The sequence below is a fragment of the Kogia breviceps genome, chromosome 5 (assembly GCF_026419965.1).
Source record: "Kogia breviceps isolate mKogBre1 chromosome 5, mKogBre1 haplotype 1, whole genome shotgun sequence".
Taxonomy (NCBI): domain Eukaryota; kingdom Metazoa; phylum Chordata; class Mammalia; order Artiodactyla; family Physeteridae; genus Kogia; species Kogia breviceps.
In genome coordinates, this window is record NC_081314.1 from 148,229,993 (window position 1) to 148,368,261 (window position 138,269).

General features: G+C 57.9%; 3 protein-coding genes and 1 long non-coding RNA gene across 16 annotated transcripts in view; 1 reads left to right on the forward strand and 3 right to left on the reverse strand.

The window, feature by feature from the left end:
- PTTG1IP (PTTG1 interacting protein) overlaps window positions 1-15,609 on the reverse strand; it is a 17,401-nt gene extending 1,792 nt beyond the window's left edge. Inside the window, exons 1-5 of the mRNA XM_059065392.2 lie at window positions 15,394-15,609; window positions 8,648-8,700; window positions 6,560-6,668; window positions 2,598-2,772; window positions 1,772-1,818 (exon numbers count right to left, since the gene is read on the reverse strand). Coding sequence (XP_058921375.1) covers window positions 1,772-1,818; window positions 2,598-2,772; window positions 6,560-6,668; window positions 8,648-8,700; window positions 15,394-15,493 — 484 coding nt within the window. The 5' untranslated portion in view covers window positions 15,494-15,609. The remainder of the gene's footprint in view (window positions 1-1,771; window positions 1,819-2,597; window positions 2,773-6,559; window positions 6,669-8,647; window positions 8,701-15,393) is intronic.
- Window positions 15,610-22,902: 7,293 nt separating this feature from the next.
- ITGB2 (integrin subunit beta 2) lies at window positions 22,903-69,341 on the reverse strand. Of its 3 annotated transcripts, none has more exons than XM_067035231.1 (20): window positions 68,632-69,341; window positions 57,802-58,032; window positions 57,031-57,195; window positions 50,697-50,775; window positions 48,824-48,987; window positions 38,480-38,540; window positions 38,048-38,136; window positions 35,145-35,325; window positions 33,916-34,086; window positions 33,446-33,687; window positions 32,387-32,542; window positions 31,525-31,620; window positions 29,107-29,196; window positions 28,186-28,326; window positions 26,744-26,931; window positions 26,416-26,660; window positions 26,089-26,308; window positions 25,671-25,873; window positions 23,742-23,908; window positions 22,903-23,578 (listed from the first exon to the last, which is right to left on the reverse strand). In XM_067035231.1, exons 6-20 carry the CDS (start codon window positions 38,535-38,537, stop codon window positions 23,516-23,518), a joined length of 2,310 nt encoding a protein of 769 aa, XP_066891332.1. In that variant the 5' UTR covers window positions 38,538-38,540; window positions 48,824-48,987; window positions 50,697-50,775; window positions 57,031-57,195; window positions 57,802-58,032; window positions 68,632-69,341; the 3' UTR covers window positions 22,903-23,515. The 3 variants fall into 3 exon arrangements, with proteins under 3 accessions (XP_066891332.1, XP_066891333.1, XP_058921358.1); XM_067035232.1 differs by having other exon boundaries at window positions 57,103-57,195; window positions 68,632-69,333; XM_059065375.2 differs by lacking the exon at window positions 57,031-57,195 and having other exon boundaries at window positions 68,632-69,333.
- A 1,818-nt stretch (window positions 69,342-71,159) lies between these two features.
- SLX9 (SLX9 ribosome biogenesis factor) lies at window positions 71,160-120,026 on the forward strand. 11 transcript variants are annotated; one of them, XM_067035245.1, is made up of 7 exons: window positions 71,160-71,364; window positions 76,422-76,530; window positions 87,142-87,210; window positions 93,725-93,860; window positions 96,297-96,388; window positions 98,689-98,754; window positions 99,700-100,620. In XM_067035245.1, the coding sequence occupies exons 1-7, from the start codon at window positions 71,227-71,229 to the stop codon at window positions 99,972-99,974; spliced, it is 885 nt and encodes a 294-aa protein (XP_066891346.1). In that variant the 5' UTR covers window positions 71,160-71,226; the 3' UTR covers window positions 99,975-100,620. The 11 variants fall into 11 exon arrangements, with proteins under 11 accessions (XP_066891346.1, XP_066891349.1, XP_058921372.1 ...); XM_067035246.1 differs by lacking the exons at window positions 71,160-71,364; window positions 76,422-76,530 and adding exons at window positions 83,031-83,189; window positions 92,904-93,031; XM_067035247.1 differs by lacking the exons at window positions 71,160-71,364; window positions 76,422-76,530 and adding exons at window positions 86,048-86,107; window positions 92,904-93,031.
- A 14,631-nt stretch (window positions 120,027-134,657) lies between these two features.
- The window catches only part of LOC136794296 (uncharacterized), a 5,227-nt gene continuing 1,615 nt past the window's right edge, over window positions 134,658-138,269 (reverse strand). Inside the window, exon 3 of the long non-coding RNA XR_010840886.1 lies at window positions 134,658-138,269. This exon is cut by the window's right edge and continues 395 nt beyond it. This is a non-coding gene — a long non-coding RNA (uncharacterized lncRNA).

Below are 138,269 nucleotides of genomic sequence, written 5' to 3' on the forward strand. Positions count from 1 at the left end.
AAAACGGGCCTGATTAGAAATGCACTCAGCCAACAGGACACGAGGGTCAGAAAGCAACACGTGGTGTCTTATACGAAGATCTACTGAGGCCAAAAGGAAGATGGGTATGCTAAGCAGGTTCAAACACTACCCTTAACCTTTTCGTGAAAGTCACACCTCAGGTGACTTTAAAACTGAAGTGGAATTTATTGGAAGCACTATTTCCAAGAAACACAGATCCTAAGAAATAGACTTGTTTGCTGATTCTCTCAAAGAGAAATAAGAAATTTAAAGCCACCATTTCTTCCCTCAGTGGTTGGCTAAATTATACAGAAGAAAAACCAAACCAAACCACCTTACTTTAGATATTCTTATAAATGCTGATTAACTTTCAGAATTAAGGCCACAAAAAGAAGGTGACCGTCAGTTTAACTGTGAAGGAGCTAAGTACCCAAAGACTCAGAGTTTTCTCCCTGCATCGTGGAAACACACCCTCTCCCCTCTTTAAACGTCTGGACTGTACATGCAACTATCCAGAGCCACAGCAACAAATTTACTTACCACAGGGTTTTGAGGGGTGGGGTACAACGGGGGAAAGGTAAGGGCAGAGTGGAGAATGCCCTCTGTCAGGGGAACAGGGTGAGCTCAGCCTGGCGTGGGGAAGAGCTCAGCCTGGGGGGGGGGGGGGGCGCGGAGCACACAGCTGGTTTTTTGTAAAAAACTATCATGTGCCAAACACCAAATACGAGCAGTCTTGTCAAGGCCCCTGTTGGGGAAAAAAAAAACCCAAACCCCCAGCTCCGGGCTCTACTTCTAGTTTAGAGGGAAAAACAGACATAAACTGCTTTGTGATAAAGCAAACAAAGGCCTTCTAAAGTCAAGAGATGGTTTCGTCTGTGGTACATTTGGTGTTAATAGGGCCAAGCACCTCCCTCCCCCTCCCACCAGGAGCGCAAAGGTTCCACACAGCTGAAGCTTCCTTCCAAAGTCCAGGCCAGCTTTACACAAAGGGCACAAGATAATTCTATCAGTGCAATCAAAGGGCAACTGCCCAGCTCCAAGATAGGAACACAGTGAATCTGTGACTGTTCCAAAAAAGGCCTCGTGCAGGCCGGGGAAAGGTCCAGGATCCCATCGCTACCTGTGCTATGTTGTGTGTTTGTGTGTGTGTGTGTGTCTGTACACGCACACGAGCACACAACCACCCCGTCTTTTATTTACATTGTTAATCAGATGCCAAAAAGCTCCTTTCCATGATTTCCAAATTTCGTTGGAAACCAACTGCCAGGGAGCAGAAAACACCAATGATATTGGTGGTTTGAAAATCAGTAAAGAGCCAGCTATATACAGGAGCAGGTTCAATGCTCTCAAACACCGAAAAAATAGTCCCCCCACCGAAAACCTCACCAAACAAAAACCCAGAACAGAACCAGGACACAGCTCCCGGGAAAGCAGCGGTCCAAGGCCTCAGGGTGGCTACCGCCAACTCGGTCAGGAGGCGGGCCAGGAGCAACTCCAGCACAAGGGAGAAGGCGGGCAAAGCCCCACAGGTAAGGGACTCACCCCACCGCAGGGCAAACAAGACCACAAGGTGGGAAAGGGCGACAGCACTCCACGAGCAAACAGGTGCCAGGAAGGCCGGCAGAGGCAGAAACAATCGCAGGCCCCGTCTTACAGGGTGCTGCTCCTGGTGCAGCCCACACCCTACAGCAGAGCCCGCCGGGTGCTGGACACGGCCCAGACGGCCAGGCCAGCTCCTGCCAACGGAAATGGAGAGCCAGGCGATCCTCACCATATTTCCTTCTGATTTCATCATGTCTTGACTTCATCTCTGCTCTCCTAGAAAACACAGAAATCTCGTTCAGCAGCAAGTTACAGTGTAAACATCGTGTGTGTGTGTGTCTGCCTGCACGGCTTGTGGGAATCCTAGTTCTCTGGCCAGGGAGCAAAGCCGGGGCCGCTGCAGTGGAAGCGCAGAGCTCTAACCACTGGGCCGCCAGGGAAGCCCCAACAGTTGTGCCTTTCACTCCCTTGTGGCCTCCGGGAGCCAGAGCCGGGTGGTGGCGTCTCCGATGTGGCCACGGCCACGCTCCCACCGGGACGGGCAGGGTGCTGAGCACGGACCCCTTCATTTCAAGAAAAGCAATTCCAATACCCCGTACTGCGATCGAAGGCATTTTTTCCGTACGAAAACGAACCAATCAGCAAACACCTTACGCTTGGTTCCGAGGATGGGTAGGATCTCGCAGGAGCCTCAGCCCCAGCAGCTGCGGGCTGACAAGCCCCCCAGCCCCACCACGCACACGCCAAAGGGCTCCGGAACCTGGGACGCACGGTCACCAGAGCACTACTCACACGAAAGGCCTGGTGTGGCCTCGGACAGACGGGTGACCCCAGGCAGAAGCCTTCCTCCTGCTGCGCCCCTGCGGGCTCAGAACCGGACGGGCCTCCAGAGCCCTCGCCGGCCCAGCCCCAAAGCCCGGGAGGTCCTTGCCACGCGGCTCCCACCCACCCTCCACGCCACCACCGAGAAGCCCCCTGGACGCCCGACACGGTCCTGACTTTTCCACGTGGAGAAAGTGGGACCGAGTAACCGCGCCCGGGTCGCAGGGCCTCACCGCTCCTCCTGGCGGACCCGGCGCTCCTCTCGCTCCCGAGCAGCCCTCTCCTCATTCTTGTCGGGCCGCCGGCTCCGCCTCCTCCCGCAGCAGCAGCAGCCGCAGCAGCAGGCCACGCCCAGGAGCAGGGCGCCCCCAAGCGCTGACAGGGCGATGGTCAGGGCCTCGAAGTTCACTGCCAGTACAAAGGCGCAGTCAGGGCTGGCTCACGGCCGCGCCCCCTCCTCGGCTGGGGTGGGGGACGGCTGGGGCGGGGGACGGACTGACGAGGACACCCCCGCCTTCCTCCAGCCTGCTTCTGTGACTTAGTCACCATTTCCATCAACCTGAAGCAACAGGTAGCTTTTCTCATCAGCTGATGCTGAAAGGCTGTTTCCAACCTGAGAAAAGTTAACAAAACCAGGAAGAAAGAGAAGCTCCGCAGTGCACTCAGCTGCTACGACACTTGAAACTCAATCTCATGGAATCGGATGCTAAGCCCGACGCGGCTTCCGTGATTATCTAAGTCAAAGCTGCCAACAGGACACACGTGTGCCCGCGCGGGCAGAGCACCAGCTGGAGCCGCGGCCCCGGCCAAGGCCAAGGCCAACGCCCAGGGGCTGGAAAACGGTGACTGTGATTTCCTGTCCAGACCAAACACACTCAGAACAAGTTGCAATTCTTTCCAACTTCTCTTGAGGATTTACAAATTAAAACCAGTCAGTCGGTACTTTTCCACTCCATTCAAGCCGGAGAGCATCACAGGACAGGCTGACACCTCCCAGTGAGCACAACCCCGCCCTGGACAGCGGTGCGACCATCACAGGACGGCCTCGGGCCACACAGAGCTCGTAAGCTCCGGTGCCACTGGTTTCTTGGTTGGGGGGAGGTGGGGTGGGCTGGGGTCTGGAAGGTGAGAGTTCTTCCTCGGGTCGGGGAGGGAGACACCAATGTCCCAGTGCCCCCAGCCACCCCCCCCCCCCCCAGGCTGCCAGTGTGACAGCACTCACCCTGCCTTCTGAGCTTTGAACCATGTGGTTTTTCCTCCTCTGAACTGTTCTGGAAGTGCCAGAACTGCAAGATACAGTAGTAACAGGAGACCGCCACAAGCAGGTGGCATAATTTTTGACTAGAGAACTCGGGAACAATCAACTTTTATTTTTTAAAATAAATTTATTTTATTTTTGGCTGCATTGGGTCTTCGTCGCTACACGTGGACTTTCTCTAGTTGCGGCGAGCAGGGGCTACTCTTCATTGCAGTGCGTGGGCTTCTCATTGTGGTGGCTTCTCTTTATTCTGGAGCATGAGATCTAGGCTCGTGGGCTTCAGTAGTGGCGCACAGGCTCAGTAGTTGTGGTACACAGGGTTAGTTGCTCTACTGCCTGTGGGATCTTGCCGGACCAGGGATTGAACCCGTGTGCCCTGTGTTGGCAAATGGATTCTTAACCACTGTACCACCAGGGAAGTCCCAAGAACAATCAACTTTAAAAACCGGCGAGGGGGGCTTCCCTGGTGGTGCAGTGGTTGAGAGTCCGCCTGCCGATGCAGGGGACGCGGGTTCGTGCCCCGGTCTGGGAAGATCCCACATGCTGTGGAGCGGCTGGGCCCGTGAGCCGTGGCCGCTGAGCCTGCACGTCCAGAGCCTGTGCTCCGCAACGGGAGAGACCACAACACTGAGAGGCCCGCATACAAAAAAAACAAAACAAAACAAAAAACACTGGCGAGGGACTTCCCTGGTGGCGCAGTGGTTAAGAATCCACCTCCCAATGCACGGGATGTGGGTTTGATTCCTGGTCAGGGAACTAGATCCCACATGCTGCAACTAAGAGTCTGCATGCCACAACTATGGAGCCCGTGAGCCACAACTAAGGAACCAGTGAGCCACAACTAAGGAGCCTACCTGCCACAACTAAGACCCAGTGCCACCAAAATAAACAAAATTTAAAAACAAACAAACAAAAAACCCCATGAGACCAGTAAGACAGGTAGCTCTAAAATACACCTACCCCCATAAGAGCTTTTCTGATCAGCAGCTAAACCCAGTTATAAAACAGAAACAGAAATCCCACCATGATGGGAAACGAAACTATGGGCTTCTTTCCGAGAAATCTACTCTAGGACGTACTAGACCTGAATGGAGAGAGACACCCGTTCCCAGACGAGGGTTCAAACGGTAAAGATCTTGCTGTTCTCCAACTGAACGTGTGTGTGTGTGTGTGTGTGTGTGTGTGTGTGTTTTCTTTGTTTTTCTGGCTTAGCTGTGCAGCATGTGGATCTTAGTTCCCCGACCAGGGATCAAACCCAGGTCCCCTGAAGTAGAAGCACAGAGTCTTAACCACTGAACCACCATGGAAGTCCCCTGAACATATATATTTAAGGTCGTTACAATCACGACCCCAATTTTGCCTAGAACTGGTTAAGATGATTCTACAGTTACTTGTAAGAATAAAAGCACCTGCAGCACAGGGCTGAGTTAGTGTGAGGTGCTGCCCTGACTGGGTGGACCAAGAGGGTCTCCAGTGGCCTGACCGCCAGGCCCCACCCGCTCGGCTCCTGAGGATGAGGTCCCAGCTCTCTGCAGGCCCGAGGAATAAACCCGACAAGGCCCACACACCTTCTCTCAGGAACCGGGAGCGCCGCACCCTCCTGTTACTACAAAGTCTGCCCCCCAGAACCCCTGCTCACCCCCCGTGAACCCGTGTGCCCCCATGCTGCCTGGGGCGGCGTCAACTGGGGCAGCCACTCTTGAGAAATGTGTGGCCGACCGACTCAGGCTGGACACGAAGGGGGTACCAGTCAGCAGTCTGCTCCTAAGCGCGTGCCCAGGGCGGGTGGGCGTCTGTGTCCAGCCCACGCGGGAGCACACGGCAGCCCGCACTCAGCCCGGTGTCCACCAGTGCACCGCGGCGGTCGCCCACAGTGTCCTGAGGGACGGGCGAGCGCTGGACGTGGTCTGTGTGTTTTGCTGAGGGGCGATAACCCACAGAGAGACTCACGTGAAAATCCACTGAGTACACGGGCATTTGTATACGCACAAGTGTACGTGCATGTGTGCACACATGTGTCTGCACTTGCACGTGTACGTGTGCGTGCCCTCTGGAGTCCAGGGCCCGGAGAGAGGGAGCGAGGGCTCACGTGTGCACTGTGTTAGAGTCATGCTTCAGTTTAAAAACATTTTAACAGTTAAGGTCCCAGATGCCGATAGTTGGTTCCCTGGTGTGGGAGCCGTCTCTGCGAACAGACTGGGAGGGAAGGTTCCATGGAGGAGGCGGCCGCTAACATGGCAGCAGATGGCCGTGTGGCCCAAGGAGCTTTTCTGGAGTGGGGGCAGCAGAGGGAACAGCCAGCTGGAAGGATGTGACGCGTGTGTCTGCACACGTACACGCACCCAAACACACACGCTCCCACAGACACAAACTTCTGGGTCCCCTGGGTTTCAGCTGGTGAAATCAAAAGTGAGTCATTTCAGATGGAGGCTGACAGATTCTGAGATGGACATCAATTAGAAAAAAGTCAGATAAAACAGATCATCACAATTCTCTGCGAGAGCACTGACTCCTATGACCTGGAGCCAGGCGGCCTCCCGCTGGCCCCAAACCTGAAGTCATAAAGGAAAGGATTAATAAGCCCAGCTCATAAAAATGAGTTCCATGTGGCAACACACACCACAAACCAACTCAAAAGGCCACCCAGGAAACAACCTGGGTCTCACCTAGGGATCGCTTCCCTTGGAGAAAGGGCACCGAGACAGGTGCTGACACACCACCCGCACGGCCCCAGGACGTGGGGAGATCCTGCAGAGCAGAGCCACGGCGGGGGCCTTCAGGGCAGCCTCCAGACCCGGGCCAGCCACTTTCCCAGATGCCACCATCCTCACCGGCCTCCCCCACCTCCCCACTTCTGGCAGCTTACATGAACTGAGCCAACCAGAATTTTCAAAACGGCACCAGTTTTGCAAGAAGCCAATGAGGACAGCGACTTACCCCAGCACACGCCCCAGCGCGCAGAGCTCAGCTTGCAGAGAGAGCTGGGCGGCAGGATTTTGGTCACCGGGTAGTCCAAGCACGCCTTGTCAGTGTTGCACCAAAGACACTGCGAGAGGTGATGACAGGGCATCAGGCGCGTAAACGCTGAAGGGCAGACGTGCCGGGGTCAGGCCTGCACCCGCCCCACCCGCCGCACCGCTGTCCCCCCGGCCCCCTCCCCAACACTGGCTCAACGCCGCTGACCCACCAAGGCCCTCCTCACCCAAACCTCTTCCACCAGGCGCCCTGCCTGCCTCGCGGCCTCCTTGCTGGTCCCCGCCTGGGGCCTCCGCGTGGCCTGCTCCTCCCGCCCGGATGCTCCCCTCCCTTCCAAGGTACCACCTTCTAACACCCAGAGCAGCCAGGCGTTAGCCGCCCGCAGGAAGGCAGGCCTCTGTGCGCTTCTCCACGTCCCCGCGCAGGAGGGACCGAGCCGGGCACGGCTGCAGTGGTCTCCGCCCATGGTCACCACCCCGTAAAGATCCTAATTTGATCTCTAGGGCTGAACCGAGCCGTCTGTCTTACTGCTGGCTGTGTTAAAGATGACGCAACTAGGGCTTCCCTGGTGGCACAGTGATTGAGTGGTTGAGAGTCCGCCTGCCGACGCAGGGGACGCGGGTTCGTGCCCCGGTCCGGGAGGATCCCACGTGCCGCGGAGAGGCTGGGCCCGTGAGCCGTGGCCGCTGAGCCTGCGCGTCCGGAGCCTGTGCTCCGCAACGGGAGGGGCCGCATCAGTGAGCTGGAGAAAACCTGGCAGGTGTGCCCAAGTCCCTGGGACGCACGGCAGAGACCCGGCCAGTACACCAGCCGAGGGGCCCAGAGTCGGGCAGGCGCTGGCACAGATGTGAGGTTTGGGTCAACCTAACAACCCACCCAGGTCAGGACGTTCAGGATATTTTCAAGCTTGAAGGTAAAGATTTTACTAAGTTTTTTTTCTTTGAGGTTTTAACAGGATGGAAAGTCATGGTATGTTCTGGTCCCAAGTTAGGGTGAAAATCTATTACAAAAAAAATGTTTCAGTGAAACCTGGGGTCCCAGGGCCACTGGCACAGTGTCCACTTTGGTGTCTTGTGTTCAGAATGACAGACAGCAGGAGGCCCTCTTCATTCGGGCCGTTTCAGGATACCTTCCATTTCAGTGGTTCTTTCCTGGCTTAACAATTTCTGGGAAATCCACCATTTTCAAACAGCTCGAGTTTTAAACACCTAATTTTCCATTTTTACATGACAGTTTTACTGAAAGCCGTATGAGCTCACTAGGAGGATAAGTTCTCTTTGCAGTGATGTCGTGGCTGTTTGTCGCTCTTGTTTTTTAGATTAATGAGGTACATGCACGTGGTGAACAACGCAGGGGCGCCAGCAGATCCTTCCGGAAGCCCGTGTGCATTAAGGATTAGCACGTGGCAGGGTCTACCCTGGCCCTGGCTTTCATCTGCACTTCTGACCTCACCTGTCTGGGTTCAGAGTGGGGGTCAGGCCTTCAGAGGAGGTGTGCACCCTGCTGTGGTCTGGGAGCCCCCCAAGCCCACACAAGGAGAGCAAGCACGGGCGCTCCAGCTCGCGGCCCCCTCAGCACTGCGCGGGCCCAGTGGGGGCCGGGAGGGCTCCGAGCACACCCGCCGCGTCTCGGGGCCCATCTGTGAGATAAGAGGCCTCCAAGGTGGAGCGAGCCGCGCGGGAAAGCCCTGGGCACAGGTCAACAGTCGCAGACGAGGGGCTAAACGTGCTCCCGCCTCCCTGGCCCCCACCCTGCTGCTGGGCACCTCTGCTCACGCCTGCGGGCCCCGGGGGCTCACACAAGTTCCGGGCTGTGTGAAACTTAGTGTTTTATTTCAGGAGTCGAAGGAGCATGTGAACAGCACTCAAGTGGTGTGTGCAGCTTTCACGAGATGGTTTAATATGCCCGAGAAAGGCTGTTAAGAGCCATCATGAAAAATGCCCCCACAAACCCCAGCCCACAGAACCCGGAACACACACAAGCGGCCCTATAGTCAGAGACAGTGGGTCTGCTTCTGGGTCACATGCTGGCTGACCGTGTGCTACTTACCGAGACGTTCTTCAGGCACTCTTCACAGGTTCTGTTTGTGTTCTGAGAACAACCTGCAGGGCAAAGAGCAAACACCACTGAGAATCTGCGGGGTCGATGCGGGGAGGGGTAGGGCGGGTGTCGCTCAGAACCCGGAGGCGGAGGGCCCCTCCCGCGCCAAGCCTTCACGGCGCACAGACTGAGGCTCTACAGGCAGGGCCCTGGGAGGACACGCAAGCAGCACACGTGTGGTCCTGAGCCCAGGGCTCTCCTGGGAGAGAAGACGGTGTCGCCCAGCAAGGCCGGCTGCCTGCGTCTCACCTGCCTGGTCACACACCACTGACACCCTGGAACCAGAGGCCACAGCGATGCCAGGCCGCGGCCCCCTCGCCGGTGCCAACCCTGCGGAGCACCCCCTGCACCCCCGGGCACTCTTCACTGCACAGGTGCTCCGGGAAGGGCTCAAAGCCCGAGCAGCTGACAGCTCTGGAACGCAAGCCAAGCAGAAGTGAAAAGCTGGTGTACCAATAAAGGATTCCCACCCACCACCACGCAGCTGCTCTTCACCCCACGCCACCCCTTAAGACACGCACACACCCGGAAGAGGCCTGAGCACATTCCATCAGCCACCAGGAAAGGCCCCTGAGAGTCGCAGTCGGGCCCCACTTCACACCCACCAGAACGGCTGCATCACAGAGACTGACGGTGATAATGGCGGTGAGGCTCAGCGGCTCAAAAACAAACACGTGCTCCGCCGAGACTTGGCAAGTCCACTCTCAGTCTCATACCCCAGACAAACCAGAGCGCACGTGCACAGGGACACCTGCACAGGGAGACCCGCACAGGGGGGCTGATGGCAACTTTACGTACAGGAACAGCCGAGAGATGAAAATGGCCCAGATGTCCGGGCGCCCTGCACGCCCCTCAGCCTCCCCACTGGTCCTGAGAGCTGCCAGGTGGCTCCCTGGCCAGGGCCTCTGCGCGGCCTGCTCCTCCTGCCTGGATGGAGGACCCGACCCTCCCCGGGACCACCTCCTCCTAACACGCTGCACCCAAGGGGCAAGGGGACAGAGGCCGTTGGAGGATGGACAGGGAAACTGGTCCAGTCCTACCGTGGGACACTCTTCAGCCCTAAAAAGAAGTGCGCTGTCTACACCACACATGATGACTCTACAAATGACGTGGGCTGGGAAAAGCCTCCCGTGAAGGCCCGCAGCGCAGGGCTCGGGGATGGGTGGGACTCATCTTCGGGGGCGGCGGGGGGGGGGGGGGAGGGGGATGGGCTGGGCGGGGCCCCCAACCTCCTGGAGAGGCCTGTTCTGAGCCCTGTAGGAGGTCAGGGTCTCACAGGTGTAACTCACGGGATGGCACACGTCGGATTCCTGTATTTCACTGTATGTAAACCTGCTCTCAAAAGAAGGAGACGAGCGCTGAGCTCTCAGCGGTGACGTGCACGGGGAGGAGCTGCGGGGCGCATGCGCGTCTGTAACGTCAAACGTGACAGAGCTGGCGGTGGGGGCGGCGGGGTGCTCACTGCGCATCTCTCTCAACTCCCCTGTACGCTCCACGATTTTCCCAATAACATGTAGGGAAAAGAGCTTTAGCTTTAAGTTACAATTGTATTCATGTTTGCTAAGCAGGACTCATACAGTAAACTGCTACTGTGGAATAGTTGGAGAGTTCTTCTATTCAACAGTCTTTACGTTCCATTTTTAAAAACCAAAACCCTACTTTATTTGAAACGAAAGCTCGCTCTGTCACAACATACCATTCATTCTACGTGTTAGCTAGCACCCTCCTCAGAGCCTCTAGTGGCGAGTGCTGCTTGGTTTGTCCTCAAGCTGATCCTAAACTGCTTTACTCCCTCAGCCCCAGGAAGGCAGAGCCAGTTGGCGGCCCCCGAAATACCTCCATTTCTCAGGGCACTGCCGAGAGGGGCCCCGGGGCCCTGCGGACCGACAGGGGGGAACAGCCCCGAGGACGGTTTCACTCACAAGCCGGATTCCTAGTCCTGTCCACCAACGGGCTGAGAGAGGACAGCACACACGTTGCCAGGTCTCTGGTCTCCAGCCACTGTCCCCACTACAAGGAAACAGGCAGAGCAACAACGCCAGAACCGGGGCAGAGACAGGACGACACCAGCCTGGGACAGCTTGCTGAGCCAGACAGCGGCACAAGCACCCGGAAGCCAGCGTGGAGGGGGTCGTCCTTGCCAAAGTGGCACAGCTCAGCCTCAGAGTGAACGACAGTAATGGACTCTCACCTCCTGAACGCCCACGATCTCACACGGACACAGGATAAACACAGAGAAGGACAACTAGCCAAGGGTCTCGGTCACAGCAAACAGGGACACCAAGACCACTGTGCCGTCTGCGGAGGGACGAGGCGTCACGCACGGTCTCAGAGCACCCCCCGCCCGTCTAATTATACTCGTGAACAGAAAATAGCACCTGAAAAGTGATCGGAGATGTCACCAAGACAACCTGTGACAGGACGACGGCACAAAGTGACAGCACGTGCCTCTGAGGGGTGCAGGATCCTCCCCAGATGCACCCGAATCAAATCAGAGGAAACCAGACAGGACCACAGAGGGGCCTCTGAACACAAGGACAGGCTGAGGAGCTATCCCAGGGGAACAGAGGTTGAGAGACACGACACCCAGGAGCAACACGCCAGCCGGGGTCAGAGGACCGAGAACGCGACTGCGGTAACCGGTGATCTGTGTGTACGGTCGTGCGTTAGATCAAGGGGCCAGGACTGTACCCACGCTCACTGTGCAGACCTGACCGTCACGTCCTGGCTACATCCTTCTCAGGAGATACACCCCGGCGAATTTAGGGTAAAAGGCCACATCACAACTTGCTCTCAAACGGTTTGCTGACAACGGTAACAGGCAGCGACTTCCCCAGTGGTCCACTGGTTGAGACTCGGCGCTTTCACTGCGGCGGCCAGGGTTCAATCCCTGGTCAGGGAAGGAAGATCCCACAAGCCGCCAGGCACAGCCAAGAGAAAAAGAAACAAGCAGATACAGACAAGGAGCAGCAAAGCAAATATGGCAAAGGCTGTAAGAACAGAAAGGGACTCAGGAGTTCATTGTACCATTTATTCCTTCAACTGTTTCTGCTGAAGCGCTGGGCGGGGAGGTATGGTGGGGACCTCACGACAAAGCACTGTAGAGAGGCCCCAGGGAACAGGTGATAAAGCATGGGAATGGTTTCTCAGGCATCTCCAATTTAAAAGTCTGTGTGCCAACTGGTCTTGCGTGAATTAACAGACCTCGGCTCCAAGAGACACACCATAAACCCGTCCACCCTGGGGTCTCTGGGTCACAGGCCAGATGAGCCAACAGAGAGGCCCCGGAGGGGAAGGGCCAAGGAGTCGGCCTCACCCTCCTCCTGCTCCCAGCATGACCCGGAACCGGGCAGGTCCTCAACCCAGAAACGCCAATGTTAAACAGCCCTCCCAAAGTCAGTTCAGAGCGAGAAAAGGTCGTTCCCTCCTCGCCCTTGAAAACACCAGGGTGTTTTGCGTAGTAAGACAGGGAAATACGTTAACCATTTGCAGCTGCTTCAGAGACTGGGCGTCAGCAGTCACTCACTGCATCTTATCTCATCCCAGAAACAGAAAACTTTGTGCTGAGAGCCAGAGACGTGTAAACATCTGGCCTGAGTTTCCGAGGTCTAACGCTGAATGTCACTGTTCCGACTTCGGAAGGCCCGTGGCCAGGACTCTTCAGCTTGGACTCTCCTTACCAATGACTAGACAACCTTAAGTCTCATGCTCTTGGGAAACTAAGTTAAAAAAAAAAAAAAAAGGTTCTCAGGACGCACTAACCCATGACACATTTGAGTTCCTTCCTAAAGTTCCGGGTGAGTCACTGCTTAAGCACAAAAGGACACACACTAGTGCGTGTGTTGTTTTAAAAAACAAGGAAATGAGTAAGTATATTTACCGTGGAACACAACAGGCCAGAGGGCTGCAGTCGGCAGTGCCCTCAGCAGTGGAAAAGCCCCAGAACCGGGCACCATGGCCATGCCACATGGTGACAGGGCACAGAGAGTGCCCGTGCTGTCAATTTCATGTGAGAAACGAGGCAGAAAGTTCACCTGGACAAAAAGTCCCGGCTGTCCTACGGCCTCAGCAGAAAAGGGGGAGTGAGGAGGGCAGAGAGGGCAAAGGCTTGGGCCCACGCACACCCCCAGTGCCCTGCAGCCTGCCTGGAAGCCCCAGTTCTCAGCAGCAGGACCACTGTAATGAGCCCCGCCCCCAGCTACCCTGGCCACCACCAGCTCCTCTGGATCCCTCTGTTTAGGACAAGACTGAGGTCCCTTTAGGGGCTGCCTTCCCTCTAGATGTAAAGATGAAACTCTGGGGTGGAGTCTGACCCCACACACAATTAAAGTGGGGTCCAAAGCCCATGAAACTTCTTTAATTCAGTGAACTTCCCTCTGAAGATCTTCAACACCTTGTCAGTTCCTAACGTCTCCCCCCCACCCAAGTGCACAGTAGAGAAGACAGACGTTAGACATGGCTGGGTTTGGACTGGTATGGTGGTCTCTGAACTCACACACCTGTGATGGTCAATGTTATCTGTCAACCTGACTGAGCTAAGGGATGCCCGGAGAGCTGGTAAAACACTTTCTTTCTTTCTATTTTTAAGATTTTTTTTTCTTTTTCTTTTTTGTGGCCTTTCCACGCAGCTTGCAGGATCTTAGTTCCCCAACCTGGGATGGAACCCGAGCCCCCGGCAATGAAAGCGCAGAGTCCTAACCACTGGACTGCCAGGGAATTCCCCAAACACTGTTTCTGGTAGTGTCCGTGAGGGTGTTTCCAGAAGAGACGAGCATGAGTTGGTGGCGGATGCAAGCACCTGGCCCTCTCCAAGGTGGGTGGGCACCACCTAACCAAGCGAGGGCCGAACAGACCAGAAAGGCAAGGAAGGAGGAGTCTGCTCTCTGTGTGAGAGCTCAGACGTCCACCCCCCCCCCCCACCGCCCTTGGGCCTTCGGGCTTAGCCTGGACCGAATCCCCCGGCTCCCCGCTGCCCGGCCTTGAGGTGTGGCCTGCACTACTCACTCGGCAGCTCTCCGGGAAAGCGGCCGGCAAGCGGCAAGCGCGTGGGGCTCCTCGGCCCCTCGGTCACGTGATCCAGTCCCTCACAATAACTCTATATAGCTACGTATATCCCGTTGGTTCTGTTTCTCTAGAGTCATTTTTCCTAATACACACAGCATCCTTGCGAGGAAAACAAAGTCTCTTAAATAGTGTAGTCACATTCCTAGGCATGACAAGAGGTAAAATCTCACAGCAAGCCCAGGCTCAGTGTGGCTAGAAGAAGAGCCACTCTTCTCCTGAAACACTAGGGTTAGAGTCCAGTTTCACTCCCAAACTGCCACAGGACATGCCCACTCAACCCACAGGGGTCTCTGCCCTGAAGTCCAGGGCTAGGGCGGGGTGAAAAGCTGGCAGTCAGACACACCTGGGGCGTTTCCGGACACACCCACTTTAACAACACACACCCGGCGGCCACCAAGGAGAGGTTCTCCGGCGACTGAGGACTCTTGGCTCTCAGCCACCCAGTATGGTAGAAAAGCACTCACACCACATTTGTGCTGAACAATCCATCTGGACCGAAAGTTCCCTATTCTGTGCCACTCGACTGCTGCATTAACGAATAATATCACAAACGTACACACCAGTACGCTTCAAAGGCGATGAGAAAAAACTCAAGCAGTCCTGCCCTGGAACCGACACCCCAGGAGGTCACAAAGAGGAAAGGTGCTTTGCTGTGCTAAACAGAAGGTGACGAAGCCGCAGCTAACTGGCGCTGAGAAAAACCCCGGCCCCTCAGGCTCACCCAGGTCGGTTGCGGCTCGATTCCCCACACTAGCGACCACGCGGGGATGCCACACACCAGATCCAACGCTCCCAAGATTCCCAGCAGCCCGCAGACCACCTACAGGAAGCCACCCTCCAGCACCAGCGCTTCTGGAACTGCTGGGCCCTTAGGTCATGCACTCCCCTCACCACCACCCCCTGACTCTAACTGCCGTTTCCTGGTCAGGCCCCCCAGGAACTCGTCGCCTCCACTTGCCGGCCACCACCTTGGGCCCGGCACCTGGCACAGACCGTCAGTTACTGAGAACAGGGGGGACCGCCTAGCAAGGCCGCCCACCTGCGCACGCAGCGCGGGCCTGCAGAGCCCAGGAACCAGCGGCGGGACGGGCTCAGCAAGCACCGGCCGCCATCCCTGGAGCTCCTCGGAGGGACCTACTCCGCACAGTGGCGGGTGTAGGGGCCGCATACAGGCCTCCTCGAGGCGAGCAGGGCTCCCAACACACCAGCCGCGCCCGCACAAGGGCCCGGCCCCTGGACTCCGGCCGCCCACCCGCTGTGGGACAAGCGAGCTCCCCAGCTCTGCTTTCGACCCCGAGGCCACACCCGAGACGGCTCTTTCCGAGGGTCGTGGCGCCGCAGCGCTCGGCCAGGCCGACGCCGCGGTCCCGGACCACCCCGCATGCTGAGCCAGGACAAAGGGCCGGCCCGCCACCGTTCCCGAGCCCGCCGCCCCAGGCTGCGGACCGACACTCGGGTAGCCCCCCGGCCGCAGACCGCGCGGGCCCGGAGCAGCGACCTAGAGCGGCTGCGACCCCCGGCCCTCCGCCCCCCTTGACCCCGACACCGCGCCCCCCGTCCCCCACCTCCGCCGCGACCCCGCCCCGCCCCCCCCCCGCCCCCCAGCCCCCGAGCCCGCCGGCTGCCCTCACCCTGCGCGGCGGCCGCCGGGAGCAGCAGCAGGAACAGCGCGGCGCCGCCGAGGGCCAGTCCCCAGCGCGGAGTCGGCCCGCGGACCCTGCCGGACGCCATGGTGGCCACGGCCCCGCCGGTCAGTCGTCGTCCTCGTCTGCCGGACGCGCCGCACCTCGGACCCCGGCCAGGCGCCTCCGCCCGGAAGGGCCGCGCGCCGGAGGTGGGCGGGGCGGCGGACGGGCCAGTGCGGAACAGGGGCCCGCCCCTCGCCGCTCGCGGTCCCGCCTCCCGGCGCGCGGATCAGTGCGCCTGCGCGGCGGGAAGGCGGCGGGCTGCGGATAGGCCACTGAGGCTCAGTGCGCTTGCGCGGCTGGGAGGGGCGCTGCGCGACCTTGACCTAAAAGGGGTGGAGGAGCGCTCAGGGAGTGGGGGGCAGACCTTGCGTTCTCGGTTGGTCCCGTGGGCCTCGCAGAGCCAGCACGCTGGGCACTGAACCCCGCCCGGAAGACCTTCGCCCCGGAGGTCACCTCCCCCGAGTCGGGGCTCAAGCCGCGGGGAGGGAGCGGGCGGGCGGCGGCCGGCTCCTGGGAGGTCTGCTGGCCCCTGGCCCCTGACGGCGTCATGAAATGATAAAAACATATGCTTCGAGCGTCCAGTTGCTTTCTTTTTAAGATTGTGTTTTCATAGCCAAAGTACAGTGGGGCTTTGGGTATTGTATAGGGAAGCCAGGGATACTTCTCCTAAGCTTCCTGGGGTCACTGGTTTGTGGCTTCCTGGGCCAGCCTGGTAAGACCACCTTCCCAGTAGCAGCAGTGCTGGGATCAGGGGTGGGCCGTCCGTCACGGGGGAGGTGTCTGCCATCTTTGACCTAATTCAGGGCCCCAACGTCACTTACTGGGTCGTGTTCCACTGCTGTCCACACCTACCTCAACTCTGAGGGCTGCGGTGAAATCCGGGCAGTGGGCTTTCAGTCTAATACGGAGTCTAGCTGAGCCCGGCGAGGTAGGTGTGGTGCAGGCTGCTCAGAGCGTCCCTCCCTCTCAGTGCGCTGGGATTCAGCGGTGTGGCCTTTAAAATCTTCCGTACTTGCTCTCCCTGAGACGGCCCCAACTGGTTGGAATGTAACTGGCCCTCAACTCGCAGGGTCAGCGTGGAAAGACTTTTCTCAGCCAGGAGGACACAGTCGGTTGCAGTGTATTTGTGCCTCTACGATGTGCAGGGACCGAAGGCAACGTGACCTCAACCTGCCCCGCCGCCAGATGTGGAAAACTGGGCCCAGCAGGGTGCCTGGGGAAGGTCGTAGGGCCAGGAAAACAGCGCATCAGGACTGTGAGGCTGGCATCCCAGCCCCGCCACTTCCTGCCTCCGTGACCTCAGCTTCCGTGTGCTTTAGTGGCACAGCTCTGCCCACAGCACTGCCGACCATCACAAGGTCACGGGGTCACGCACAGAAAGGACCCGAGGGCCACAGGTTGGGGCCCAGTGTTCGCGTCCCTGAGCCTGGCACTCCTGCACACAGTGACTGCACGTCTGTGACATCACATCAGTGTGGATGTCCAATGTTTTAACAAGCATGCCTTCAACTTGGCTCTGGCTCTTTGTAGAGGGACAAAGTTCCTTCCTGTTCATGTGAGGCAGCAAAGGGCCCTTGACTGCAGAAAGCTGTGTCCGCCCCACATCCTCCAGTTCAAATACTTCTTATCTCCCTTTGGTTTGGATCTTCTGTTATAGAAAAAGATGTTTAAAGACTCATTTGCCATTGGAACTGGAGTAAACACCAGCCCGGGATAAACAACAAGGTCCTACTGTACAGCACAGGGAACTATATTGAATATCCTGTGATAAACCATAATGGAAAACAATATAAAAAAGAATGTCTATATGTGTATAACTGAGTCACTTGGCTGTACAGCAGAGATTGGTTCAACATTGTAAATCAACTAGACTTCAATTAAAAATAATTTTTTTTTAAGTTTTGGAATTAAAAACACCAGCCTGGGCTTAGAACTGTGGCCCCAGAAAGCAACATTTTTTCATCTTAACAACCACACAACAACAATGTACTGGCATTTGAAGGACATTGGGCATTTGTAAACATTAACCAAGACACAGCGAACGCTACTGCATCTCAAACAGTGCCATCAGCAATGGCATTTTAAAATACAACTGAGCTGTGGGACAATTCGACAATGAGGAAGTTCAAAAAATACTCAGTAGCTAAAGCCCAAGTCCCTGTTTGAAAAGGGGGTGGACGCGACAGCATTATCTAACTCGACACATTCGATTGTCAAAGAGCTTCAAGCTGATAGGAAAGACCCAAAACCACACAGGACGAGAAATATGAAATACAGTGACTTTTCAGAGAAACAGAATGATTATTGTTTGCAAGCTGAAATTAAAAAGGAATGTATGCTTTTTCCAGAACAGTGGTTAAGGGATGAGATTTGATACAGTTCGTGGTATTAACTTAGGAGGAGTGTCCAACGGTAGCACCATGGACAGGGCTGTCCGGGGGTAGACCCGCCACGGTGGGCTGAGGCCTGAGCCCGCTGGTTCTGGAATTCCAGGGCCCCTGCCCCTGGACTGTGCATATGGGAATCACACAATTTGGCCCTTTTCACCTGAGTTGTTTTTGTTTGGTGGTTGAGTGGGCCATCTGATTTTTTCCATCACTGTTAGCACATTCTTTATTAAGTTAAAGAATTACTTCCAGGAAGGCTGTGAAAAAAGATCGAAGCTTCTACCTGGGCCGGTCACATTTTAATCACCGTGATCATTGACACTGCGGAGAGCTCATTTGCAGCTTAGCTGAGGACAAAGGGTGCACGTGAGGGCCTCAGACTTTGGAGGTGCCTCGGAGGGATCCGGAAAGGTCTGTGGGTGCTCTCAGGCCGGGGGGGCAAGGGGGCTCTGGACAGCGGGAGGGATGGACAGGAGCAGAGGACTGTGCCGACAGGCCAGAGCCCATTTTCTGTGGTTGGGTTAAGAGATGGGACAGACCATGCATGCACCCAGGTATGAGGATGGCTCCAAGGGGGGCTGTAATTGGGAAGGGCTCCCTGGTCCCTGCCAGCTTGGATCTCTCGGGGCCCAGGGGTTTGCCCTGGACCAAGACACAAAAAACTCTGCCACCTGTCCCCTCCCACGTGGGCAGTCCTGATCCTCAAAGCACTTCCTCTCAGGGACGGGGAAGGGGGCTCTTGTGACCCCTTCGCCTGCACTTTGACAAGACAGAAAACTTGATTCTTTCAAGGTCATGCAGCCAGTGAGAGGCAGGGTGGACGGTGCGGGGGTGGGGTGGGGGGTAGGGGGGCAGGAGGGGAGGTCCCTCTGAGCCTCCTCCTGAGGGGGCATCACCCACCCCCTGCAACCACAGCACCTGCAGCCCCCATCCACAGAGGCACCCTTATGTCCAGAATTAGGCCTCCATCTGCTTGCTTCGCCTAACTATACACAAACTATAGAGTGTATCAGAATCGCCTGCAGGACTTGGCAAAACTCAACTGTGGAACTCAAGCCTGTCCCAGAGCCTCTCATTCAGCAGGTCAGGAGCCAGGCCCAGCACCTGCATCTAACAAATCTCCTGGTGAAGCTGAGCCTGCTGTCTGAACCAGCCTCTGAGAAGCAGGGTTCTGGGCCAGCGGGGTCTCAACCTCAGCTGACATCACCTGAAGTCCATTTAAAAGTGGCAATGCCAGCGGTCTCAGACGCACGCACGCACGCACCAGCAAGGAAGTCAGAACTCGGCGGGCGACGTGTTGTTTAAAGCTCCCCCAGGTACAGGCTGCTGAGACCCTGAGCTGGGAAGTGCTGCTCCGGAAGGGCAGTGATAGGGCACCCACTATTCTAGTTCCTCAGCTGCCCAGCTGGAGAGTGCCAGGTCCCATACAGTAAAAGGCCCTCAGCAGTTAGAATTTAAAATAAAAGTAGGGGACACAAAGCCAGATGCCCTCCAGATGTGCCCATTCGCAGGTCTGCTGGGGCCCCAGAGGGTGGGGTGACACTGTGATATTATAAGAAATATATATTTGGTCTTCATCTTTTCAAGGCACAGAGCTCCTAAAACCCTTGGAATTTCCCAAGTAATGAGTGATACACGAGTGTCTTTGTTATTCATAACAATCCCCTTTCAAGCACATCTGAGTTTGTTCCCGTGGGAAGCAGCTGTGGATTGGGGCTGGTTGCCTGGGGAACTTTGAGCGCCCTCTGCACCCCCGGCCTTCAGGGAGGGGAGAGGGGCTGGAGTGATTTGATCAACCATGCCTACGCCTGCATAACGGAACTTCCATAGAAACCCAGAAGCACGGTGTTCAGGGAGCTTCCAGTGGTGGCGAGAGTGGGCTCAGAGGGCTTGGGGGCCCTGTGCCCCTTCCCCGTCCCCTGCCCTGTGCACCTCTTCACCTGGCTGTTCATTTATTACAAAAATAAACCGGTAATCTAGTGAGTAAACTGTTTTCCAGTTCTGTGAGCCCCTCCCGCAAATGAACCGAATCTCTGATCTATGGCTGGTCCGTCAGAAGCACAGATGACCCCTTGGGAATGGGCAAGGGGCGGGGGGTGGTCTTGTGGGACTGAGCCCTTAATCTGTGAGATCTCCGGGTAGATGGTGTCAGAATCGAGTTACATTTGTGGGACTCTGGTCAGTGTCCTCAGAGGACTGAGTTAATGGCTTGGTTGTGTGGGAAAAACACACAAACCAGAGATGGCCCACCGTCCAGATTTGCCCAGACGTCAGGGTTTCCCGGGGTAAGGGACTTTGAGGGTTAAAAACCATGACATCCCTTGGGAACTCCCTGGCCGTCCAGTGGTTAGGACTCCACGCTTCCACGGGCTCATCCCTGGTTGGAGAACTAAGATCCTGCAAGCCACAGGCGTGCCCCCCCCCCCAAAAAAAAGGGACATTCCAGGCCACCCTGGAGAGCTGGTCACTGGGGCCTGGCTGTAAAGGGTGCTCCCACGTCATTCCGATACCACCACCCGCTCTCCCCCCCCGCCCCCCCCCCCCCAGTCTGGTGTGTGCCACCTGCCGCAGGTCATATAACCTGCCCGTGCGGGAGCTCAGAGTTGTTCACAGCACAAATCCTGCGGGGAGCGGGAGGGGGAGGGCCCAGCTGACCCGGGGCCTTAGCAGCGTCCGGGTTCCCGCGCATGTGTTGCGGGCGCTGCGATGGATCTGGATAAGGAGGAGACGCAGCCGAAGCACAGAATGCTGCACGATGGAGGTTGCATTAAAAAAGGGTAGGGGCCTCCCTGGTGGCGCAGTGGTTGAGAATCCGCCTGCCCATGCAGGGGACGCGGGTTCTGCCCCGGTCCGGGAAGATCCCACGTGCCGCGGAGCGGCTGGGCCCGTGAGCCGTGGCCGCTGGGCCTGAGCGTCGGCAGCCTGTGCTCCGCAACGGGAGAGGCCACAACAGTGAGAGGCCCGCGTACCATAAAAAAAAAAAAAAAAAAAAAAAGGGTAAAACAAACCCACGAAATGGGTTTTGTTTTATCTTGTTGAAATGCGCCCACAGTCTAGAAACAAACGCCCATCGGGTGACGGCCCATGATGAGTGACGTAGGATTGTGACCCTAACTGAGTCTCTAAGCCTGTGTTTAAAACAGAAGGTGAATGAGGACACCGCCGCAGCTGGAGGGGGCGGCTCGGGACGTTTTTTCTGGCCCACGGGCTTGTGCTGCCGGAGGAAGAAGGGCACTCGTCTAGCTGGAGTTTTGGGGACCAAGGGGCATCAGGAGGGAGTTGCACCCCAGGTGTAACGGAGGGAATATGATCAGTACGTGTCTGTGGATGCAGATGCACAGGAAAGGCACGGGGACTGCACGCAGGGGAGCCCGAGGAAGGAGCCGTGTGGGGGAGGGCACCAGACTTCCTTGGACGTGCCTGTGCGGCACGGCGTGGGAGGGGACGTCTGCAAGGGCTTGGGACCCGAGTGGGGACCTTCGGCTTGCAGGCCACGTGTGAGGAGGGGCTCGCCTTCCGGGGGTCATGGAGGGAAGGGTCGAGGCTGGGAGCGCGCACAGCCATCCACATTTACCAGGCGGGGAGACTGGATGACCTGCAGGCCAACGCTGTCTGCAAGTGATTCCAATCTGTTCTACTGGGTTTTAAGATTTTGGAAAAATAAAGCCTGATTCTTCGCCTAGCATGGAAGGATGCAGCACCACTAAGGTGGCAGAAGGTTAACCTTTGGTTATTCTGTGTTAAAGCCGCTTGTTTATGGACAGGGCAGGAAGGAGGGACGCCAGGGGCGTCAGAGTGATTGGGCATCAGGCGGGGGCACCCGTGGCCTTAGCCACACCCCTCGCTTGGTGCGTGGATGGAGAGGCACAAGAGGCCTGAGGTGGGCTGAGGCGACACAGGACGAGACGGGACAGGGTGCTGACATCCCAGCAGCTGTGAGTGGTCTGGAGCAGGGAAGGCAGAGCTTTCGCCCTGCAGGGGAACAAGCAGCAGTGAAAGTTATCAGCTGCGGGAGTGCAGTGGGCGAGGTGGTCACTTTTATTTCTTTAAACCTTGCTCTCAATCCTGGACCACGTGCTTTTCCGTCTCAGCGGGCATCGTTTATCATTTTACACTGGCTGTGAGGCTACCCTCTGTGTACCTCCGGGAGGGCAGTGAGGGTCTCTGCTTTTGCCCACTGTTCTCTGCACAGAGACGGGCACGCGCAGTACTCTAAGTGCAAGTGCAGACTCTTAGCCGCTGAACCGCCAGGGAAGTCCCTGAACTGATGTTTTTTTAATAAAGAGTTATGCTGGGGTTTTAATAAAAAAATTATACGTTTTACGGAAAAAAATAAGGGAAAATATCATCTGAAACTACGTCTCTGCACGTGAATAAATATTCACAAATATGCACCCCGTACTCACATCTGTCTGCTCCTCTCAGGTCTGTGTAACGTGAGGAAAGAGCCAGCATCGGCAGGGCTGCAGAGGATGTTAACATACCGGAATAGAGCCCTTTCCTTGGGGACCCAGGACCACCCCACCCTGATGGGCCCTCACGGGCCACACCGGGACCCTGACCCACACGGAGCCTGCAGAGATTGGCGGACACGCACATGGCTAGGTGATCACGCCGGGACCTGCCACCTACTACCATCACACCGGATCACCTTGACCCCCAGGTCACCCCAGGAAACAGCCCGTGAGAAACACACTTATTTAAACTCGCTTCCACTCATTACCCAAGAGCGGGTGTAGACAGACAAGAGCATGACAGATGCCCGCTTCCCCATCTTGCCTCGGCCCCGTTCAAGCTCTGCAGGGGAACCCCCTTTGCCGGCGCTGTCCCCTGTCTTCTGAAAGCTGCCTAGGAGGTGGGGCCGGGACAGGGACAAAGCGGGGCTTGCACGGCCAACAGGTGAGGAAGGAGAAAAAGAGAACGCTGAGCCGCGGCCCAAAGTCTACACGGACCCTCGGAGTGTGTAAAGAGCAGTGGAGGTGGGGCACAGAGCCCGGCTCCCAGGGAAGGCCCTGCGGAAGGGTTATTAATTTTTTTCTGTACACGTGATTGGGAGCAGCATGATCAATGGGATATAATTTTAAACCCTGAGAAGTTCACATATGAATAAATCTGTACCACCTTTCATCAGACTGCTGTGCTTTTTGGTTTTTTTTTTTTTTTTTTTTTGTGGCACGCGCGCCTCTCACTTCTGTGGCCCCTCCCGTTGCGGAGCACAGGTTCCGGTCGCGCAGGCTCAGCGGTCACGGCTCACGGGCCCAGCCGCTCCGCGGCACGTGGGATCTTCCCGGACCGGGGCACGAACCTGTGTCCTCTGCATCGGCAGGCGGACTCTCAATCGCTGCGCCACGAGGGAAGCCCTGCTGTGCTAATTTTTACAAAGGACAATACATGTCTAACCTTACAGGACGCGAGCAATTCCTCCTGCAAGTTGCTATCAAAAGTCACTCATATCAGAATGGGGAGGCTGGCCCTTCTGACGAGTCCCTAGAATTATCCGGCTGCGTCTGTCATTCTGGGGCAGGAAAAGCGGTGGATTTTCAGTTAGTGGTGAAGTTGTCAAGTGTCGTCAGCCAAGTCCACCGGGCGACGGGGTCACGGTCGGCCTGCTGGAGGGGACGTGGAGTGGGGTGCTCCCACCTGGGCGGTGCAGGAGGCCCTGTCTTCACCAAGCAGCCCTAACTCTCAGCAAACTTAGGGTTCATGACCGTCGTGGTGGCGCTCTTGAAAAGGGGGTTATCCTGGTGAGAAAAGCCAGCGTGACTTGTCAGCGTCGGGAGGAAGGCGCCGGGCTCCGGGGACGAGCTGCGCGGGTGGGGTGAGGCAGGCTCGCACGCCCTTGGGCACGCGCCCCCGGCGCGCAGGGTGGGAGGTGCGCCTTTGCGGGGGCCCGGGGCCACTCACGTTATTCCACTGGGACTTGAGCTTCTCCTTCTCGAAGCGCTTGTACTCCCTGAGGTCACTCAGGTGGGTCAGGACCTTCCAGATGCCCAGCAGGAGGATGCCGACGAGCACGACTCCTGCCACGGTGCCCCCCACGATGGCGGCGACGTTGGGGCCCTGCATGCACTCTACGGCAAAGAGGCACACACACGGGGGCGTCAGGCCCGCCCCGTCCCTGCGCGATGTCGGGGTCCCGCTGATGGCTCTCAGCGACAGGTAGTGAGCAAACCGGCCCCGGCCCCGGCCCCCGGCCAGGGAGGGTGCAGAGCTGGGCACAAGGCCAGGCCCTGTGCTTCCAAGTGAACTTGAGAGGCCCTCTGCTCACGGAGAAGGAAAGGGGGCCGAGGTGTCCAGTAAGTAACCAGGGCCGGACGCTGGCCGCCCACCTGGACAGCCAATGACCCAATCGCTGGAACCTAACCTAACCCACGTCGGATCAGAGTTTGGGGAAGGGGACTCTCATCTCCTGGTAAAGGCGTTCCCAGGGGAACCAATGGCAGCGGCCCTGGGAACAAGGGGGGTGGGGTCCCAGTGCCCGAGGGGCTGCACCCAGCCTCCTCCTGAGCTTGGGGGAGGGGGAGGCTCTGGACTGCAGCATGCCCGCGCGGCCCCTGACCAAGGCACAGTGTTCAGTGAGAGCCCGTTTGCCCGGCTCGTGGGCACTGGAGTTTGCGGGCACTCCCCCCGCATCATCCTGGCCTCTCCAGGGAGCCTCCCTGTCCTCACAGAAGTGGAACAACTTAGCCAGCGCTGCACAAAACCAGACCTGACCCCACAGGCGCCTGTTAAAACGCCCGGGGAGAGCTGTCTGCACCAGCAGGCTGGGCTCTGCCGCCTTGGTAATAGACAAAGGGCTCGGGCCCTACCTGCCTTCCTGCGGGTCCTGTCGTGGGGAGGGGAGCTGGGAGGTCTCCGTCCTGCAAGGACCCCTGGGTGGACTGCCGACCCACGTCTGCTGCGGTCACCGGAGAGGCCGGCCTCGCAGCCTGTGCCCCCTCCCCGCAGCCTCTCTGAGCGGTAAAGGGGAGGGGCTACCGAGAGCTGGTATGTCCACACGCTGGCTCCGCGCACTGCTGATGTAACCCTCGAGCCCATCCCCTCGTGGGGGTGTTACTCTAAGTCCCCGCGTCCCACACACGCTTTGGCATTGTCCACTCAACCTACCTCCTCGACACTGACCTGCCCTCCGTGCCCACTTGTTGCCCACCCTCCCGGTCCCGCCCAGAGTTCCATCCAAGGGCAAGCTCTGTCCACGCCGCCCCCAGGACCCCAACCCAGCCCTGCTCAGTGGCCGGACTGGGCAGTGGCCCTTCCCAGGTCTGCGCCCGGCCTGTGAAGGCACAGCTCACTCCTCTGAAAGGCAGCTGGCAGCCTCCGGTGCGTCTGGGAAGAGAAAGAAGCCCAACCCGTCCCACCCCGCGCCCGCCCCCGCCCCCCCGACTCACAGGCGCCCAGTAAAAACCCAGCCCAGCACCTCTGGCCCTCTCAGCCCTTGGTCTCAGCTGCAAGCATCCTCCTCAGAGAGACCTTCTGACCCCTGAGACACGCCCCGCCGGCATCTTTGCCCCTGGGAACCGGTTCATGTGTCCCCACCCTGTGTCCCGGGAACCTGTGAAGACAGTCAGCCTCTGGGTCCCCAGCGAGCCGGGCGGCGGGCGGGCAGCGGCACGTGGGCAAGCCGGCTCCGGCTCCGCGGGCCCCTCCAGGGCCAGGGCCGGATGTGGGTCCGGCGGCCCCCATGGTCCCCCGGGCCGGCTCTCGGGCCTTGCACTCCAGGCTGCGCTCCGGGCAGCGCCCCTGCGGGACAGCCTGCCGCCCCGGAGCAGGGAGCAAGGCGGGCGGGCTGAGCGGCGCGCGCACCCGGTCCTGACCCCACCCACCCGGGCTCACCGCGCGTGTCGTTCACGTGCACGTCGTATCTGTCCCGCCCCTCGCGCTGCAACAGGGTGTAGCTCATCCAGCAGCCCTCGGAGTCGCGCTCCTTGCACGTGCGGCCGGGCAGCGGCTTGGGCAGCAGCTTTGTCTCCCCGCACGCCGCGCTGCAGTTCTTGGCGAAGGGGCCCTGGCCGAACTTCAGACACTCGGCGCAGTTGCTGCGGGCAAGGCGCGGCGTGACCGCGGGCAGGAGGGGCGGGAGCGCGGGGCCCCGGGGGTCCGCGCGGCGCGGGGCCTGGGCCACCCGGAGCTGCGGGGCCGTGCAGGGCAGTCGGGGGAGGGCTGTCCCCAGCGCCCCGCGCCGCGGGCCCGGCCGGACGGCGGTTCTCCCGGGCCGCGGAGCGCGAGGCGGGCGGGGCGGCGGGACACTCACGCGTAGCGGGCGCAGGGAGCGGGGCAGCCCGGGCACTCGAGGCACAGGGGCGGCTGGTAGCCGGGGTCGCACTCGCACACGTTGCAGCGGCACCGGCCGCGGCCGTTGCACTCGACGCCATCCACGTTGAGGCAGCCCTTCGTAGACTTGAGACACTGGCACGCCGAGCCCTCGTGGCCGTTCTGGCACCTGCAGGTGCCGCAGAAGCAGAGCCCTCGCTCTGGAAGACAGGGGCCCCCGCATGACTCAGCCCCGCCCGAGCCCCCCCCCGCCCCGCCCCAGGGGCGGCTGAGGCTCCGCCGGCTGGCCTGTCGCCCCGGCGCTCACTCTCGCCCCCGCAGACTTGGCCGTCGTAGCGCTCGCAGTTGACGTTGTCACACTCGCAGAACTGGCCGTAGATCTTCTTGTTGGGCACATCGCTCGTGTGGCACACGCACTGCCCGCAGATGCAGTCCCCCAGCCCCGAGCAGATGATGGAGCTGTTGTCCTTCCGGCAGCTTCCCTCCAGCTCCTGGCTGCTGCGGCCCTGCGTCTGGCACTCGCAGTGCTTCCCCAAGTAGCCGGCGTCGCACCTGCAAGGGGATGTGAGGTCAGGGCCCTCCCGCGCTGGCTTTAGTGCGGGGCGCCTGCGCAGGGGGCGGGGCCGCGGCCTCACCTGCAGACTCCGCACTCCATGGAGCCCCTGCCGCCGCAGAGGCTGTGGTCCCGGCTCGCGTCCCGGCACCAGCAGTTGCACTGGGGGAGGACCCGCACAGTCACCGTGTCCCTGAAGCCCAGCGCCCGGATGACGAACGACTGCTCCGGGATGCACTCTGTGGCTGTGACCTTCACCTGGAAGGTGATCTGTAGAGGGAAAGCAGGGCTCAGGTGAACACTGGACACCGGGCACACACCCTGCGCCCATCTCCTCCCTGGGCAGCGTGGACAAGGGCACGGCCTGGCAGGGTGAGGCTCAGCGTCCTGGGCTCCCAAGCACGGAGGGGACCGCCTGTGCTGCGCCCCCGGGGGAGTGCATGTCGGTGCGGGGAGGGAAGGACATGGACACTCCAGGTGGCTCCAGGACTTGGGAGGGGAGATGAGGGAAGAGAGATGAGAGTTGGAAGCTCAGAGTCAGAGATGCTGGAACATGCCCCCCACCCCTCCCCCAGCTCCCCCACCCACCATCCTCCGGTGGCCTGGACTTGGGCAGGGATGTCTTAAGAATACTTTTAATCTCACATCCCTTTAAAAGAATTTTAGAGTGACTTTGTAAATGATGTATATTTTCTCCATGTATTTTATCCTGAAGCCTGGAGGCTAAGATGCCAAAATCGCACAGGAAGTCCTAGGTTCTGCATGTGGGGTTGTATTCTGACCCCGAATGCCCAAGGGGAACCGAGTGGGCAGGGCAAAGTCCCTGCCACTCACACAGCACTGCTGCTCAGCCAGCACTGAGCTGCAGGGAGCACCGGCTTGTCCACGGCAAGCCTCCCTGCAAATCAACGTAAGTAAATCTCCAACCTGTACGTTAAGACAGGGAAGTAATCAATCAGTCACAAGACTGAATAAATTCCTGTATGGATCACCCAGTATGAGGGGGATACATTTCACTAAAAAGTCACACACAGTAAGTCACATAGTTGAAAGAATTCCGATGTCATTTAGAAATAAAAGCAAGTATTTTGCTGAATATTATTTCACAGCTGGAGAAAGGAAAAGTTTAATTGTTCTGGTCACGACAAGTTAAAAATATCAGGGAAATAACTCAGAACCTGTTTATAATCATTTGTGTGGCCCCTGCTTTAATGTCTTTGTCAAAAAACAAAACCACAAAAATCAAGAAAATCAAGCCAAAGCAGATGCCCCGTGTAGAAGGAACGCCCTTCTTAGGCGGGTGGCGCTGTACCCGGCATCTGCCCCCAGGGGGCGCTGCTGTCCTCGCGGCGGTCGGTGTACACCAGGCCGCGAACGGTGTGTGTGGATTTTCAAGGGAAAGAACTGGACCCGCGGTGGACTGGACCCCGCCTCTTGCTGGTCCCTGTGAAGCCGTGTGCCGGGGTGCACCCTCCCTCGCTGTCCCCGGGGGAGCCCCTTCCAGAGGCCGGGAGGGAGCCTCACCGGCACGTTGATCTGGACGCCGTCGCAGTCCCCTCTGGGCTGGTCCACCTTCGATACCCCGTTACTGCAGAAGGAGTCGTAGGTGACTTTCAGGGTGTCAGGGAGGGTGCTGTGATCCAGAAAGACTCTGGAGGACAGTTTCTGTGGGCAAAGAGCGTCGTGATCAGGCTCAGCCCGCCGTCGCCGGCCCTTCCCAGCCGATGGCTGGCACGCCTCTCATCCCCTCCTTCCACCCGTGTGTCCACTGGGAGCTCCATGGGTGCCGCGTCCTGCACCCCATGCTGCTGGTGGCAGGGTTACCCATGCCACGCCACCCGAGACAGGCCAGTGGAAGGGACAGACGTAGAGACAGGTCATAGCCCTGCAGGAACGGGAGCTCGAGCGTCCACGCGCCACTGAAACCCCAGTGCCTGGCACAGGGTGGGAGCTGGAAAAACTGTCTAAGTGAATGAAGGGGAGCGAGACAGACTGTCAGACGGGAAGAGAGACAGAGAGACAGAGATAGAGACAGAGATAGACACAGAGAGGTGAATGAGCCACTCGCTGAGGGTGGCATCATCGGTGCAAAGACAGAGCCCCCCACGGGCAGCATCTGGAGTTTGGGAGGGCCTGCTCGGGGTGGGGGTGGCTAGGGCTCCAAGAGGGAACGGGCAGTGTCATCAGTGCCTACTGGGCGCTCCCAGCGAGCTGTGCTCGCGAGACCAGCAGACCCTTTGGCTGGAAGAGGGCCTGATGCTTGTGTCCCAGGGAAGGCACGGAGGGCCTGGGGTGGCACCTACCCCACCACCAACGAGGAGGACAGCCGCCCCGGGGAAGTGCCCGAGGATGGCCCACAGGGCGCAGGGCCTCTCCTCTCCAGACCGTCCTCCCGTTGGCCTGCGGCGGGGCGGCGTCTTGGCTGACTACCCAGGGGGCACTTACGTTGTAGGCGTTCTTAATGAGCTGGACCACGTTGCTGGAATCGTCGGACAGCTCCCCGACCGCAGACTTGGGGATGATCTCCGTGAGCTTCTGTCGGGGAGGAAGACAGGTTGGCGTGGCCAGAACCCTGGCGCCGGGACACCTCAGCGTCTACCCGGTTTTGTCATAGCACCCCAGAGGGCTTCCTTCCTGCTTGTGAGGTGGCTTAGAAAACCTTGCACCCAATTCCTTCCTGTATTTAGTGAAGACAGCACGTGGTCAAGTGCTGCACAGGCAAACGTTTAACCACCGGCTCTCAGGAAGAAAAACACCCTGCACTGCAGCGTTGGCTGATTTCCTCCAGTAGAAATACTCCACCCTGGTTGATTTCCCAGCCCTGAAGGCAGAGCTGGGAAGATGTGCCTCGCCGGTCCGGTGGTTAAGAATCCGCCTTCCAATGCAGGGGACATGGGTTCACTCCCTGGTCGGGGAACTAAGATCCCACATGCCACGGGGCGACTGAGCCCGCGCGCCACAACTAGAGAGCCCACGCTGCAACGAAAGATCACACATGCCTCAAGATCTGACGCAGCCAAGTAAAATAAATAAATAAAAAGTCTATTTTAAAAAAAAGATGCCACCCCATCACGCAGATGTGAACAGCCGCGGGTAATCATGAAACGTGGCATAAAATCAGGAAGCGATGTGTTCTGAGTGTGTGAGTTGACATAATTGAACTTGCATAATGGCTGTGTTAAACAACATTGTGACAACTGGCTCTGGCAGGCGGGGCCGGCTGCTCCAGCGGCACCTCTGGGGTGGGCAGGCTGGAGCCCGGGGTCATGCAGACAAGCGTGGGGCAGCCTCCAGGGAACATCTGTGTCCCCTGCCACCGTTAGCTTAGCCCATCTTTCACGGGAAGTTGCACCATCACTTTATCTTGCAGAACCAAGGGTGGGTCACACCCCTGCCACAAAGCCCTGCTGTGACGCCCCAGAATGGAGTCCAGTCTCCTCCACAAAGCCCACGAGGACACGCAGCCTGGCCACCCCACCTCCGGCCTCTGCCACCCCCTCCCCTCCTCCCCAGCCTCGGTACCCCGCCAGGGCTCGGAGAGCCCTCCTGGCCACCTGCTCTCCACTCGGTGCAGAAACGCATACTGAGGAGGGTCCGGCGTAAGCTGCCCATACAGTCTAGGGCATACTTGACCACCCTCCCTCCCTAGGAGCCCTGGGAATGAGGTCAGGAAGCTAAGGCTCAGAAAGGCCTGTGACCTGCCCAGGGCCTTGTCCTTGCTGTCGGGGAGCAGGGTCTGGGGTCCGAGTCTCCCGTCTCCAGCTTCTCAGCCCATCACCACGCCGCCTTCTGGGACACGACTCCTGCTCCTAATAGCAAATTACTGGGACCTGCTACCACCTGGCGAGGAGGAGACTGTTACGTCCCATAATACGGTCGGGGACACAGCATTTGCGAAGCCCTGACTTGCCAGCGCTCGGGCAGCTCATGTGGGCGGGTGGTCTCTCAGCGGCACCCGGCCACCAGCCCTGCTGTCCTTGTGGCTTGGCCAGCTCCCCGCTGCCAGCCCCCCGGGGGTCTTCTGGACACCTGCCCCTCCTCCCTTGGCATCCCCTGCAACCTGTCCCCAGCCTGGGGTCTGGGAACGCTGATGGCAAGCGCGGCTGGCCCCACTGGCAAACGCCCCACACAGGCACAGCAGGCCACAGGCCTCAGCAGGAAGGGGACCGGGACTTCGGGAAGGAGAGGGGCCAGGAGGCGCTCCCAGCCCATCGCAGCCAGAGGCCGCCGCGCTGAGCCCGGCGGATGAAAGCGCAGCAAGTGAGACAGCCCCCCAGAGACTGGGAGAAGAGGGAGGAGAGACGGAAGACGGTCTACGACAAAAGACAGTTCCCCACGAGAATTCCACGCCACAGAAAAATTTAGTAAGAACAGCAATTCAGAAAAGTCAGGGCAGACCCAGGTGTCCTGGGCCGGGAAGGAAGTGCTGTCACAGCCGCTGGGGGGCCCGGGCGCCTGCCGGTTATGGGGTGTTTGCCTCGCGACACTGAGCTGTGCGCTGGGGGCTGCAGAGCCCTCCCGTGTGCACCTTACACTGCGTGAACGGCGTTGACGTGCAAACGTACGTGAACACGAAACAAGGAACTTTCTTTCCCTGACATGAAGAATGGGGTCCGCAGAGACCCGAAGGGTTTCGTTGAGGCAAAACCACGATTACTGAAGTGCAAGGACTTGTCAGTGTCAGTGGCCTAAAGAGGCCTCAGCTCCTCAGCAGCCGCGCTCACTCCCCGAAACTCGGGGCCACCCGCGTGGCCAGAGCCCACGCACCCAGCACGGAAGCAGAACTCAGGCTGTGGTCACCCTGGATTTTGTCACCATTCAGTTGCGACGCCTCTTCCTGCTAGATTGCTCAAGGCCACTTACCTCGTACGTTTGCACCATTCTCTTGGTCACGGCAAAGATGGGCTGGATGTTGCTTTCAGCCAGTTTGTGCGCCAGCTGGCCTACCGATGGGTAGTCCTAGAGAGGGGACCCCCGGTCAGATGGCTCCCAAGGCTGGGGACAAGCCACCCAGGCTGCCTGTCCGCTCCTGTCGGCAGAAGTGACGGCCCAGGGCTCAGAGGCTCCCCCGGCCCCGTGCTGTGAGGGGGGCCGTTCCCAGTGATGTTCGCAAATGCGTAAGGTAGCGGGATTAGGAGGGAAACTGACTATATTGAAATACACTCAGGAAGATATTAAAAGCTGAGAAGTGCTTCCTGATCCATGCACTAAAAAAGAAATCCAGTGGCAAGTAACCGCTCCCAGACACTCAAAGTGGAGAAGAGAGCAGCATTTTGCGGTGTCCGCACTGTGGGGCGCCGGGGAGACACCTCTGACTTCTCCTGGGCGCCGCATCGCAGACGCTGCCGCCAGCACACTGGCCCCTATTTTCACAACCGCGTGACGCGCGCAATTTCAGGCAGAGGCTCACCGGAGCCTCGGATGCCACATCTGTCCTGTCCCAGTCGGTGGGCCCCTGAGAGCTGCCACCGACCCCCACCTCGAGTCTGCAGGCTGCAGGCGGAGGACCCCGAGGGTCACATCTCTAAAGTCCTCCGCAGTGCCTGGGGTTCACCATTCCAGGGTGCCGGGCATCATGTCACAGCAGCCCCGGGCCAGAGAATTCTGACCTCTTGGTGCCATTAAAGTGCTTCCCCCAGAGCGAGGGCCCCTTCCCACCCCTCTGGACCCCGGGCTGGGAGTGAGCCTACCTCCCCACTGCCCCGCCCCAAGACACCGCACTCACGAATTCGTTGCTGCTTTTGTACATGTTGTCCTCCAGGTGGCAGCGGCCGTCGTTGGGAGTCAGGATGGCGCCCAGCTTCCCGTCTCCCGCGAAGTGGAAGCCATCATCCGTGGCAAACACCAGCAGCCTGGTGACGTTGCGCCAGCCGATTTCCTCCTGACCAGGAGAGGGCAGGGCGACCCGCCTCAGCTTCCCCAGCGGGGACCCACAGACCGGGGGAGCCGAGGCCGAGCTTGCTGTGTCGGCCTCAGGGCTGTGCGCCCCCCCCCCCACTCCTGGGTTTTCTGGGGAGCGGGAGGACCAGAGACGGGACCCAGCACCCAGGGGAGCCCGAGAAGTGTCTGTGGGACGACAACCTCCCAGGTGCCCAGGTGAATGTGTGGGACACGAAGGGACAGGAATGCATGTTTACATTTGCATACTCTGTGGCCCAATCAGCGCAGACCTGGGGCCACCTCCTCAGGGGACACTCCCAAAGAAGAAACAATACTTAGAAATGTTTATCTCAGGGAAAAGCACTGCAGACACAGAGGGAGGAACCCACCGACACCGTGATGAGGGGGTGGCGGAGCCAGGGCACACGTGCGTCACGGACCGTGACATCACACAGAAGTGAAAATGTGTGTCTGCGACGCAGGACGGTGCACCCAGGGGCCAGAGAGGCCGGAGGACTGGGGTCCGGTCTGCGAAGGTGGCAGGACTGCGTGGCAAAGCGCGGGTCGGCGTGTCGCCACACGTCACAGTACAGCGGCGGGACAGGGCCACGCGGCGAGGGGTCGGCAGGGGGCAGGGGACGGCCGGCACCGACGCTTAAGCCACATAACTGTCGGGGGGCCTGGCCAGGACACCCTCTGTTCCTTGAGGGGCACTGGAAATAGGGGTGATTCTACTGCAAGAACCGCCAGGGTTCGGTGGCTCAGGGGTCTTGCTTAACAGGATCGTTTCCTTGTATTTAGGCTTCAAAAGATTTGCACAGGGTCGCAAGCTGAGAGTGGAATCTGTGCGTGTCGTGACGGAGGCCCCCAGGTCTGGAGAAATCAGGGCAGGCAGGGGCCTCACCGGGCACGCGGCGACCTGCATCATGGCGTCCAGCCCGCCCTCGGGCGCGTCCAGGTTTCCTGAGATCAGCTGCTTCCCGACCTCTGTCTGGAACTGGCTGGAGTTGTCGGTGAGTTTCAGCACGTGCCTGAAGGCGAACGGGGCCTGGCACCCCTTCTCCTTGTTGGGGCACGGGTTCCGCAGCTTCTCGGGGTGCGTGTTGACGAAGGGAAGCACCGTCTTGTCCACGAAGGACCCGAAGCCTGGGGGTCGGGCGGGCCGTGAGCCCCGGCGTCCCCACCTCGTGCCAGAGGTGGGGGGCGGGGAAGCAAGGTGGCACTTGGGGGGTTGCTCTCGGGGACACTACGTCTGGAGCCCTGGTGCCCTGCCCTCGGGACGTGGGGGCACAGAGATGCCCAGGGTGGGGGCCTGGGGGGCGTGCAGGCAGCAGGCTGGCCGGGGCTCGGGGGAGGAGGGAGTGGGCAGCTCACCGATGCGGCCGGACTCGGTGATCTCGTTGAGGGCCTGCAGCAGGTCGCCCCCCAGCTTCTTGACGTTGATGAGGTCGTCGAGCATGGAGTAGGAGAGGTCCATCAGGTAGTACAGGTCGATAGGGTAGCCCCTGGCCCGCCGGAAGGTCAAGTTGAACGCAGCCGCCTGACCTGCGGGATTTGGGCGTCACGGGGGCGTGAAGGCACACGCCACCTCATCTAGCGGGGCTCGGGGGCACTGGCGCGCCCTGCAGGCCTCGGCGCCCTCCTGACTTCCCCACTCTCTGAGGCCTGCAGGGAAGATGCAGAGCGCCTACTCAGATTCGAATTTCAGATAGAGAGCACATTCCCAAACAGAAGACTATGTGGGCACAGAGATACTGAGAAGTGTTCGTTGTTTGTCTGGCATTGTTGAAATTCAGATCCACCTGGGTCTCCCTCCATCTCCCCGGCAAGGCCTTCTCTACCCGCAGCCAGCCAGCAAATCCGTCCCGTCCCAGCAAGGGCTCCCTGGCCGCCCTGGGGATATGGCTCCCGTCCTCAGCCACCTCCCGCCGGCTCTGCTCTTTGCCTTCTTAACCACCTCCTGTACCTGTAGTTACTTGTCTATCAGTCAGTACGAACAGCCTGTGTCCCCGGCTCCCAGGACGGCGCCTGGCACACAGCCGGCACTGCACAAAGACGTGAGGAATCGAGCTCCGAATCGAGTCCCCTCTGCCTGGCCCACCTTCCAGCATCAGCTCCCACGTGTGGCCGCCCCAGCCCTGCCCAGGCCCGTCCGCCACATCCCCCTGCCGCCCCACCGCGCCGCCTTCCTGAAGGGCGTTTCTCGGGGCGCTAACAGGAAGCTATGTCCTGAACCTGGGTCCATGGTCAAGTCAGGTGGGCAACACTGATTTAAATGGCTACTGGGGTTCCTTGGCTGCAGGACTTGTCAGAGCCTTTACTTCGCCAAGAGTACCCGGCCTTCTGAGAGTAGGACAAATGAGTGCTTTCCGGATGGTTTGTTCTCCTTTTTAAAAAGGACGCAGAGCTCAGGGTTAAACGAGAGACTAGGCACCAGCCACGGACGGGGTTCTTGGGGGCGTCCTCCCCGGGGCAGAGAGAAGAGCTCAGACTGGTTCCCAGCAGTCCCAGGGCCTCGGCCCAGCCCACCTGGCTGTCTGACCTGGACACATGGATACACGGCCATCAGGGGCTGGCTCACACCCAGCCGAGGCCAAGCCTACCTGGTCTCAGGTAGAGCGTCACTTTCTGTGGGGACAGCTGCTTCTGGCCCTCCACCTGGTCCTCCTGGGTCGTGGCGTGGCTGCTGGGGTCCACGATGTCATCCGTCATGCAGCCCTTTGACAGCAGCTGCGCCCGCGTGTCACAGCGGGTGGAGTCAGGCTCCCCTTGCCCCGTGAAGTTCTGGGGGAGGCAGGGGTCAGGGGCAGAGAAAAGATGGGAGCCCACACTGTGGGTGCTGTGCGAAGCTGACCCCCTCATGTGCACCGGACTCAGGTCAGCAGTCCCGATGGGAGCAGGACGAGGCAGGGGCTGGGCGGCCTCCAGAGGGCCTCTTCGCGAGGCTCCGCATCCCAGGAGAGCCCGGGAGCCCGCAGAGGCGACTCCGGAACCGTCTCCAGCCCCGGGTGGGGCCACGGGGACTCTCCGCGGCCCACGGAGCCTCTGGCCCAGGATTTTCGGGCCCTCGGGCAGCGTCAGCAGCACCCGACGAAGGAGGGAGTGGTTCCCTCCCAGGGAGACGCGAGCGGCCCCTCTTGGCCCACGTGTTGGCCCCCAGGCACCACGCGGACGCTGAATACAGGCCAGGGCTCTGGGCCAGGCAGTTCAGAAGGAAACAGGCCGGAGGGGAGCGTGGGGGTCCTGGGTCTTCCCTCGTGACCACTGTGCCCCCACGAAGTCCCCCTGGATGTGGACACGGCAGGGAGACAGAAGCGGCCGCGTTCGGAGGGTCCTGCTCTCGGCTTCCTCCGACAAAAGGAGGCTCCGAAGAGCGACCGCCGGCAGGAGACCAGGCAGGTGCAGGGGGCGTGCCCAGTGCTGGGGCGGGGCCAGCAGAGGGGCGGGGCCAGCAGAGGGGCGGTGCTTCCTGAGCTGCCTCTGAGCTGTCCTTGCTTTTGGAACCCTATTAATGCTTTAAGTACTCGAGAAAGAAAGTTAACAGGAATGGAGAGGGAAGAAACCCCTAAAATGGAATCCACTCGGAAACAATTGAACCTGACTGCATTTCAAATGCATATGATAAACTCAGGAAAGGGAAGGGAGAAATTCAACCTAAGGAGGGACTTTTTAAGCCGGGACTATGACCGCACCCCAACAAGAGGAGACAACACAGACCACACCCGATTTCCCTCCTGCAGTGGCGTGGGTGGTGGGTAGCAACTCTGTAACCACTTTCTGTGAATCGTAGGATAAAGAAAATGGGGAAATGTATTGCAGATGTTGGGAGCCTGGCTTCTCATGCAGGGGAACCAGGAACCCTCAGAGAAATGTCTGAGTCCCCAGTGGGGGCGAGGAAAGTGCAGACGGGCCTGGAGCTCTGCTGATCCCAGAGAGTAAGAGAGCTCAGGAAGTGATGCTGGGGAGTGCTAACAGGACACAGGGCCAGCCTGGGGGCTCCCAAAGGCCAGACGGGGAACAATTCGAGCTTCAAAATGACAAAATGAAAGCGATAGCTTATAAGCTACTGAATAAAGTAAACATCTACGGGTTCACACCGATGAGAGAGACAGAGAGAGGGAGATTGGGGGAAGGAAAAACTCCTCCTTACATTAGAAGCCATTAGGAGGAGTAATGAACAGGAATGTCACCATTTTGCAACCATCCCAGTGAGAACTGATTCAGGCACCCAACAGCAACGGTTGCTCAAGTTAGTGGGTGTAAGCCTGATGGGAAGCAGAGTATTTCCTGGTCTCGGAGTATCTCCCCACAAATTACTCACTATTGCAAAAGGGAAATAGTGACGTCATGGTGGAGAGCCTGGCAGATGCCACCTCAGCTGAGTGGTCCAGGCTGCATCCCCTGTATCAGGACGAAGTGACAACAGGGGCCCTGCATGGGGTTCCTGCCAAAAACGCACACCCTGGGCTGAATCAGAGGGAATGCCAGACAAACCCATATGAGGGGCATTCTGCAAAACTGCTGTCATGAACTCCTCAGAAATGTCAAGGATGTGAAAGACAAAGAAAGCTGACGAATGTTGCAGATTCCAGGAGATAAAGAGACATTTGAATGCAATGTGTGGTCCTGGATTATCATATTGACCAGTGGGGCAGGTGCGGAGGGGGGAATGATATCAAAGACGTTATTGGAACAATTGGCAAAATTTGCACAAGGTGTGTAAATTTGATCAGAGTAAAGTACCGTGTTAAATTTCCAATCTTTGATAAATGCATTGTGGTTTTGTGAGTACCTTGTTCTCCGGAAAGTCCCTGGAAATATTAAGGGACAAAGAGGTTTGTGTCTGCAACCCACCCTCAGACAACTGAGAAAAAAAAAAATATGTGTGCATGTGTGTGTTTCCAAACAGACCTGTGGTGTCAGAACCTCAGGCACCCCCATGAGGAGGGCGTGGTCAGGATCTGGGGGTCCCTAGGGAAGGGGTCCTCCCCAGGAGGGGGTGGAGCTACCCCACGGCCTGGCCGTCTTGGGCCTTTGCCTTTCTTCCCAGAGGGTCTCACAAGTAAAATATGAAGTAAGTAAGGACAGCAGAGTTAGGTTTCCAGCAGGGAACTTCCCCAGTCCTCCGTGTTCTGGGAGAGGGCAGCGGGGCACACGGGCGGGTGGCAGCAGCTGCCTTCCTGCTGCAAGCATCTCTGCCTTGTCTCTGGCCGGGGCTCCTGCCTCTGGGGCTCGGGCTGTACCTGTCCAGACCCAGCGGTTTCACTCTCAGATCTGCCTCTGCCAGGCTGCCTGGGGACATGCTGTGTCCGCCTGTCTGTCTCTCTGACAGCACTGTGTCCCTGGGCTGCTCCTGCCCCACTGGAAAGCAGAGTGGTGAAGCTCCTGGAGGCCAGCAGTTTCAGGGGCAGAGAAGGGGGTCCAGCCCAGGAGGAGGGAAGGGGGGAAGGGCAGGCCAGGCGTGAGGACCCTCAGGGTGGTTGACAGCATTCGATGAGGCTCTTACCAGCTTCTGGCACCAGGCGCAGCCAGGCCCTGACTCGATGCAGTCGCGGCAGGTGCTGACCTTGTACTTGGTGCATTCCTGGGAGAAGACTGGGGGAGAGGACACAGGCTGGTGGGCATAGCCTGTGGCTGGCTCTGGCCGCGACCCCCACAGAGACAGCAGGCCCTCCAGGGACAGCGATAAGGGACCGCGGTGTGAACGGGGGTGGTGGAGAAGAAGGGGCTGCAGGAGGACCAGGAGGGAGGGAGGAAACCAGGGACCCAGGGGAAGCGGCCTCCGGGAGGGTGGGCCCCACGGTGGGCGGGGCAACGGAGGAGGGCGGGGCGGGGCGGGGCAGGGCCCTTCCTAAGCCTCCACCAGGGGACCTCGGGGCAGGAGGGTGCCAGGGCGGGTCCCATTCCTCCCATGAGGAGCTGCCCCCGCGGGACTCACCGGACCGGAGGGCAAGCAGGCCGGCCAGGAGCAGCAGCTGGGAGCGCTGGCGCAGCATGTCCTGTGGAGGGAAGGGGGCGGTGACAGGGCCTGGGACCCCAGACTCTGGGCCTAGAGACGCAGAGCTGGGCGGGCCGTCCCTGCTGCTGAGGGGCGCTCAGCGCTAGGGCGTAGCCAGCACGGGTCAGTCTCCCCAGCCCCCCTCAACGGGGCTGTGCGGGCCAGCGGGAGAGGAGGGCTGAGTGGGGCTGCGTGAGCTCCACACAGCTGAGCCGCCAGCCTCCGAGGGCCAGCAGGGAGTGGGCCTCCTGCCAGTGACACACGCACACATGCTCACACGCACACGTACACACTCACCACGCGTGCGCGCACACACGCGCACCCAAGGTGCCCTGCGCTCCGGGTCAGGGCCCTGCGTGGCCTTCGTGGCCCCGAGTCCTCAGTGAATTGAGCTGAGCCTGGAGCAGAGACTCGGCCGGCCCAGGCCTCCTGGGAGGAGGCTGAACCAGCAATTGGAAGAGAAGCCAACTCTGAGCACCTAGCGGCGCCAGGACTGTGCCAGCTGCCTGCTGGGTGAGGAGATGTAATCGGGCAGGACATCTGGGGCCTGCCTGGGACAGACTCCTCCCCCCATGTCCTCTGCCTGCCTCCTGTCTGTAGAAAAGCTTAGTCTCCCAGGCCTCCCCTGACTCACAAAAGCCTGGCTGGAGAATTAACGATTAAAACTCGACAAAAGTAGCAGTTGGGCCAGGAGAACTGGTAAGAATTCAAACAGTAAATCAGGCATAGGCAGTCACAGAATCTTTAGTTCCTCCTTGAAGTACCTAGATAAGGGTATCTGATGCACATATCCTAAGCTGTTGTGCAGATGCTAAATCCCCAACCAAATGGAAGAAGTTGATTGCACAATGACCATGAACGTGTAGCCCCGAGACCTACTGGAGCCTAAGGCTTATCTTGTGAACCCCTGTGACCCCGCCTTGTTACCTCACCATCAGCCAATCAAAGAACTGTGCACGAGCTGGTCGCATACCCTGCGACGCCCCTCCCTCACCTGGCCTTTGAAAACGCTTTGCCGAAACCCTTTGGGGAGCTCGGGGGTTTTTTGGGCCTGAGCCACCCGTCTCCTTGCTCGGCCCTGCAATAAACCTGCTCCGAAGTCCGATGTTTCGGTTTGTTTGGCCTCACTGGGCATCAGGCTCGCGAACTTGGGCTGTTTGATAGCAGAAGGGCCCTGCTGTGCCCGAGGCCACGAGCTCTAGGCGACCATTGTCCTGCTCTTCTGTCCACACCTGCTGGCCCTGATGCTCCCAGAGGCAAGAGCCCAGGGGCGGGCTGGAGGCTCTGGCTCTTGGAGGTGGAAGCAGCACCTTCAAACCCGCTGCTCCACCCTCCCCCGGAAGTGCCCCGAGGGACCCAGGCTGGGCCCGAAGCAGCAAACCTCCTCCAGGCCAGCTCCCGGGAGGGGTGGCAGAGCTTCGTGGGTCCGCGAGCCCCCACGTGTGAGAACCTGTAGGGCTGCTGCCTTTTAATGTGACGCCAAGAGAGCTGAGAGGGTGCTGAGCCCCCAGCAAACCAGAGGCAGCGGGCAGGGACGGGGGGTGTTTTATCCAAAACCAGGGTCAACAGGCTCACCCTGAACACCCGCAAAGGCCAGCTCCCCGCCCCAGCACGCTGCTTCACAGGGCTGGGCCAGCACGCTGGACTCACGGTCCCAAAACTGGGCCGGCAGATGCTCCAACCCAAGGTCCGCTTGTGTTGGAGACCATGTGGCCCCTGCCGTGGTGGCCTCTGCCGTGGCCTGTGGGCTCTGGGTGCGCCTCGAGGTGGGTCCTGCCCTCGTCTCTGTTCTCCCATAACCCCTGCATGTGTACCAGGGGCTCTGGGGTGGAGGAGGATCCCAGGGGGTCCCATGGGGGACCCAGTGCTTAGCGGTCCCGCCTAGCCCCACTCTCCGGTCTTTTGGGGGGTGACCCCGCACCCCGGTCCCCACCGGGGTTATGATCAGGAGCTACAAGTGTCAAAACAGAACAGACCCCTTTTCTTTCCTGTTCGGGTCAAAAGCAGAACTTACGCCCTGCTCTGGCTTCCGGGGTCACAGAGCGGGAGCTGCGAAGGTGCTTTCGGTTTGCTCCACGCCCACCCACTTGTGAAAGTGCCGCGTTGCCCCAGAGCCCTCCGGGTCCCCTAACGTTCCGCAGCCGGACGCCCACGCGTGCTCACCGACCCCCGGCTGACCTGGGCGCTGCTGGGCCCAGTCGGCCTCAGGATAGCACCCCACTTCGGAGGAACAGGCTGCTCCCAGCAGAGGTGGGGGAGCCCTGCCCCAGGCACCCAAGCTGTGCACGCAGCCAGCGGGGGGGTGGCGGTCCCGCCAGCGGTGGGGAAGGCCCTCCAAAAGCAGCTCGACACCCTTTCCTGTGGCCACGGACCCCAAACAGTCACAGCAACCAGCAGGCAAACCCCGGTCCTCGCCTGCGGAAACCGAGGCCCCGGCAGCAGGAGGGTGCGGACCCGGTGCTGCTCACAGCTGAGCGCCCTCCGCGCGGTGGGGAAAGCACCTTGGTTATGGCAACAAGACCCACAGGCCACGGGAGGGGTGTCGCCGCGCTCTCTTCCCCCTTAAGCACTGGGACTCCCTCCACGACCGGCTCTGCCCCAGCCCCGGTGCCCACGGCCCCCCGGGGGCAGGACGCCCGCACACGCAGTGGCTCTGGGAGCTCGGAGCGCGGAGCCGGCAGCCCGCCCTCCTCTCGGCCCCGGGCAGGGGTGCCCGTGGACATGCCCGGCGGCCAGGACTGGCCATCAGGGGCCCCGATGCCGCAACCAGCATGGCAGGGCCTCACGGACCAAGGCCTCCTCTGGGTGTCGTCCTGGGGCCCGGCCCCCTGGACGGCGCAGGGCAGTGCCCGTGCCCGGGTTCCCGGCTGCCCCAGCGGCACATTCTGCTTCGGCCTCCTCTGCGCGCCTGGAAGGGCTTGCGGGCCTGGTCCCGCTCTAGGGGAGGGCGGGCTCGGACCTCCCTCATGAATGTGAGGCCCCGACTCGGCTGGGACAGCTGGTCCGAGAGCGGGGAGGAGGGTGCGGGCTCCAGCTGGACCCCCCCGAGCCCAGACCTGCGGCACCCTCCCTGCCACTCCGACGGCCCCCAGGCTGCACTCTCCCCAGATCTAAGGGCAGCCCTGCCCCAGGACTCAGGTTGCAAAACCCCAAGTCGAGGGGGCTTGAGAAACCCAAGGCCCCACGGGCCTGTGAGGACTTTGCGTCAGAGCTACCCTTGAGCTTGACCCTGCCCGGCAGGGGGTTGCTGGCGCGACGAGTGCAACTGCAGGAAGTGGCGCACCCCCGCGGACCCCGGGCGCCCTGAGGATCACCCTTCCCTGCGAATAAGGCTCTGAGCGCCAGGCCGTCAGGAAACACCGGAAGAGAGCTAGGGTATATTCCTTCCAGATCCCACGCGCTCCACAAAAGCCCGAAGTCCCTATTTGGTGAAAGACAGAAGAGAAAGAGGAAACATCAAAAAGAAAGAAACGTTTAAGAGGCAGAGGCCCCACGTCCGAGGCGGGGTAAGCTGCTGTCAGATCAGGCTTGCTGTCAAAGAGGAAAGCTTTGCCGGAGTGCAGACCCTCAGGCAAGGCCCTGCGGGGCCCCAGGACTCACCGGCTCTCAGGACTTTGCTTCAGAGCCTCTGCCCTTGACCATTCAAGGTCATAACCACCTGGTGCTGGTTTACAAGAGACGCGGCCCGCAAGTGACAAAGAACAGACGCCGTCAGGAAGAGGCCACGAGAGGGGCCGGCGGGGGTGCGGGGTATTCATCCCAGGAGCGGAGGACGCAAGGCTGCTGTTTCACATAGAAAAAGGCCAACGCTGACGATGGATCTAAAACAGGCATCGACCTTTTTTCTTTGCGCTACGCGGGCCTCTCACTGTTGTGGCCTCTCCCGTTGCGGAGCACAGGCTCCGGACGCGCAGGCTCAGCGGCCACGGCTCACGGGCCCAGCCGCTCCGCGGCACGTGGGATCCTCCCGGACCGGGGCTCGAACCCGCGTCCCCCGCATCGGCAGGCGGACTCTCAACCACTGCGCCGCCAGGGAAGCCCCGGCATCAACGTTTTTAAACCAAAAGACAAAGTTAGGATGTGGTCGTTTCTGCTTTATGTAAAGACAAAAAAGAATTGGACAGAAGCGAATCCCAGTGGGGGCTGGAAGCCCGCCCCCCACCCGCCCCAGGTCACGGAGTTTCCAGACAGATCAGAAGACCAGGGCAGCCGGGACTGAGGAGGACGCCGCCCACGTATTCTCGGAAGCCCCACCTTCTCGGGCCCAGGAGAACGCATTGCACGCGTTCATCACTGCTCCGTTCACCACCCGTGAAGGCTGATGGCAGAAACGTTAAGGGCCACAGTTTCTGACCAAATGGAATAAAAGGAGATGCCCCCCCAACACACACATATTAATTAGAACCTTTAAAACACTCCGCTCAATATCCCTTAAGTCCAAGAGGACATCAAATTTATATGTGCAGGCACTTCAGAAAAGAGACAGCATCACTTTCTCTGTTCAACGGGTCCCCGATGGAGAGAGAAGCCCGAGGCCCTAAATGCTTTTCTGCCTGACGGCAGGGAATGATGGTGCACGTGCAGGACGGAAAGTTCAGACGTGAGAGAAAGAGCCACACGGCTCAGGAAATAAGGGGAGGGAGGCGGGCAACACACAGACAATAGAAAAAGTCGATGAATCCGAGAACAAACAAAAAAGCTAAAATTGATAAATACATCGAAAATCGTTTCCTTGGAAGAAGCAATCAAATGGGTCACGTGGAAGACAGCATGTATGGCAGCCACCAGGGAGCTTAGGAAAGGAGGAGGCGAGGCGGCAGTGAGCTGTGCACCGGCCTGTGCAATGCGTCCGGAAGCTTCGGGGACAGAGTCGGTGTGACCCTGGCCCTCGGGAGGGTGGCCGGGGGGAGGCAAGCGAGCAGCGGCGCTCCGGCCTCAAAGGCCCCAGGCAGAGCACGTTCCAGGAGGGCACGCGCCGTGGCAGTGCCCCCGTCACACCATGGGACCCGTAGACCCAGGTTTAGGAAATGAAATGATAAAAGGAATAGAAGAATGTGTATCTCAGAGTAAGGACACTGAGCGTAAAAACTAAGGGAGAAAATAACAAGAAGATAGACTCAGACTTCCCTGGTGGTCCAGTTGGTTAAGACTCCGCGTTCCCAGTCGAGGAGGCCTGGGTTCGATCCCCGGTCAGGGAACTAGATCCTGCATGCATGCCGCAACTAAGACCCAGTGCAGCCCAACAAACAAACAAATAAATAAATAAATAAATGTCAAAGAAAAGAAGAAGGTAGACTCTAAGATGAAAACTCTAATTCGAAAAGATACATGCACCCCAGTGTTCATAGCAGCACTATTCACAATAGCCAAGACATGGAAGCAACCTAAGTGTCCATCAACAGAGGAACGCATAAGGAAGATGAGGTACATATATACAACGGAACACTACTCAGCCATAAAAAAGAATGAAATAATGCCATTGGCAGCAACGTGGATGGACCTAGAAATTCTTATACGAAGTGAAGTAGGTCAGACAAAGAAAGACAAATATCATATGATATCACTTATATGTGGAATCTAAAAATGGATACAAATGAACTAATTTACAAAACAGAAACAGACTCACAGACATAGAAAACAAATTTATGGTTTAAAAGGGAAAAGGGCAGGGGGATAAATTAGGAGTTTAGGATTAACATATACATACTATTCTGTATAAAATAGATAAACAACAAGGACCTGCTGTAGAGCACAGGGAACTATATTCGATATCTGTAATAACCTATAATGGAAAAGAAACTGAAAAAGAATCGATACATATGAAACTGAATCATTTTGCCAAACACCTGAAACATGGTAAATCAACTACACTTGAATAAATTAAGCAAATAAGAAGAAGACAGGCTCTAAAAACAAATTTTGTACATAAAAAATTGAATAGATGAAAATATTTAGTATCTGTCTCATGCAGAAGGTGAATGGTAATCTTTGTGTCCAAGGAGATTTTAGAAATAATAACAAAAAGGCAAATACCCCATGGAACTGGTGGGGTTTTATCACTAGGTGTTTAGCAAGGGCCTCCAGGCCGCCGTTGGATACTTCCAACTTGCAACAGATTATAAAGCATTTGTTTTGTCTTTTGTAACTGTATACAAATAAAAATATGTTTCCAAAAAAAATAAATTGGCGGAAGCACTGCTCCGGAGGGGCTGCCTTCCTGTGTGCCCCCAGCCCCTGGAGCGCTGTGAGAGAACGCGTGCCCCGGGCCCACAGAGGCCCGTCGGGCAGGAGCCCTGGCTCGGTGAGGTCTCGTCCGTCAAGGAGGCTGAACTCAGCCCCTGACCTTAGCTCCTCAGCCAGCAGGGAACCCTTCCAACTACTTCTGGCTGCAGCCCAGGGTGCGACACAGCCAGACGACCTTCCCTCCGGAAGCTTCCAGAGCAGCGGACTCAGGCCACATGCGTGTGGAGGCCTCTGCTTCTCAGACTGGCCAGATCTGAGCATCCAAGGGGCCTGACTCCGCATCTGCCAACGGGAAAGGGGCCGTGACTTGCTCTGTGACGACTCCTGGGCAGAGGGCAGTGGCTGTGCAAGGCTGGGCCACAGCGCTGGGGACCACGGCAGACATGGTCAGTCCTCAAGGGAGCCTCAGCTAGTGGGCGGCTGTCCCTGCACAGCCACTCGGGACCCCAGATCCCAGAGGACCAGGGCAGCCACGCTGCTGGCCTGCTCGCATTCTGCCCTCACAGTCTCAGTTCGCCCGCAGCTGCCCTGGGAGTGGACCAAACCCGCTCCCTGTTCCTAGGGAGGCTCTGAGAGGGTCAGCCCCTCAGCCACACAGCCAGGACAGACGCCGGGACGGGGGCCCACGTCAGCCCGGCGCCAGGGCTGACACCCTCAAGTCTCCGCCCAGCTGCCGAGTGAGTGTGGACAGGTGACTCCCCCTTCTGGACCTCAGTTTCCTCCCTTGTCACAGAGAGCCAAGGGTGCTGTGATGGTGAACGTCACGTGCCAGCTCCGCCGGGCCGTGGTACCCAGTTGTTTGCTCAAACCCTGGTCTGGATGTTTGCTGCAAAGGTGTTTCTTAGACGAGCTCCACATTACGTAAGTGGGCTCTGGGTAAAGCACATGGCCCTCCATGACGTGGGCGGGCCTCATCCAACCAGTAGAAGGCCTTAAAGGAGAGACTGATGGCCCCCGAGAAGGGGAAACCCCTGCCTCCAGATGGCCTTTGGGCTCAAGCGGCAATGTCACCTCTCCTCTGGGTCTCCAGCCCGCCCTGCGGATTTGGGGTTGGCCCGCCTCCACAATCGTACAAGCGCCGAAATAAATCTCTGCCTCTGTACACACACACGCACACGCACACGCACACGCGCACACATCCTATTGGTTCTGTCTCTCTGGGGAGCCCGCACTACCAGAGACCCCAACGTGAGCACGCCGGGTTCAGGGAAAGCTGCTAGAGGGGTTTTTCAACACCACTTCGAGGTGAGCGGGCAGAGCCGTGCTTTCCTGCTCCGTGTGTTTCAGAGGCAGCGAGGGTACCTGGCTCCTGTTCCTCTCCGCCCCCATCAGAGCCCTGCGGTGGTGGCGCCCCACCCCTGAGCCTGCGGGACACGGTTTCAGACCCGGGCTGCGTGGGGTGCCGTGCTGAGCAGGGACCGTGCCAGGGCTCACGCGGAAGCCAGGGTCTGCTGGCTCCCAGGCGCCCCCGGCCCTGCTGCTCGACTGCTGGGAGGGTGAGCCGCCCGGACACCCCCGGCTTTTGGTGGGGGGGGACCTTGGACCAGGCAGGGAGGCCTGCCCGGGTCAGAGGCTTGCAGCTCGGGGACTCGACTGCACCCGCCGTGTCACCAAGACACCCACTCGTCAGCGGTGGGAGGGACCAGACACCCGCAGGCCCACCGAGGACTCCCCTCCGCGTGGCCTGCCCTGCCCTGGAGGGGGAAGGCAGGGGCTCTTTCTGAGCAGCGCGGGGACCCCGCCCGCTGCTACAGCTGAACGTGGACTCCGCCAGCCTGACGGGGGACGGGGCCCCAGCGGCCAGGCAGGTGACACGTGGCAACACGGCTGGGACAGGTGGGTCTCGGCATCGCGGGGCCCGTGCGACTCGGCACCTTCGCCCGCCAGCCGCTTGCTCCCTGGGGGCCTCGGCGCCCCGCTCGGGCAGGTCTGGGTGACGACAGAACCGACACCCCATTTTAGGTCCAGTTTGTGCAAAGGGAAACGGACAGTGACCACACTAGCATCCCAGCCCTGCCCACCTGGGGGTGTCACCGTGGCATCACCATGGCGTCTCCAGGAGACGGCCTAGCGCTGGCGGGGAGCGCCGGGCGGGGCCTCTCAGCTGGGGCACAGTTATTAGCCGCCGGCAGCTGTCCCGCAATGTGGGCTCAGGCAGGACCGCGGGCCGCTCGCGGTGACAGGTGCGCAGGCCGCCGGGCCCTGCCACCCGGACCCTTCCCAGAGCTGGCGGGACCTGAGTCAGGAGAGGCCACCGCGGGCTCCGTGCTGCCCCGTTCGCGGGGCGGACGCCTCTCCACAGCCCTGTGACCCGTGGCGCTCGGCCTGAGCTGAACGCGCGGGACCCCGTGGACGCAGGCCCACACCGCCGCCCCGTCCAGGGAAGTGAGTTTTGAATTACAATTCGATACAGAGTCAGCTGGAGTGTAAATACGGGCCCACTTCGCAGACGGGAGGCCCAGCGGCCGGCCTATCTCCTGCCCATCTCGCCAGGTGCAGGCAGGGCAGGCCTCTCCCATCGCCTGCACAGCGGTGCGCCCTCTACTGAGCTTCTGCGGGGCCCCTGGCTGTCTGGGGCGTCTCCCCTCGGGAAATCTCCAGGAAGTGGCCGCGACCGGCCCCGGGTCTTCGCTCCGGCACAGCGCGAGCTGACGGCCGCAGCCAGACAAACCCACGCGGATTTCAGCTGAGCGACCCGAGGCCAGCGGAGCCGCGTCTGGCTGCTGGGCCGAGTCCCTAGAGAAATGTCTTGGTTCACTCCCGTCGGGACAAAGCCCTGGAGCAGCCGTGAGTCCCCTCTCCTGGAGCTTGTCCGGGTCCTCGGGCCCCAGTCCCCTCACTCCTAAGGAGACAGGCCTCCAGGGGCCTGGATGTGGGAGGTTTAGGTCACACACCCAATGCCTCACCCCCTAAAGCTTAACTGTCATCCAGCATGTTCACATCGTTAGGCCAGAGCTGGTGAAGCTTCGGGAGTCCGAGAGAAGCAGCAGACCCACCCCCAAGACAATGTACCGTGCACACACACACACACACACACACACACAGGCGCACACAGACACAGACACACACACAGGCGCACACACACAGACACAGACACGCACACACAGAGACACAGGCGCACACACACACACAGAACACAGATGCACAGACACACAGGCGCACACACACACACACAGAGACACACACAGAGACACACACACAGACACAGACACACACACACAGAGACACAGGCGCACACACACACAGACACAGGCACACACAAACACACAGACACACACAGACACACACACAGGCACAGGTACACAAATACACACATACATATACACACACAGACACATACACACAGACAGACACAGACACACACACAGACACACACACACACACACAGAGACACACACAGAGACACACAGACACACACAGACACACACATACAGACACACACACGCGCGCACACACACAGACACACACAGACACACACACTGCTGGAGGACAGAACCACCCCAGCAACCTCGGAGCTGTGAAGACAGAGCGGGACCCGCTCAAAAGCAGGAAGAGGAAGGCGCAGCTGGGGCGGCCCAGGGACCCTCCTGCACAGCCTGGCCGCGCTGGCCCCGTGCCCACGAGACGGGGGTCTTGCCTGTCCCCCAGCCTCCTCCTGGCTCTGCCGGGCCTCGCAGCCCCCGCATCGGGTGCTCAGCAAGTGCCCGGGGCTTTGCTGAGGGACCCTCACCGGGGAAGCCGAGGCTGTGGTCTGAGGGCCTCCTGCCACCATGCCCGTCCCATCTCTTTGGTCACATCCCTCCCATCACCCCGCCGCCGGCTCTGCCCACGGTGGGCTCAGCACTTCCCCTTGCCGGATCTCAGCTCAGGGGGCCTAGAGTGGACGATCCCAGGGTGTGTGACACGCACCAGGGCCACCGGGGCCTCTGCAGGCTGGGCCCCTTGGAGCTGCCTGCCTTGGGAAAGAGCAAGAGCCTCAGGGCTGAGCTGCTCCCCTTCAGAGAAACCAGCCTGGACACAGAGGGGCCTCTGTCCACTCACCTGCTCGATGCCCTGAAGGTCTCAGCAGGGGTGGTCCTGGCTGGGCTAGCAGGGGCTTCGGCTCCGCTCTTCACCAGGCTGGCGCTGCAGCGGGTGTGGGAAGACACCGGCCCGCCCAAGCCCCCGCTGGTGAAGGCACGATGCTTCCTGTTCTAAGTCAGGAACTGGAGGAAGTAGTTACATGTGGCTGATTGCACCACGCGTGTCCCTTCCAACCTCAGCCCCTCTGCCTACAGGGCCCCTGACAAGGGCTGTCAGAGGAGCGACCCACAATGGGAACACACCATCCGTCACACACGCTCACGGTTGGAAGGGGAACGGCGTGCTGGGAGGACGGAGTGGGGGCAGGGCGGCACCATGGGAGGCCCCCACGGCCCGAGGGGACAGGAAACCCTGGAGGGCAGTGCCCAGGAATTTTCACCCCAGGAAGGGACCCGGCCTGCAGACTGTGCACACGGGACGGGGACATGCTCCCACCAAAGAAGAGGCAGACAGGCACTGGGGGTTCCCACTTGGGTCACGGGAAAAAAGAGCATCACATGGACCAAAGGGCAGCATAAGAAGCTGGAGAGCAGATCAGCTGGAGAGCAGGGTGAGGGCATCGGCCTGGAGGACAGTGGGACAGGGAAGGGGCGAGTCTACTTGCCCTGCCTGCCCTGCCCACAGGGGTCCCAGCAGAGAACCGTAAACAGCGAGGGGAGAGACTCAGACAACAGAAGAGAAGCGCCAGGAGAGGGACCCAGCCGAAGAGGCTGCTGCATGGCTTGGGAGGAAGAACAACGGTCCTGAAACTGGTGAAACTGGGATGCTATCACAGAACGTTAGTGACAGCAAGAAAACAGGACAGACTCAGAGAGGGACAGAGACAGACAGAGAGAGAGAACGAGGGAAGGGAAGGGTTAGGATGGGGAGGAAGGGAAACAGAAGAGGAGACACTGATTACATCCACAAAGAAGCAGAAAGCAGAGTCTTCAGATGAACCAGGGCTCAGATACATAACTACCCGCAAATCGATTTGGAAGATGCGCTCCCGAAATAAAGACAGACAGATGAAGAAATCCAAGAGGGATCCAAGGGTCCCTGAGGGAAAGGTGACCAAAGAAATAAGGAAAAATTGTTAAGCCTAAGTAATTGTTGATTTTAAAATAGAGGTAAAAATATTAATAGTTTGAAACAAAAATCCTAGAGGAGCAGAACAGCTGAGCAGGGGGGCATGCTGCAGCTTCTGATACCCATCAATGGACACTTCGCTAGGAAATACTTAATTTTATATGTGACAACAATTAAAACTCTCCTAAAGAATAGAAATAGGGGCTTCCCTGGTGGCGCAGTGGTTGAGAGTCTGCCTGCCGATGTGGGGGACGTGGGTTCGAGCCCCGGTCCGGGAGGATCCCACGTGCCGCGGAGCGGCTGGGCCCGTGAGCCATGGCCGCTGAGCCTGCGCGTCCGGAGCCTGTGCTCCGCAACGGGAGAGGCCACAACAGTGAGAGGCCCACGTACCACCAAAAAAAAAAAAAAAAAAAGAATAGAAATAGGAAGTATGCATCTGAAAAAGAAGAAAATATGACAAATCCTTTTTTTAAGGCAAGGGAAACAGAACAAACAAGGAAGGACTGTGAATTAAGAGCACACAATAAGGCATATCAGGGATGATTTCAGAAGTTCTAGAGAATCCAGAGTTCCAGGGTCACAGCATCTGTGAAGGGGTCACCTTCCTCAAATATAGTCTTGATGAGTTTTAAAACGAGAACAAACTCCAATTATATGTTCTCTATCAAGGGAACTTCCTCTTTATGGAACTATTCTGGAAAATACAACAAAAAAGGAAGGAGAGATTGAGAATGTCCCCGAATCACACCCTCTGTTGACTCACCAGACGGAGCACTGACTGTCGCTGTGACGCCACAAGGACACAAGCCACCCACAGACACAAGATGCTTGCTGTCCTAGGCCTTGGAGAAAACAGCAATAGAAAGTAAGTTAATCATAATGTAAATAACATAAAAATCACCACTTTTACTCTTGGACCCGAATCAGGTCAACACTTCATCTCCCAAGTACATAGGAGCAATGGGGACAGAGGGCTGGGTTAATGGTCTGGCAGGGATGCAGTGAGCAAGATCCGACTAGAGAGAAGCCCCCAAGGTGAAGAGCAGGTTGCAAGAGAGGAGAGGGGGTGTGGGAACCCGAGACGAGAGATGGGAGAGAATGCCAGCCGGCCACATCGCACGGACCATAGGACATTAACAAATTACTGTCAACATTTTGGACGTGTTAAAGGTTTTGTGATTATGTTAAAGCATCATCACCTTTTAGAGTCTCATGTTAAGATATTTGCACAGGACATGACAGGATGTTTCACATTTGCTTCCAAATAATCAGGGGTGGGGTGGGTAGGGGAGACTGGGTAAGGATATAAATAAAACAAGATTGGCCACAGGGACTTCTCTGGTGGTCCAGTGGTAAAGAATCCGCCTTTCAATGCAGGGGACATGGGTTCGATCCCTGGTCAGGGAACCAAGATCCCACATGCCGCGTCACAACTACTGAGTTTGCGCATCTCAGTGAGAGAGCCTGCGTGCCTTAACAAAGATCCCGCATGCCACAGCTAAGACCCGAGGCAGACAAAAATGAAAAATAAAATAAAATAAAATAAAATGATGAAAATAAAGTAAATAAATAGTAAAAAAAAAAAAAAAAAGATTGACCACAAATCGATAATTGTTGAAGCAGATGTCAAGGACACATGGGTTCATTAAACTGTTCCATCTACTTTGTATAGGTGTGAGATTTTCTGTAGTAAAGAAATTTTTTTCTACCTTTAAACAGAAGTGTAAATTTGTTTAATGGGGATAAAGTTTCAGTTTTGCAAAAGATGAAAACGTTCCAGAGGTTAGTTGCACAACAGTGCGACTATACTTAATAATACTGAACTTTACACTTAAAAATGGTAAAGATGTTTAAATGGTTAAATTTATGTTATATGTATTTTACCACAGTTAAAAAGAAAAAAATGCCGCCTATCAGATAAACTTAAAAGTGACACTGAAGGCTGAAAATAAAGTATTGGAAAACTTACATATCACATGCTAAAAAATACTAAAAATGTAATATAGAGATAATATTAAAAGATATAATTCAAGGCAAAAGCATTAAATGAATAAAGAAAGACGTATGTAACGAAAGTTCCAATCCACAAAGAAAGTTTAGCGGTCATGAATCTTTATATACTGAACAAAATCACCACAATATATAAAAACCAAAAACTGATGAATACATAAGCAAACGGACACAGCCACAAACGTAGCAAACATCTTTAATATACCTCTCTCAGAAATGAACAGATCAAATAGAAAACCAGGCCTACGGAGAATTTGAGGAATATAACACTTTCTCTTTACCTTGTACACAGTCAAGTTAAAACATGAGGGACAAGAACAACAGATCATTTGTTAAGCCACAAAGGAAATCTCAACATCTTCTAAAGCACAGAAATCATAAGGAGGCCAAATTCACAGACACAATGTAATAACAGTAGGTGCTAACCAAAGAAGAGCATTAAAGAAAAACACAGCACCCCAAGAAACTGGAAACAAACCCAACATGGCATAAATAGATACCTTGTGGCCTTCATGCACAAGAAGCAGCAATTAAAATATGGATCTGGAGCTCTACGTGCCCACACGACATGCCCAAAACAGTAACACTGAGGTTATTTTTAAAGGCAAGTTGCAAAAGGGGGCTTCCTATCATACTACCCGTGATTACAGGAGAAACACCCCTGTACTCACCAAACTGCGTTCAGGGTGGTGGCTACCTCTGAAGGTGGAGAAAGTAGTGGTCCTGGCAGAGGTATGTACAGGGCTTCAATTTTATGTTTTTAAGTTTTATGAGGAAGAAAGAAGAAAAAATTCTTGGCAAAGTAAAGCAAAATATTAAGATGTGATGAAGTTGGATGTTGGGTACATGGGTGTTGGCGATGCTGATCTCCACCCTTTTCTGTAGTCTTGAGATCATCTATTTTCTTTTTTTGAAAAGGAACTAATGGGTTGGGAGATTGGGACTGACATATATACACTAATATATATCAAATGGGTAACTAATAAGAACCTGCTGTATAGAAAAGAAAAGAAAAGAAAAGAAAATTTTTTTAAAAAAAGGAACTAACGGGGAGTGACTGCAAATGAGCATATGTGGATCTTTTGGGAGTCATGGAAATGCTCTAAAAATAGATTGTGGTGATGATTGCACAAATCTGTAAATTCAGCTAAAAATCATTATCATTAAAGTGTACACTTAATAGGAGTGGATATCAGCATTCAAATTCTATCTTAATGAAGCTGTAAAAAATGAATTGAAATTAAGAATAAGAAACAAAACACCAGCATCTTCCAGTCCCAGCTAAGACAGAGTAAGCACACTGCACTCCACCGTTACACTGACCAGAGCTAAAAATATCACACAGAATAAAATAAAGCAACTTTCTAGACAGACTGGGGTGAGAAATCAAAACCTGATGAAAGGCTGATATGATAGCAAATGTCTTGTCCCCCTACATCCCCTGCATTAGATTCAAGGTAGCCTGCACCCCAGGACAGCACAGTGAGCACAGCCAAGAGAACCCCTCCTTTCTGGTCAGTGGGCTGGGAGGAGCTATGCCCTGAAAGACAGAGAGAGTGAGAGAAATGCCCTATTTCATTTTCTTTTTCCTGGTCTTGCCTCAGAGACAAATTTCTGTCCCAAAGTTGCACTCCCAAGATGGTGGTAGCCGCAGCTATAGCGGCAGAAGTTATTGTAATCGTCACTTTGACCCAGAGGTGGATCTAGGCACAGGAAGCATATGACAGTGCAGGAGGCTAAAATTCCTGATTTATAGCCAGAGGACCAGGAAAGGAAGACTTGGGAAGCCAGAGAGCATCAGAGAAATTAATAAGAAGGAGATTAAGAAAGAGACCCTATAGAGTCTTTTTTAAAAAAAATTATTTATTTATTTTGGTTGCGCCAGGTCTTAGTTGTGGCAGGCCCGCTCCTTAGTTGCGGCCCTTGGGCTCGCTAGTTGCGGCATGCAAAATCTTAGTTGGGGCATGCATATGGGATCTAGTTCCCTGACCAGGGATCGAACCTGTATCCTCTGCATTGGCAGGCGGATTCTTAACCACTGAGCCACCAGGGAAGTCCCCTATAAAGCTTTATATGAAGTTCCAGACTCACCCCTGAGCTGGACATATGTGGAAATGACCCAAATACCATGTCAAAGGCTTTGAGAATTGAATCGTGGTGTAGACCACTGCCAAGGTTGAAAACTGGACCAGGGGGATGCAAGTGCAAGATGGATCCAAGTAGCACAGCAGAGACTTTGAAAACTAAACTCACACTGGAACCACAGCTCACAGGAGGCAGGTCTGAACTTGTGGTCTGACCCAACCAGGCTGATGGCCAGAAAAAAAAAAAAAAGAAGGAGAGAGAGAGAGAGAGAAATGTTGGAGAACATTGCAGAAGATTTTGATAGGATCCAGAGTCTCATTAAATAATATCTAAAATGTCCAAGACACAATCGAAAAGTACTCAAACAACAATAACAACAAAGAAAATCTCAAGAATTTGTAAGAGAAAAAACAATTAATAGATGATAACTCTGAGATGATCCAAATGTTGAAATTATCACCTAAAGCATTTAAATCAATTATTTAAAATGTGCTCCATTAAGTAAGGAAAACACCCTTGAAACAAATGCAAAGGTAAAAATTTTCAGCAGAGATATAAAAGATATAAAAAAGAACCAAATGGGTATTAAAATTAAAAATATGATTACAGAAATAAAAAATTCACTGAGTAGGCTTAATAGGAGAGTGGTGAAGACAGAAGAAAGAGTGAGTGAACTTGAGGACCAATAGAAATTATCCAATATTAAAGACAAAGAGAAAAAAAGATTGACAAAAAATGAACAGAGCCTGGGGACCTGTGGAATAACATCAAGAGCTCTAACATTTGTTGCTGTTGGAGCCCCAGGATGACAGGCATAACGGGTTGACCCAGAAAAAGTATTTGAAAAAATAATGGCTGAAAACTTCCCAAATTTGATGAAAAATATAAATTTACAGATTAAAGAATCTCAGTGAATCTCAAATAGGATAAACTTGAAGAAAATCAAGCCTATACACACCATACTTAGACTGCTGAAAACCAAAGATAAAGAAAAATGTCCTGAAAGCATCCAGAGAAAAATGACACATCACATAGAGGAAGAACCATTAGAAAAACATCAAATTTCCCGTCAGAATCCACGGAGGTCAGAAGACAATGGAACAACCTGTATAAAGTGCTCAAAGGAAAGAACTGCCAGCTCTCAATTCTGTTCCCACAAAATTATTTCCACCAATGAAGGGGAAATAAAAACATTCTCGGGACTTCCCTTACAGTCGAGTAGTTAAGACTCTGAGCTTCCACTGCAGGAGGTGAGGGTTCAACCTCTGGTTGGGGAACTAAGACCCTGCATGCCATGCACTGTGGCAAAAAGAAGAAGAAGAAAAAAAAAAGACACTCGCAGATGAAGGGACAGTAAGAAAATTAGTCCCCAGCAGACAACTCTAAAAGAAATCTTAAGATTTCAGGAGGGAGATGATACCAGAGGAAAACTGGGAAACTTAGAAATGAAGAAAAAACAACAGAAATGGAAAATAGTGGGTAACTACGCTATTTTCCCTCTCAGGGTCTTTGCAATATGTTGATGGTAAAAATGACAACATTGTCTGGTGGGGTTTTCAATGTATGTAGATGTAAAATACGTGGCAGCTCCAACATAAAAGGACAACAGTGAAGGGACATACACAGTTTTAAAGTTCCACTTCATTTCACTTGAAATGGTAAAATGTTCATTTTAAGTAGACAATGAGGTGTTTAGTATATATATTGCAATTCCCCCAGCAACCATGGAAAAATCTATATAAAAAGATATAGTTTAAAAGCCTACTGATAAATTAAAATGTAATACTAAAAACACTGATACAATCCAAAAGAAAGCAGAAAACGGAAATAGAAAAGTGAAAACCAAAGGGAGCAAACAGAAAACAAAAATTTGAACAATAGACCTAAATCCAACAATTTCAATAATTACATTGTGTAAATGATCTAAATACACCAACTGTAAGACAGATACTAGCAGGTGGAATTTCTAAAAATATGACCCAACTATATGCTGCCTATAAGAAACACACTTTAAATATGATAATGTAGGTAGGTAAAAAGAAGACGGATGGGAAAGATATACCATACAAGCACTAATAAAAAGAAAAATAGAATGACTGTGTTAATATCAAGCAAGGTAGACTTCACAACAATGCAAATTACCAGGTGTATGGTGGGGCTTGACTTAGTGATGAAAGGGTCTATTCAACAAGACGATACAACAATTGTAAATGTGCATACATCTAACGACAGAACATCAAAATACATGAAGCAAAATATGAAAGAACTAATAGGAGAAATAGACAATGACAGTTGGAGCCTTCAATACTCCTTTCCCAGGAATCAATTTTTAAAAATTAGACACAAGATCAGCAAGTACACAGAAGACCTAAAAAGCACCACTGACCAACTGGACCCGAAAGACATTCCACCCAGCAGCAGCAGAAGGTGCCCACAACACGGTCACCAAGGAAGACTGTGTCCTGGGTCATAAAATAAACCAGAACACATTTAAGAGAATTGAAATCATGCACGATATGTTCTGTAGCCATAATGGAATTATTAAATGGAATTAAACCAGAAAATAAGCAACAGGAAGACAGAAGAAATCTCCTAAGAAACAACGTACTTCTAAATAATCCATGGATCAAACAGAGCCTCAAGGGAAATTAGAAAATATTTTGTTTGGACGGAATGAAATGAAACACAACATACCGTATTTGTAGGATGTAGCTAAAGCAGGGAGTAGAGGGAAATTTATAGCATTAAATGCAAACATTAGAGACCCAACAACATGAATGATTCTCAGGCATTGTGCTGAGAAGACCAACAAAACAGAGACTCCAGCCTATGGGGAGATTACCATCAGAACTGCAATGAGAATCCTTCTCCCAGCCATCACAGGGACAAAATCTACAAGGCGAATTAAAGAGTAGGGGGCAATGGGGGGGTGGCATCCTGTATTTAGGTGCATAGTGTGCACCCCATTCGGCTCAGCAGCACCCACCAGGAACGATACCCACCAGGGCTTCTGAAGTGTCTGTGTCTTTATGGGGCAGTATTTGTATGAAATGTCATTAAATCTCATCTAGTACCAGGGAAATGGCCTCGGCAAACCCTGGTGCGTCCATTCTTGGGAATTCATCAAGTAGGTGAAACGTCGGCGGCAAGAAGGCAGACAGGGAGTTCTGGGAATGAAAATGTGAAACAGAGGACATCACCGGCCTTTGTGGGGAGTGACCGAGAAGGACAGGGCTTTGCATCTCAAAGACAACTGAAGCCAGGGAGGAGTGAGCTTTTGGAGCAAGATTCTGGGAATAATCTTCTCCCCTAAGTCAGCCGAGAAATTCCACTTCCAGTCACTTTCACCTCCACCTTCCAGAAAATTGACTTTATCTCACCAGGTGTTCATTGAGGACTCCAGGGCCTGGGCGGGATACTGAGCTGGACGCCCAGAGGGTGCATGGCCGTGCCCCCCGGAACACCGTGGCCCGGCTCAGAAGGCAAACATGTCATGGTGACATAAAGCGGGATGAGGAGGGGTGCCTCACAGTGTGCCAGGCCTGGGGCCTGGGGGGGGGGCAGGAGGCAGCCCGGTGAGTGCAGAAAAGAGGAAGAGATGCCATCCCCTTGCCGTCGTGGACTTTGACCCGGGCACCCCCAGCCCCCTTCCCGCCCAGCTATGTCCCCACAACACACAGCCCCGAGAGCACAGGAAGGGGGCTCCCTTGCGACAGTGTGACGATTAGGAAATATTTAATGATGGAGAACATGAGAAGGGGTTCCAGGCTCACCACACAGAGGTTCCCGGGTGGGTGCAGTTTTGTTGCCAACACTGGGGGGAGGCTGCAGTCAGACGCTGAAGCCCACGATGTCTGTGGGACAGATGAGGCACGAGAGCCGGAGAAAGACCAACCCAGCACCCAGCACCCAAAAGGCAGAACGCAGCTCTGCGCGTTCCTGCGCTTGCAGCTCCTCTCGGTCGGCGGTTTGGGCAGCGCGGTACTTGGGAGAATGAACAAGACCTGTGAAATGAAATACAAAATGATGGACAGCCCTTTGGGGAAGATCGAGATCTCTGGCTGTGAGCAGGGTCTGCACGGGATACAGCTGCGCGGCCAGAAGATCCCAGACACTGACGTGAAAAATTTTTTTATTAGCGTCAGTGACCCAGACCTGAAACATTCTAACACACGTCGAAGAGCAAGATCTTGGGCTCAACCTGTAACCAAGACCAGAGGGGAGGACCACGTTTCAGAAGAATTGAGAAATACTTCTTTAAGCCAACCCGTGAAGACTGGTACACAAACTGGTGCCACATAATGCGACGAGGGTGAAGGGGGGCGACTCGGAGGCTTGGCCACGGTTTGCTCATCTGGAAGTGGAGTTCCTGGATGTTCACTTCCTCACGGAACAACGTGAGCACTGAATTGTCTCTTCCAAGGAAAGTACCTCGAATGCTGTTCCCAGTGTTGGAAGGGTTTTATGCCTAGTGGTACTCCGTGTTCCATTTCCCATAAAATGCTATTCTCCTCCACTTCCTTCCCTGGCTGGGGTGTCTCTGAAAAAAAAAAATCATACACATGTCTTTTAGCGGAAAGAGTTTTGAAGACGCTTCTCACAGAAAATACCAACTAGTCCAAAAGTCCAGGCACAAGTTCTTGCCGACGACGGAGTTCAAACCAGCCCAGATCTTCAGTTGAAGCAGACCGTGTACAGAAATCTCCTTCCTGTTTCCCCTACAGTTTTTTAGATAGAATAGGAACTCATCATTTCCCCCAGTTAACAGTGAGAGAGGAGCCCTTGTAGATTCTGTCTGCAACACGTTTTCAGGAGTGAATTACTAGGTTTGGAAAGTGAGGGGTGCCTGTCTTTGTTGTTCTCAACTTCTTTTTACAGGAACTGAACGAAACTGTACATACATGCATCGTATTTCAGAATATTAGTCGACAGACACAGAATTGCATTTGGAGATAGATAGGTGTCGTCATAGTCATTCACTATGAAATAAAGGATGTGTCTTACAGGTATGTTTCCCCTCATTCCGGAAGCTGTTCTTGCCTTCCCTTTGTACAGACGCCAGAAAGGGGCTCCCCACTTCCTCTGCGCGAGCAGCGAGGCAGCCTGGGCCTTCCCGCGCCTGCCCAGGCTCAGGCCACGTGCGGCGAGCAGCCATGTCCTCGGGACACGGGCTTGGGAGTCTGTAAAATGCAAAGCTCATCCATTGCTGGTAAATGGCCAAATATAAATGTAGGACACCCTGGCTAACAGGCGGCGGTGGTCTTTTCTAAGAAGCCTTATTGAAATACCGCCCGATTTGGGTAAATGTAATAGTACCGTAAGCCCTGAGCTCAGTGGACACATTGCAGAATGCGAACGGGAAGGCTTGTGGGTACGTTTCCTTCATGAATTTGTTGTCATCTTTGCAGGAGTGAAGAACATCAGTATTTCGTGGCCTTTGCCCAGGATTTCCGTGTCTTGGGAGTTGGGAGGGACGTGGCCCTGACCCTCCTGTTGGCTTTCTCCGGCTTCCTGATGTCCTCCACCCCACGGCCTGGTGGGGCAAGTGCCCTTTTCATCTACGTTCGCCAATTTCCCGTTTTCCCTCTTGAAGTGGGAGCTGTGGCGTTCTCAGTCCTTGGCTCTCCTGTCTGAGATTGGGAATTGTGTTACAGCTCTGTTGTCTTATCGTGAACTTGCCTGTGACAATCTCCCGTGGCTTTTTTGTGACAGCCACCCTGCCCCGCACCCGAGGAGAGGCACTCGCGGCGCCTCCGCTTTACCTCCAGGTTTGGAGTCTTCGCTTTTGTTCTTTTGTGACAGTTTAGTTGATCTGGGGTCTTTCATAAAGTGTGTCGGATCAGTTTTGCCATTTCTCTTTTTCCTTCAACTTTCTTTTGTTTTCCATTTCGGTCTCGGTCACCCTTCTTACGCACACTCACGCTTGTTGCTGGTGTGTCTGTTCTGCTCTGAGGGAGCCTGGATCTCATCCGTCCCCATAATGGTGACGTTAGCACTTATCATATTCGGCATTTGGGACTCGATGAAGCAGTGTTTGGTCTTCTGGGGTATTTTTCATACAGCACTGGGGTGATATCCTAGTGCTAGAAGACTTGCATTTACCAGGGCACAGTTTCTACGTTGGAACAAGGCACTGGGTCCACACGCAGGCATCTCTTTTTACTCATACGTATTAGTATTACCTTGTTAGTTTACCTAACTCTTTAACCCTTTTAGGTGAATGACCTCATGATAACAAGGGTAATTAAAGTAGTATGGCATATTGAGTAGACTTGGGCTACACATTTACCTGTGTGTACTGTATTTCCAATATTTATTCAGAGTGACTTTTCTCAGATATTTAATAAGAATTAATAATTGAATGTACTCTCGCCTTCTTACTTCACCCTGGGATCCCATAAGATCTTTGAAGCTAAAACTAGTCTGGGCCCTTAAGGGGTTTATAGACATTAGGTATGTCTGAGTATGGAAATGGCTGGCATGGTGAAAAAATTGAGTCCTTAAGTACTTTGCTATTCCCAGTGATAGTTAGAAGAAACCCCTGTTCTAGCTCCATTTCCCAATCTTTTTTTTTCTTTTTTTACTATTTTCGGTGGGGGGAGTTCTTGAGGTATTAGAGGGTAATTTTTTGTCATGTGATCCCACTGTAAGGGAAGTGGCTCTGGCGTACCGTGTTGCCTCGATGGGTTATTAAATTGTCACTTCGAAGAGATGAATGTGGGTTATAGAGTATGTTGTGCCATATGTCATCTTAGTCATCAGGAACGTTTCAGAAAACTGAGTAAGAGTAAATTCTTTCAAATTTATGATTGAAGTTAGCAATTTTATTAGGTCCTTTAAAAAAAATTCAAATTTTAAAAGTCTTTCTCAAAGTGTACATCTTTGTTCTCAGAAGAGGTCTGCAGACTGCCCTTAATTTGTCTTTTGAAAGGACACAGAATCTTAGCAGGATCCTCACGCTGCAGAAGTAGACAGGTGCAAGCGGCTGTTCCTCGGACAGTCCGCGTGGAAGGCTGACGTGCTCGGAGATTTACTGTGCATCACCCCGGCCATCATTCCCCTAAGTATTAATTTTAACTCCACTAATAAGAAACTGAACAAAAGTGGAACTATGAGTTCAGTAGTACTCTATGAAAGGTCCGTTGTTAAAAAGGCAGAGTCTGACATTCTGTGAAAAAGGTGCCTTCATTAATCATCCTGATAGGAGAACCCGGGCGTTCTTGACCAACACCAGTGAACCTTGCAGTGGGCACTTGCAGGGCCTGATGTGCACGTCTTTATGTAAGAACAACGATTGTTGAAATATACGTTGAGCTAATTTAAGGAATTTATCTTTGAACTTTGAAGATGTGTGTATAATATAGAAAATCTTACGAAATATGCTTTATTATTTTGAAAAAAGGAAAACACCTGTTAATTTCCTAGTCAGACTATGATGAAAGCATGTTTTAGGATACAGCTGGCTGTATTATATGGAGCTGTGCTGGACTGCAAGGTAGCAGTGCATTTCCCAGTGGGTGAATGGACGTCTCCTAAACGTGTCATCTACAAACACTGATAAGTTTTCTTTAGTCTCTTTTGTGATCTCTATTAGTGGCTTAGCTTATTATACGTTTTGACCCTTTTCTGCAAAACCAGTCGTAGGCTGCTTTCTGACTCTCATTCTTTTTCTCTTCGTTATTGCAGCAGAATGCCTACTGTGCGCCCAGAACTTAGACACATCACGTTAAATTATCTGAGATTTTACGTGTCCTGCGAATTCAGCGTTAAAGTTCAATACAGATACATAAATTATTAAGCAGTTAACTGGTGACACATTCATCAGTTGACCATCTTTTATTGTAGCCTGTTGACAGATTATTTCCTTCAGCCATTAAAGCACAATATTGTTGGAGCTAAAATCTCTTTCTAGATTCTCTTTGTCTGTGTTGCTGCTGCTGAATTTCACTGAGAGCATCTAAATATGAGACTAACCCAGAATACTCAGGCTGCATTTCTTCTTAGAAACAGGTGTTTTCAGACATTTTTAAAAGCTGACTTCTGTAGATAGAAGTTTTTCCTTCTTGCTCTGCCCCATCAAGCTGCATCGCGTTGTGTCGGAAGGGAGCTGACGGGAGCCCATTCGTGCTTTCTGCCGAGGGAGGAGGGCAGGAAAGGCGTCCTTTAAACGTCTCTGTCCAATCAGCGACTTTGTATTGTTAAAGATTCCTGGGGTGTCTCTCTGCTGTCCTCGAACGATGATTCTCCTGTTAAGCTCATTGTCTCTCATTGCCTCTCTCCTTACTGCATTATGAAGCCCTCCTTTGCTGTGGAAGAGAGGGGGAGCCAGGCTGTCTTGATGGGGACAGTCCCAGGCGGGGAACACCTCCTTTGGAATTAGCTCTCTCAGTGCAAACAGCACTGGGGTCGACTGAGGTGAGTGGGTGAGACAGCGAGAAGGTGCGGCGTCGGCCTCAGCACGGCTGGTTATTTTGACCTTGGCTTTGCTGTGCCCAGCAGGGCCCACTCTGCTGCATTAGACCCCGCGTGCGGGGCACAGAGGCTGCTTGTACATCACCGATTCTGTGCCAGCCCAGCACCCTACCCCCCAGAGGGGTCACAGGGGCTTCTGCGGGTGCAGGGGCACAGGCTCGAAGGACTTCAGCGGTTTGCCAGATGTCACACCTTGACATTCTCACGGTGTTATAGACGCGGGTGTTAACGATAACACCTTGTCTGTTGTGTGATGGCAGAAGCCCCAGTTTCCTGTGAGGACATGGAATCTACTCTAAAGCATAGAATTATGTGCAGGGAAGGTTTACTTCAGTTTTATCAAGACAACGTTTATTAGATTCTACAAAGAGCATAAACTGCTATGTCTGCAGTGTTACCATCCTGTCTCCTTGTTGTTATAATTTTTGCTTAATGGCTGTTTGTGCTATGTGAAATCACTCAATGGAAAAGTGCATGTTGATATTTAAATATTTTAGAGCACAAATAAACTCAATATATGATGGTCAAAAAAACAACAACAAAAAAGGCAGAACGTAGTCCCTTGAGAACTCGCCCCATGTGACACGCGGGCGTTCAGGGGAGTAGCAGGGCTGCCGGCAGCTCCTTCCCAGCCCCTAGCTCCTGGCAGGCTCGCCTCCACCATCTCACCTCCCTCTGCCAACCGCCCTCCCACCTGGCCTGCAAATTCCCCCTCCAACCCAGCCCTTGTCTTCTCCAGACCCTTCCCCCATCTTTGCTTTTCTCTTTTTAATTTCTTCCTGCCAGTAGCTTCCTTCTGCAATGTTGATTCAGCTGTTGCTCTTTTGTGGGGAGGCAGGGGGTGGGAGGGGTGGGAGCTGGGGGTGGTGGCGGGGTGGGGAAGCCGGGATGGGAGATGGGAGGCGGGGGGTTGGGGTGGGGGGGCAGACGGGGGAAGGGGGAGGTGCTGGCAGAGGCAGCTGCAGAGGGGGTGGCAAGCACACTCTGGGGGTGGGGTTGGGGGACCGGAGCAGGAAGTAGTGCTCGCCATGGCAAGGGCTCTAAGTAGCTCTTGCTCATTTGGCCCCCCACAAACCCACACCAACAGGCAGAAAGCCACCCAGCCGGGGCAGTGGAGAGTCTTGCTCTAATCCAGGCCACATACGTTCAGGAGGGTAGCCAAGTGAGCATGGAAAGGAGAGAAGAGATTTGAGAGGCCGGGGGCTGTTTCTAGCTACCTACTGTCCTGAACACTGGCCACAGCACACCCAGCCCCACTTCTCATTGTCAAGCAGAGGGCCTTTACTCCTTAGCCTTCCTCCTTGCGGCTTTCTCTGTTTGTGGGAGGAAGCTGAAGAGGTGGCATTCCTATTTCCCTGACATACCTGGAAGGAAGGTGTCTGAGCACACCAGGGAGGCTGGGGTGGGGGCTGGGGCCTGAGCAGGGCTTGCCTGACTCTCATCAAAGCATAGAGAGGAACTGCTAGGCTTGACAGTGTGGACAGTCACACTGAGCAGAGTCCCTGTCGGAGGGAGGAAGACTGGGCTCTAAGTTTAAAGGAGACTGAGCCAGCAAAAAAGTTAAGCACTTACCAATTCTGGAGGAAAACCAGAAAGTCGTACCAAGAAGAACATGTAATTACAGTACGTCCACTTGGCTCAGCAGAGCACATGTACACAGTTAGAATAAGGGAAGCACTGAGCCCAGATTAAAAGTAAAACTGTGGTAACAGCTCTACGGAGACGGAGACGTGAGGGATGGGCGAGGGTGTGAAGCGCTAACACCTCCCTCTACTAGAATAGGAAGATCTAACGCCTTCCCAGACCCCTCTCTTCACACAAAGGCCAGGCTGATCTGTGGGGCACCCGTGGCGGGGTGGGGGGCTCGGGGGGTGGGGCGTGGACATCTAATCCTAACCGGGTCTCCAGGGTCTTTCCTCTCCTTCCTGGTACCTGTCCTATTGCCATTTCCTGTTCAATTTGTGTTTTCCACCAATGCCACTTGAGGAGGCACATCCACAGGAAGTCTGGGCTGCCTTTGTCGAAGCAAGTTGGCACCTTCCAACCCCGGACTGAGTGGCCCAGTTCCCAGAGGCGCTGTCCAAGCTCCTCTTGCCCCAGGGGCCTGGCTGTGGGGCGTGGAGTCTGAGGTTGGAGGCAGCACTTGCACTTGGGGTCTAGCAGCTGGGCCCACTAGTAATGGTGGCAACTCAGGACCCTTGGCCTTGTTTTTCCTCCTGCGCCTTAGTTTCCCACAATCTGCTCCCCTGCCCAGTTGGGAGGATAAATGAGGACACGTGAGAGGATCCTGCAATGGGCCTGGCACACAGCAGGTGCCCAATATGTGCAAAGATGTAAAGCATACAAAGAAAAATGAGATGCGGTCCCAGCGCTCGTGGAGCTTTTGATAAAATTACAGACTGTTTTTTTTTTTTTTTTAGGGGAGGGTCTATATCTGGATTTACAGAGAAATTTCTTCCCTTTAAGCTTTCTGCTTCTACCTTCTAACTTTTGAACCTGGGGGAACAATCTACCTTTTCTGCATTGGTCTCTTTCCATGTAATAGGAATCGGATTCTCTCCCTGTTCCCTCCCAGCAATGCGGTGCAAATTCAAGCCTGGCTTCCGCAAGTGGAGAGGATGAAGTAAGAAGGATGCAGAGGAAAGCGTGGCATCTGACCCCTTCCTGGGGGGTGGGGGTGGGAGCACTGGCCCCTGCCCACCCCCAGGAGATGGTGGGTTTTAGGCAGGGTGAGATTTCAGAGGAATGTCTGAGAAACTCCTTCTCACCTGCCCCCCTGCCAGGATCCCTGGGAAGGTCCACCAAAGCCCACGTGCTTTTGTGACCCTCCCCACCAGGGACCCCAAGCTTTAGCTAAACCTAACTACCTGCCTCACCCCTGACTTAGCCTGTGTTGTCCTACCCACATGCTTGGCCCTGAAGCCCTCCTTGCCCACCCACACATTCCCCACCCTTAAGCGTCCCACCTAAATGCTGTTGGCCCGTGGACCCCTCATCCCTGCTGTGTCCCTAACTGGTAAGGAGCTGTCCCTCCCTCTGGCCCCAGGGTGGCACTTTACACGCAATGTGGCACATCGGTCGGGTAGAGGTGAGGCGCAAAGGCCTCTGGGTGTGTGGCCTTGGACTTGCAGCCTGTCCCCTCTTCCGCCAATGAGAATGATGACCTCGGCGCTCTGTCACCCGGTGTGGGGTTAGGAGCCACACGGACACAGAGCAGCGCCTGGCACAGAGGAATTGCGACGGGTCTGCTGGCGACGGGGAGGGAAGAGCAGACACACCTGTCTTCAGCTTGGCTGGCGGCGTGACCTGTGCTGTGACAGCCACAGCCCATCCTGCCTTCAATAAGCAATTGCAGGGCTTCCCTGGTGGCGCAGTGGTTGAGAATCCGCCTGCCGATGCAGGGGACACAGGTTCGTGCCCCGGTCCGGGAAGATCCCACATGCCGCGGAGCGGCTGGGCCCGTGAGCCATGGCCACTGAGCCTGCGTGTCCGGAGCCTGTGCTCCGCAACGAGAGAGGCCACAACAGTGAGAGGCCCGCGTACCGCAAAAAAAAAAAAAAAAAAAGCAATTGCATTTAAACACAGACGGAGGGCCAGCCTGTGGGCTGGGGTTCTCTGGGAGTGAGGACAGTGGCGATGGGGGCGGGAGGAGAGGGCACCTGCGCTCTTCTTGGGAACGCAGATCCACTGGCCCACGTCCATCCAAACCACTGGATCGGAGCTTGGGGTGGGCCCCGGTGTCTGCTGAACACACTCCGGTGGCAGGTCATCAGTGCGGGGACAAGCCCAGATGGGACCCTGAGTCCCACGCCACACTGGCCTGCACGGGAAGGCACTAGGCACTGGGGAGGAAGGAGAGGAGGACGTCAGAGGCTGGAACAGAGCCCAAGACCACCCAGCGCTGAAGCACACCCCAAAGGTCATTTCTGTCTTGGAAACGTTCTCTCTTGGCCTTTCCTGTCATTTCAAGACTCCTCCTCCTCCACTGAAGCACCTCACTGGCTCCCCAGTTCCCACTGAACCCCCGAAGGTGGGTGTTGCAGTGCCTGACCCCCCTGGGCCCCTGGCACTCTTGCAGGCATCCTGGCTGGGGCCAGGGGCCCCCCTCTGCACACCTGCTGTCCTCCTCCTTCTTCCTCCCTCCTGTCTGGTTCTGGGTCCCAGCCCAGAGGCAGCCTCTCAGCCCGGAGGGACCTCTCCAGAAAGGTCTCGCCCTCCTTCTCCGGGGAAGCCCCTGTGGTTCGGGGGACGGTCTTCTGTCTTCCTTCTCCCGCTTAGGTTGTGCTGTTTTTCCCCAAGAACTAGCGGCTCGTCTCCAGCGCGGGCCCCATGGGTCAGCTTTGCTGCTGGCACACAAAGGAGGCAGGCGGGTGAGCAGTAGCTGAGCTCGGGAGAGCTGGGGTGCAGGCCAGGCACAAGCCGGCAGGCGGCTGCAAGGCCTTAGGCCAGCTCCTGGAAGGCGCCTTTTTCAATCTGTAAAATGAGGGTGGGGGTCTGCCTCTCAGGATGCTGCGATGAAATACAGGAAGCTCTCAGCAGACCTTGGAAACACGGAGGTGGTGCAGGGGTCAGGGCCAAGTGCAAGGCCAGCCCAGCAAGGCTGCTGTAGCAGGCAGGGCAGGGGGTTAGGAGTGGAGGGCGTGGCACCCAGAGGCTAGCTAAGCTTGGGGTGAAGCCGAGGCGGAGGCGGGGAGGAACTGTGCCCTAATCTGGGTGGGGCGCCGTCCAGCAGGGAGCGACCCAGTGCAGGTCACATGGGGAGGGCGTGGGGCCCGGCTGTCAGAGCTGAGCCGCAAGCTGGCGGGCCCTGGACTGCGTGCTGGGCGGGTGTCAGGGAGGCCTAATCCTTTTCACACTCTAGCAACCATCAAACTTCCTAGTTACAAAGGCTGCACCACCCGGGGAGGGGAAAGAGAGAGGCTCGAGGGCTGTGGGCACGGTGTACTGCGGGGACATCTCTGGTCAACGGGATGAAAGGGGTTTTCACTTCAGAACTCGATTTCTGTATTTTCCAAATTGTCTATGATAGCTACGTATTAATTTGGTAATCAGAAAAGCGTGTTACTATAAATCAAGTTAATGGGACCACAGACCTAAAACCTAGGGACCCACCCCCATCAGCGGGCTCTCTCTCTCGATGGGGGAGGGCTAAGAGGAGGAAAAGGAGCAGAGCTGGAAGGAGGGCGCCAGGCTGCAGGGCTCCCCGGAGTGCCACGGGCCAGGGCCACCGCGTCTCTCAGCCCGCGGAGTCGAGTGGAAATCGCGCCCCGGGTAATCTCCTGCCCCGCCTCAGCCTCTCGGCGCTCCCGCACCACTCCTTCCCGATCCCGCACCCCCTCCCCCGCGACCACATTGAGAACGCATGATTTCACCCCAAGAGTTTCCCAGTGCTGCAACGGCACAACCCCAAACAGTTTGCACCAGACCTTCCTGTCGCATTGCCGGGCGCAGACGGGCGGGACCCGCCAACCCCGTGGTCGCCGCGCGCAGAGGCGCACAGGTTGGGCCCGGGCCGCGCTGTCGCAGAGCCAAGCGGGAGGCACGCGTGCCCGATTCCCAGAAATTCCTCCTGTTTGGGGGATGCTAGGACGACATACGGCCCCGCGGAGACCCAAACCGGTCATTTTTAACCCCAACGCCGGCCTCAGTCTCCCAATCCGTAGCCGGTGGACGGAGCCCACTCTACCGCGAGGCTGGGCCAGGTCCCAGCCGCACGCCCTGGAGTCTGGCGCCTCCTTCCCGGAGCCGCTTCCTTAGGGGTCCTCGGGACGCGCCCGCAGAAGAGCGCAGAGGGAGGGGAGACCCCCCCATCGCCCCGGGGCAGCAGGGCGGGGCAGGAAGGCCCTGACATTGAGGACTTTTCTTTGCCCCCGCCCGGCTCAGACGCCCCAAGGCCCGCGCGCCGAGCCTCCGCCTGCCGCGGGGCACCCTGCCTGGCGCTGACGCCGACACCCCGACGGCCCGCCCCTGTGAGGGCCGCCAGGCTCTGCCGGGCTTGCTTCCCTGCCGACTTGCTGCCACTGGAATCTGAGCACCGGCCGCCCGCAGGGGCTTCCTGGTGCTTTACCTGTCAGTCCTCAAAGAACCCCTGCGGCAACCCAGTGTAGAGATGGGGAAACTGAGGCTCCTACCTTGCCCAAGTCACCTCCGAGCCTGGCCACCTCGCTGGGGGCGCGTGAACCGGGCCTCCTCTCCGGGGAGAGGCCCGGGGGCTCCCGAGACCTAGACTCAGGCCCGGCAGGGCCTGAGGGGAGAGGAGTGTGGCCGGGGAGGGGGCTGATAGGGCGCCTTCCTGGGGCTGAGGAGGGCTAAGGAAGGCCTATCCGGGGCCGGGTTCACCGGGCCGGGCGCTGTGCGCAGGAGGCCGGTGCAGTCCCAGGACACCCCCAGGAAGGAAGTCCTGACGGCGGCACATGGAGACGCGTGGGCTCAGGGCACTGGCCCAGGGTTAGTCAGGGCTGGGATGCAGTGGGCCTGGGGCTCCACGTCCCAGCCCGGTCACTGGCCAGGGCGGCGCCCACGCCGCAAGGAGCCGCGGGCGCTGGAAGGAGCAGCGGGTCAGAGCCGGGGTCCGCAGCGCCGCTGTTCGCAGGTTGCCGTCCGCGCTGACGCGCAGCCTGGTGGGGTTTGGAAACCCGAGAGCGGAGAGCGGGGGCGTCATCAGGAAGTCCTCGCGGAGGGCCCCGAAGGACCGGGTCGACTGGGGTGAGCGGCGGGGTGTTTGCCCCAGGCTCTCCCGGAAGCCATCCTTCCACGACTTCGTGGGACCCCCGGACCCGCGAGGAGGTCCGCGCCCTGCGGAGGCTGAAGGCGCTCGGGGTCGGGGGAAGGGCCCGCGCCTGCGCCCCAGCGCCTCCAGAGAAACCCAAGCGGGCCGCTGGCGCCCTCGCGCGACAGAAGAATTAACTCGCGCCTCCAGCACGGGGGGCGTGGCCTGTCCAGAGACCTCCGAGGCCGCGAGGTCCCGCAGGGAGGCGGACGGCACGTGGGACGGAGGAGACACGGCTGAGCGCTGGGAAGGACAGAACGCCTGAGGGAGGGGTCCTCCCCTGGAGGCCAAGCCAGGGGTAGCCTTTCCGCGGCGATCATGGCCGTGGCCGCTCTGGGGAGGTAGGGGCCTCCAGTGAGGAGACCAGGGCAGGAGCCCAGGTGGGGGTGGAATTTGGAGGGAGTGATAAGGGGGCTCTCGGGTTGGATGTGACAGGGAGAGGGGACGCTGGCCAAGGTGACACCTCGGTTTGGGCCTTGGGCGGCTGTGTGAGAGCCCGTGCCGTTTCTTCTGAGGGGGAACATACTGCCCGGATAGTGGGGGCAGGTTGGGATGGGAACCAAGAATTCCACTTTAAGATTCCCTCAATTTCAGGTGGTGACCCAGAGAGAGTTCGGGGCTGCAGATGAAAGTGTCAGGGTAGCAGGGTGTGGCCTGGTCACACAGGTGGATGAAGGGAAAGAGAGGGAACAGGCCCCAGGATTTTAAAAACTCATAACAGATCCATTTTGCAGCAGTTGGACGTTCTTTTCCTTCTATTGAGAAAGCATGGGCTGTACAGAAAATGCAAAAAGCAAACCCTGAAATGGAGGCTGCCCTGCAGGCCTTTGGAGCCGGCCAGGGGCCCAGCTCACTGGGGGTCAGGCAAGGGAGCAGGCCCCCAGGGCAGGAGACGAGCCCAGGTCTCCCCGCCACAGACGGCTCAGGAAATGAGGCTGGCTGGAGGCAGGGCATCCAAGTGCGTCGAAGATCAGCCCCAGTGATGCTGGGGCCAGCAGAACAGAGCTGCTTCTGGAACGCTGCCTAGTGCCTCTGCGCCTGCTACCAGGAGGTCGTTCTGGGATGCCAGCTGAGTTAGTGCTGCGTCTGCATGCACCCTGGCAGCACGTGTACCCAGAAGTCATTACCTCTGTGTTCTCCTTAGGTCTGACGGAACCAGAGAATGACTCGTGACACCCCTTAAAGAAGTTGTAGGTGCCACCAGATGAGTGGGGACACGAGTGGGTGGTGGGCTTGGCCTTCTCCACGCTCCAGAAAGCCTCCCCAGAAGTTCTACTAGTCTGGGTCACAGCCAGGAAACAGGTTCTAGCCAAAGGAAGCTGGTCTGGCAGGCGCTGGTCAGACACCCAACCTGGCCCTGGGCAGGCGGTGGTGATAGCAGGGCCACTGACAGAGTCGGGGTGCCGAGCCTGAGAGCTGGCTTCTGGGGTTTCTTCCAGGGACATTTCTCTCTGGCCCCAGCCCAGATCCTTTATGTGAAGTCGCCCCTATAAATCCTGGCCTGATGCCTCTGAGGTGTTTTAATAAGTATGGGGTTTCCTTTAGGGGTTCCCCAGTCCTCCGATTCTCTTCCTCCCCTCAGGGCGTTTTTCACAGGCACAAGCAAACACACTCGCGTGTTTCAACAAACTTGATCCCCTCCAGCGCTGTAACCATCATTCTCCAGATAGCTGGGAGGTTGCGTGATTCCAGCAATTAGCCACACCTGCCCCGGGTGGCGGGGCGGAGCCAAAGGCGGGACGAGACGCGCGACCCCGCCCCCACACCGAAGCCCCGCCCCTCTGTGGCCCCGCCCCACTCCTCTCTGGCGCCTCGCGGCCGGCGCGGTCAGAATCGCGGATTCCAACCCCCGCGGCTCTTGTTTCCGCCGGGCCGCCAGAGCAACGGACCAGCTTCCGGCAGCCTGTGCCGCGTGTGCTCCTCGGCTTCCGGGCGGTTGTGGGTCTCCGCCGCGGACATGGGGAAAGTGAGGGCCCTGCGGTCCCGGGTGCACAAGGCTGCCGTGAGGCCCACGGGGGAGGCCGCGCCCGGCCCCGCGCCCCCCGCCCGGGAGGCGGCGTCTCTGCAGGCCTCGGCTGGCGGAGTCGGGGGAAAGGTAAGCTGGGGACACCGCGGGCCGTGGGAGCGGGGAAGGGCTGCGGGTGGGGGAAGGGGGCCGCGGGCCGGGGTCGGGGCTCCACACTTTGCGGCCTCGGGGGTTCCGGGCCGGCTCCGGCCCCGCGTGCTTTGTGGGCGCCTTCCTGTCGCACCCGAAGCGTCCCCGCGACCCCGGGACCGGCCTGGGACTTGGCGGAGTTTACCGCGCGGCCTGCGGGCCTTCGTGGTCCGCGAAGTGTCGTGGCCTCTGTGGACCCCGAGGCTCGGCTGCTCACGTGCGCGACGGCCTGGGAGGCGTTGACTTGCTCCGCGCTTGGAGTTCTGCGAGGGAGGACCAGAAACCTCCCATCCCCACGTGTAGAAATGCTGCGCGAAAATGGCAGAAATTCCTGTGCATCGTAGCTGTGTTCTGAGGAAAGGAAAGGGAATTCCCAGGATTAACGAAAAAAAACGAAGAGCAAACTGAAGAGACCCTGTACCCTGTAGCAGTTCCCCCCGTCCCCCCATCTTACCTTGCCCTAAGCAACCACTGATCTTTCTGCCTCTGTTCGGCACATTTTCTCTGGATGGAATCGTGGCCTTTGTGTGTAGGCTGTGGCCTTTGCGTTTGGCTTCTTGGACTTAGCATAGCGTTTTCAGCGCTCATGCAGGTTGTATGGTGTGTATCAATGCTTCATTCCTTTCTGTGGTGGAACAGTGCTCCACTGTTTGGTTAGACCATGTTTTGTTTATCCAGGTGCTGACCCTGGAGCTTCCTGGAAGCATTTACTGGTGTTTGTAACCAAGGGGCTAGCACCCGGACAGTGGACAAAATCTTGCTGGCTTGTGGGGACTGTGGCTTTGGATCACTAATGCTAAAGAGAAAAGCCATGTTTGTTAAGCATTTGCTGTGTGCCAGGCACTTTACTTCTTCATAACAGCCCCAATCCTCATTTTGCTGAAATGAGGCAAAAACTGAGAGTTTAAAGAAATTACCAAGGACATTCAGCTGCTGATGGAGGAGCTGATGTTTGAACCCAGGATCTGGCATCAGTGCCCTGGTTTTCATAAAAACTTCATTGGGGTAGAATTCATGTCATAAAATTTACCCATTTAAAGTGTACAATTTAATGGGATTTTTTTTGGTATATTCACAGATTTGCACAATCACCACTACAGATTTCAGAGCATTTTCATCACCCTAAAAGGAAACCCCATACTTATTATCAGTCGTTCAGTCATTCTGGCAACCATGAATCTGCTTTCTGTATATATATGCCTCTTCTGGATGTTTCATACAAAAGGAATTATACGATATGTGGCCTTTTGTGTCAGGGTTCTTTCACTGGGCATGCTTTTGCAGTTCATCCTTACAGTACTATTTTTGTAGCATCTGTTTCTTTGTTGTCTTTATTCTTTTTTGTGGCTGAAAAATATTCCATTGTATGGGTATACCAGACCATGTCACATTTTATTTATCCATTCGTAAGTTGGATAGTTAGGTTGTTTCAAATTTTTGGCTATCATGATAATACTGCTGTGTACAAATTTTTCTGTGGATGCATGGAGTAGAATTGCTAGGATGTATGGAACTCTATGTTGAACTTTTTGAGGAATTGCCAGATTACTTTCCACAATGGCTGCACCATTTTAGAGTCCCAACAGCAATAAATGAGGGTTCCAATTTCTCCACATCCTCACCAACCCTTGTTATCATCTGTCTTTTTGATTATAGCCATCCTACTGGATGTGAGGTGGTATTTCATTGTTTTGATTTGCATTTCCCTAAGGGCTAATGAATAATGTTGAGGATTTTTTTCATGGGCTTGTTGACTGTATATTTTTGGAGAAATATATTCTATTCAAGTCCTTTGCCCATTTAAAAATTATGTTGATTGTCTTTTTGTTGAATTGTCAGAGTTCTTTATATATTCTGGACAGTAAGCCCTTATCAGATATATATGGTTTGCAAATACTTTTTTCACTTATGTGAATTGCCTTTTTACTTTCTTGATATTGTCCTTGGAAGCACAAAGTTTTTAATTTTGATGAGGTCCACTTTATCTTGTTTTCTCTTGTTGTTTGTACTTTTGGTGTTGTGAAAAGTCAAGGTTTAGTTGAAAAGCTCAGGGGAGTCTGAGCAGAGTTTGGTCATGGAGAGACTTTTTGTCAGTGGCTGTCCTTTGCTGGCTGGCATAGGGCTCATGATGTACATCAGTATTAATTCAAGTGGAAGATGGAATCTTCACTACTGTTTAACTCCATTCCCTCTTATCCCCTTGTTGTGCTGTTATTGTTATGTATGCAAGTTGTGTCCAAATATGTTACAACCCAACTGTAAGTTGTTACAATTATCCTTTCATAGCTAGTTACATGTTTACCTTTTCCAGGCCTCTTGTTTTGTTTTTGTGTATTTGAATTACTGTCTGGTATCATTTGCTTTCAGCCTAAAAAACTTTATTAGTATTTCCCATAAGGCAGGTCTACTAGCAACAGATTCTCTCAGCTTTAGTTTATCTGGGACTGTCTTTATTTTACCTTCATCTTTGAAGCATAATTTTGCTGGATATAAGATTCTTGGTTGACTATAGTCTTTCACCACTTTTATGTTATCCCACTGCCTCCATTGTTTCTCATGAGAAGTCAGCTGTTAATCTTATTGGGGTTCCCTTGTATGTGATGAGTCATTTTTTGCTGCTTTCAAGATTTTCTCTTTGCTTCAAACGTTTTGACTATGATGTGTCTTGGGGTAGATCTCTGTGCTTGTTCTGTTTGGAGTTTGTTTATCCTACTTGGAGTTCATTGAGTTTGGATGTATAGGTTAGGGTTTTCCATCAACTTTGGCAAGTGTTCAGACATAATTTCTTTGAATACTTTTTCTGCCCTGTTCTGTGTTTCTTCTTCTGGTACTTCCATTACATGTTCATAGGTTGGCATGGTGCTCTGAGGCTCTATTTGTTTTTCTGCAAGACTGTTGTGTAAGGTTATTTCTATTCATTTTTTTCTGTGAAGCTCTGTTCTTTTTCTGTCTTTTCTTCATATGGTACAATTTCTATTGATCTTTCTTCATATTCACTGATTTTTTTCCTCTGCCAGCTTAGATTTACTTTTGAATCTCTGTAGTGAAATTCTTCGTTTTGATTAATGTACGTTTTTACTCCAGAATTTTATTTACTTATATATATTATAAATATAGATTATAAAAAAACATATATATATTTTGTTAAGGTATGCAGTAGGGGTTGAGAATCATTTTTTTTCCCCATATAAATGTCATTTTGTTTCCACATAATTTATTGGAGTTCTCCATTAAATTATCTTGGAACTTTTGTCAAAAATCAATTGACCATATATGTGTGGGTCTATTTAGGGACTCTAATATGTTCTGTTGATCTGTTTGTATATCCTTACAGCAATGCCACACTGGATTGATTGCTGTAATTTTATTTATTTTTTTCTGGTTTTAAAAAATTGAGGGCTTCCCTGGTGATGCAGTGGTTGTGAGTCTGCCTGCCGATGCAGGGGACGCGGGTTCGTGCCCCGGTCCGGGAAGATCCCACGTGCCGCGGAGCGGCTGGGCCCGTGAGCCGTGGCCGCTGAGCCTGCACGTCCGGAGCCTGTGCTCCGCAAGGGGAGAGGCAGCAACAGTGAGAGGCCCACTTACGGCAAAAAAAAAAAAAAAAAAAATTGAGATATAGTTGATGTACAAAGTTATATAAGTTACAGGTATACAACATAGTGATTCACAATTTTTAAAGGTTGTACTCCACTTATAGTTACTATTAAACATTGGCTGTATTCCCTGTGTTGTGCAGTATATCCTTGTAGCATATTTAAGAATTTTATTTTTGAATGATTTCTGTCTCTTTACTGATGCTCTCTGTTTGATGAGATGTTGTCATCATACTTCCCTGTAGTTCTTTAGACAGGGTCTCTTTTAGTCCTGAGCATATTTACAGTGGCCGCTATGAGGCTGTTGCCAAGTCCAACACGTGGGCCCCTCAGAAGCAGCCTCTGTTGCCTAGGTCTTGCTTCCCAGTTTCTTTGCACTGGTCCTGCTCTGTTGTTGTTGAAAACCAGATGTCTTAGGCAGTGCATGGTGGCACTGCAGGGGCTTGATGCTGTTTACCTGGTCGTTTACTTGCTCACTGGCCTGGCTCCGGGCTGCCGTGTGACTCAGGGTCCGCTCTCCGCCAGTGCGCGGCCTCCCACCTCCCTGCTCCTGTTTTTTCTTGGCTTTATCTCTCAGCCTGGCAGCCTGAGTCAGCACAAGCCTCTTACTGGTCAGACTGTGCTTAAGCCCCCACGGCCACAGAGATCTTTGCCCTTTACTGCCGACTACGTGTTTGTGGCTGGGAGGCTGCTGTCATAGCTCAGGGAGCTGATGTTTTGACCCACCTTCACAGGGACTAGTGGCTTTGCCATTCTGTCTGGCCGCTCCTGAGCCAGTGCAGCCTTGAGCTCACACCACCTCCAGCCTGCCATGACGCCGCTTCCTGGAAGCTGCCCCTGGGCCAGGGCGGCTTGCTGCCCGGCCAGCGTCTGCTCAGAGGTTGTGCCTAAGGCCCCGTGTTACTGACGCCCCTTCCAAGGCCCCCATCCTGGAGCCTGGACCCGAATGAGCTGGCCAGGCCTGGGGGGCCGGGGCGGGGTTAGCACAGCGTGGTGGGCAGGGTGAGCTGGCGGATCTCGAGATCTGGATGCGGGGTGAATGGGGTGGGGAACAGTGAGGTTGCTGAGGTGGAACAGCGGCTGTGAAAAGGGAGGCACAGTCGGAAGGTGGGAGGTTTGGGGGAACCTGGTTCCTCTCCCAAGGGCTCCTGAGTGTTGAGGGTGTAATTCGTACTCATCACTGATCCCGCATCTGGTCTCAGAGGGTCCCGCAACCAGGATCCAGGCCTGTGGGTGGTGAACTGAGGCTGCAGAAAGGATGTGGCTTGAGAGCTCTGGAGTCTGAGATGGGGTGGCCTCGGGCTCCTCTCCCGCTCCCGCTCTGCGAAAGCCGGGGTCCGGCCCTCGCCGAGGGGTCTCTGAAGACACAGAGCAGGTCTTAGGTCTCCTCTGTTTCCATTGCAGGAGTGGGCTTTCACGAATGCCAGTGTGTTTGCTGGGACCACGATAGACCCCAGCGCCTTGGTGCAGAAGCTGGACGTGGACCCGCGGAGCAGCGCCTCCGTCAGGAGAGGTGAGAGCCAGCAGGACGGACCTTAGGGGCGGTGCCAGGCCAGCTTCCGCGTGCTCGCAGGCATGGGCCAGAGCAGATTGCAGGTTCGCCTGGACGCTTCTAAGAGATTTTTTTCATTAGTGGAAGATTTTAACGACGTACCAAGCAGAAGATGGTATAAAGACAGCCCATGCTCTGTGTTCAGCACACACGGTACTGGGTTATTTTGAAACAAACAGCATTTCCCTCAAGAATTCTTTAGTAAGTGTTTTTAAGAGCTCTTAGGAAAAAAGACATAAACGCGCCTACAAGGCCATTATTACACCTAAAGTAATTCCTTATTTCAGATAAATGAAGCAAAAGAATCTCCCATCTTCGTGATTGCCTCAGTCAAAACCAGGTGGGAACCAGGGTGCGTTGCAGCCCCCTCTCGCCTTTTCCTTCACGTGCTTATCATGTGGGGGAGGTCTTTTTTCCTACTGCGCCTCCCCGACGTGGGGCTTTGGGGTGTTCGCAGCTCCAGCGTCCCGTCTGGGCTGCTCCTGGAGGAGGGGAGCGGCTCTCCCGCCCGGGGTGGCCACACTGCCGCCACTTTCCGGAGAGCAGCTTCGGGCTGCACATTTACGGATGAGCCATTGAGAAGAAGAGCGTCTGTAGCCCTGTGGGGAGCACTCTGGCCTCCAGGGCAGGGCTTCTAGGCCTTTGGCCTAATTTTTATGCGTTTCCACGTACAGTTTGTAAACAGCTGTTGCAGTTGTAAGCTGTAGTTATTTCACAGGTATGGCTTCCATCGAGCATCTCCCATGAGGTCATGGTGTTTGTATCGTTGCTTCGGATTATTTTTTTATTTCACTGGGGAGATTATCTGAATCTCCTTGCCATTCCTTGTATGTTGAAGCTGTAGGGAGGGAAGCCTTCTCCCCTCTACCCTCCTAGGTTCTTAGGACCCTGCAAGTTAGACTATCAAAGAGAGATGAACAAGAGAAAAACAAATGACGACTGTGTGCGGGTCACATCACATGGGAGAAAGCTTAGTGGTGGTGAGAACTTGGGCCTCTGTCGCATCTTAGCGAAGAGCAGTGATGCTGTGGGCTTCCGAGGGCAAACCGCGGGGGGGAAGAGGTGGAGGAAGGTTCACGCAGGTCCACGTGGTGCCGGCTCCAGTGTCCTCGTGGCCGTGAGACTTCCTCGGAAGAGGGGACGCGTGGCAGTCCTCATTTCAGAATTTTCCGTTTCTGGTCAGGTAAGGGAAGTTCTGGACGGCTTCTCTCCGCACCTGCTGATTCTGCTTGCCTCCAGGCCAAAGTAATCCTGACCTCCAAAGTGGTGTGTCTGTGGGCACCATATCCTCAGCCCTCAGACTCTCCTGCTCTTTCTTGGGATGGACCCCGCAGAGCACATTGCAGCTCTGGCTGCGTGACCTGCCTGAGGGCTTTCCCACGGGGGGTGCCGCAGGGACTTGCCTTCGTTTGGGTGGGCAGGGTGTGCCTGGGGGGGCCGGAGCCGTGGCAACTCAGGTCCCTTTGGTGACCCACATGATCAAACAACTTTCTGTGTGTTCATTGGTTCTCTTATGGTTTGTGTACCGGGCAGTTTTGATGGCCTTTCTGGCCAGCACCAGCATCCCTGGGGTCCCATCCCAGACGTGTGGAACCCTGTTTTCACACCCCCCCCAGGGGTCTCCGATGCTGCCAGGTTCAGGACACTGGCCCAGAGCCGAGTGGGTCCTGCCTCCCGGCTGCAGGAACGTAGAAGCCCCGCATCTCCTCTCGGTCCTGAGCTGTGATGGGCTGTCATCCAGATCTCCTGGTCAGCCTTTGCGGTTCTGATCTGCGGGACTGCCTCGGTGTGCGGCAGGCAGGACTCAGTTACCCCTGAGCCTTCACACTGAGTCTGAGGGGTTTTAGAACATTCCAGGCCGCCGCAGACGGCACTGGCTGCCCGGAGAGCCTGGCCAGCCGCAAAGAGCAGATGTCACTTCCCAGCAGAGGGGGCACTTAGAATCTGGGTGGTGTGGCCTGAAAACCACAGGGCTGTGGAGGGGAGACAGGGAGAGAAGGAAGGAAGTGTTTGTTTTCCTTTCTCAGGCGGCCTGTGGGCTGCGACCGTGGAGGAGAAGGAGCAGCTGAGGAAGAGGGCCGTCACACCCACAGGCCCTAGAGACCCTAGAGACCAGGGCGCAGCGCGCGGGGCCCATCACACCCACAGGCCCTAGAGACCAGGGCGCAGCGCGCGGGGCCCGTCACACCCACAGGCCCTAGAGACCAGGGCGCAGCGCGCGGGGCCCATCACACCCACAGGGCCTAGAGACCAGGGCGCAGCGCGCGGGGCCCATCACACCCACAGGGCCTAGAGACCAGGGCGCAGCGCGCGGGGCCCATCACACCCACAGGGCCTAGAGACCAGGGCGCAGCGCGCGGGGCCCATCACACCCACAGGCCCTAGAGACCAGGGCGCAGCGCGCGGGGCCCATCACACCCACAGGGCCTAGAGACCAGGGCGCAGCGCGCGGGGCCCATCACACCCACAGGCCCTAGAGACCCTAGAGACCCGGGTGCGGCGTGCGGGGGCCCGTCACACCCACAGGCCCTAGAGACCAGGGCGCAGTGCGCGGGGGCCCGTCACACCCACAGGGCCTAGAGACGCTAGAGACCAGGGCGCAGTGCGCGTGGGCCTGTCACACCCACAGGCCCTAGAGACCCTAGAGAACAGGGCACAGCGCGCTGGGCCCGTCACACCCACAGGCCCTAGAGACCAGGGCGCAGTGCGCGGGGGCCCATCACACCCACAGGCCCTAGAGACCCTAGAGAACAGGGCGCAGCGCGCAGGGCCCATCACACCCACAGGCTCTAGAGACCAGGGCGCAGTGCGCGGGGCCCATCACACCCACAGGCCCTAGAGACCCTAGAGACCCAGGCGCGGCGTGCGGGGCCCGTCACACTCACAGGCCCTAGAGACCCTAGAGAACAGGGCACAGCGCGCGGGGCCCGTCACACCCACAGGCCCTAGAGACCCTAGAGACCCGGGTGCGGCGTGCGGGGGCCCGTCACACCCACAGGCCCTAGAGACCAGGGCGCAGCGCGTGGGGCCCATCACACCCACAGGCCCTAGAGATCCTAGAGAACAGGGCGCAGCGCGCGGGGCCCGTCACACCCACAGGCCCTAGAGACCCAGGCGTGCGGGGCCCGTCACACCCACAGGCCCTAGAGACCCAGGCGCGGCGTGCGGGGCCCGTCACACTCACAGGCCCTAGAGACCAGGCCGCAGCGCTCCGGGCCCGCGGGGAGCAGCCGGTGGCTAGGGGAGAGGAGATGGGGACTGGCTAGCCCCCCAAAAGCAGCCAGACCCCCGAAAGCAGCCTCTCTCCAGCCAGAAAAGTGTTGTGTTTTTATTAAGGATATTAGAGTGTCATAATATACAGAAAATTAAAGGAAATTTACAGAAGGAGAGGGCCCGGGCTCTGGGGCGCAGAGCTCATAGCGCTGGCTGCCGTGAGCTCTGTGGTCTTGCGGCTGGCAGAGCTGTGAGAACCTCAGTTCCCCGGGGGACTGGAGGAAGTGGGTGGGCCACCTGTGGCCCAGCGCTGCTGATGGAGGTTGTGGGGCGTGTGGTCCCGAGCGGGGCCCTTGGCTGCTCACCTGTAACGGGGTGATACTGGTCCTTACGTCCTCAGTGCCGCTTGCTTTGGGGTTCAGATGAGTCAGTAAACGTGGAAAGTGGGGAATGGCACCTGGGCCTGGCTTCCTTAAGTGCCCGGTGAAGCTGGAGGAGTGATCGGCCACGCGTCGGCCACGGCCACGCATCCCGTTGAGCGAGGCCCTCTGCTGGCTGAGGTGCCCTGGTTCTTGGTGGCAGGTGTCTTTCACCATACCCACGCCTCCCTCTCCAGCTACTCTTGCGTTTTGGGGTTCCTCAGACCTGCCTCCTGATTGGCCAGTGCCCTGGATCTCCTGGGTGATGGGCCTTGTGGCTCCCCTGGGTTTGAGCTGGGACCGGTGGCCCGGGGCGGAGGCAGGTCATGTGGAAAGTGGCATCCGGTGACTCAGCTCTGCTCAGTGACCTGCTGGGCTGTGACGGCGAGGGCGCCTGTCTGCCTGGATGAGCACGTCCTTGCCCTGGGCTGAGGCGCAAATAGCACTACTCCCCGCGTCCCTGGCCACTGTGCCCGTGTGGTCCATGTGGTCCCAGAGGAACCTGGTTGTGGGTCCCCCCCGCTCCTCGCCCCGGGGTGGACGCATGTCTGCTGGACTCCCCTCCCAGTGCAGACCTGCGCTCACACCCTCCCCTGCAGCCTGGACGCAGTGGGGCCTGGTCGACCCCTGGTGGGGGGGCTTGCTGGCGGCATCTCTTTAGCTTCCACGGGGAGCCTTTGGGAGGCCTGCTGGCCTAGGAGCCAGGTCTGCCCCCCCAGTTTTCTTTCTGATTCCAGGCAGGGGCTCTGAGCTTCCTGTGGGGGGGCCACTGGGCTCTGCAGTGATGGGCCTCCCCGCCCCCCACCAGCAACAGAACTCAGCTTCGCCCTGAGGGTCGGGCCAAGGCCCACGGATCCGCAGGACCCGCAGCACCTGCCCGGGAGCGGCCTCTCAGCTCCTCCCCATCCGGACTGGAGGGCGGGTGGAGGGCGTGGTGCGTGGCGACCCCGCCCCCGCCTGGGGCTCCAGCATCCTGCCCGGCACAGGGCACCACCCCGCCAGTTCTGCGTCCTTTGTGCTGTGGTGTTGCGGGAAACAAGCCCGCTGCGAGCTCAGGAGTGAGCACCTGCGCTGCTGGCAGCCCTCCCCCTGTGCCCTGGCTCGGGCAGCCCCGGCCCTTGGACTCAAACGGGACGGGAGTGGGTGGAGGACGGGCTTGGCTCGGGACACGGGAGCAGAACAGGAGGGAGGGGGTGGCGGTGGCAGCGCACCTGCAGGGGCTCTGGGCGGAAGAGGCTGGGGAGTGACCGTGGTGAGTGGACAAGCGGGCCTCGGGGCCCCGGTGGAGGGGCTTGGCCTTGGGGTCACCCGCCTTCATCTCCCGTGGGCTGTGCTGCTGAGACGCCCCCTTCCCCCACCCAAGCAGAGAGCTCTGCCCCGACCTTCCCCTTCCCTGCGGCCTGGGCTTCCCCTCGCTGGCGGACTGCTGCCGTTTCCTGCGGAACTCGGTTTCCTCCGGGGCAGGTGCTCAGCAGAGGGCAGCAGAGCTGCGTCTGTCTTCAGGCTGAGCCCAGACCTGGAGCGGGTCCTGCCTGGAGGAGGAGAGGAGGCTTGGGAGGGCTGACCTTGGGGTGCAGAGGGGACCCGCTGTCTTTAGGGACTTCTGATGCAGCTCCCCACTGAGGGACTTGCCCCGCCTTTCAAGTCAGGGCTGTGACGCCGGGGCTGTGATGCCAGGGCTGTGACTGAATAAGCCACTTAGAGCTTTACTAAGCTTTACTCATCTCCACCTGGCCCGAGTGTAACAGGAACAGGAAGAGTCAAGGCCTGGAGGGAACTGCTGCTCCGTGGAGACCCACTTTGGCCAGGGGTAGTTCACTCTCCCCTTGGCCTCCCTGGCCTCTTGAGGCCACTGAGGGGAGTCCTGGAGGTCTCCGGTGGGCAGCGGCATTTGCGGGTCTGGGAGCTGGGGGATCCTTCCTGGTCTTGGCCGTGGTGCCCGCCGTCCTCTGTGGCCGCAGGCTCTGAGCACCCCGCGTGGGGCCCAGGCGCTTGCCTCCTGGCCGTGGGGGGAGGCCCTGGGAGGGGTGCCCACTGTCTCCAGGGCTACCGTGACGAGCGGGGCCTGAGCTCTGTGTGCTCGGCCAGAGGACGGAAGGCATGGGCCCCTGCTCTGGGCCCGCTGGCAGCTGGGGGACAGGAAGGGCCCCACTGCTGGGCTCTTCTCACCTTGCTCTGCCTGCGTTGAGCCCATTCTTTTGGACGGACGGAAGCAGGGAAGGGCACAGAGGAGGCTGCCTGCGTGGTTTGGGGAGGGAAGGGTTGGGGCCCTCGGGCCGGCTCCTCCTCCTTGCAGGACGGGGTGCTTCCTAGCGCCTTCTTCCCGGCTCTGGACGGGCTCTCGGCTGGTGGGAAGCGCAGGGGATTTGGCCGCAGCGTGGCCTTGTGAGGAGGCGTGTGTGGATGGGCCCAAGGTGCCCAGGAGCCAGGTGCACAGGGACCCCAGTGTCCCGCAGCGTGCCCTGCACCCCAGCTCTTGTGCTGTTTTGTTGCAGGGCCCAGCAGGAAGGGCCGGTCAGGACCACGGGGGGAGAGGTGGATGGTCACTAGGCTTATGGCACACAGCACAGGGCACAGGTAGTCAGAGAGGAGAGGTGCCAGAGCACTGCCGGAGTCTTCGGGCAGGAGGCGGCATCTTAGCCGGCAGCAGGTCCCCAGCGGCTCAGTGGGAGGGCCTCGAGCAGCGTCTCTGGAACGGCTCCCTGCAGCGTGGAGTCGGTTCCAGTCGCTGGGCTCAGGGGTCTCTTTAAGGAACAACGTTTGTCCCGGGAAGGGGGTCTGGGCTTTATCAGTTGTTTCTTCCGTTTCAGTGACGTACGTCCCCGTCAAACTTCTCATCTAAGGTAATGCTCTCAGTTCATCACTGAGACACTTGCGGTCCTGCAGCGGACGTTTCAAAACAGCTGACATGGAGGTTCACATTGGCCACTGTAGCTCCATTTTGAACCGCCTAACGTGTCTTCACAGCTCACGTGTGTGTCACACGGGGTGAGTAGGAATCGCAACACAGAAGAAATCGCATCGTAACGCTCGCGCTCCGCCCGCCGCTCCACTTCCCTGTGCCGCCGGGCTGAGCAGTGAGAGCCCCGTGCCCGCCCCACCCGTGCCGGCGCAGGGGTGGCTGAATTCTTGCGTGGGGGGAGGCCAGGCGGCCTTAGCAGGTGTCCGCGGGCAGACGCGAAGTCCATGTAGTGGTGAACGTTTGCGAAGTGCCCATGCCCGCCAGATGTGGGGCTCAGGGTGGGCTATGGGAGTGGCCCAGCAGCCCCCCGTGTCCCCTGCCAGTGGCTGGAGCACCCCTATGGACAAGGGGTCTCCCTGTCCAGCTCTAGGACCTCTCTCGGTGCCTCCCTCTCAGGGCCTCAGCTCCCAGTGTTGCCACCCACCTCTGTGTGGCACCCCCGTGGCCTGGCTCTAGAGTGGGCTGTGGCCCTCCTCCCACTGACAGGTGGGACCTCGGGCCCTCAGTCCTGCAGAGTAGCTGCCTGGCCCACCCTGGTCGTCCCCCTTCATTCTTCTGAGGGCGGACACGGGTGGGCACTGACGTACCCGAGTGTACTCTGCGCACTGGCCAGTGCCAGCACGACAGGTGGGGCCTGTACCCTGCCGTGGCTCACACTGACCCCTGGAGCTGTGACATGACAGGCGTGTTGTGTACCCCCGCCCCAGCTGTGCTGCACTGCTGGCGTTCGGGTCATGGGTGCAGGAGGCCTCAGGTGGGCCAAGGCCCCAGATCTCGGTGTGGGCCAGGGTCCAGACCCTGGGAGCGCTTGCGTGCGGCGCTGGTAGGGCAGGCCCTCTGCTGGCCTGTGCTCCGTGACGGCTCTGGGCTCCTGTCTGAGCTCCTGGCTCCACGGCAGCTGAGCCAGTGCCTGGGTGGATGCCGAGTCGTCCGCACTGAATGGCCACGGGGCCCCTCCTTGCAGCGCAACGCGCCCCTGGCAGAGACTTGAAAGTTAGGGACCAGCCTCCTGCTAAAGTTACTTTTGTAAAAAACAACATTTCATAGTTGAAAAAGCAGGATGTACACGTTGTAGAAAAGAGAGAAGCGACATTACAAGTAAAAGCTGTTCCCGTGTCCCCACACGGACCGTGTGTCTGAGACCCATCCCGGCGCGCAGATGCTCCCTGGCCTGGGTGGGGCTGATGGCACCCGGGAAGGGGCTGCAGGCTGCTCTTTGTCTAGACGGGGCCCCTCAGGCGGGCAGCTCTGTGAGGCTGGGGCCCCGCTGGGGGGACGTTGGCCTGGTATCGGCCCTGGCTGTCTCCCATGCGGTGCACGGAGTGCCTCTGTCCTGCGCTCCACACACGGGCGGGGAGGCCCTCCCGGCCTCGAGGGGGCCAGGTGCTCCTCCCCAAGCCGCCCGCGTGGGGTCGGCGATCTCTGGGATTGTGTTCTCGGGTCCGTGAAGCCGGGCTGGCTGCCGGCAGGTGCCCCTCCTCTGTTACTGGGTGGGGTGGCCCGAGCACCTTCCCTGTCCTCTCCTGCCATTCCAGAACCTTCCTCTGAGGGGGAATACTCTGGTCTTTGGCCTGTCCAGGGCTGAGTCAGAGGGGGCTTGGTGCTGGGGTGGAGAGAAGTGATACGCAGGCTTCAGGAGGGAGCGGACGGGACAGGCTCGACGTGGTACTGCTGCCCTCTTGGTGCTGGGCAGTGTCCCCTGAGTGTCCCCAGTCCAGCCTGGATGGCCCATTCTCACGGGGTGTGTCTGTAATCGAGCGGGACCCCTTGGGGCCTTGTGGGGGGGCAGACCCCTCTCGCACATCCTCTGCTGTAGCTCCTTTCTGAAGTGCCCAGATGATAGTATCTGGAGCATATTTCCTGAGTTTTTCAGATGCTAAAACCCACCACTAAGTGGAAGAAGTTAACTACTTGATGAGTCTGAGCACGTAGCCGCCAGACCTTCTGGTACCTAATGTGAACCACCCCGTTACCTCACCATCAGCCAGTTAGAGAGCTGTGCACGAGCTGATCACATACCCTGCCACCCGCCTCCGTCACCTGGCCTTTAAAAATGCTTTGCTGATGCCTTTCAGGCAGTTTGGGGTTTTTTGAGCACAAACCACCTGTCTCCTTGCTTGACCCTGCAAAAAACTTTTCCCTGCTCCAGTCTCTGATGTTTCAGTTGTTTGGCGTCACTGTGTGTCGGGCACTTGCACTTGGCGCTTGGCAACGTGTCCGCAGGCGGGACCCTTTCACAGGGCTGGCTCAGACACCTGGGGAACTTACGTGGCTGCTCTCCCAGAGTCCGGAGGATGGGCGCTGGCCCATCTAGGGTTGGCTTGAAGTACCAGGGTCGGGTGGATGCGGTCAGGGACACTCAAGGGTTCTTCACAGGGCCCTCTCTCCTGTGAGTCTGAAAACTTCCATTAAAGCTACTGTGGAGCCAGGTCCTTTTCCTTTGGCTGGACATACATGTCCTTCTGCAGCCCTGGAGATGTCCAGAGACAGGATAGAGCACCACCCCGGGCAGCCGTGCTGCCCTCACTCAGCCCTGACCGCAGCCCTGGGCACGTGGCGGCCCTGCCCAGATACCGCCTTCTTTTTTTTTTTTTTTTTTTTTTTTTTTTTTTTTGTGGTACGCGGGCCTCTCACTGTTGTGGCCTCTCCTGTTGCGGAGCACAGGCTCCAGACGTGCAGGCTCAGCAGCCATGGCTCACGGGCCCAGCCGCTCCGCGGCACGTGGGATCTTCCCGGACCGGGGCACGAACCCGCGTCCCCTGCATCGGCAGGCGGACTCTCAACCACTGCGCCGCCAGGGAAGTCCCTGCCTTCTTAAGGCTGGTCCACCTGGCCCGCTGGCCCCTCACCGTCCCATTGAAGGGCTTTGCCAGCCCCTGGAGGTTGGGCTTGTTGGGCTCGTGGAGCCTCCAGATGCCCTTGGGGTCCCTGGTGGGATGCTGAGGTGAGCAGACCTGAGGTGCCCTGGCCACGCAGTGCCCGTTCCTGCTTGTTCCCTCCCGTGCCCCTGGGGCAGCGTCTGTTGGCCACCCTGGGCCGGAGGCCCCCCCGTTCTCGGGCCTGCAGCCTCCGCGAGACTGAAGCTTCCCCAGTTCCCTCGTCCTCACGGGGTCGGCGTGCCGGGTCCCATTCCCTGGGCTGCCGGGCAGGGGTCCTGGGTGGTGCGGGGAGGGTCCCGACCTGTATGCCAGCCTGCCCCTCGTTCACATGCCACGTGCGCTTACGGTTCTGTCCGTCTCTGCGGGTCGTGGACTCCTTTTTCTTTGGAACTTATTTCAGAATCAGGAGTAAGACAGAGAAGACCTCTGAGGGTGGGTCCGAGGCTCCCGTGTGAGGCTCCGCCGCGGCCCTTGCTCAGGCTCCGGCCCCCCGACGCGCCGCCTGCGGGCTGCCCGCCACGCGCCCCTCCCTCCCGTCACCCCCGCCGGCCTGGCCCGGGGTGACTGACGGCCCTGCGCCTCCCCTTCCTGCTGGGCTGGGAGGTCGGGGTGAGTGGGGAGGGAAGCGGGCCGGCTCCAGGCACGGCCGCAGCGTGTGGGATCTGACTCTCGGGAACGGGGTTAGATCCCCGTGGGAGTCACGGGTTATGGGAGTTCACGGGGGATCCTGAACTGACAAGCCCAGCTGAGCAGGAGCGCTGCCCTGGCAGAGCCCGTCTCTGCGCTGCTTCTCCTTAGACGCCGTGGGTGTGCTGTAGCAGCTCGGGAACCTGCGGGACACTTGGATCCTGTAGAGAACGCGCCCCGGGTGGAACGTGGCCTGGGCTTAAGCCGCGTTACCTCTGGGGAGACCAGTTAAGGCCCCGCAGGTGGGGCAGCCTGGAGTCGCTCTGCCCGTGTGCCGCGGCCCTGCCTGGGGGGCCTGGTGTCCCGCAGCCGGGGCCAGGCGCGACGGCCGGGCACCCTGATAGCTGCACCTGTGTGTGCACACCTTGGGCTCCTGGCTCTGTCCTGCTCACCCCGTGTTCTCTGTCTGCAGGTGCCAAGGCCAAGGCTGTTTTGCCCAAGAAGGAGAAGCTGAAGCTGAGGCGCGAGAGGTGGCTGCAGAGTAAGATCCCCCTGTCCCTGGCGGGGCCTTGTCCCGGGCTGGCTCGGAGCCCGCTTTGGGTGGTCTGGGGCCCTGGAGGAGGGGGCCTGTGACGTGACAAGCAGGCGGCCCCGCGGGGGAGGGGCTGGCCCTGTCACCCGTGTGCAAAGTGTCCGCACGGCCTTGCCTCAACCCCGACCCCCCCACCGGGAACATCGCGGGAAGCTGCTTCTCCCGCCGGAAGCACCGCAAAGGGAGCTCGTGCGGGTCGGGTGTTTTATGATACCTACGAAATTTCCCACTTTCTGGGTCTTCGTGTGTCCCTCCAGGCCCCCCCCAGGCGCGTGACAGTACAGGGTCCCCAGCAGAGGCATCTCTTCACCCGCCTGGTGGGGCCGGGGACCCCGGGCCTCTGCTCTGCGGGGGTTGGTGGCTTCCTCCTTTCTGAGTGCCTGTCTGTGGGGTGGACTTCTTCTCATTGATTTTGCTTGGGAAAGATACTGACATTTCATGATGCTGAATATCTGCTGACTTTTTCTAACGATTTTCTTGTGAAGATTGTTTTGAAATTTTTTTCTTACGGTTGTCTTTTTAGTGTTTTGCTGACTTATAAAATTAATTTGAAATGGTTTTTTCTTTATGTTCTCATGCAGTTAAAACATGATCTGCATTATTTTTTCCTTGAAGGTTTGAAAGAAACTGTATGCTTTTAATGTTTTAGAGAAATTTATCAATTTCTTTCACAATTGTTAATTTTAAGTTTTCTTTCACTTTTTGGATGTTTCTTAAGGAAATGATTCATTCGTCCATCTTCTTTTTCACAGTCCCTAGCGTGGAGTTGTGCAAAATATTCTTTGTAAAATGGATTTGGAAAAGTTAATAGGCCGGGAGCACTGGGGCCCTGAACGTTCCTGGGCTACAATTTTTTGATGACGTTTAAGTTTTCTTCTATGACGGTTGGTCTTTTTTAACTACTTGAGTTAATCTTGGTCACTCATTTTCCTATAAAAACATCTAATCTAATCAGATTTCAACATTTATTAGCAGAGTTGTTGGCTTCTCATTATTTAATATCCTGCTTATCATTCTTCATTTGTATCCCCTTCTCTAATTTCTGGTTAATTTTGTCTCTTCCATGCCAAGAATTCTTGTATTTAGTTGTCACTTCTACTCTTCTGTTTTCCAAATTGCTAAGTTTCTGTTTCCTTAGTACCCTGTTCTTGGTTTCTTTAGGTTTTAGTGATGTATTTATTTTTGTATGTTTTGTTTAGGAATGAAAGGCTGTATGTCAGCCTCTGAATATAGCTTTAGCTACATCTCTGAAGTTGATTTTACTTAGTATTTTATTAAGAAAAGTTTTGTACGGAAAAGTAGGAAGAATTTTACGGTGGGTGCATCCTTATGCCCCACCGTCCACCTTTTACAATATGGGCACCTCGCTTCTTGATCACATGCCTGTTCATCTGTCCATCCCTTCTGTGTGTCCAAACACCAACCCGTGTTTTAGCTACGTGTTCCAAAGTAAACTACAGACTTCAGCACGCTTTCTCCCAAATAATTCCACTGGAGTTCAATATTTGTTTATGGTTCTTTTTAGTTTTTATTTTGAGGTAAAATTTACATGCAGTGAAATGCAGATCTTAAGTGTGTTGTTCAGTGATTTATGACAGATGCCTACACCTGTACAACCAGCATCCCTTTCAAGGTGCAGACCATCACTGTCACCCAGAAATGCCCCGTGCCCCTTCCCGGTCCCGACTCCCCCAGTGGTAGCCACCGTCTGGTCTTTTTCAGGTCACAATTTAGGTTTTACTGCTCTAGACACCGTGTAAAAGGAGTCATGTAGGATGTGCTCTTTTTGTGTCTGGGCTCTTCTGCTCAGCTTGGCGTTGGGCTCATCCGTGCTGAGTGTAGCCGTAGTGTGCACCCTTCTGTTGCTGAGAAGTGTTTCTTTACGTGGACGTATCGTTTGGTGTCCACTTTCCTATGGATGGACACCTGGTCTGTTTTCTCTTTTTAGCTGCTGTTAATAAGGCTGCTATGCACATTCTCTACAAGTCTTTCTGTGGACATATGTTTTCATTTCTCTTGGGTAAATACTTGGAATGGAATGCTGGGTCATAGGGCAGGTGTATGTTTAGTTTCATAAGCAACTGCCAGACGTTTCTCTACTGTGGTTGTACGTCTACGCCCCCCCAGCGACGTGGGAGAGTTGTGGTTGCTCCACGGCTGTGCCGGCGCGTCTGTCCCTGCGGCCCTAGCTGCTGAGCGTGAGGTGCCCGTTGTCATGGTGAGTGGGCATTTCACGTGCTGCTGCCCACTGGGGCGCCCTCTGAGGCCCAGGGTCTGTTTCATGAGGCTCTTGCTGGGCTCTTTATTACTGAGCTCAAGGAGTTCCTCCGTTCTGGAGACCAGTCTTGTCAGGTGTGTTTTGCAAATCATTTTCTCCCAGACTGTGACTTGCCTATTTAATTTCTTAACAGTTTTTTTTTTTTTTTTTTCTTGATGAACAGAAGTTTAATTCTGAGGAGGCTGACTTTTCTTTTTTCCTTACGGGGTTAGTGTGCGTGTGTGTGTGTGTGTGTCTTGTTTAAGAAAATGGCCCAGTCCCAAGTCAGGCGAATAAATCCTACTCTTCTAAAAACTTTACGGTTTTGGCTTCTTTGTTTACGTTTGTAATCCATCTCGAATTAATGTTTGTCTGTGGTGTGAAATCCGGGTTCAGGTTCTTCTTCTTCTTCTTTTTTTTTCCAGTTCCAGCACAATTTGTTGTAAAGACTTTTCTTTCCTCATCCGTTGTCTTTGTGTCTTTGTGAAAAGTCAGATAGCCTCTCAGTACCAGGCTGTCTCAATTGCTGCAGCTGTGAAGCAGGTCTTGGGGTCAGATAAGGGAAGTCCTGTGTCCCAGGTCCTCTGTTTCAAGACTGCTTTGGATGGTCCAGGTTCATAGCATTTCCATATGAATTTTATCACAGGCTTGTCAATTTTTTGAACGTCACCACCACCAACAAAACCTATTATAGCAATGACCGGGATTGCTTTGAATCTGTAGATCAGTTCGGGAGAATTGCCATTTTAGCAATATTGGGTCTTCATCCATGAACGTGGTATCTCTCCCCTTTTATTTACGTTTTCCTTAATTTCTGTCATCAGTGTCATGTGGTTTTCAGAGTAGAGGTCATAGATTTTTTTTGATAAGATTATTGCTGTTTTACAGTTTTTGAAGCTATTATAAATGAAATTCACAAAAGCTTCATTTTCCAGTTTTCTGCTATTTATTATATTATTATTAATTAGTTATTTATTAATCATTATTAATTTTGTATCCTCTGGTCTTGCTAAAATTGTGTTAGTTCTGGTAGTTACCCTGTAGGTTCCTTAGAATTTTCTGCATAAATGATCATGCTACTAAAATAGAGACAGTTTTACCACTTTCTTTCCAAACTCTGTTTGATGTCGTCTTCTCTCCCTACCGCAGTGGCCGGAACCTTTGCAGTGTTGTTAGAAGTGGTGAGAATTGGTCCCAGTCTCCACGGGCTGAGGACTGGGCCATGGTCAGTGTCCCGTGAGCCTGCTTTGCTCAGGGTCAGTAACCCCAGGCCGTGATGGCGCATAAAGCCTAGTGGTCCTCACGCGAGCTCTGTTTCAGGCCCTGTTTGTAAGGAACTTCCCTTCAGTTTCTCACAGGTTAGCAAATGTGGGCCAGGAAGCAAGGAGAGAATGACCAGGATGGATGGGCCTTCAGGGGATCTGGTGCCTCTGCCCTCCTGGGCACCACGTAGAAACACAGGTTTCAGCCCATAAAAATTTCCCACCTTCAGCATCCCACACACCAGTGAAATTGTCTTATTTGTAGTGTTCAATTCTTGCATAAGTAATTTTTAGGAGTAGCGGGAGGGAGGGACACCCCCCCCTCCGCCTTTACCCAAGATGGCTGGTCACAAAGCCTGCTCTTCGAGCTCCCACCTCCCTGACGCCTCCTTGTTGGAATTTCCCTCGTTTCATCATTTGCTCTCATATCCAGTAGGCTAGCTCTCTTGTTTCTTGTTCTTTTTCAAAAATGTCTTGGCTATTCTTACACATTTAGTCTTTTTAAAAAGTAAGGTTTGGCATTAGATCCGAGGTTCAGTTACAGGCCCTGTTGGAGTTGGAGCTGCGTCAGACTTGAGGCCGGTGTGGGAGCCGCGCTCACGCCCTCCCTGGGCTCGGAGCTGCCTGTCCAGTTTGGCGGGTGTCTCCGCCATCCCTCCTGTGGCCCGCTTCATCACAGAGTCTGTCTGATGTACACAAGACGCGGAATTTGTGGTAGATAATCTTTCTCAAATTAAGGAAGTTCCTTCCGTTCTTGGTTTCATTGTCATCTTTATCCTGAGTGGACAGTGAATTCTGTCAGGCTCTTTGGGCGCTTCTTGTGGTGACTGTAGTCTTTCCCTTCGAAGCAGCAACTGCACTGACCAGCCGGCACATGTCCCTGGGTTGTGCTGTCCTTGCGTGCTTCGGATGCGTCCTAGGTGGACCCCACGCATTTATAACCTAAAATGCTCTGGCTTTGATTTGCTGGCATTCACCTCCGTCCTCCTATGAGCTGGGCCTGCTTTGCTCGCCTGGCCCCCCAGCTTGGGCGCCGGGCTGGCCAGCCGGGGAGGGAGCCACCCTGTCCCTTCCCCTGCCCGAACCCCCCCACCGCCCCGCTACTGCCTCGGCCCTCCTGGAAGCCAGGGCTCTCTGGGAAGAGGCACCCGGCTTGATGAGGTGCTGAGTAAATTGTTTATCCTGTCAGCATGGAGAGTACTGAATTGTCACCCTATACATCCTAACATCCCTGGCATGGAGGGGGGGCCCGGGGCCCAGGGCAGGAGGACCCGGGAGGATGGGCGGTCTTCGTCCCCAGAGCTCAGCTCTTTGGGGTGAGTTGAGGGTCCCCTGGACGCCCCCAGTCTGGATGCAACGGGGGTGGGTGTGTCCCCGACTTGGCTTGTCCGGGCGGGCCTTTCCGAGCTTCTCTGGGCAGCGAGGGCCTCCGAGGTGGGCCGCGAGCTTGGGGAGGAGCCGCTCCTGCCGGGCCTCCCAGACGGCTTCTGCTTCCAGAAAGTGTTCTCTTCTGGAAACGCCTGTTCAGGGCCGCCACACATCCCTCGCTTTTCACGTACACCTCCTGGGGCTTGGGTGGACCGCGGCCAAGCCGAGCGCACGCACGTTCTTTGTACTGATCATCGGCGGGCTGTCCCGAGCCTGTCCTCGCTCGTGGGGCCCCGTCCAGGTCCCTGTCCTCCTGGCCTGCCCCGCGCCTGGTGTCATCACCGCCCTTCTGCGTGCCGTGCCCACCGCCGTCGCCTCCTGCACCTTCCCCGAGGGGTGGCTGGGCGGCCACAGCTCCTGAAGGACCGGTTGCAGACTCACAGCCCCTCGGGAGGGAGACAGCCCGCGCCGGGCCCGCCTGGGCCGCTGGCTGGCGCTTCTCTGCTGGCGTCCCGAGGCCTCTGTCGGCTGGGCTGTGTGTCTGTCGGCTGCTTGTCAGGAAGGTGCTCTCAGTTCTCTTTTTAGATGTGATTCAGAGTCTGCAGCCTGGTTATTTATAGCCCAGTAAACGTCATGCAGTTGGGAGGCAGGAGAGCCTCTCAGGCTCCAGTCTGATTGTCCCCAATCCATCGCATCAGAGCTTCATTTCCAAGCTTTTTAGTAGCAGAGCCTTTTTTTTTTCTTTTTTTTTTAAGGACTCTAATGCAGAACAATCAACAAATCAATTATCACAGATTCAGGCAGTTTCCCTGGAGCAAGGTCTGCACACAAGCTAGTGAGCTGGAGTTTTCCACGAGCCACACTGTGGAAATAACGCATTTGAGTACGTGTTTTATTAGCAATTTTGAAATACATATATTTAAAAATGAAAGATCCTGAGGCCACGTCCCCGTCCAGGCCCTGCCGAGCCCCTTCTCTGTAGAGGCCGCAGCCCTGCTGACCGGCGCAGCCTCAGCCGGGCGGCCCATCCGTGCCCTGCCCTCTGCTCGGCACCCTGGACCCCAGGGCCTGTCCCAGTGCCCGTAGCCCTCTCCCAGCGCCCCCCCACCCCCCGTGCGGGAGCCCCCTCGAGACCCCGCGGTGCACGTTCCCTCTCGCTTTGGACCTGCCACTCTCACCCTGTTCCTTTGTTGGGGACCCTCCTGCCTGCTGACATCTCCCGTGGGCACCTCTTCTCCCTCCTGGGCGTGTCCCTAGGAGGCCCGAGGGAAGCCGAGGGGGAGGGCCCGGCTGCTCTGACTGCGCGGCCCCCCCCTCCGCCCACCCTGCTCCCGCGGCCGCCGCCCGGCCTTCTCGGGGCGGCTCCCCCGCCTGCAGCCCGTCTCCTCATCAGCCTGTAATTCGACAGCCACCTCCGGGATTAAGGGGGGCAGACCGCTCGGAGCCAGCCTGCCCCCCGGGTCCTGTCCGAGCTCGGGCTCCGTGGGCTGGGAGTCGGACCCTCTGTCGCCGAGGGCAGCGGCCGGGCTCTTGTCCTCCTGGGCCCCCTCTCGCTGACCCCTTACCCCCTCCTCAGAGATCGAAGCCGCGAGGCTGGCGGAGCAGAGGCGCGAGGCGGAGCGGAGACGCAGGGCCACGGTGGTGGTAGGGGACCTGCAGCCCCTGAGGGACGCCCTGCCCGAGCTGCGGGGGCTGGAGACGGCTGGACAGCGGTGAGTGTCCCGGCTGTGGGGCTGCTGCCTTGTCCAGGGCGGGAGGATGAGTGGGTGGGTGGCTGGGCCAGGCACTGACCCCGCAGGGGCCCGTCTTGACTTGGACACCCTCGTCCCAGGCCCAGCCACGAGCCAGGGGCCCGGGTCCCGGGGGCCCTCCTCGGGGGCGGGAGCCCGGCGGCATGTGGGCAGCACTGTTGCTCTCCTGCCGCGTGGCCAGAGCCGCTCAGCCGGGCTGCCGCCGGGCTCCGTGCTCTCCTGCTTGTCTCCGGGAGCCACAGCTGCTGCCTTTGCCGCCTCCCTCCCAGGACCCGCCGTCCTCCTGGGGCCCTTCCTGCCTCCCTGGGTCCTGTGTGCTTTAGGAGAGCACGTCCATCTGTTGTGCCCGGGCTGCCGTTTCCGAGCAAGGGTGAGGCCGCCTGGCCTGGCTGGGAGGCGCCAGCGTAGGTGTGACCGCGGCCTCGGCTTTAGGACAAACGGGCAGCAATTGGAGGGCCTTTCTGTTCTGTCACAGTTGCCAGACCGCCATCGTCTACTGTGTTGTCTCTAATTTTGCCTTTTTGAAATAATTCTTTCTCCTACCGAATTCTCCCCTGAGGAGGAAGGATCTGGGGTTGGCAGGGGACGCGCTCAGGGCCCCTTGGCTGCAGAGCCAGATGGTCGGTCCAGGCCGGTTCCAGGATGGAAGCGCCCAGAACGTCAGGTCCAGATGAGGAGTGGTCACCAGAGCTGAGATTTGGCGACGGAACCAGAACCCAAAATGCACATTCCATTCCTGGTTCTTGAACAAAAATGTGACCCGGTCAAGCATCCTCTCCCTGCTTTCAGTTTTCTCATCTGAAAAATGTGCTCGGGGCTCCCCGAGGGGGGAGAGCTGTGTAAACACCGCGGCCAGCAGCCCGAGGAGGACCGCGTGGGGCTGTGGGGGCCCAGCTGCTCTCCCAGCCCCAGCCTCCGGTCGACAGGGGTCACCGTTTCCCCCTCCAGTGCCTCTTGGCACTGGGGAGCTGTTCGTTTAAGTAAACATTATTTTAGAACAGTGTTTCAATATAAATAGAAAAACGACGGGGATAATACCGACAGTCCCAGTGTAACTCACACGCGGCTTCCTCTCTGTGACACCTGACATCACCGTGTGCGTTTGTCACAGTTAAGGAGCCAACGCTGAGTTATAAACAATAAGCTTAAAATAGTAATTGACTAAAAGCTCACAGTTTATGCAGACTTTCTCAGTTTTCCTTGGTGCCCTTCTGCTGTCCCAGGACCGCATCCAGGACCCCGCGTGACATGTAGTCATCGTGTCCCCTCAGAGCTCCTCTGGGCTGTGACAGTCTCTCAGACCTTCTTATCTTTTTTTAAAAATAAATAAATAGATAAATAAATTTATGTATTTATTTATCTATTTATTTATTTATGGCTTTGTCGGGTCTTTGTTGCTGTGCAGGCTTTCTCTAGTTGTGGTGCGCGGGCTTCTCATTGCGGTGGCTTCTCTTGTTGCGGAGCACGGGCTCTAGGCATATGGGCTTCAGTAGTTGCAGCACGCGGGCTCAGCAGTTGTGGTGCACTGGCTTAGTCGCTCCGCAGCATGTGGGATCTTCCCAGACCAGGGCTGGAACCCGTGTCCCCTGCATCGGCAGGCGGATTCTTAACCGCTGTGCCACATGGGAAGTCCCAACCTTCTTGTCTTTAACGACTTGACCGTTTTGAGGACCAGTCAGGCGTTTTTCAGGGCGTCCCTCAGTGGAGACCACAGAGGGGAAGGGCCTTTCTCATCACGTCCCGTCCGGGGCGCGTGCTGTCACGTGACCTGCGCCGTGGACGCTGACCTTGGTCACCTGGCGCAGGTGTGTCTGTCAGGTCTCTCCGCTGTGCAGCTGCTCCCCCCTTCCCCACTGTCCTCTGGAAGGAGGTCGCCGTGCACACCCCGCACCCAAGGAGGGGGGACGCTCCCCTCCCCTCCCCGAGGACGGAGTGTCTGCAGAACCACGTGGATTCTCCCGCAGAGCAGATTCCCTCTCCTCCCGTCTCCTCATCAGTCACTCATTTATGTCCGTTTGGACCCGTGGGTATTCATTTTATTCTTCGGGCCATGGTCCAATACGACTTGGTTCTGTTGCTGAACCGGCTCCAGCTCCGGCCCTTGGGAGCTCCTTCGGTTGGCTCCGCTGTTCCCCCGACACACCCATCCCTGGGGGCTATTGTGCTTTGCTTCCGAGCACTTTCCTTCCTCTCTGGCCCGAGGAGCTTCAGGCTCATCCCGAGCATTTCCTGCTCCTGTCCGAGAGTCGGCGTTTCTCCAGGGAGCCCGGTCCCTTCCGTTGGAAGCGGTGTAAGAAGCCAAGATCTGGGCGCTGGTGCGCTGACCGCGGCTGGGGTGTGGTTGCTTCTAGGCCCTCCCAGCTGACAGCAGGGACATACGTGTGTGTCCTGACCCAGGTGTGTTCCTGTGAAGTTCGGGGAAGAGTCTGCAAGTCCGTCCTCACTTGTCATGCCGACCGCAAGTCTGGGGACCGCAAGACCACTCTTAGGTTTGATGATTCTCACAGAAGACCGTTACACTCAGTTACAGATTATTACGGAGAAGGAATTCAGATTAAAATCAGCCAGAGAAGGAGACGGTGGGGAGGGCCAGGGACTGTCCCAGTCTTCCCTCCCTGTGGGGGCAGTACGGAGGTCTCGCCCAGGACGTGCAGCGATGCACACCAGTCTCCAGCCCCGGGGGGCGTGGGCGGGCAGGCCGGCAAGCTTTGCCTGTGCTCCCTTCATTCCTTTGGCCTTGTGGCCAAGTGACGCCGGGCTGGGAGCCCCCAGCCCCATTCACAAGGTTGGGGTCCCCATGTCATCAACCCTCAGTCTTCCAGCTCCTAGAGCAGGCCCAGCCCTGGGATGTTTGCTGCACAAGGTGTTTGGCTTCTTCTGTGCCTTCACAAGGGCAGGGTTTCCTGGAGCTGGGCGAGGCGGTGCCCTTCAGGACGGCTCACGCCAGGGCTGCCTGTTAAAAGCAGTAGGTTGCACGAATGGCCCAGCTGACAGGTGACTTCAGGACATGCCCCCGGGCCTCCGAGTTGGGTGGAATGTGTTGGGGGGCAGCCTTGTGCCTGGGAACCCAGATCCCGAGTGCAGGGCCTCCGTCCCCAGTCGCCAGCTGGGACACCCTGACTGAGGCCCGGGGCTGCTCCCAGCCTGTCCCAAACCTGGGTGGCCCTGCAGGGTGGTGGGGAGAGCCCGAGGCTCTGAGTGGGCCCAGCGGGTCCAGGTGTTCCCCACGCTCCGTCGGGTGGGTGCCGCCCAGCACTGACCAGGCACCAAGGCCCCTGGAGAGCCTGCGGGGACCCTGAGGCCAGAGCCAGTGAGTGGGGGGTGCTGCGGCCAGTGGGCCGCGCTCACAGGGAACACTAGACGCCCCAGGAAGTCGATCCTCCGCGGCCCCAAGCTCGTAGCGGACGAAGGTGGAGGTCCTCACGCGTGGAGCCTGCGCCTGTCGTCAGCAGGGCTCCCTCGGCCCCTGGGACCTCCGGGGTTCGCCCGCTGGTGCTTGGTTTTGGGCCCCCGTCCCCTTGGGCTGGGTGTGCTGCACGGGCTCATTCACGTCAGAGGGGGAGGGGCAGGGGTGGCACAAGAACCTCAGCGCTGGGAGGCACCTGGGCGCTCAGTGCCGGCTGAGGAGAGCCTGTCAGGAGAGCACTGGCCTGTCTTACAGTCGGGGAAACAGGCTTCGAGGTGGAGCGGCTTCCCTGAGGCTCCTCCCAGGGCAGCCAGGGCTGGGGCCCTCTTCCAGCCCAGGCACCTCTGCGGACACTCGGGCAGCGGGCGGTGTGCTCTCAGCTGCAGTGGGTCCTGGCAGGAGGGTCTCGCCCACTCTCCACCCGACTCGGCCCGGCCGCCGTGAGTGAGCTGGGGCCCTCCCCGTGGGGACTGCAGAGCACGCGGGCAGGGCCGGGGCCGGCGTCGGGCGTGGAGGCCCCTGCTCCGGGCCGCGGGGGTGAGCGCTGGGGGTCAGTTTTCTTCAAGCCCGCGGCCTTGGCAAATCCACCCCGCCTGCGTCTGACCACAGTGGAAAACACCTCCGCCTCCCCCTGTGAGTGGCCTGACAGGCCCTGGAGGTGCCCTGAGACTCAGGCGAGGGTCCTGCCCTTCCTCGCCCCCCCACCGTGCCCCCACCGCACTGTGCTTGGCCGCATCTGCACCCTGGGCCCCGAGGGGACTCCCGGGTGTGTGTTCATACCTCGGTGCCCTCGGCCGTGGGCAGCCTTCTTACCTCGTGCCAGGTGGGGGTGGAGGCCCAAGGCCTCCTGATCCCCCGGCGCGTGGCCGACTCCTGGGGGTGCTGGCTGGGGGGAGGGAGTCCGGGCCCACCGGTTCGGCAAGGGTGGGGCCTCGCGGGAGCTCTGGGCGGTCGGCGGGGGACCTGCTCCCGGGTAGACGGAGCGTCAGTGGTCGGAGGAACAGGGCTGCGGTGTCCTGGGACCGAGGCTGGCCTGGAGTGGGACCAAGCGCCCCACAGCGGCCGGGCCCCGGGGAGCCGAGGCAGGAAGCGCCTTGCATTCTAGCTTACTGAGAAACCTGAATACACGATGCGGGCTCCCGGTCTGGAGGCTGAGTTCAGGTGTCGGCCCAGGACTCCCGGGCTTTCTGGGCCCTCCCGCCCCTGCCGGGTCCCTCCCGCCCCTGCCGGGTCCCTCCCGCAGTGAGGCCGCACGTGCCCCCAGGCTGGCGCGCGGGAGGAGAGCCCCGTGTGCACCGTGGGCCGTGGCCTGAGTCGGGCGCTCTGGCGGAGGCTCCAGGTGGGCGTGGGCTCTCCTGACTGTCTTCTCCGTGTCTCTAGCAGGGCGGCCGCGAGGCCCCGGGCAGCCCAGCCGAGCCGGACGAGCGCGGCACAGAGGCTCCGGCTCCTGTGAGTACCGCCCTGCCTCCGCACGGCCCGCCCCCCGGGCTGTCAGGCGTCGGGCCGTGCCCCCCGACCCCAGTCCCTTGGGTGCTGGGGACAGCTCGGCCAGGGCCAGCTCTGGGCCCAGCCTGTCTCCGGGGGCCAGGAAGCCCCTTCCCCAGGGTACTGAGGTGAGCAGCTGCTGGCTCTCGGGGGTGGGGGGGGGGGCGCTCTCGGGGCCCAGATCCTAGGCATCTTGCGTGTGTGGACATCTGGCTGGGCAGTCAGTCATCCAGTGGGGTCCAGAGTCTCCCCGGTAGCAGCAAGGAAAGCTGGGGCCCAGTGTGGTTTGGCCTTGCCCTTGGTCACGTACCCGTGGGGTCAGAGCACGGCTGGGCCCTCCTCCCCACCGCGGTGCCGCGATGGGCTCGTGGGGGCTCGTGCCGGAGCTGCTGCCCTGAGGTTCTGGCCAGGCCACCCGTGGCCGTGCTGGGCTGTGGGCCCGTGCGGCTCCAGACGGGGGCCGGCTGGCTGTGGGGACAAGCACAGAGTGGCAGCCCCGCAGTGGACTCTGCCGCGGACGGGCGGGCCCACTGCAGCACCCCATCGCCGTGGCCGCCGTGGGGCCCGGAGCTCCTGCGCCCGGTTCCTGCTGGAGGTGCCGCTCACGTGAGGCTCGTGTGTGCAGGGCGCCTGCCACCTGCTGCCTGTGATAGCCACTCCGTCCCAGTCGGGGATGAGGGGCCTTTGGGACCACAAGGAGGCCTCCGGGCAGCCACTCCGTCCTGCGCGAAGCCCCCGTCGGGCCTCAGACGCCCCTCGGCCCGGCCCTCACCCTGGTCCTGGACCACCCTTTGCCGGTGTCCCTGCAAGCTGGCTGAGCCGAGGCTGGTCCTGGGGGTGCTGACGGCTCCTCCCCGGCCCCCCACTGAGGGCGTGGGGTTTGCTGACCTCTGCTCTCCATTCTTTCAGCGAGGAGGAAAGGACGCGGTTTCAGGAGCTGCTGGCCAGCCCGGCCTACAGAGCCAACCCCCTGCAGGTCACCGGGCAGCAGCTGGCCCAGCAGATGCGGCTGGAGGGTGGCGGGCAGTCCTGACGCGACATGGGGGCGCCCACGAGGAGGTGCCCAGGGGCCCAACTCTGCCGTTGTCGCCCTGCTCCGCCAGCCCCTGAGCAACGGGGCTGCTGTCCTCGGCACAGGCGGGTCCACCGGAGTGAGGCAGGCAGTTGACGTGGTAGTGTTGTGACTACCCATTTACGTTTGCAATAAAAAAGGTGCTCGAAGAATCCAGGATGTCCGTGGAGCTCGGTGCCGGCCACCCAGGAGGTGGTGCGGCCCCTCGGCTGGCATTCTTCACGCTTTTCTGTTTTGTCTGAGTTTGTCAACAGTGACTGCACGTTGTGTATTCTTTTAAGAGAAAAACCTTCTCGCTTCCTGGTGCTCCAGTGGCTCCAGGCTGACCATGGCTGGGCGTGGCACTGCCCCCTTCTCCAGATGCCCTCTGTCAGGGCCCCCGACCTCTGTCCGGACGCCAGGAGCTTCCCCTCAGCTTCGCTGGGGGGAGATGGGGGGAGAGAGGACAGGGAGACGCGGTGCCAGCCTGGCGCCACCGTCCACCGCGGCGGACTCGGGCCTCACCCCGGAAAGTGGCCTGAGAAGTTGCAAGCGTGTGGGGACGCCGCCCTCCCCCCAACAGAGAGCCCTGACATCAGGCAGGCGCAGGTGGGGTGGTGAAAGCGGGAGGGCGGGTGGGAGAGACCCCGCCAGCCTGGGAACCTGCTGGCTGTGGTCTTGGAGCCAGAGGGACTTCCACGTTCACAGCCCTGTCTGTGGTTTTAATCTTTGCAGAATGAACTTGGATTCTCTGGTAATAAAATTAAGTGACAAACGGTTCCATGGTTTTTGTGTGCATTTTAAACGCAAACAGGAGAAGGCTTGCAGGGCTCGTGGGCCTGGGCTGTGGTGCCCGCCCGGCAGGGCCTTTGAGGGGCTCTGGGCCGGGCCCGCGGGAAGGAGCGGGGGGCTAGGAGAGGAGCCCTCTGAGGGGCCGCGGGGAAAGGCAGAGTGTCGGGACAGGGGTGTCATCCAGCGGAAGGAGCAGCTGGTGCCAGGCTCAGGAAGCCAGGGGCTGCGCGCAGGAGGGTCGAGATGGCAGGGGAGAGGCGGGCACCGCCCTCGGGGGAAGCGGGTGGGGCGGGGTCCCCAGGGAAGAGGCGATGTTTGTCCCCACGCGGTAGGGGGTGCCTGCTGCTTGCCTGGAGGCTGGGGGGCAGGATGGGAGCAGCTGGGAGAGGGGGCTTGAGGCTGGGGACAGCAGAGCCCTGGGGGAGGGAGGACGTGGGTGGTGGTGCTGTGGGTAGAGGGTCAGGGTCGCTCTGGGGCCCCCAGCAAACCCCTCCTCTGCTGCCGTGCTTGGGCGGGGTTCAGGGCGGGCGAGGGGAGGAGGGGCCCCGCGAGCGGGAGGTGGAAGGCCTAGGAGCCCGGGGGACTGGAGGGTGGCTTGCGTGGGGGCCACGCCGTCGGACGTCGGGATTATCGACGGGGGACCCTGCGCCTCTGCTCCTGGCTTTGCCCAGAGGGTCCCGCGCGGGGTTCCCTGTGGCCGCCCGCCCACCCCGAGTTGTTGGCGGGCCCGACCCTGTTTGTGCCTGGTGTTGGGTGCCACCAGATCTGTCTCGAGGGGGCATCCGCTGGGTGGGGCAGGGAGGGGACAAGGCACAGACGCGGCTCCTGGGGGGTCAGGCCCTGTGGCGCTCGCAGCCAGGTTTGCCCAGGCTCCAGACGTGCTGCTTCTGGCACGTTCCTCGTGCAGCTATGATAGCACTGGTGACGCATCCTGGCCGAGGCCGTGGTGCTCAGAGGCCTTCGGGGCTCCCAGGGTCGGGAGAGTGGGGGCAGGCGGGCCTGCATGGCAGCGGCTTCCACACCCTGTGATGCCTCTCCTGAAGCTGTTCAAATAACGTAGGCTGAATGGTGGTGACAGGCACGTTCCTGGCGTTGGCTTGTGCTTCTTGAGTCTTCCTTAAGGTTAAGAAATCTTAATTTTAAGATTCTGGGGAGAAGGTCTGTGATTACTTGTATTAATGTTTCTGAATCCAGATGTTTCTTCTGGTGCCACAGAGGCTGCTGGGTTGTAGGGCCTCCTGCTGGGCCTGGAGCCTTGTCCCTCCTGTCCCCCTGGCCCTGCCCCCTGAAGAGGAGGTCCTGGGACCTTCTCTCCAGAGGGAAACCGAGGCCTGGAGAGGGGGAGCCTCCCCACAGCCAGCGCCGGGCTCTCGGGAACCCGGAGCTTCTGGCTGCCCCGTGACCCCCACTTACACCTTGACCTCGCCCTCGATTTGGGTCAGCGCCAGGCGAGCCACAGCCCGGGGCTCGGGTGCCCCGGGAGGAACGGGCCCCAGGACGCTGCCCCCCGCCCGCGCCCTCCTCCTGCCTCGGCACCTGGCTTTTAGCACAGCGGTAGTTATTCCCAAGTCAGCGTCTCTCCCGGGTGGGGAGCAGAGTCTAATCACTAGCGACGTTTAATTAGAGAAGCAGGCGCAGGTCGGACCTCTGGCTGCAGGGCTCCTGCGGGGACGAGCGGGCCAGCCCTCCCTCTACCTCCCTGATGTGCCCTCGTCCTCGTCGCCGTCCCCTGGCAGGGCCCACCTCCAGCTCCGTCTCATTCAGCCAGCCCTTCCTGGCCTGATCTGTGGCCGGCCCGAGTCACCCCACCAGAGGGAGAGGAGACCCCTCCACACGGGTAGCTGTGTCCAGTAGGGCAGGAACAACTGTCCCGTAAGCCCAGGCCGGGCTCTCCTGGGGCCCACCGGAGGAGGAGGCAGCGGGACGGTGGCAGGTGTGAGCGACAGGGGCATCAGCTCCGTGCCAGCTGAACTCATGCCCCAAGGGCGGACGGGCCCCTCCTGGCTCTGCATCCGCACGGATGGGGTCCTGGAGGCGTCAGGCTGGGTGGCAGCCCGCAAGGGCGGTTTGCACTGGCCCCCGGGTGACTGCAGAGCAGCTGGGGCTGCTGTCTAGCTGAGGCCTGGGAGCAGGAGAGCAGCTGAACTCACACCCCAAGGGCGGGCGGGCCCCTCCTGGCTCTGCATCCGCACGGATGGGGTCCTGGAGGCGTCAGGCTGGGTGGCAGCCCATAAGGGCGGTTTGCACTGGCCCCTGGGTGACTGCAGAGCAGCTGGGGCTGCTGTCTAGCTGAGGCCCGGGAGCAGGAGAGGGGTGCGTGACCATCTGCTGGAGTCCCTGCCACAGGCTGCTCGTAGCAGGAAGCCCAAGTCCTTGTGGCCGACTGTGTAAAATGGGGGAGAGTTGTCCCTTGCACGGCGAGGATCTGGGAGCAGGCAGTCCAGGTCTTCAGGGTGCCATCAGCAGCCCAGGCTCCACTGTCTCTCCTCCTCTTTGTGCTGAAACAACTGCCAGCGCCCCAACCATCACATCACATTCCAGCCAGGGAAAGGGGGAGGGGCAGAGGGCAAACAGCAAGAGGGACGGGGAAACCTGCCCTGCTCCCACTTTAAGTCCTCCTCAGAGGCCCACCCAGGGATGTCCAGTCCCAGCTCATTGGCCAGGGCTGGGTGACGTCCCCTCCCCAGGTTCCAGGGAGGCTGGGTAGGCAGGGACAGCCTCTGCTGTGGAGAGCAGGCCTCCTGCCTTCTGGCCCTTGGGGAGGCCACCAGTCCCTGACCACGGGCCCCTGCCTTTGGCCTCAGCGCCAAACCCTGCAGCCTCTGTGGGGGATTTGTCACCAGCGTCCGGGAGGGAAGTTGCCCATCCCAGGGGCTGTGATGACCAGGCACGGGACTGCACGGGGGCACTTGTGTGGGAGTGCCCGTTCCACAGCCCAGGCTGGAAAAGGCAGGGTGCCCGTGGTGTCCCCTCCAGGCCTGGGAGGGGTCCTCAGAGCGGAGGTGATGTCCCACCAAGAAGCAGCTCTCAGGAGGGGGCCATCCCAGGGCTGTGGCCCAGGCTGCTCTGGGGGCACGTGGCGGGTTGGGGGCCAGGCCAGCCCCTGCGCGTCCCACATCCGCCCGGAGGCCTCGGGGAAGCAGGACCATCCACGTCGGAGTCCTCCACGCCGTTCGGGCACGTCTTCCTGTCGGGGTGCATTGGGCAGGTGGCCGGTGCCTCTCTCTGGACATCGCGGAGCAGCTCGCCTCCCCTCACTAGGCCCTTGTTGCCAGGGTGTCTGCGAGCTGCCCGAAGGCCCAGCAGGGGCAGCAGGGGCTTTTCTTTATACCTATGCTGAGCGCGTGGAAGCGGCCGGGGGAAGTGGTCAGCAGGGTGGCGGCCGTCAGCTGGGCGGGCAGGAGGGCGCCTCGCCAGGAGCCTGACCCCTGGACCAGGTGAAGGTCAGATGTCCAAGGGCGAGATGCTTGGGGATGAGAAGGCGGCGGAGGGTGTCTTTGAGCCCCGGCCCTGCAGAGCTGTGATGGGTCCTGGTGCGGCGAGGGTGCAGGACGCCTGGCGGGAGTGGGGAGACCCCAAGCGCCGGGGCTGGGCGAGGGCCCCCTGTCGTGGGCGGACCCAGCCCTGGGAGTAGGCGGGGTCCCCATTTTCCGGAAAAGAGCAGGGGCGTGACGGGGGGCCCTTGGGGGGTGATGGAGGCGCTCGGGGGGCTTCTCTGCTACACTCCTGATTTTAGACGTCGTGTGCTGCTCGGCCAGAGGCAACCGGAGGACGCTGCAGGCCAGGTGGGCAGCTGGGCCCCGCGGGCCCCCAGCCCTGCTTGGACAAGGTCCCGACTGGTGGGTGATGTTGGCAGGGAGTGTGAGGCAATGACTGCTGGGACCCTTGGCTGCTCCTGCTCCAGGGCCACATGCCCCAAGCTCCCCGCTCAGTTTTGCACTGAGAGGTGAGTTCAGGTTTGGACGCCGGGCAGGTCTGGGACATTCTGGTGGGGGCCTGCAGACACCCCTGCTGCTGCTGGCCGGGGCCACGTCCTGGGGAAGAACTGGGCACTGCCCTGTCCTTGCCCAGCCCCACTTGGCAGCCTGGCTGTCTTCGCAAAGTCCCTGTCCCAGCTCCAGCCCGTGGCCCGGGCCTCTGCTCACCCACAGGCCCTCTGGGCGCTGGTCACTGCGACGGTGCCACTGGGCTTTCCTGCCCGGCCACAGGAACGTTTGCCTGCTGGGCTGGCCTCCCGAGCCCCTGCAAGGCCACCTCTTCCGTGGAGACTGCCCGCTGCCCCCCGGGCGGACCTGTCCTCCTTCCCTCTCATGGCCGGCCGCCTCCTGTCCCCTGGGTGGGGTCTGGGCCCCCTTTCCCAGAGCCAGGCCAGAGGTCCTTTCGGGGCCCACCTGCCCCTGGTCCCAGGCTCTTCCCGGAGAAGATTCGAGACTTGACCCAGCGGATTCCTGCCCACCCCTCAGCTCTCCCTGCTCTGGGGCCTCACGTCTGAGTGTCATTAACTGTCATCGCTCGGGGGTCCCACCTCCCGGGTCCCATGAATGTCCTGTTTCCTCTGTGGTTTGCCGGAGTCTCTTCACTGGGCTCTGAAGTCACTTGGGACACCTCACTCTGACTGCTGTCAGCTGGATACACAGCCAGCGTCGCCTGCTTCCTTTGATTTTTAGGGGCTGCTGCTTCAATATTTAATTTTGTTTCATAATATGTGAACTTAAGCTACACAGTAAGGGTCAAGTCTGCAATATAAAATTTAATCCTCTTTTCTTTAACAGTGCTTGACAACTGGGGGGGTGGGTTTGCTCCTCTTCTGGTGGAGAACGTGTTTAAAAGCAGGCACCTGTGTTGCATCTACAGCAGATGATTGAGTTTGTCCGTAAAGACTGGGGGCCGCACTCACACTGGACAGGACGGCCGGGGCCAGGGGCTGGGCGTCCCGGCTGTCACTCAGGCCCTGGGTCCTCTGTCTGTGCAGATGGGAAAAAATAAGCCCACAAGTGGATGCAGACTTGGATGAGTGATGCCGTCTGGACACCCTGCCACGTCCGGCGCCATGTCCCCACCCTCCTGGTGCCTGGGGGCCCCATGCTCAGGGCAGGGCAACCTCATCCCCTTACAGCGGCCCAGTGGGAGTCCGGGAGCCCTGAGCCATGCGGCCCGAATCCCGAGCAAGAATGATGGGGGTTAGTATTACGACTGGGATTAAACAAAGGAGAACAGGGAAGAAAGGCAGCACCCTGGAAAGGGCAGCTCCTGTGGGGCCAGGCTGGCAGCCCCCACCCCGACTCCTGCACCCAGAGACCACCGGCTCCGACGGGGTGGGGCGTCAGGCCCTGTGATGCCGGCCTGCCGGCCGTGGGGTGAATGTGTGAGTGTGAGCGTGTGTGCACGCGTGCTCGTGCCTGCGTGTGTGCATGCATGCATACATTATGTGCACGCGAGTGTGCTTTGGGGAGCCACGTCTGCAGGTACAAGGCAGGTGTCTGCTCTCCAGCACGGCCCTCTCAGAATCGGAAGGACACCTATGGTTCCTGACCCTTGCGCGCTTCTCCCGAGGGGAGATGCTGGGTTTTCTTGAATTCCTTCCTGGCTCCTGTTCGGAGTCATGTGTTTTGTTGTTACTTTTCCTGCTGCGGGGGCAGATGGTGCGATTAGTTTTCCACGTGCTGCACGGCTTTGCATTCCTGGGGTCACAGCCTGACTCAGGGGTCCCTGGCCGTGCTGTGTCCACTCTGCTCACAAGGGAGGGACCTGCAGCCTTTCCTGGAGACTTTCCTTCGGGTCCCCGGGAAGCTCCCCGGTGTCCATGAGCTTCCTCCTGCTGGAGGGCGAGGGGGTGTTTCCAACCCCAAGGCTGGACCCCACCCTGCTCCCACGCCCCCCAGAGGGAGGAGGCCGGGCCCCAGGCCCCTTCTGCTGCACGACCCCCTGGAATCCCAGGTGAGGCTTTGTCCTGGTCCTCGTCCCGTCCAGCCCACACCCTGAACTCCTCCTGGGGTGGGATCCCGCACAGGACACGTTGGCTCCAGCAGGACTGCACCCTGGCCTGCCCTCAGATGTCCTGTTGTCCGGCTGGTGTCCTTGTTCCAACATCCCAGAAGGAGCAGATAGCTGGTCCGGGACCTCCCCCTGCTCTGGGGTCCCCTGAGGTCCCTGACCAGACGGGCCCTCCCCTCCTGCCTGGCCTCTGGAGCCTGCTGGTGTCTCCTTGTCATCATGTGACAAAACCTGCTTCGCAAGGAATGTTTCCACGTCCAGTGCAAAGCAGGCACTGGTGCCCCGCCCCCACCGGGACAGACATTACTAATCAATCACCACCTCCTCCCAGCACGACGGGGCCTCAAACCTTGCCTCCGCGGACTGTCCAGAAGCGGCTCCTAGTGACCGGGGTGCAGGTAAGGCGCCCGCCCCCTTCCTGTCCTTGCCTCTGTGGTGGAGACCCCCGTGGCCAGTCCCAAGGCCGAGCACAGAGCCTGGTCCTCCCCCGGCTTGCTGTGGGCCTGCGCCCTTTGCTTCTCTGGGGTTGGGCACAGCCCCCAGCCTGATCTGGACACAACAGTGAGTGCACGTAACACGCACCACTCTGGGGGCAGCTTCCAGAGTCAGGGCCCCACGCACCCCGTGCGCCGGGCTGCATGGTGACCAGCAGTGCTGCAGACGGTGGCCTGTCCCCCAGCCTGGTCCTGCATGAGGACAGCATGGAGCAGAGCCCCGCTGACTCAGGTGGACTTGCTGTGCCAGCAGGAGATGAACCGTGATTGTGGAGCCGCTGACTTTTGAGAGTGTTTGTCGCAGCAGCAGAACCGGCGCCTTGTGACTGATACGCCTCCTTCCTGTCCCCCCACCCCCACCCCCGGGAGACCGAGGAGTGGAAACAAATCGCCCTGTCTGTGCTGAGGTCAGGGCAGGCTGCCATCAGCAAGTCGGCCAGAAATACCGAGAAATAAGAATTTTCTGCAGGAAAGAAACAGCAAATCAGATGTGCTTCCAGGGAATAACAACAAAAGAAGAGTCTCCCGTGGTGGTTTTCACACCGACATGGTACCAGCTGTTCCTTTCCGTTTCCCCTCTGGAGCTGCCTGGGACGTGGGACACTCAATAAACTCTGCCGGACACGCGCAGTGGAGCTGAAATTAACCTGTAAGTCACAGGGAGGTGAGTGTAACAGCCTGGAAAAGAAAAGAAACACATGCTCTCCAGAGTGACTCGGGCCCCCAGGAAGCCGTGCGGCAGCCGCGAGGTCTGGAAAAGCCTAGTGCAGAAGACGCTCCCCAGTGCAGCTTCCAGAAGGCGGCCAGAAATGCACTCGGTGGAGAACTTTCCACTGTGTTTTCATTATACACAAGAGAGAATAAGAAATACATGAACTAAGCATTCAGTTCCAGACTGTGGAGAAGAAAAATAAGACAAAGCCCAAAGCCCAAGAAAGCAGCAGGAATGTGTGAAGAAAGAGAAAAGAAGCGCTGGTTTGGCAAATGGAGAAACAATAGCATCAATAAGCCTTAAATGTCCCCTGGGAGTGGCTCGTGGAGGCGTCTGGATGACCTGGGGGTCCCCCTCAGGGCGGCTGTCAGGAAAGTGGCTCCCCCGTCGGCCGGGAGCTCTCTGCGCTGCTCTCCCACATGCTGGGGTCGGGGGCCAGATGGTGGGGTGTGGGTTCTTGGCTTGTCGTGCCCTTTCTATGAAGGAGAAATATTCGACCGAGGCGCAGGGAGCCGGGCTCCCAGGATGGAGCAGGGGTCACGGGCCCTGGTGGCCCCAAAGGGGTCGGTCGTTTCCCACGGCCGAGTGGTCCCCCAGCGCTTTGGGAAGAGAGCCGGAGCCCCCGATGTCCGGGTGTCTGGAGGCCCGAGGAGCCACGGCGGGGCCTGAGGGCCGGGAAGGGCCACTTGCACCTTGTCCAGGGCCCGCTGGGCCGGGGGCCTGAGCCCAGGGCTGGTGCCCAAGAGGTCCCGCCATAGCCACGCCAGGGCGAGTCCGGGCCCCCCCTTCCCCACCCTGTCCAGGACAGCTGACCACAGACGTCAGGTGTCCATGGCAACACAGCAGCCCCCAAACAGAGGGCCCCAGCCCTGAAGGAAACCAGGCACCACTCTCCTCCCCCCCGACCCCCAGAACCAAACTTGCTTGGCTGATCCCCACCCCCGCCCCCCAGAGAAAGCAGGGGTCTCTCCGGAGCTCTGGAGCGTCGTGGCGCGACACCTTGGCCGAGGGACCCCGCGCGTCTGCTGTGGCCCCGCTCACACCGCTGCCCTTTGCTTCCGCCTGGCTCCAGGGCTGCGAGAGCAGAAAGACACGCAGCCGCTCGGGGCCGAGGGACAGTTGTTTGGACGAAACTACAACAAGACCGTCATATATTAAAGGCAGCTGTAAGACAGGGCTTAGCCTTGTAATAATATTTTGGTTTTGTGTGCCCTGTGCGCATCCTGAAAAACGTGGCCCCGGCCCGGGGGGGGGTCACACCCCGAGCCCTCGCGAGCACTTCGGCTGCCGTTAAAGACCCCGTGGCCCCCAAGTCCAAAGGCCACTGCGGCGCCCCCGCTCACCGCGGCTGAAAGGGGGTGAACTACCGTCGGCGTCTTCCACAGCCGGTCCCTGGGAGCGCGGCCGGTGGGTGCTAATACAAGTGGCATCAGGGTGTCGTCCACCCTCAGTGGCGGCCAGCTCTGGGCCGAGTGCCGTCCACACGTTGTCTCCTGGGGTCCTGCCGACCCCACGGCGTGGGTGCCTCTGCTGTCCTGTGTGACGGGCGAGGGCGCCGAGGCTCAGGGAGGCTGGGGCCCCTCGTGCGCCGAGTGGAGCCTGAGGCCCGGGCGCCCGCTCACCAGAGCCTGCCGGCTGGTCCTCGGGCCTGACCGCCACGCGGCCCTGTCCGCGCCCGGGGCCTGGGAGGCCGCACGGCCCCCGCACGACGGAGGACAGGGCAGCCCCGGGCAGGCGCACCGTGAGGCCGCGGCCGTCTCTCCTGGAAACGGACCCTTCGGCTTCCAACCTTCGGGCGGTGCAGCCCGAAACCGCGGAGACCCGGCGAGCCGGCCGAGGGAAGCCGCTGCGTTTGGGGTGACTTGTGAGGCAGTGACAGGTAGCTCACACACCGGGGCTCTGCCTGGGCGCTCAGATCCCCCACCCCGTCCCACCACAGCCCACGCTCGAGCCCAGGCGGCAGAGGCCGACCTGCCCCTCCCCGAGCCTGCTGCCCTGCCAGGCCCCGTCCGACAGTTCGCACAGGACCCTGCTGCTGTCAGCCCCAAGCCCTCTGGCCCTGGCTGGCCCCTCCCATCTGCTCCTTCCGGCCACGAGCCCACTGAGGGGCCGAGCCCACTGAGGGGCCCAGCCCGTTCAGGGTGTCATCCTCACGCGTGACCCTAGGCCCCTGTGCCTGCTGATGTCCCCTGGGACTTCGTCCTGCCCTCGAGCACCATGCTCCACCCCCCACGGCCCTTTCCAGCGCCTCTCCTGGGACCCAAGGAAGTTTTCCTGGATCCCAGCCCTGCCCGCAGGGTCCAGAATCCAGGCAGGCTCTGCACACCCCTCCCCTCCTGCCCTTCCGACCCCCAAACCTCTCCCACCTGTGTGGGTGGGACAGGTGGGGGGTGGGACAGGTGGGGGGACGGGACAGGTGTGGGGATGGGACAGGTGGGGGGACGGGACAGGTGGGGGGACGGGACAGGTGGGGGGATGGGACAGTTGGGGGGACGGGACAGGTGTGGGGATGGGACAGGTGGGGGGACGGGACAGGTGGGGGGATGGGACAGTTGGGGGGACGGGACAGGTGTGGGGATGGGACAGGTGTGGGGACGGGACAGGTGTGAGGGATAGGACAGGTTTGGGGGTCGGGAGGGCAGGAGGGGAGGGGTGCGCAGAGCCTGCCTGCATTCTGGACCCTGCGGGCAGGGCTGGGATCCAGGAAAACTTCCTTGGGTCCCAGGAGAGGCGCTGGAAACTGCAGTGGAAGCGGGGGAGGGGGGGAGAGCATGGTGCTCGAGGGCAGGACGAAGTCCCAGGGGACATCAGCAGGCACAGGGGCCTAGGGTCACGCGTGAGGATGACGCCCTGAACAGGCTGGGCCCCTCAGTGGGCTTGTGGCAGGAAGGAGCAGATGGGAGGGGCCAGCCAGGGCCAGAGGACAGGTGGGACACCTGTCCCACCACACCTGTCCCGACCTCACCCCTGTCCCACCCCTACCTGTCCCATACCCCACCTTTCCTATCCCCCACCTGTCCTGTCCCCACACGTGTCCCATCCCCCCACCTGTCCCGTCCCCCAACCTGTCCCTTCCCCACACCTGTCTGTCCCCACACCTGTCCCATCCCCACACCCGTCCCGTCCCCACACCTGTTCCATCTCTCACTCTGTTCCGTCCCCACACCTGTCCCGTCCCTCACACGTATCCGCTCCCTCACACCTGTCCCATCCCCCACCCGTCCCGTCCCCACACCTGTCCCGTCCCCACACCTGTCCTGTCCCCCCACCTGTCCCATCCCCACACCTGTCCCATCCCCCCACCTGTCCCGTCCCCACACCTGTCCCGTCCCCCACACGTGTCCCATCCTGCACACCTGTCCCAGCCCCTGTGAGTGTGTCAAACACCCACCTCTGGCAGCTACTACTTAGGTTGCAAAACCCAATCATCTCCTCCAAGGACGCCAGCGGGTGACAGGACCCGAGGTGCAGTGGAGTGTAGAGCACAGCCCCTGTTGGTCATGTCCTTTGAAGACGTGTGAGGCGGCGTGTTGTCATGAGGCCCGAGCACTGGACGCTGCCCACCGCCATGCCTCCGGAGGACCCCGGGTGGGACGCGGTTTCCCAGCCTCAGACGAAGAGTCTTGGGGGTCCTGGGGCACCGTCTGGCGGGAGCCTTGGCCGGCCAGTGAGTGGCCCAGGGGAGACCCGGTCCCTCCCTAAGTGTCCCTGTCTGCCCGAGCGCAGGGGTCTGGACTCGGCGTATGTGTCCCCAAGCCTGCGGGCTTTGGGGTGTGAAGGCTCAGGGCATGTGGGGAGAGGAAGGCGGATGGCGGCGGGCAGCTGTCAGTCACGGGAGGCGGGCTGAGGGAGGAGGTGTTTTGTCGGTGATTCTGCATTCCTGCATGTTGTAAACAGAATTCCCACTTGACTTTTGTTTATGAGACTCTATTAATGATTTACATTTCTGCTCAATTATTTATTAGGTGTTAAGCCGATATTCCTACAACTGCACCCTGGTGCTGAGACTGGGGCCTCCACGTGTGTGCCTGTGTGCACACATGCATATGTTTATCTGTTATGTGTGTGTGTCCAAACATGGGTGCATGGTGTGTGCACGTGTGTGGGGGCTCACGTGTGCACCTTGCACGTGTGCACGTGTATGCCCGTGTGCCTGTGCATGTGCTCGTTCTTGAACTTGAACTCCTGGGCCCAGGCGTCCGTTTGCTTGGGGGGTGATGGCCTGCAGAGGAAGACCCTACAGTCAGTTGATGGCCGAGAAGCCACACCGTTATTTGCTCTGAGGGGGGATCCCCCAAGTCCTACCATCTCCCCATTTAGAGCCTGGTCCCAGCCTGGAGGGCAGAGCGTGGCGGCCCCTCCCTCAGCCTCATGGTGGGCCGTGGGCACCACAGCCTCTGACTGGCAGGCTGGACAGAGCCTCTGTAATCAGATGGTGTTTCCAGGAACCAGATAACAAACACACTTTCTGGAAGCAGCAGGAATAGCCCATCTCCCAGGAGAGGAAGGAAAACAAGAGCCTGCTGGTGGCCACACCTGGGACGGCGGCCAGGGCCTGGGCTTGCCAGCTGGCACACGGGAGGCAGCTCAGCATGTGCAAAGGCCCTGCACACGGCAGCCTGCAGACTTGGGGCTGCTGTCTGGGCGCCGGGGGCGCAACCCCACAGCCAGGCCCAGAGCAGCGGGGATGCGGGCTCTGCCGGCCCAGCCCCTGGGGCCAGAGGAAGGAAGAGCAGGGACCCGTGAGGACAAGTTGGGAAGAGAGGGCTTCACAGGCGCTGCTTCCGTGACCTGGGGCCTTCTGGGCGGGGCCGGGGCCGCTCAAGCACGGGGGCCTGGAGGCTCTGGTGGGGACGGAGCTCCCCCTGCAGAGAGGCCGCGGCCTCTGCCTCGGGTACCTACCTGCTCCCCAGACCAGCTCATTAGAGGTGCCTCCGTCTCCATCATCCCTCCAGGCCCTGATGCGGGCTGAGGGGCCTTGCCCTCCGAGGTGGGTCTGCGGCCTCCTCCCTGGACCCCGCCCTGCAGGGAGGAGGGCGGGTGCAGGCAGCAGGGGCTCCTGGCCTCAGCCCTGTAGGACTCACATAGGACATTCTTCAGAAAACCACAGTTTTCCTTCTAAACCTCAGTCCTGCTGGAGAGCCAAGAGGAGGCCCGTGCCCACGCAGCTCTCTCTGCTTATTGGAATTGGATCTTTTCCCATTTTGCATGTGAGCCACCGGTCTGACAGACCGCCTCGCGTCCAGCTCCAGGCCATCTGCTGAGGCCGCAGCCCTCGGCAGGTTGAAGCAGCTGAGGGGAGGGTGCCCGCGCGCGGGGACTCGGGTGGCACCGTCGGCTCCGCCCACCACACAGAGATGGGGAGGGGTGAGCGAGGGGCCGGGCGGGCCTGCAAAGCTGGAGGTGCTCTGCACACACTGAGCTCCCAGGCCAGGTCCCTGAGAGGGTCTCCTGGCGGGGGAGGGGTGAGCGAGGGGCCGGGCAGGCCTGGGGGCGGGTGATCACTGGGCGGGGGCTGGCTCCCTGGCTCTCTGCTGAGTCCGCACTCTCGGGGCAGGAGGGGATTTCAGGCCCCTGGAGGCTGTCCAAGGCCACGGCTCCCGGCTCCCGGCTGCGTGCAGGCTGCATGCAGGCTGCCCCAGCCCTGAGGTCTAGATTCCTCAGCGGGTGGGGACAGAAATCCAGATCTTAGCCGCCCTTCCCGGGTGATTCTCACGTGCATGTGGTGTGAGACCCCTTGGCTGGGCTGCAGGGGAGGGAAAGCCCCCCCACCCAGCGGGGCTCCCGGAGAGGCCGGACTGTGGGCTCCAGGGGTGTGGGGCGAGGCCAGGAGCCGCTGGGCTGTCGGAGGCCGAGGTTCACAGCCTCCAGTGCAGAGGGGCCGCCGGTGAGTCCTCTCCGTCGGCCCCTCTGAGACCCGGGAAGGAGCTCAGGAGCCCGCGCGGTGAGGGCATCGTCACAGGCTCGGCGCTGGCCCCTGCAGGAGAAGCGCCTTTGCTTCTTCGCCTGCGTTTCCAGCTTTGCCGGCAGCCGAGGATGAGGGGCTGCCGACTGCATCTCGCCTCCGAGCGGGAAGCTGTGGCGCATCCTCCCTGTGCACCGGCCTCCCCGCGCGGAATCATCTGCTCGGGGGACGTGCCGTGAGCCCTGGCTGAGCAGTGTGGCCTCAAACAGACAAAAGCCCTGCGGGCCTGGCCCTGCGGCCCCCGGCTCAGCAGCTGTGTCTGGAGGGCGTGGGGAGATGCCCCAGGACACGCCAGGGCCCCTCATTCCCTGCCCGGGGCGGGGACACCGGGGAATTGCAGCAGTGGCTCTGCCGGCCTCTGCCAGCCTTGGGCACCTCCCTCCCCGTGCCCCGAGCCCACGGCCCCGCTGGGGCCTGCAGGGGAGGGGCTGAGGCCAGCCAAGCCCTCGAAGCTGGGGAGGGGGCCAGGCCAAGGCAGCAGAAGCCCCGGCACTGGTGCGCAGCAGGACCCTGGCCTCTCCCGGCTGCTGGAAGCCCCCAGCATCCGGGCGCTCTGGGTGCTGCCGGCGCATCAGAAGGAAGGACGGCTCCGGGTGCCGGTGTGGGCCCTGCTCCCCTGCAGCCCCCGCAGATGGGGCTGCGTCTGCCTCCTGGCTCCCTGGGCGGTGCCCCCCTCCCCACGCTCCCACGCTCTTGGGGCAGCTCCCCGGCTCGCGGGCCCACGTTCTAGGGTCGCCTCACTCTTCCCCTGCACGCATCCCACGGGCAGGCGTTTTCCTGTGACTCTGGACGTTTCCAGAAAGAACGGTTGTGTGGCCCCCTTAGCTGCCTTAGCTGTCAGTGCACCTTCACTCCGGTCTGTTCCGGAGGAGCCCAGAAGAGGCAGCCGCCCCGGACCCCCTCCCCCGGGGGTCTGCAGACAGGACCCTTCCCCCGGCGGGCCACCCTGCCTTGCTCTTGGGCCACAGCAGCGGGGCCGCCCAGCTGCAGAGGCCGAACCCACCTCTCAGCCCCACGCGTGCCCGAGGGTCGGCTGGCCTCGCAGAGTCCGTGTCTGCCCGACGGCTCCGCCCCCTGTGTCCCAACACCTCGGACGGAGGCCGGGCCCCTGGGCAGTTCCCACACGGCTGCTCTGAGGTCGACGGCCCTGCTGTCCCGAAGCCAGGGCTGTGAGCTCCAAAGACCTGGCTGGCCTGGCACCGGGCTCCCCCCAGACTACAGCCTCCCGTGGGCGTGGCCAGCGCGTGAGAGGTGTCCCTCTGGGCAGCGGTGACAGCTGTGGGAGACTCCTGACCTCCCTCACGCACACCTTCCCCTGTCCCCCAGGCGGGGCTGCCCTGCACAGGCCAGCAGGTGGCGGTGGTGCAGGGACTCGCTGACCCAGGCCTGGGCCTGACCTGGTCCTGAGGCTCTGGGATGTGGGGCCGCCAGCAGAACTGCTGCCCCACTAAGTGCTGCTCAGCTTCCCTGGGGTGGGAGCTGTAGGGGCGGATGGGGTTCAGGAGGGCTGAGCTCACCCCAAAGGCGACGTCCCCCCTCGGCCCCCGTTGCCCTGATCTGCTGGGGCTGGACCCACAGCCCTGAAGCCTCCCCGGCGCCCTCCCCCTCCCCCCCGGCTACGGTGTTCCCGAGGGCCTTGTGGTCTCTGCGCCGTCACTGACACCACGGTGAGGGGCCTGGTGAGGTGACAGCCGCCCCCTCTCCTCCTGCCGGGCAGGGACACCCCTGGGACGGGGCGAGAGGCTGGTGAGCCGTTTTGTCCCGGGTCAGGTGCATCTCGGAGACAGCGTTTGCTTTGCCCAAGACAGAACGAGGGAGCGACTGGACCGAGGCCGGGGCAGCAGCCGAGGGTGCGGGGGCCGCATAGCGGGGGCTGGGGTCCGCGGGCCCCCCACCCCTCCCCGCCCCGCAGAAACCCCAGATGGCTAAAGGGTGCAAGAAACAGCAACTCAGGGGGCCCTTCGTGTTGATTATGATGAAAATCAGGTCCCTTGGCTCCTTTTGTCTCTTGCCGGTTAGGGTTCAAGGCTGTGCGTCTTAGCTCAGGCGGCGTAAACAACTGAGATGATTTTCTCCCAACCCTGGACGCTGGAGGTCTGAGGCCCAGGGGTCTCGGGGCCGCCTCTCCCGAGGCCTCTCTCCTGGGCGTGCGGACGCCGTCTCCTCCCCGTGTCCCCAGGGGGCCATCCCTGTGTGTGTGTCTGCGTCCTCGTCTCCGCTTCTTCCAGGGACACCAGTCCCTATCGGAGTGGGTGCCACCCTAGTGGCCCCACTTTAACCTAATTACCTCTTTAAGGCCCTGTTTCCAAATACAGTCCCATTCTGAGGCCCTGGGGGTCAGGGCTTCAACATATGCTCTTGGGGACACAGCTCAGCCCGTAATAGGGGCACTGGCAGCCTTGGGTTTGGGGTGCACTGGCTGCTCAGCCACCCATCTGGCCGCGGGCATCTCTGGGCTCCAGGGGTGTTTGGGGGTCGCAGGGGGCCGAGCATCTGATCTGAGGAGGGGGAGTCCCGACTGTGGGCCTGTCCTGGGCGGGGTCCACACGCCCCACCCCCGTCGGTGCCCGCAGCCCTCCCCTCTGGCAGGAGAGCCATGTCCACCGTCCAGCAGCTCAGTGAGCCTAGCCCAGGCAAGGGAGGGTTCACACACAGGGCGGGCGGCGGGCTGAGCTCACCAGCCCAGGACGGAGCCCAGCGGAGGCTGGCCTGTCCCCGTGGTCCCCATGCTGTGGTGTCACCGGGCCCCCTCAGCCTGGGGCAGGGCCGTGCGTCCTGTCACCCCCGCCTGTCCGTCCACTGCCGGCCCTGCCCTCCTGCAGCTGCACTTCGTGCTGTTGGGGTGACTCCCCACCTCTGACTGTCCCCCGTGCTTCTGTTTCCAGGCTCGGTGTTTGCTGCTCTCCCCTGGGAGCAAGGGCGCCGTCCAGCCTGGAGCCGCGATGAGACCAGTTTCAGAGCCCTTCCGCTCAGGAGGGAGCCGTCATCAGGAGGCCGGATCCTGCCTGACTCACCCTGATGCTGTTACTCTGATGCAACTTTACCCAAGGTCAGTATTACGAGTTCTGGGTCGGTATCAGCTACTACGTGACAAAGGGGGCTCTTTGGCCAAAATTGTTTGGGGGATGCAGTTAGGCAAGGTTGAAAACAGGCCCTACAGCAGGACTTATCAGTGCCTTTAACGGGCTAACGTGAACCCTGACCCTCTGGGGATGGGGGCACGCAGCAGGATTCTCAAACTAATCGGTGTTTTAATTTTCATGGAAATTCTCACAGGGTCAGTGTCTTAGGAAGATGTTTTGAGAATGCTGCTTCAGAACAGCCAACAACGGAAAATATAGGGCAGAGATTTAAAAAAAAAAACTAAGCCTTAACTCTTCCTCACTTTCTTTGTATTGTTTAACATCTGAGAAGGACCTTCTCAGTCCATCCTCCCGCCTCACCTGCGTCTCTGCCGCAGACGTGGGGGGCCTCAGGGCAGGGCCCCCTCCCGCCCAGGAAGAGACGGCTCCCTGGCGCCCAGGTCCCGGGTTAGTTACCTCCTCGCTTCAACTGGTTTCTCATCAGGCTGGTTTCTTAGTCCCTGAGGACGCCCTGGTTGTTCCCTTGACTTCAAGGACCCCAAATGCTCCTTTCTTTTAAGTTGTTACAAATACAGGATTGTTGGATTTTAGCCAGTTTCCTCACATGTTGGAACGCAGGCGTGAGGGCGCTGCAGCATCCAGCCGCTTTCTCCTGCGTGATTCAGGCGGGTGATGGGAGCTCGTGCGTCCCCAGCTGCACGGCAGAGACCCCGTCTCCTCGACCCGCATCGTGCGTGGCTTTCTGATTCTGTCTTCGCGTCCTGGGGTTTCCCGACACCCACTGATGGGGTAACCGTAGGGGACCCTGCAGGCTGGTGGACCGGGAGGGTCTCTGGGTTGCCGGCCGGTGCCAGCTCCAAGGCTCGGCCGTGCCGAGGCCGCTGATGAGAGGCGATGCTGACCTCAGCCCCGGGGGAAGCCCTCTGACAGGCGCCACTGTTCTCGCCCCCCTGTGGGGGCTTGTCTCCATTTGCCATTGAAGCTGCGGACAGTGAGAGGTGAAGGGCGGGCAGTGAGGGCAGCCCCGTTGCTCCGGTCGGTCCACGCTGACCTCACTTTCAAGGCACCCCACCGTGCGGGTGGCCGGGTGAGGCCAGGACAGTGGTTGGCGGAGGGGGGCCCGGGGGCGAATGGCGCTGCCCTGTCTCCTGGCCTGTGGCCCTTGCGCCCACCAGGAGCCTGGAGGCGGTGGGTCTGAGCTTGGCGCTATGCTGGCCAGGAGGGGCCGTGGGGAGTTTTTCGGGTGACTGAACCAACGTAACCAAGAAGCAGCAGCAGTCCGGTGAGTTCTGAGCTGTGTTTCTGCAAAGCTGCAGCTAAATTGCATGTTGATAAGTTGATTTCCCATTGCCTTGTTGGAATTTCGGCAGTGCTCTCTCTTTTTCATCCACGGTTACGCTTCGCAGTGGGCCCTGTGAATGGCAGGTACCTGCACAGCTGCATGTAGGTTGCGTGTACTCCCCACATGTGACACCCAGAGAAGGTCGTCATAGAGGACTTCCATGCAGGAGAGAGGATTGGGCTGGGCGTGCAGCCCTGGGGCCCGGGTTCCAGTTCTGGGCTGGCCCTGGCCACGTGGGCTCCTCCTGAGCCAGCCAGGCCCCTGCCGCTCAGCGGTCAGAAGCATCCTTCGCGTGGGAAGTGACCACTGGCGGGGAGGGGGGGAGGTGCGCGCTCCCTGAGACCCCGCCTCCGCCCGCCAGGTGCCACCCAGCCTCGGACCCCACCTCTCTCCTGGGTCTGCCACGGCCCCCCGACGCTCTGGACAGTTCTCCAGCTGGCGGTCCAGCTCTTTCAAACTGAGCTGCTCTGATCCCAAGACCACACCACCCCCAGCCCCGGCCCCCTGAACTCTGTCTGGTCCTGGTGGGCCGGGTCCAGAGCCCCTGCTGCGCTCGCCCCTCTGGGGGCAGCAGGGGGTCCCAGAGGCCTCGGCAGGGAGCGATTAGGGCTGTCACAGTCACACCCTGCGATCCCTCCTTCCAGGGCTGCATTTCCTGTCTGCTCTGGCGTGGCCACCAGCCTGCTCTGGCCGGCGAGGGAAAGCGTGTCCCCTCTGCACAGAGGCTTTCAGGCCCTCGCGTGGCCCACCAGGCTCCTGCTCTGTCCGGCTCGGGCCTTGGAGAGACTCCCCAGCTGATCCGCACAGGCAGGGAGCGTGCGAGAGGGGAGCCGTTGTGAGACCTGGGGCCTGCTGGTGACGCGACGTGGCCCATCCCGCTCCGACTCCAGGACGCACGCAGGAGCTGGGAAGGTGGCCAGGCGTGGCTCCCACCTCGGGGGGCCGTGGCCCAGAGGCACCGGTGTTTTCAAAGCTGTACCGAAATGAAACCAGAGCTCCGTCCCGGGCCCGAGGATCTTCGGATATACACGACCTGGACTGGACTTTCCCTCCTTCCTTCTTTCTCCAAAAGTTCTTGGCTAGAGGGTTGATTGTGTGAAATTTTTTCCAGGCAAGGGTAATTTCCAATTATTCTGTGATGTTTGCAAACTCTGCAAGAGCAAGCAGATCTCTGCTGTGATGTTTTCCAAGAAATCTAATCTCCCCAAGCAGCCCGAACTGCTTTCTTCGGTGCTGCAGGGGGAACGGGGGGCCCTCCGTCTGCCTGCTCATCTGGCACCAGCCCTGCGGGCAGTGGGGTAAGAGGGCGGCCGAGTGCGGCGTGGCCACGGCGGAGACGTCATGGGCCCTGGTTCTGGGGACGGGCGCCCGTCCTTCTCCGAGTTCTGCGTGGAAAAAGGCGGAGCCCAAAGCTCGGACGCGGCCTCAGCACAGAGTCCACCTGTACGGTCACGTCAAGGTGGCTGGTGGCCGACCCGCTGGACCGCCTGCTTTGGCCTGGCCCCTACCTCCTGGCCCCTCCAGGTGTCCCCACGTGGGCTCCGTGGCCACGTGACCCTCCTCCAGGCTGACGCTCACGGCCCAGGACCCACCCCATCTACCTCAGCCAGTGCTGCCTCTCATGAGGTGACCGGCCTCCAGGTTTGTGGTCCTCCAAACGTAAGACAGTATTTAGGCCCCACTGGCGTACAGCATCCGCAGTCAAGCTGATGGTGATTTTACAGTTTTCTCCGGGAAAAACTCAGTGGGTGTCAATTTCACGTTTATGCAAGCGAAGGGCTCATTCTGGCGATCTTCCCCAAATAAAGAGACTTCCTATTCTGATAATATAATCCTGTTTCCAAAAAAAAAAAAATCTCAGAAAATTAGGCATTGAGAGACACCCTTCAAGGTAGTATGAAAATCCACCATGAACCATTAGCCCACATCACATCCAGCAGTAAAACAGCCGTGGTGACCCCATCAAGGTCAGACACAAGACCAGGAGTTCTAGCGGTGCAGTGAGAGAGCAAGAACAGGTCATCACTGCAGGCCAGACCGTTGCTTCCTTCAGCTGCCCAAGAGAATTACCTGGAAAAACATAACATACACAAGATCAGTGAGATGTCTCATCACAAAAGTTTTAAGCATCTCTGTCTTTCCTGTAGAACAGAAGTAATCCATTTAGAAAATAGAAACGCCTGTGTATGAGGCTAGAAAATGCCCCCCCCCCCCGAGATATATGCACTCTCTGATTTCTGGAATCTGTGAATATTACCTTATACGGCAAAACATGTGATTGAATTAAGGCTTTTAAAATAAAGGGGCTATATCCTGGATTACCTGGGCAGTCCCTAAATGCCATCACAAGCGTCCTTATATGAGAGAGGCAGGATTTGGTGACACATGGAGGAGAAGGCCGTGTGACGTCGGATGGAGAGAGATTCGGAGATGCTGCTCTTGAGGTTGGAGGGCTGCGGCCACGAGCCCTGCAGTGCTGGCAGGTGCCAGAAGCTGAAGGAGGCAGGAAGGATCCTCCCCTGGAGCCTTGGAAGACGGTGTGGCCCCTTCCACACCCCGACTTTGGGCCTCTGGCCTCAAAACTGTGAGAGAACAAATTTCTGTGGTTTTAAGGCAAGTTGGTCTGTTGCCGTGACCACAGGGACGTCCTGTGCTCATACATCCTGGGGTTTCTCCTGCTGGAAAGGCTTCTCAGTGACGGCTCGTGTCTAGGACAGACGAAGGTTTTGACTTCATTGGTTGTACTTCCCTGGGCTCACATCGTGGAACAGCAGACCTCTGCCCGGAGCGGCCCCCGTGCCTTTCCCAGGGCTCCCCTGTCTCCCTGGGCCACAGGGCCACTTCCAGGCTCCCGCGGACACTCTGTTAGGTGGTGGGATGTTCCGCCCGCACGCTGCTCTTGGGAGCTCTGCTCAGGCCATGCCAGGAGGAGTAAAGGGAGGGGGGTCAGGGAGGGGCACCCAGGGCCGGCCCCGCTTGTGCAGAGGAGGCTCAGTGCTTCATCTCCCGACTTCCAGGGGCTGGAAGAAGCAGGGTGGCCACGTCGCACCAGAAAGGCCCAAGGGGCCGCCACTGTTGTCGCACGTGCTGGGGGCTCTGGCCCCTCCCTCCCCGTCCCTCTGGGTCTCAGTTCAGCAGGTGTGTGTGAGGGGCCTGGTTTCCAAGGTGGGCTGCCTTTGCAGGCGGAAAGGGAGTGTCCTGGTGACCATGCCCTTCGAAGCTGCCCGGGTGTCTTTGTTCAGGGCTGCTCAGAAGCTCCCGGCGTGGCTGCCCCCACCCCTCCCTCTGTGCCCCCCTGCAGCCCCTCCAGCCAGAGGGGCCCCGTACCTGCCCAGGTGAACTGAGAGCTTGTGCTCACAGCTGCTTTGCAGGGACCCAAACCCTCACAGAACTCGGGTGTGTTCGGCAGGTGGCGGCACGTCCACGCGGTGGGACCGTTCGCAGGATGGGAAGGGACGCGCTGGTCTGCACACAGCACAGACGAACCTTCAGTGCCTTTTTCCAAGTGGGAGAGGCCGGAGCCAAGAGGCCACTTCCTGTCAGATCCCGTTTCTGTGACATCCCGTGGAGCGATGGAGGCTCACGTCTGCTGGTTGGTCCTGTGACAGCCCAACCCCGAGTGAGCTGGAGCCTGGAGCTGCAGACATTCCTGAGACCAGAGACCCCGTGACCACAGAGGTCACAGAACTCGGAGCCCGAGTCCAACCCCTGGGCGCCATCCACCGGTCCTGGGCTCGTGCGTGAGCGGCCCGCCCTGCGGGCTCCGCACCTGGACTCACCGTCCCAGCTCCAGGCTCTTCTTTCTAGAAGCCATCTTTCTGAGTCAGCCTCTTAAGGAGGGGAAGCCGGCGCCGGCTCCGGGGCTTGGGGACCTCGTGATGCCTGATCCGGTAGCTCTGCCGGGCGGCGGGAAGCCCAGGGCGAGTGCGTCAGGGCCGGGACACTCGGAGCCGGACGTGCCTCTAAGGTCATCCTGTCCACGCGGCCCGGCAGAGGGGACAACACCTGCCAGGGTGCAGCTGGCACGTGGCCGAGCCGGGCCCAGGACCCAGGCCTCCCGAGCTCCCCCCCCGCCCCACGGTTTCTGCAGAGGGGGAGGCCCCAGATCCAGCTGACAGCATGAGGGGGCTCCAGACGCCTCGGAAACCGGCAACGGCCCGTGCAGGAGCTGGCAGTTCTGGCCGGTGCCGAGCTCTCTGTACCCCAGACCTTGGTCTCTGGCTCCGAGCTTGACAGGCAGATCGGCGGGTCTCAGCGAGGCCGCGGCCCGGAAGGCGGTGCACCTGGGGACCTGGGACATGTTGGAACAAGAGCAGGAGTCCTGTCTGTCCATCCCGACGTCTGTGTGCCCAGGCAGGGTTACGGGCAGACCCCCGCCTGCCCGAGCGCCTGCTGGTGGGGGAGAGCAAGGGTCACAGAACCAAAACCCTCGTGGTTCTCCGCAGCCACACGCCTCCTGGGTGGACGGGCGCCCCAGGGAGCCGCGCGGCCCTAGTGTTTATGAGTCATAAAGATGATTTTGAAATGCGGGAATCCGCAGCATCTTCCTGCCCAACTTCCCGTGGGCAGGAGCTGCGAGCCTGGATTCAGGGCGATTCGAGGCCGCCTCTGCCCCGTGGTGGGGGCCTGGCCGGGCTCCTTCCTCCTGCCTCTGTCCTTCCTCAAGCGCTGATGCCAGGCCCTGGGACCGAGGTCAGGCTGCCCGGGCATATGGGCACAGTAGCCGAGGGCCAGGGCACACCTGGCCAGCCGCCTCCCCGGCCCCGAGGCTTGGCTCCTAGAATCTGCCGCAGAAACACGCTCCCCTCACCTCGCAGTAGACACAGCACCCTTCGAGTTAGAGGTCAGCTGGCAGATGCGACCAGATTAGGCCTCGGAGCGACGGGCGGGGGCGGGGCTGGAGGCCGGCCGAAGCCAGAAGCAACTGCCCTGCCGCAGCAGGATGCCAGGGCGCTCCGGGCACCGGGGCGTCCCCGTCAAGACGGGGCCAGGCGGCTTCTTAGAGCCGCGGCGGGAGAGCGGCTCCGTGGGCCCTCGTGCCCCTGGGCGCGCGCTCCCCCCAAGGCGGGCACAGCGCCACGCCCGGCCCAGGAGCCCGGTGGACGTGGGCAAGCTGCTCCTGCCTCTAACCATAGCCGCCGTCTTTTAGAGGGATCATCTCGTACGGAATTTTACAAAATTGAGGCGTAATTCACGCACCTTGAAACGCATCCTTCAAAAGTGTCGTTCAGCGCCATTTAGTACGTGCACGCTTTGTATGCAGGACACTGTCACCCCTCTCTAGTTCCAGAACTCTTCCATGACCCCAGACACAAGCCCTGTGCCCACTAGCGATCCCTCCCCATCCCCCTCTCCTGCCAGCCTCACCGCCGCTGCCCAGCTGTTTGTCTCTATGGGTTTCCCTGTTCTGGACGTTTCCTACACATGGAATCACACGGTGTGGGATCCTCTGAGTCTGGCTTCCTTCCCTGAGCGTAAAGTGTCAAAGCTCCTGCACGTTGTAGCATGTCGGGGCATCCTTCTCATGGCTGAGTAATATCCCATCGTCTGGATGGACCACATCGTATTTACCCCTTCATCCTTGATGGGCGTTTGGGTTGTTTCCGCCTTTTGACTGTTAAGAATAATATTGCAGTGAACACTCCTGTACAAGGTTTTGTGTGGTTGTATGTTTCCATTCTCTCAGGTATGTACCTAGAAGTGGAATTTCTGGGTCATATGGAAACTTCGTGTTTAGCTGTTTGAGGTTACAAATGGAAAAATGCATTTGTATTGTCTTTTATATTTACCTTTCCCAATGTTCTTTACTTTTTCATATCAGTTCAAGTTACCATCTAGTGTCCTTTCTTTTCTGCCCAAAGCCCTCTCTTTAGTGTTTCTTGTAGGGCAGGCTTACTAGTGACGGATTCTCTCAGATTTTATTTACTTTTGTTCATTTTGTTAAAATTAAATCTGTATTTATAAATTTTTAGTATTTATATTTTTATCGCTTTATGTTGTTATTTATTTTGTTTATGTGTCTTAATTTCTCTTTCACCTTGCAGGGGAGTTTTACTGTCCATAGAATTCTTGGTTGACCCTCTTTACCTTTCAGCACTTTGAATGCGGTCTCCATGGTTTCTGACGAGAAATCAGCTCTCGATCTTACTCAGGATCTCTCGTATGCGCCACATTGCTTCTCTAATGTTCATTTTAAGACCTCTCTTTGACTTCCCAGGCAGTCCAGTGGGTAAGACTCTGTGCTTCTACTGCAGGGAGCATGGGTTCGATTCTGTAGTTCTTAGAGAACTAAGATCCTGTGTGCCACGGGATGGCCAAAAAAAAATAAAAGATCTCTCTTTGTCTGACTTTTACAGTTTAATTATGATGTGTCCAGGTGTGGATCTTTTTAAGTTTATCCTAGTTAGAGTTTGTTGGGCTTCTACAATGTGTAAATTAATGTTTTTCATCAAATTTGAGAAGTCTTAGCCATTATTTTTCCAAATATTCTCTCTGCTCTTTTCTCGCCTCTATTTCTGGGACCCTATTATGTGCATTTGGGGGTGCCTAGCAGTGTGCTACAGGCCTCTGTGTCTCTGTTCATTTTTCTTTCTTTTTTCCTCTGTTGTTCTGTTCCTCAGACTAGATAGGCTGTGACCTAATCTTCAAGTTTTCTGATTCTTTCTTCTGCTGCTCAAATCTGCTAGTGAGCCCCCAGTGATTTTTAAATTTCGATTATCGTATTTTCAACTCCAGAATTCCTATCTGGTTCTTTCTATATCTCTTTGTTGATATCCCTTATTTGGTGATACATTGTTCTCATACTTCCTTTTGGTTTTTTTTACGTGGTTTCCTTCAGTTCTTTGAACATATTTCAAAGAGCTGATTTGAAGTCTTTGGTAAATTTAGTGTCTAGGCTGCTCCAGGGACACTTTCCATTGACTGCTTTTCCCCCTGTGTATGGGACATACTTTCCTGTTTCTTTACATGTCTCTATTTTTTAAAAAACTGGACATTTGGGACTTCCCTTGTGGTGCAGTGATTGAGAATCTGCCTGCCAATGCAGGGGACATGGGTTTGAACCCTGGTCCGGGAAGATCCCACATGTCACGGAGCAACTAAGCCCGTGCGTCACAACTACTGAGCCCGTGCTCTAGAGCCCTTGAGCCATGACTACTGAGCCCAAGTGCCACAACTAATGAAGCCCGTATTCTAGAGCCGGCGAGCCATGACTACTGAAGCCCACATGCCTAGAGCCCGTGTTCCACAGCAAGAGAAGCCTCCACAGTGAGAAGCCTGCGCACTGCAGCCAAGAGCAGCTCCTGCTTGCTGCAACTAGAGAAAGCCTGTGTGTAGCAACAAAGACCCAACGCAGCCAAAAATAAATAAATAAAATTTAAAACTGGACATTTAAAATAACATGATGGGGTGACTCTGAAAATCAGAGTCTTTCCCCTCCCCGAGGTTTGTTGTTGTTGGAATTTGTAGTTTGGTTGTTGTTGCCAGTGATTTTCTGAGTTAATTGTATGAAGTCTGTACTCTTTGTCCTGCGTAGCTACTGAAGTATCTCCTCAGCTACCTTGATGGTCGGCTGAGGACTGGACAGAGACCCCCTTAAATCCCTGAGCCAGTGCATCTCAGTCTTTGCTGAGGGGCTCTGAGTGTGTGCCGGGCACCTCCAGCACTCAGCCCGGCAGTTGGCAACTCTGCTTTAGCCTTCACTTCCTCCCTGAAGATTGGCCAGAGGTGCGAGTGCAGGGCCTCCTCAGCTCCTTGCCAAGCAGGTGCGCAGCCCTGGGCATGTGCGTGGCCTTCCAGGCTCCTAGGAATATGTGGGAGCTTTTCCCAAATCTCCCCACGGACATCACATTCCCCAGCGCCTCCTTTTAAGCTTGTCTGTTTGTCTTTTTTTTTTGGCCCCAGCTGTTATGCACTGCTTTGGGCAGCTGCAATGTTAAATGATTGACTCTGATTTTTTTTCTTTTTCTTTTTTGGCCGTGCTGCAGGGCTCTTGGGATCTCAGTTCCCTGACCAGGGATTGAACCCAGGCCACAGCACTGAAAGCCCAGAATCCTTACCACTTGCTTCTGCTTTTTTTTTTTTTTTTTTTTTAACAAAACAAATGCCCCTGGGGAAATGGCTGTCGCTGTTGGGTGAGCTCCAGGTCAAGTCAGATGAAGACAGCCTTGCAAGTGGGGTCTTCAGATAGTGATGCTTCTCTGGGGATAGGACATCAGGGGGCACCACCTCCATTCTGCCCCCTCTGTCAGCTGCCAGCCTGTCGGTTTTCAAGGCTACTGTGGAGATGGGGAGGGTAGGGTAGATGGGAGTAGGGCAAGTTAAAATGCCACAGAGCTCACTGTTCTTACAAGATTCAGCTGTTTTTCCTGAATAAACATTCCTCATTGCAAGTCTGGTTAATTTCCAGAGTCTGAGAAAGTTGACTCTGATCATTTTTGCCAATGTTCCTGTCGCTTTTATGGGTAAGAGGTTTTTGGATGCCCTCATTCTGCCATTTTACCGATGCCATTACTCTGAATTTTAAAAACAGCCTTACAGAGGTAAAGTTGGCATATATTAAACTACACAGACTTAAAGCCCAATTGACGAGTTTTGGCCTACGTTTGCACCTGTGAACCATCACCACAGCTGAGCTGATGAACCGTCCAGCCACCCACCTCCCCCAGACTCCTCACGCCCTCTGGGGTCCCTCCCTCCTACTCCCTGCACTGCCTTTGTCTCCAGGCAACCACTGATCTGCTTTCTGTCACTGTAGATTAGTTTGTATTTTCTACAGTCTTACGTAAGTGGAATCATTCTGTCACTCAGCATCAATATTTTGAGACTCATCTATGTTGCTTTGTGAACCAGACTTTCATTCCTACTTAAAGCTGAACAGGATCCCATTGTTTGGAAACGTTACAGTTTGCATATCCCTTCCCTTGTCGATGGACGTGTGGGTTGCTTCTTGTTTGGGGCTATTACAGATAAAACTGCTATGGACACTTACGTACAAGTCTTCGTGGGGACATATGCTTCTCATTACTCTTGGGGAGTAAAATGGCCGGATCACTTGGGAGGAATATGTTTAACTTTTTAAGAAACTGTGCAACCGTTTTCAAGAGCAGCGGTACCATTTTACATTCCCACCGGCAATGTGTGAATTCATCCATAGCCTCATCGACGCTTGATGCTGTTGGTCCTTTTATTTGTAGCCCTCCTAATAGGTGGATTGTGACATCTTATTGCAGTTTTAATTTCCCTGATGGCTAATGATATTGAGCATTTCTTTGTATTAATTTACTCTTTGTATATCTTCTTTGGTGACCATTTGTTCAAATCCTTTGCCCAGTTTTAAAAAGGGTTATTAGTTTTCTTATTAATGAGTACTCTGGATCCAAGTTTTATCAGACATATAGTTTGCAAATATTTTGTCTCATTTTGTGGCTGGTCTTTTCATTGTCTTAATAGTGTCTTTTTCATTCTCTTAATAGTGTCTTTTGAAGAGCAAAAATTTAAAGTTTTGATGAAATCTAGTTTATCGATTTGTTCTTTTATGCATCATGCTTTTGGTGTTGAAGCTGAGAAATCTTTGCCTAACCCAAAGTCACAAAGATTTTCTCCTATGTGTTCTTCCAGAAGTTTTATAGTTTTAGGTTTTACATTTAGACCTATGATCCATTTTGAGTTAATTTCTGTATATGGTGCAGGGCATAGATAAACAGTCATTTTTTTATCCATATGGCTAGCGAGTTGTCCCTAGACCATTTGTTAAAAAGATTCTCCTTTCTCGACTGAACTGCCTTTGCATTTTTTGTCAAAAATCACTCGTTCATATGGGTGTGGATCTATGTCTGGACTTTATATCAGCATCTTATCTTGGCTGCTACCTTTATAAAGTCTTGAAGTCCTCCAACTTCATTCTTCTCTTTCAAAATCATTCTGGCTATTATAGGTTCTTTGCATCTCCTTATGGATTTTAGAGTATGTTTGTCAAATTCTAATGAAAAAAATAAAGCGTCTTCTGGGATGTTGGTTAGGAGTCTGTTGAATCTATAGATCAGTTTGGGGGTTGACATCCTAAGAACTTCAGGTATTCCAACTATGACGCAGACTAGCTTCCCATTTCTTTAGGTCCTCTGCAGTTTTTCTTGGCAGCGTCTTGTTGTTTTATGCGTACATGTCTTTCACATCTTTTGTCAGATTTATCCTTAAATATTTTATATTCACTTGACTATAAACGGGGTCGTTCTTTTCATTTCAGGTTTTGATTACTCATTGCTCGCTATAGAAATACACGTTGACCTCGATCCTGTGACCTGGTGGACTCCCTCAGCTCCAGTCTCTTTTTTGTAGATTCCATTAGGTTTTTTGCATAGATGAGCTTGTCATCTGCCAGAAAAAGACACTTTCACTTCTTCCTTTCCAGGCGTGACCTCAGCCTTCCGTTTCTTTTTTCTTGCCCTGGCGGGGATGGAGTGTGAGAGCAGACCTCCTCCCTGGTCCTGACCTTGGGGGGAAAGCATCCAGTCTCACCCGTAAGTATGATGTCAGCTGTAGATTTTTCTGTAAATGCTCTTTATCAAGTAGAGGAAGTTCCCGGCTATTTCTGGTTTGCTGAGAGTTTTTATCAGAATGGATGTTGGATTTTGTCAAGTGTTTTTTCTGTGTCTACCAAGATAATCATAATTGTTTTTCTTTTAGCTTGTTGGTATGGTGAATTGAATTGATTAAATTTTGAATGTTAAATCAACACTGAATTCTTGGGCTAAACTGTGATGTATTACATTTTTTATATATTGTTGGATTCAATTGAGTAGACTTGTTTAGAATTTTTCATCTATGTGTGTGAGAGATATTTTCTGCATTTTTTTCTGGTAACTTCTTGTCTGACTTTTGTGTCAGGATACTGCTGGCTTCATAGAATGACTTGGGAATAATTATTTCCTCTTCAAATTTTTGAAAGGGTTTGTGTAGAATTTCTATGAATTCCGCCTTAACTATCGGAGAGAATCCTCCGGGCCACCGTCTGGGCCCGGACTTTTCTTTGTGGGAAGGTTTCTCGGCACAAATTCACTTTGCAAATCTGTGCTCTGCTGTGTACTCGTGGGACTCTGCATCTCCCTGGGCTCTCTGTATGCAGCTCTCTCCTCTCTGGTACCTGGCTGCAAACTGTCACTGCCTTGGTCTCCCTGAATCCTTAAGGTCCTCCATTCAGGAAGACCACCAGGCTCTGCTGGGTCACCCCTGCACCGTGGCCGGGAAGCTCCGTGCAGGCAGCTGGCCAGCGTTCCCACCGGGCTCACCCCCTCTGTTCCCATCCCTCTGGCTTCACGGCTCTTTGTGGCCTGACGTCCAGTGCCTTGAAAACCCTGGTGTCATATGTTTAGTCTGTGTTTTGGTGGTTTCAGGTAGGAAAGTAATCCAATCTCTCTCATTCCATCTTGGCTGGAAGTGGAAGTTTTCCATCTTTTTCCCTTTTATTGGAAAGTAATACTTTGGACCTATTGTACAGCACAGCGAACTCTACTCAGTACTCTGTAATGACCTATATGGGAAAAGAAACTAAAAAAGAGTGGATATGTGTATATGTCTAACTGAATCACTTTGCTGTACAGCAGAAAGTAACACAACATTGTAAATCAACTATTCTCCAATAAAAATTTTAAAAAAAGAAAGTAAGGAACTTCCCTGGTGACTCTGGTTGGGAATCTGCCTGCCAGTGCAAGGGACATGGGTTCGAGTCCTGGTCCGGGAAGATCCCACATGCCGTGGAGCAACTGAGCCCGTGCGCCACAACTACTGAGCCTGCACTCTATAGAGCCCGCATGCCACAACTACTGAGCCCATGCGCCACAACTACTGAGCCTGCGTTCTAGAGCCCGTGAGCCACAACTACTGAGGCTGTGCTCTGGGGCCCGCGAGCCACAACTGCTGAAGCCTGTGCGCCTACATCCCGTGCTCTGCAACAAGAGAAGCCACCGCAATGAGAAGCCCGTGCACTGCAACGAAGAGTATCCCCCGCTCGCCGCAACTAGAGAGAGCCCGCGTGCAGCAACGAAGACCCAACGCGGCCAAAAATAAATAAATTTATATATTTTTTAAAAGGAAGTAATATGTTTATTGTAGGAAATCTAGAAAATGCAGAGATGTAGGAAGAAAAAAGTAGGAGTCACAGATAATCTCACTGGCAGCTAACATGTTTGACTTCGTGGTATAGTGTATCCTAGTCTGCTGTGCCCACCCCAGCAGAGGGGTGCCCCGCCTCCAGCCTCCTGGCACTGCCGGGCCAGCGCTGGACTCCGAGAAGCCAGGTGTGTCCGGGGCTGCAAGGCCAAGGTGCAACCCACTGCTGCCCACTGCCCCTCCAGCTCCGGAGTCCCCAGCACCTGCCAGAGACCTTGGCCCTGCCCAGGCCCTGGTGCTTGTCGTCTGGGAAGCGGCCCCAGCAGTGTGGGAAACCCCGCAGAGGGGCCGGGATGGCACCCCCACCGGGTCTGCAGAATCTGGGGAGCCGTGCCTTGAATCTCAGATGGGCGGAGGCGTTAGGCCCCTTCCCTTGTGTGTACGAGGCTCTTGGTGTGGCCTGTCCTTAGGGCAGGTATCAGAAATGGAATTTCTGGGTCAAGGTGTGTAGCAGCGCGGGCTCTGGCGTTCGGCCAAAGCTCCCTGCAGGATGGTGGGGTCCCATTCACCGAGGTGCTGTTTAAACCCACACAGCAGTGCAGGCACAGGAACCCAGAGGCCACGCAGTTTTCTGGCCGTCTGAAGCCCGTCAGGCCTGAAGATGGTACTCTGGGTGTTGTCTGGTCCCCTGCGGGCTGGGGGGCACCCGTTTCCTGTCACGGGGGCCGCCGTCCTCGGCAACCCCCTCCGAGCCACGTGGAAGCTGGAAACCCTCCCTCCTCCCTTGGGCCCCGGCCCCTCCCGGCGGCCCCTCCTGGCCGGCCCCTCTCTGTGTCCACAGCTGTTGGGGAGGACCTGGTGGCAGGTGCCAGGGATGCCGGGGTGGGCGGGGGGTCCCGTGGCCCACCTGGGATCACGAGGGTGGGCGTGTCACGGGCTCTCCCAGGAAGGACACTTCGTCCCAGCCCCAGGCCTGACACGGACGTTGATGCAGCATCCAAACACTTACCTGGAGGCCACGGCCCCCAACACCATCCCGCCCGGGCTCAGGCATGGGCTGGATGGGCTGAAGTTGGCCGGGGGCGTGACTCAACAGGAAGCAGCCTCCCTGATGGACCACGAGGACGGGAGAGGCCTGGAGCCCGGGGGGCGCCGGGCACCAAGCTCTGGAAGGTCAGTTTGTCCTGACGCCACCTTCGTGGAGGGAGTGCTCTCAGCGGCTTCATCCTGGCCAGAAAAACCTTAATCGATATTCAACCTAAGAAAGAAATGGAGAATTGTATTTGAGCGAAATTGAGGCCTGCAACCTGGAAACAGTCTTTCAGGAGCTCTGGGCACTGTTCCGGGGAGGCGGGGGCGGTCGGCGCATGTGTGACTGGGGGGAAGGGGTGCGTGCAGCCAAGCACACGTGTCGGTGGAGGGGCTGCTGCTGGTCGCCAGGAACAGACACCTCAGTTAATGGTTCGGGTGCTTTTCTAAGTATGGGAAGATGCAAGAATCCAGCATCATAAAAATTTTCTCCTGGAGATATGATCTGAGGGCCTGTTCCTCCAGTTTTCCCAGAGCACAGAGGCCCTCATCCCGATCTTCACCCCGAATTCCTCGTAGGTCGGCGACTGCAGTGGCTGAGGGCTTGCTTCTCGTAGAACTGGAGGGTGGGCAACGTTCTTTATTTTACAATCCCCTCCCTTTCGGTCTTAATTTCAAGCAAAGTTTGGGAGGCCTTTCGTGACCAATTTATCCCACGGCGCTGGGAGCGCTCGTTCCCAGGTCGGGCGAGGACTTCGTTGACAGGCCGCCCAACGCGCCGTTGCTGGACCAGGCCCTGTTAACCGCAGCCCGAAGCCTCTGGGCCTCTGGGCCTGCTAGTCTGTTGTGGCCCGGGAAACGTTGCCCTCTAGGCGTGGGCTCCTTCCCATGCCTCGAGCTACACGATTACAATCACCGACCTTATAGAACGATGTGCTCGGTCAATTGTTGCAGGTCACCTCGTCATCATTGTTTTTATCTGAGGCTCAGTCACACATTTGGTGACGCCAGAAGCAAAAATCTTGTAAAATAGAATACAAGTAATTAATGCAGCTAGTAACACTAATAAGGTCATGAGTCAGTACTGAAGCTCAGAACTTCCATGCAGTGCAGCCCAGTATCTCCCCAGGTCGTCTGAGCAGAGCCCGTTCCAATCGCTACCTTTAAGGGAAATGCTATACCGGCATTTTACGTAAAGTTCACCGGCGATGTCTGTGGCGGGTCGTCGCGACCCCTTTCAGGAACGCTGTCTCCTAAGGAGTCACACGGCTGGTGTCAGAAGGAGGAAAATCAGCCCTCGCGGGCGAGCAGGTATTTCAGCTCGGGGGGTCCTCGCGGGCGAGCAGGTATTTCAGCTCGGGGAGTCCTCGCGGGTGAGCAGGTATTTCAGCTCGGGGGGTCCTCGCGGGTGAGCAGGTATTTCAGCTCGGGGAGGTCCGGGCAGCGCAGGCGCACAAGGCACGCTGGAAGCCACGCTGGAAGCCACGCTGGAAGCCGAACGGCAGAAAGAAGCTTTGGGTTTAAATTGGTCTGGTCTGGTCTTAAAACGGGAATTAAAAATGTTCAGCCTGCAGGTGGGGAAGCAGTGGCTGGGCTCCGGCGGCCGAGGGGAAGCAGAGCCCACCCAACGCCCCACACTGTCCTCTGAGGACACCCCCCTGCCGCCCCCGCCGCCGCTCGGCCGGGCCACGCCGCGCCTGGTCCCCTGAGGCCCCTCACCGCGCGGAGGGTGGAGAGAAGGCGGCCGGAGCTACAGGAGAGGAGCCCGGGCCGGCGAGGAGCCACTGGGGTCCGGGGGGGGAGGCTGTTCCCGTGGGAGCAGCGAGACCACCGGAGGCCAGGCTGAGGGGCTGCGTGCGCGAGGGGGAGGGGGAGGGGAGGGGAGGGGGAAGGGGAGGGGAGGGGGAGGGGGAGGGGAGGGGAGGGGAGGGGGAGGGGAGGGGCAGGAAACGGGCCGTTGGGTCCCTGGGCCGCTGGGGAGGTTCGGGTCGGACTCTGGATGTGAGCAGAGGCCCCCGGAAGGTTCTAGCTGGAAGGGGCAGATCCAGCACCATAATTTAACTGCCCTTGTGCCCACTCTGTGGGAAGGGAGAGGGAGCCTGGGAGCCGCCACCTGCGAAGCCGTGGGAGCAGCTCGCAGCCCCCCTGCGAGGGGTCCCCAGCCCCGGGGGCGTGTCCCCTGCAGCACAGTGCGATGCTGCGCTCGTCTGGGAGCTCGAAGCTACGAGCTTCCACCCTTTTCCTCTTTGCCGGCCGGCCAGAGAGAGACAGCCTGTCTTCCAGACTCAGCAAAGCCCCAGCCTCCTGGAGGCCGGCAGGCCAGATGCTCAGGGGATCGCCCGCCCTCAGACGTGGCTTCATTCACCCCACAGGCCTCCTCAACCCCAGCCCGACCCCAGCCCCGCGGCTCCGTGGGGAGGCCCCTCCCTCCAAGAATCTCTCCGTCCAGAAGGCATAGAAGCAGAACAGGCAGGTGGCACGTGTTCTCTGCCAAATAAACTAATTCTGTCCGTTTGCTCGATGGATGCTTGACCAGAGGAATTCAAAACTTAAATGTAAGCAGTGGGTCTGCTTCAAAGTGAATTATTCATTCGAAACAGACAAAGTCCCATGAGATCCATACTTGGACTCCTGTTTTTATTTTTCTAAAAGGGTCGCTTAATGCTGGCGGGGGGTACAGCAGGGAGCCTGGGAGGTGGTCTTGGGGAGGGGCTTTGTGTGGGAGCCCGCGGCCAGCTAGATTTCGGGGTGACATGCCCCCTGAGTTCTGGGCCCCGGGTGAAGGGGGTGTGTGTGTGTTTCTGCTGACACAACCAGACCTCTCACCGTTGGGGGCGTCAGGGTCAGGGTGGTGGGTCCTGCTGACACAGCTCAGCAGCTGGTGGGTGACGGGGGCAGGGCGTCATTGGGGACCTGCCCTCAGCTCAAGTGGGACCGATGGCCCGGCCAGGGTGGGGGGGCCTGCATGAGGCCCTGGGCCTACGGCTGGGGAGGAGGTCCTTTGTGCGGACCCTTGGGCTGGCTGGAGATCCCCCCCTCTTCCTCTTGGAGGGCGAGCTGTTAGTGGGCACACAGCACAGCCCACAAGTTACCGCCGAGAGCGGACCCGGGCTCCTCACCGGGAAGGAACCCCGTTCCCACAGCCCCTGCTAGGGCCAGGGCAGGGGCTGGGACACCCTCTGACATGCTATCAATAGCTTTTCCTTTTATTACAAAATTAATGTGTGTTCTTTTGAGAAACTTGAGAAAATGCAGATTGTCAAAAGGAGGGCAATAAAACTTGCTGGCAACCCGCCCACGCTGATAAAATCCACGCTGGTATTTACTTCATCATGCGGCCTTTCAGATACGTGTGGGACCGCACTGTCTGTGTCGCCTGGCAGCCCGTCTCTCCACGTCACGTGTGTCTGTCCGGGAGACTATAAGCCTCACCACGTCCAGGCTGCTCCGCGTCCCGCCAGGTGCGTAGGCCTGAGTTGGTTTAACCCAGCCCCGTGGTCAGACGCTCGGTTGTTTCCAGATTTTCACTCTGAATAACACAGCGGTGAACACCTGTAGTCGGCCTTATGCCTTTTATCTGCCTAACGTCCAGCGGGAAGCCCCATTGTCAGACCACGTGGTCTGGGTGGAGCTGCCCGCTCTCCCGGCTCCAGACGTGGGTGAGTGAGGCAGCCTTGACCCATCACCCTGGCTGGAGACTGTGTCGGGGGTGGTCGCGTGGCCTGAGCTGAGCCAGCAGAACCTCCGGGGAAAGGGCCCCCTCTGCTCCTGGAGCTTGCTAGCCATGGGGGTCACCTCTGGGTCACCCTGCAGAGAGAAACAGACTCCGGGTGTGAGCGGGACCGGGGCCTGGAGACGCATCTGGACTCTCCTGGCTTAGCGGGGCCCAAATCACGGTCCCCTTACAAGTGTCCGTTGCGTCGGCCATGGGTGTATCTGCTTGTCCGAGTGGGAGACACACCCGAGGACGGACCTGGGTTTGCATCCAGAGCATCTGGACAGATGCAAAAGTGGTACCAGGCCTGGGTGTTGTACGTGGCCGTGCTGGGGGCAGGGGGGCGCGGGCAGGTGCAGGTTGGGGCGGGTGGAGGGCTCCTCGGCCCCGTGCAGCAGGGTCCCCGCGGAGGGAGGCAGGAAGGCTGTGTGCCCCTCGAGGTGGGAGACAGATGCTCTTCCCCAGACCGATGCCGGGGGCGGGGCTGGCGGGAGCCCTAGCCCAGAACGATGCTGCTGTGAGGCCCCACTCCTTGCACCCCTGCCCTCCTCTCCCTAGGGTTTGCTGTCTTGCCGTCCTCTGGTGGCAGCCTGGGGAGTGAGGCGTGGGCCCTCCTCCCAGCACGTGACCCACTCCCTTCTGGGCCACTGGCCTGGGCGGGGCTTCAGGGCAGGTGCTGAGAGAGGGAGGTCCCGGGCCGGGTCTTGGTCAATCACTGTTTTCTGCTTTTGGTTCCTGCTCCCGCATCCCACCCCCTATAAGTGCATGAAATCAATGAACCCACAGACATCCCAGGTTCTGCAGACAAGGTCCTGGTTGCTCCAACCTGGGCGGCCTTGGGCCTCCCTGCACTCTGTGGGTACCTGCCGCCTCCCACCTCCCCCAGCTCCTCTGTCCCACACGGCGTGTGCCCACCGGGGAAAGGAAGGGGAAATGTTGGGGGACCCAGATCTACTGGACACGGCCCCTCCTCCACCATCCGGCTGGGCTGTCCGGGCTGTGGCCTGGGGCCTGCTTCCGCCCCCTTCTCAGCACTGCCTGGTCCGCTGTCTTTGTGGCCCAGCTGTTCACACGGGGCCTGAGTTGCTCCGTCCTGACCACCTGCGGGGGCGCAGGTCAGCGGGGACTGCACGTGGCGGCCTCTGCGTGGCTGGGTGGGGGACGGGACCGCCCTCCGCAGTCAGGGCACCTGTGATCCAGGTGAAACCTCGAAGGATGCTCCCTACTGCCCACGCGTGAGCCACGAGAAAGACCTGGATTAGGGACGGGGATCCAGCCAGGGGAAGGCAGAGGGGCCCCAGGGAGAGGCGGGGGGAGTGCGGCCCAGGGAATGTGGCGCCGTGGCGACCTGCGTGGTCCCAGAGCCTCTGGCCAGGCGTGGGGAGAGATGGGGAGACGGTACAGAGACAGCGTGGGAAAGTTAACACGGGCAGCGCTTCCCACGGTGGGGAGGTGGTGCACGGAAAAGAAGGAAAACAGCCGGGGTGTTGGGCTGAGGGCCCCTCGCACGGCCCCGCGTCAGGCTGACCGCCGGGGGACAGGCCCGGGCCGAGGGCCACCGGGGTGGCGTTGATGGCCTGCGAGGGCCGTGGCTGCAGCCCGGCTGGGACGGACACGGCCAGCTGGGCCTTCTGTTAGCGTCGCTCGACCTTCGCCCCTGGAGCAGGTGCGGCTCAGCAAGATAAAGATGAAACAGAAGGAAAAGCCGAGGCAGTCGAGCTCACGCTCAGCCCGAGCCCGCCGAGGGTCCCCGGGTCCAGACGAGCCCCGGGCCCTGTCCTCTGCCATGGCTCAGCCCGACACCCTTCAGAAACCCTCTAGTGCCGGATAGGCACCAGTGACAGGATGCCAGGGGCCAGAGGGACGTGGAGCGGCTCCGGCCCCGCCGGCCCCATGTCCCCCCTGGAAGCCGGATCTGGATGTGGAAAGTTCAGGCCCCCGTCCCGTCCCCTCCTGTCCCCTGGCGCTGCGTCCCCGTGTGGCTACCGCTGGGGCCAAAGTCAGCAGCCGGCCCGGAAGGGAGCGCAGCCTTATCTGTCACACTGTTTTCCTTGAGGCCGGCCGCACCCCGCTGGCTGCACTCTCACCCCCGCCTGCCGTCCAACATTCCCAGACATTCTTCGGGCCCCCGGGCCCCTGGCATCCTGGCGGGCGGCGCTGGGAAGCGGCCTGGCTCCGGCTCCCACACGCCAGCTCTGTCGCGGCTGGGGCTCTGGAGAGGCCGTGGTCACCGTGCTGCTTTTGTGGGCAGGACACCCAGGGGCTCGGTTCCCACGCCGCCCCCGGGCCGCCCGTTCCAGCCACTGTGCCGCGGACAGACGGGCTGCGGGGGTAACCCGTTCCCACGAGGCCCCCACCCCACAGAGGAAGACCGAGGCTTCCGGGCGCCGGTGCGGAGTAGCGGCCAGTGGCCGCCTGCGCCCCGAGGCGCCCGTGTGGCCAGCGGTCTGAGGTCCCGGGACGACGTCGGAACAAACAGGCCACGCACGTGCTCTGGGCGAGAAGCCTTAGCAAACCGGAGCCGTAGCCCCGGCGGTGAGCAGTTCGGCCGCTCCCCTGGGCGGGCCTGTGTCCTGCTCTGCGGGACGAGCCCAGGGCAGCAGCGGCAGGCGATCCCTGTGGGGCCTCCCGGCAGGGACCCCGGCTTCCAGCCTCATGCCTACACAGCCGGCGGCGACCACCGGGCCAGCCAGGCCACGGACACCGGGCCTGCAACGCCCGCGTGGGGCTGTGGAGCTGGGGGGCACGGAGGGTCTTGGAAGTCCGCCGTCAGGCCTGGGGCCGGGCTCCCTGTGGGAGGGACACGGCGGCGCAGTCAGTGAGGCCACAGAGGGTTTTCAGTGGGTCCTGCGCTGGGTGTAGCCTTTCCCGAAGGCCGCCGGCTGCTGGGGGAGGGACTCCACCCACGGCTTAAGGTGCCACCGTCCCCGCCAGTCCCTGTCTTCAGAGCGGGTCGTTCCCGCGGCCCCGTCTGTGGGTCACTGACCGAAAGCCTAGGGGGTCGAGGCCCGGTGCCGGGGCAGCCTGCTTTCGCCCTGGGCCACGGCTCCGGGCGGGTGTGACGGGCTGGAGGGGGAGGACACGGGGAGATGCGGAGAGCGGCCCCTGCAGACGGAGGGGTCCCGGGAGAGAAGGGAGCCCCAGACCCCCCACACGGGGGCACAGAGCTGACCCTCTGCTTGCCTGTTGCCGCCGTA

Excerpts from the sequence above, each read along its gene's own strand:
- ITGB2 (XM_067035231.1), bottom strand. The coding sequence starts at position 38,537 with ATGCTGCGCCAGCGCTCCCAGCTGCTGCTCCTGGCCGGCCTGCTTGCC. Across the intron at positions 26,932-28,185 it reads GCGTCCAGATCAACGTGCCG|ATCACCTTCCAGGTGAAGGT; the intron begins GTGAGGCTCCCT and ends TTCCCTCTACAG. Across the intron at positions 26,661-26,743 it reads ATGGAGTGCGGAGTCTGCAG|GTGCGACGCCGGCTACTTGG; the intron begins GTGAGGCCGCGG and ends ATCCCCTTGCAG.
- SLX9 (XM_067035245.1), top strand. The coding sequence starts at position 71,227 with ATGGGGAAAGTGAGGGCCCTGCGGTCCCGGGTGCACAAGGCTGCCGTG. Across the intron at positions 71,365-76,421 it reads CTGGCGGAGTCGGGGGAAAG|GAGTGGGCTTTCACGAATGC; the intron begins GTAAGCTGGGGA and ends TTTCCATTGCAG. Across the intron at positions 87,211-93,724 it reads GCGCGAGAGGTGGCTGCAGA|AGATCGAAGCCGCGAGGCTG; the intron begins GTAAGATCCCCC and ends CCCCCTCCTCAG.